The 130,978-nt window shown below is 39.3% G+C and overlaps 4 protein-coding genes across 4 annotated transcripts in view; 1 reads left to right on the top strand and 3 right to left on the bottom strand.

The window, feature by feature from the left end:
* LOC149301010 (synapse-associated protein 1-like) overlaps positions 1-7,010 on the top strand; it is a 14,504-nt gene extending 7,494 nt beyond the window's left edge. The window contains exons 6-9 of the mRNA XM_089484663.1: positions 3,239-3,375; positions 4,846-4,904; positions 6,387-6,531; positions 6,883-7,010. Of these exons, the coding sequence (XP_089340789.1) occupies positions 3,239-3,375; positions 4,846-4,904; positions 6,387-6,531; positions 6,883-7,010 (469 nt within the window). The remainder of the gene's footprint in view (positions 1-3,238; positions 3,376-4,845; positions 4,905-6,386; positions 6,532-6,882) is intronic.
* Positions 7,011-9,299: 2,289 nt separating this feature from the next.
* Positions 9,300-70,808, bottom strand: LOC149301009 (ras GTPase-activating protein 4-like). The gene is made up of 22 exons (XM_089484516.1): positions 70,744-70,808; positions 41,385-41,441; positions 38,188-38,301; positions 33,941-34,002; positions 29,950-30,079; positions 26,862-26,943; positions 25,088-25,219; positions 24,807-24,898; positions 20,373-20,490; positions 19,488-19,641; positions 17,663-17,727; positions 16,533-16,645; positions 15,849-16,041; positions 15,077-15,214; positions 14,356-14,500; positions 13,723-13,892; positions 12,271-12,408; positions 11,692-11,827; positions 11,126-11,246; positions 10,694-10,743; positions 10,156-10,267; positions 9,300-9,561 (listed from the first exon to the last, which is right to left on the bottom strand). Exons 1-22 carry the CDS (start codon positions 70,806-70,808, stop codon positions 9,300-9,302), a joined length of 2,649 nt encoding a protein of 882 aa, XP_089340642.1.
* A 38,251-nt stretch (positions 70,809-109,059) lies between these two features.
* Positions 109,060-114,961, bottom strand: LOC149301008 (uroplakin-3b-like protein 1). The gene is made up of 5 exons (XM_089484515.1): positions 114,898-114,961; positions 110,994-111,222; positions 110,212-110,291; positions 109,881-110,010; positions 109,060-109,105 (listed from the first exon to the last, which is right to left on the bottom strand). The coding sequence occupies exons 1-5, from the start codon at positions 114,959-114,961 to the stop codon at positions 109,060-109,062; spliced, it is 549 nt and encodes a 182-aa protein (XP_089340641.1).
* A 3,336-nt stretch (positions 114,962-118,297) lies between these two features.
* On the bottom strand, positions 118,298-124,890 carry LOC149301007 (uroplakin-3b-like). The gene is made up of 5 exons (XM_089484513.1): positions 124,866-124,890; positions 123,010-123,153; positions 121,383-121,463; positions 119,325-119,454; positions 118,298-118,430 (listed from the first exon to the last, which is right to left on the bottom strand). Exons 1-5 carry the CDS (start codon positions 124,888-124,890, stop codon positions 118,298-118,300), a joined length of 513 nt encoding a protein of 170 aa, XP_089340639.1.
* Positions 124,891-130,978: the final 6,088 nt, after the last annotated feature.

Raw genomic sequence — 130,978 nt, 5'->3', positions numbered from 1 at the left:
GCCTGCTAATTAATCAACCACAGGTGAGCTGCTACTTAGTCCACACCTGTGGAGCTCCTGTCCAGAATGCAGACTCTGGATTGGATCAATACAGCAATTAGTGCTGTTGGAGCACTGGCCCACCCTGTTCTTCCAGATGCTCCGCCCCAGGGACCCTTACCATGTTTTGCAAACTGCCAGTAATGCAGTTTGTAGTCAAACAACATCTTTCCCTGGGACTTTAATTTTACACATAAGGACACACAAAATTAGCCAGAGTAGGGCGTATATACCGCCCATCCACTACTGTACCGGCCTTTCTGTCACAATATATATATATATATATATATATATATATATATATATATATATATATATATATATATATATATATAATTTAAAACAAAATGTTTGTTTTTGTGGGTTTGTTTCTTCGCTCACTATTTGTTGCCTTTTGCCAGATGTCTAGTCCGGTTTCTCCAGGGGATAAAGACAAGAAACCTGCTCCCACTCCAAGGAAGGCCACTTTTAAGTCAAAGCATGCAGCTTGCTCTGAGTGTGCTACTCCTCTTTCTGATGGATGCAGAAAAAAGATGTGTAATGCCTGCGCGGCAGAGCAACTTTCTAAAGAAAAACAGAAAGACTTGCAATCCTTCCTGGAATGGTTCCAGGAAAACCTAGCGCAGACCTTTGAGGCTTTTCAGGTTTCTGCAGCTCAAGCTCAGTCAAAGGTTTTGAGTAGGTCCTCCCACAAACGCAAAAGATCTCGGTCATCTTCCAGACCAGAGCTATCATCTGGTGAAATCTCTCAGTCCTCAAGCTCTACAACTTCAGTTCAGAGGAGGAGGCCATTTTTCCTCCCCAAGAACTTCGGAAATTCACCAAGGAGGTGACTCGTATCTGACGAAGAGGTTAATAAAATCTCAAGGGCTTTCCTGTTCTTCCCAAGCTGAAGCAACTTATGGAAAGAGAATGGAAATACCCGGGGAAGAGGGTTTTTCTATCCAGGCATTTTAAACACCTTTTCAGGCTCCAGAGTGATGAGCGTTGGGATGAGCCCCCCAAGGTTGACGTCCAAATAGCTCAACTGTCGAAAAAAACAACCATTTCCATTCGAGGAGTCTCCGGCCTTAAAGACTCGATGAATAGGAGGATTGAAACTTCATGCAGGCGTATATTCCAGGCATCAGGTGCCCAATGCAAAGCTGATTTCCGTCTGGCTTATGTTTTTCCTCCGGTCGCATTGATTCCTTGCGTCCTCCAGAAGATCCGTTCAGACAGGGCACGGGTCTTAGCCGTCATCCCATATTGGCCAAACCGCAGCTGGTTCTCCCTCCTAAAACAACTAAGTCTAACGTGTTGGGAACTGCCTCCTTCAGATCACTTGCTGGACGATGGGGCCCTGCATCTGGATCAGCTCCAGATGTTCAAGTTGACGGCCTCGCTACTGCAAGGATGATTCTGCGGGGTCAAGGTGTTGAGGATGATTTGTCTGACTTGCTGGGAAAATCAGTTAGAGGCTCTACTTCAAAGATTTATTTTCGGGTCTGGAAGAAGTTCCTTCTCTGGTATGCCTCAAGGGACTTTTCGGTTTTTCCTCCTTCAGTCAACTCCATTTTGCTGTTTTTAAAGGATGGATTTTCTGCGGGCCTCAGTGTCTCTACCCTTAAAGGTCAGGTTTCGGCCCTTAGTCATTTTTTTTCTGGAAGACCTAGCTTCTCACTTGCTAGTCAGACGATTTTTTAAGGCCATCACCATTCAGCGTCCGCCAAGGAGGGCTCACTTTCCAGCTTGGGATCTTACGGCGGTTCTTCACTTTCTCTGCTCGCCTCCGTTATAACCCTTAGAGGAAGTTCCGTTGAAGATCTTATCGTTTAGGACGGTGTTTTTGGTGGCCATCACTTCTGCCAAACGTGTGGGAGAAATCCAAGCCCTTTCTTCCTCCGAGAAGTTTACCATCTTCCATCAGGATAAAGTTGTTCTCCACCTTCAGCCTTCCTTTCTGCCGAAGGTCTTATCCAAATCCGCTATTAATCAGCCTCTGGTTCTTCCATCATTTTTTCCATCTCCATCCTCTCCGGAAGAAGTTAAATGGCACATGTTAGATGTCAAGAGAGCCCTTGAGTTGTATATTTCTAGGACTGCCTCCATCCGTTCCACTGACCAATTGTTCATTTCTTGGTCTGGTCGTTCGGCAGGGAAGGCTGCCTCAAAGGCTTCCCTGGCAAGATGGATCACGGGAACTATTCGTATGGGCTATCAAGTCTCTGACGTTCCTCTTCTGTCTCCTGTCACGGCCCACTCCACCAGGGCTGTGTCTGCTTCATGCGCTGAGAAGGCTTCTGCTTCACCGGAAGATATTTGCAAAGGCTACGTGGTCATCATTCCTTTGTTCGTCACTACCGGCTAGACGTCTTCTCATCCTCTGCAGCGGATTTCAGGCGTAAGGTGCTCCAGGTGGCTGTTACCTAGGAGTTGGTTCCCTCCCATTCTTTAGGGATCTTGGTATATCCCGATCGTACTGCCACTGTATGGCAGGAAAAATGGAAATTTCTACTCGCCATAAATTCCTTTTTCCTTAATACAGTGGCAGTACGGATTTCCCTCCCTAAATAAATGATTTTTGCATTCAGTTTTGGTGTTATTTACTGGATTCGTTCAGGGTTAGCCTGGCTTTATGGGTAAGGGAGGGTTCCTGTCTGTTAACCCTTTGTTTTGCCGTAGCGTCTTCTTGTCCACTTTTGTTTCGTCTGAGTTATAGCTTATATAAATGAGAGCGGCTTCAGAAGAACACAATATATATATTGTTTCTGTGGGTACAATACATTTAGAAGAAAGTACAGTTGGACAAAGACATAGAAAAAAACCTCTGAAACTGAGGTGAAAAATGCTTAAAGGGTTAAAGCAGGGAAAAGCAGATTAAATAGGCCAAATGGTTCTTTCTGCTATCGAATTCTTGTGCTAGAAAGATGAAGCCTTTTCATCTCCATTCATTACAAAAAGGGAAACTCTTGCATAGCACACATAGAACTACAGATTTTATGATGCTGCCAAAATAATCGACGTGCACAACAGAACAAGTATGTATGTGCTGGGTGTGCGCTGCGTCCTTGTTTTATCCACAATATGAAAAATTCATCGAAAAAGATGATCGTATTATTGCTGTTCATATCTGCAGACTTTAGACACATTCTTTTATATATTATGTCATGAAACTAATGGTTATTTAGCACTATAAAAGAAACCTTTTATATTTAAGGGTAAAGGAAGAAGTCTTTTGGAGAAACTATTTCTATCGAGTTTCTCTGATTAAGCAATCTGCACAGCTCACTGCCCTAGCAGCCCGGCAGCCTACAGGGAAGACTAGTGGATGGCAACACGACGTTGACTTGGAAGGTATATTTCTTATCATGATATATAGACATACATACAGTTCTGTGAAATAGTATTTGCCTCTGTATGTCACGATTTCTTCTATTTTTGCTTTCTTGTCGTATTTAAATGTTTTTGGACATTAAGGTCATGCCACAGCATCTCAATTCAATTCAAGTCAGGACTTTGACTAGGCTACTTCATTTTTGTTTATTTCACGCCATTCAGTGGTGGACTGGCTTGTGTGCTTCTTATCATTGTCCTGCCGCAAAACATAATCTGTATCTCTGTTAGAGAGCAGAATTCATGGTTAAATCAATCATGGAAAGTCGCTCAGGTCCTGAAGCTGCAAAGGAGCCCCGGACCATCACACTACCACCGTGTTTGACTGTTGGTATGATTTTCATGTTGTGGCATGCTGTGTTAGTTTTGCGTCAGATGTAATGGGACCCATGTCTTCCAAAAAGTTCCACTTTTGACTCATCAGTCTATAGAACATTATCCCAAAGTCTTGGGGTCATAAAGATGTTTTTTGGGCAAACGTGTGTTTTTTTTTGTTGTTTTTTTTGGGGTAGCAGTGGTTTCTGCCTTGCAATTCTTCCATGGATGGCATTTCTTGGTATTGTGAAATTATGACCTTTCACTGAGGGAAGTGAGGCCTGCAGTTCTTTACATGTTAGTCCTGGGGTCTTTTGTGACCTCATGGATGAGTTGTCAGTGTGCTCTTGGAGAAAGTTTGGTAAGGTGGCTCCTGGAAAGGTTCACCCTCTTCCAAGTTTTCTCCTTTTGTATATATTGACTCTCTGCATGGTTCACTGGAATCCAAACACCTTAGAACTGCCTATGTAACCCTTTCCAGCCTGACAGATGTCAATGATTTTGTTTCTCTTCTGTTCTTGAATTTCTTTAGATCATGGCATAATGTGCTGCTTTTTTGAGACCTTTAGCCTACATTCAAGACAGATTCTGTTTAATTGATGTTTAGATTCCACACGACTGGTGTTAATTTTGCCTGGGTGTATCTAGTGAAAATGAACCACATTATCAATTAAACTTGGTTGATTTAGTAACTAATAGTTGAATTACTTTTTTACCCAGGGCCACGTAAGGTTGCATAGCTTTTTTTCCTTCTTTACACAAAATCATTTAAAAACTTTAATTTGTGTTTACTCAAGTTGTCTTTGTCTGTTAGAATGAGTTTGATGTTCTGAAACATTTAAGTGTGGCGAATATGCAAAAAGTTTCCCCCCCCACACACACTATTTCAGGTTTTTTCATATCCTGCCCTATTATGTAACTTCATTTTGCTTGTGTGTGTATGATATATATATATATATATAATATACATTGATATAAGTATAAATGTATAACACTATAAACTGTATAATCAGTGTATTTATGTGTGTGTGTATGTATATATGTGTGTGTGTATATAATATATATATATATATATAATCTCAATCTAATTTGCTTCTCTATTTCAATCCTGTTTAGAAAGTGTACGCCCAAAGACTCCACCAGTGGCTGTCAGTTCACAACTTAAAACTCAAGAGGTAATAAATGTTATATGGTTTTCACAGAACAATAAATATAATTGTGCAAACAAGTGTTTCAATGAAAAAAAAGCATGTAGAAACCCTTCATAATTTTTTAGTTTTTGAGTTTAGGTGTTTCAACCCCCACGCATTGCATCCATCTACATACACAAACACTTGCAGTAGGATGGGTCATAGGATGGGTGGCCCCGGTCCTTTGTACTTTCTATTGTGAAGTGGAGGCATCTAGGAGTAACAAGCTCAGCCAAGAAACAGTAGACCACACACTCACAGAACAGGGCTCTCAAGTACTGAAGTGCATATAGTGTTCAATATTTCCTGTTCTCTGTAGCATCACTACAGAGTTCCAAACAGCCTCTGGAAGCAACATCATCACAAGTGCTTTATGAAATGGGGTTCCATGGCAGAGCAGCTGCACACAAGTCAAAGACTGCAATGCCAAGAGATGGCTGCTACTGGACTCTGGTCCAACAAGCTCATATGGTGTGATGGTCAGATGTGCACATAGTTTTGGTCATATAGTGTATATGTAATCACTTCAGTCCTAGGGGATTTCATAACAAAAAAATATTTTTTGTCATTTTTACCATATTTGTTAAAGCACGATTCCTTTTTTTTTTTCATGTTTGATGAACCCACACAAATTATATGTAATTTTGTTCAGGTGAAGTAGGGCATTCTTTAAAAGTACCGTATTGGCCAGAATATAGGCTGCACTTCACCCCCCCCACTTTAAGTCCTTTAAAGTGGGGGTGCCATCTATAATCTGTGATTAGCGCAGGGATGCGCAATTCGTATCGCCCGATGCCCGGAACATGCACTTCCGGGCAAGTGTTTTTTTTTTTTTGTTTGTTTTTTTGGGGGGGGTTTCGTTTAGCCTGGCTGCGGTCAAGCCGCAGGGTTAGGATCCAGATCCCCGCAGCGCTGCAGGGGATCTGGATCCTCCTCTGGTAGCTGGTAGACATCTGCACGATGCAGACAACCCCCGCTGGGGGTTCTATGACGGAGCGCCGGCGTGACATGACCTTCTGGTGCTCCTCTATATCCACTTTTTATACATGGATCCCTTGAAAGTAAACGCCCGCTGTACAAGACAGCCTTTAGACAACACTCGGGTAAGAGGTCCAGTAGCCAGATCACCATTCATGGACAGTTGTTTCGTCCTTAATGGGACTCGTCATGAGGTTGTGATACTGGCTTAATACTTGAGGCTTGGGGAAGCACAAAAAATACCAATAACAAAAGTTATGGTGGGTAAAGGTGATGGCAGTACCATGAGATTTCTGAGATAAGGGGGGATCGCTCATACATTATGCCAGTGATATCATGCTACAGGTACACAGTAAGAGGACTCAACTTAATGTTTGCAAATATATACGTTGTATCTGTATGCGCTGCCTGCAGTGGTTATTTGTTATTTTTATCAACTATTTTACCACTCGTAAGTAGCCAGAGTGTGAGCTTTCACTGTTATTGAAGGACGAAGAGGACATTTCCACAAGCCCAGAAGTATCAGAATTTGTGAGCGAGGCTTTTGACACATCCAACCTTAACCAAGAGGACCTCCGAAAGGAAATGGAGCAACTTGTTCTTGACAAAAAAGATGAACTTGACACAGCGGAAGGTAATTAATTTGTGTGCAGTGACATTTTTATTATAATAAGAAAATAACTAAACTAATATTTTAGAGTTGGGCCTGTCATTACTGTAATCATGATAAATAATCATATAAATAAGTTTGTGCATAGAACACATAAACCATCAATCTTTGCTGGACAAAAACCCAAACAATTTCTTGGTAATGGAGCTTACAATGCATACAATGCATTTTCCTTGAAATATAGTATACATTATAAAAAGAAGTTTCACAATAGTGTTAATGTCAAAGTGAAAAAAAAAAAAAAAAAACTTTTTGAAGGTCCAATATGGCACACTACAAGCTTGAGCTTAATTGTGATGTTTTTATTTTGAACAGAAGAGTCAGAAGATTGGATCAAGGAATTGCAGCAAGTGGTCCAGGAATATGAAGTTGTCTCAGACTCTGACAAAATTAAAGATGAGAACTGGGACAAAGAGATTGAGGAACTACTACAGGAGAGTTAATTGGCTGGTGTTTTGGTTTGTGGAAGTTACTTCATTCATTCCTTTGACTCTGTAATAGATCATGTGTTTTGGTCAGCATTGATTTTCAGTAACAAATGTATTATCTATACAAAATACGTTTATTGAAATTCTTGTATTTTCAAACCTTTGTGATATACTCGTGTGTTAATTGATTTTTTTCATGTCATCAATTTTTAGGAGGACTATCAGTGATATGGTCTGTTGCATACCATTTGTAACAAGTGAAGGGAATTATAATTTGTTTGGGCTATTATAACTTGTTTCCAAGAAATACTATTAAATTCACAAATTGAGTTTGGTGCTTTGGTACTCCAATCCCCTCTCTAGAAACTTTTATCAAACAAATTATTTAATCAGTTTTCAATAAGTTATTATGGGATTTTATTTTTTGGACATGTGCAGATCGTGTAGAGTAATATTACACAAGTAGTAATGCATATTATAGGTAAACTGCATATTAAATATCATATACTGTATAGTTGCTATTGCCAAATTAATGGTATATTATGCCTTTTTCAAAATTATATTTTCTCTTTATATTTTATTATGTTTGCTAAATTACTATGTTCATTAATGTAAATATTAAAACACAACGGTTTCCTGTCCTTAAAATGTTCCATGTTTTATTAAACTAATACCACGTAGAAGTCTCGGTAGTAGAGCAGTGATCCATGTTTATACGTTACTATAGGGTGTAACTTGACTGGCAAGACTTTTAAAATCAGTGTGATTAGGATGTCTCAGATGGCAGTAACTTAGCATCTTAAAGTAAAGTTGATTGACTTTCAACATATGGGATCTGACTGGTTGAATTCAACTTGCAAATTGTATACATTTCAACTCATCACACAACATATGTTGAGACTGACTCTCCGCCACCTGTTCATCTTAAATTTTGACTGCAACCCAACATCACCTCGGGTGTTACCAGTGCTTTTTCCATGTCATCTTTGGCAACATAGGTAAGAGTCTCCTCCCATCTGAGGTAAGGCAGGAAGAGTAGAACTCTATGAAAGACACCTCCCTTCCCACATACCCATTGTTCTTCCTGCCTTACTTGAGGGTAGGAGTGAGACCATCATCCTGATTGTCTCTGAGCCAGAAGAAGAGTAACAATGTATCTCCTCCCTCTACATGCTGCGGGAGAAGCATTGTTTTCGAGACATCCTGTTCTTACCGGGCATGCTACAAGCTCTTTGGCAAGCCTCCTTCTTCCTAGGTCCTGGAGGGGACCACTGGGCTCTGGGGGTCAGATCCGGAGCAAGTAGGCTATAGCAACAGTCGGCCTCTCAGCTTCTGCTTCTCTGCAACCAGCATTCATAGCATGTGTGTACCGCCTCTTTAACTCCAGGACACCTGAGCATTTTTTTTGGGGGGGGGGGTAGCGAGGCATTCGGCAACACCAAAAACCCACCCCAGGATGCACTGTGACTGTTCCGGAGAGCTGATTAAGGTCTGAGTCTCCACAGCAGGAATTACAGGCAGACGAGATGGGCCGAATGGTTATTTGCTGACAAATCCTATGTCTCTCTACATTATGAAGAGCCAACCCCAAGCGATGAACTTAGCTGACCTGTGTAATGTATAGTTAAATCGGTGAGGTTCCTTCAAAGTATCCTTAAATATTGAATTACAGTTCCAGCTCAGTCCTTCTTGATGGAGAAACGCACTCATGATGGCACTTGGTGGTGAATAGTTAAGTGAGAGCATTAAAACCATTTTTAATGAATAAACCCCATGTTAATTAACAAGGAGAATGTTAGAAATTAACAAAGGTGAGATCACAGTTCTCTTATAGAATAGGGCAAAAAAGTTGGAGGTGAAACAAAAGTAGAATAAAATAAAAATAAAATATTTAAATGATTACTTGAGAAGAGCTTGGCAGGGAAATGGCTGAATGAGAAGCTGTACTGTGATCTCCATCACAATCTCCCCGATTGCTGCTAAATTACATACGGGAAAGGAAGATTCAGGATTGGCATGAAGAGGATGGATTGTATACTCCCTCTTAACAGGTGGCTTTTATGTGAGGGTCTAAAGGCACAGTTTAATAGCCCTGACACTCCCACCCTAGTACCCTGTGTGTACTTTATTAGGTATTCTTCCAAATATATAAATTTAGAGCAGTTGACACAGGAAAAAAAAAAATGCAGCAGCCCTCCTCCTCTATGGCCCCATGCTTCTCCCGTAAAATCAATGAGAGCACTTTCCACACAAAATTTGTAATCATCTTCTTAGCATGTTCTGACACATGAAGACTATCTGACCTTAACCACCTTCCATTTCTTTCCATATAAAGATGTTGGCATCCAGAAGTTTGACACTTCCTGTATCCTTGTCTCCCTCGTCCTTATTCGCACTCTGCATATCTACTAACAAACAGAAGTTCCTCTTATTTCCCAACACTTGGTACAGTAGATCAGATTTGCCGATATTACTGCCCATTTTCAGGCTCTTGAAACAGGTGGCAATGTGTGTCCAACCTTCTTTACACAAATTACTTGTAGTGTTTACTCTGTAGGGTTTATACCTAAAAAGTTAAAGGGAGATATTGTGTAGGCCTGGGTCACAAGCTATACTTTGGAATAAATGTCACAAACCTTGAACCAGGACTTATTGTGATCAGTATTAGTCATGTTATTGCAAGCCTGTGTTTTTGTTTTTGTTTAGTATTTTTGCTCCTTTTTTTTTTTTTTTTTTTTTGCAAAGAAACAATTTCATATTTTAAAATGAAAATTGAAAGAAAAAAATAACCACACTAATCTATTTCAATATTTTTAATTACAAGATCAATGTATTTTGGCAGTTTAAAGTGCTATTTGCTAATAAAATATTAACATAGTATTATATGCAACATTACCTACATACCTGGGACCTCTTTTTTTACCTAGAGTCTGTTGGTGAAGCACCGCTTCCCTGGATCTCTGGGTCAGCGATGCTTGGTGACACCTATTTCCAGCACCTATCCCCATCCACTTAAGGCTTAGTCCAACCTCATCTGTGGCTGCCCTAGCCTCTTGAAACAAGCCCCTTCCCAGAATAAGGGGAGCTCTGAGAAGTTCCCAGGTATGATTAACTATCACTACAGATATGCCAATGTTCAGTCTATAATTCCAGTAAGTACTTTTTTTCTCGATCAGCGATACTCGGTGAATCCCTTAAAAACAAATTGTGAGCAGCTTCAAGATCCTGGAGAATCTGGAACAACTGGTTAGCTGTGTCTTTTCTTCCAGGATCTAAAGTATATATAAACGTGGTTTAAGAAAAAGAAAAAAAAATCACATTGTCACCTAAAAGGTTAATCTTTCTATGTCACTTTTTAGAACAGTTTGGTGTTCATGAATTAAGGATGTATTTCCTTTATATATATTTAATATGATGTAAGCCTTGAGAAAATATTAGTGCAAAATCTGAACATTCACATTGTATGGAAAGCATAGAAAAGTTGAATAAAGTGTGGTGTTTTAGGTTTCTTTTTTTAAATAGTTATTCATTGAAGAAAAGTTGCATTTTTAGAAGTATTTTTCCAGCAAAATTAGGATTATGATAAAAAAAACCCTGACATCTCCACATTAGGAAGTAAAAGAAAAATTTGGTAAATATTTTTTCAGATGTTGCACACAAGTTAATTCAATGTATTGTCATACATTGCACTGCTTTACCTGTAAAAGATTCATCATTAGTTTGCTTTGTGAGTTCCAGGTGTTTTTCCCTATGGGCAAAATCAAAGAAATCAATATAGTTAGTCTGTGTTTTTTTACTTTCGCTAATAATTATTATGGTTTTAAAAGAAGACCCTACTTCTCTTGAATAAAATGAAGAGAATCAAGGTTTAACAAGCATATGGTAAAAATAAAAAAATAAAAACTATTTTGATCCCTAGGTTATAAAACCCCCGGGCCTGAAGGGGTTAATGTAGATTTAGCAGTAATGTATATTAATAATGCAGTACAGATTAATTGCAACAGGAACACTGCCCATTCATAAATCTAAAACTAGTGCACAACAAAATGTCAAGAACCTACCTTTCGGTTTTTAGTTTTGCATCTATTAGCATCAATTGCTAATAGTGCTAGACATTTTAGGGTACTCACTTTAGCAACTCTCTTATCCCAAGCAGGTGTCTAAAAATGAGCTGTGCCTCTAAATCTGGCTCCAGGAGATCGTTCCATTCTTGTAAGGTGACTTCATGGCGAGTTTTATCACAGCCAGCCACTGTTAAAACAAACAAACTCAGCTATAACTTAACTGAAATTATTAAAAAACAAACACAAAGAACATACACGAATATTCACCCAAAAAGAACGAGCGAAAGGGTGAATATTCGTGGAATACGAACATGAAGACTTGGCCAGCGCCCAAGTCTAGTAACTACCAAGCTCAGCATACAACTGACTCAACAAGTAGTCTAGAATTAACTGTCCCTCGTTTAAATGTACCCATTGGGTTCACATAGCCAAGGACTGTTAACTAATAAGGAGTGTTTAGTATGTCTATCTTCGTGTATTTAAATAACCCGTTTTATAATTTCATTTGTAACTGAATTGTGTCAGATTATGATGTCCAGTAAGTAGGACGAAAAGTAAAGTGCTGTTATATTGTTAATCTCCAAACCTCATGTAAACTACATGGAAAATGTTTATTACACAAGATGTAGTACCTCCTTTTTCCTTTTGGTGACAGCAGCTCCACTTCTCTCCTCTGAACACACCAGGATGATAGGAACATAGCATATCTGCATTGTTCACACACACCTTCCTCAGTGCTGACAGCCACTGATTTAGTTCATTGACACACTAGGGACAAACAAAAGGAACAAGTAAGACACACACTAAGAATTCTTCAAGTGATGTCCAGACATATTTTGTTTACGGGTATGTTATATGTTGCCCTCATCACAGATGTGATATTCTGTATATTCTTCAAGGTCAAGCCAGCTCTGTGGAGCCACTAGCTGTGTGTCGAACACCTTGTTCTTCAGACAGGTAGAATTCCTTGGAGGCTGCTCCACTGAATGCCTGGAGGTAGGACAGGGGGTTTTAAGGGCCAGATGTAGCCAGTGGGCCACATGTCTGACAGCCCTGAGTTAGGCAAACGTGACCATGGGATTTCCTGCGTTAACAGGTAAGTATGTGCAAGAAGGGGCACCACATCCTGTTCTAGGAGGACAATCCTGCCTACACAGCATATATTATTGTTAATTTCTTCTCTGCGTCTTTAATACTGAATTTCTCAGTACCTTACATTGCAAATATAAGGCCTCCAGGTTATCAGATTCATCTGTGTAGATAATCTGCATTACATTCGAGTTGCCAAAGCTCTTCTCTTCTACCTTTTCCAAAGCTCGGATCCTTGATAGTGGAATAAAAGAACTTTTCTGGAAATAAAGCAATTCATACCTTGATAAGTAATCCATGTAAACAATGCTATCAGCTTCCATGCACTAAAGCCAAGAAATGATGCGGACATCTGTTTAATATGTTGAAATCACATTTTAAGCACAATAAATGATAGGGTCTGTGCATTTCAAAATATATAAAAGGTAAATGCCTAAGGCTGTGGGACAGTCCTTCTGTAGAGCTGTAAAATCAAGGACTATTTGGGTAAGTTGTCCCTCCCTACCTTTTGTCATGTCCTGATTTGGACACATGAAATGTTGGTGAAGGATCAAAACATCTACTAACCACTCAAAGCCACATACACATTTAGCAAGGGTATGTCATAATTCAATGTTAGCTGTGGTTTTGTTCACTTTTCTTCAGGCACTAACCGGCAGTGCTAGCCTGAGCTGAGCAAATTTGGTGATGATCCTTGGCTTGCCTGAAAATAACATAGTAACATTTACTATGTTACTATGTTATTTTCATGCAAGCCAAGGATGGTTCATAAGGTTGAAAAAAGACCAAAGTCCATCAAGTTCAACCTATAATGCTTGCCTCAATGTTCTGGATATTTACATGATTAAGTTGCATGCTGGATCAGTTGTGACACAATCCAAGAGGCCTCCAAGTTGTTAGAACTAGTTTCACAAATAGGACAGGCTCACAAGTAGTTGTTTACTCGCAGGAGAAATAAGTTATGGCTTTTGATTATGATACTTTGTGATAAAGATTGTATATATATATATATATATATATATATATTCCTTACAACCACAGGGCGCTATACTAAAGGATAACTAAAATATTTAGGTATGATAGGAGTCCCTCTTTAAGGAATCATTATAGCTATTAGATATTTGGTTCTACTACATTTCACTGTAAACAAGTTATTAACATACTCTTAGCTCTGCAAATTAGTTCTCTGTTGGTTTTTAGGATTTCCCTCCTTGTTTGTTTTACTACTTTGCACGTATTTTGTTGCTATTAGTGCCACTGCTCAATGGTCCGGTTAAATGGCGGATTGCTGAGATATATTGTAAGGACGGTGGCTGAGACGAGGTTTAGTCATAAAAGTAACAGTATTTTACTGCTCCTAGGTTTTTTTCCTCTTAGGTTTACTAATAAAGGTTTAAGTGATTTATGGGCTCTATGCCTGGAAGGTTACCTAACTGAATGGCCTGATATAAACCTGATCCAACAATTTCCACTCTGCTATTGCCCAACTCTGCATTATGATGCAATAAGGAAAGTAAAAGAAAAACTGTAAAGTAATATTCAATATGATGATCTACAAATAAGCTACTATGTACCTTGGAATATGCAGTTTTTGCAAAACTCAAAGCATCAACAGTTAATGAAACAAACAGTTTCTTAAAAGAGGAAGCCAGCAGGTATCCTTTGCATTTTGTTCTGTAGATCATTAGTTGGCCCTCTTTCACTGTAAGGCCCTGCAGACTTAGTGCCTTCTGCAAGTCGAGTTCTGTAAAAAAAACATAGATTGGTAATAAAACATCAACTGGCTTCATTTTAACATGATAACATATTAAACTCCATCTTTTATGTTGAGGCAGGAAAATGATGGGGCACTTTTAGGAGCTATTGATCAATAGATAGATAATGATATATAATACTGATAACACATATACACTGTTACGTTTGTATGGTGACATAGCTAATTGGACAAAGTGGGGATGTTTTTTAACTGAATCACATGAGGCTGCTCAGGTTAAAGAGGGAATCTTGTAATCTATTGTAAAAGCAGTACATTGCAAACAGGGCTCTCTCCACCAAATGTATCGGTTTGTCTTAGTCTGTCAATTCTTGTCTTGTCATACCACTTGAATTTATGTATTGTATTAAGCGCTGCGTAAACTGTTGGCGCTATATAAATAAAAGATAATAATAATAATAATAATAATACATGGTTTTGTCCATCATGTTACCTTCTTTCTCCTCAATATTAACAAGTTTAACAATGAACTCCTTCAGCTGTGAAACTCCTTGTTGGATTGTTGGCTGCAGTGGAGCCATCCAGGACTCCTTGGTTCTACTTGCTGGAGCATCCATGTTTGCTACGTTCTGAATAGCCTATAACAAAATATTTCGTTCTGTAACACTTGTGTTGCTCTACCAACTCCACAACATTCTCTCTGCTTCACATAATACTACAGGAGGTGACTGACAAGCATCAAGGACAGTGTACATCACTATTACAAAACCACCGATTGTCTGATATCATTATTATAAAACATCAGGTATCTCTATCTCTCTCATACAGTACCATGCAAATGTTTTAGGAAGGTGTGTAAAAATAATGTTATGTAATAAAAGCCATGTTAATAGTTTATTTTTTACAATTTAACAAAGTGAGTGAACAGAACAAAAAAATGAAATCAAATCAATATGATGGCGTGACCATCCTTTGCCTTCAAAACAGCATTACTTATTTTAGATACACACACTTTTTAAGGAACTCGGCAGGTAGATTGTTCCATACATCTTGGAGAGCTAATCACAGGTTGCTTCTTTCTCTTCATGTTAACCCAGACACCTGCCTAAAACCTTTGCACAGTACTGTGTGTGTATATACATATATATATGTATGTATGTATATAATTTGCCTTAAGTTAATTGGGATATGTTCGGTAAAGCGTGAACCTCTACCTTGGCCAAAAGAAGCAAGGTGCGGCTTGTCCGAGCATCTGCATGCTTTTCTCTGAGGTAAAAGAGTTTCGGGGACATAATGGCAGGTGAAAAGAAACGAAGACACAAGAAGCTGGTTACAGCAATGAACTTCACGTTCTGTAAAACAAAACAGTAAGCTTAGTTTTTGCACAAAAAATGTAGACATCCAAGTCATCGCTCTTTGCAAATGAATGCTAGTCCTCCAAGCCAAAAGCATGTGATGTTTCAAGATGTGTGTGCCATAAACGAAGGGGAAATAACGGCAAGAATAACAAGTAACGTGTAGCATAAAAAAGTTATTTCCATTCACTGCTGTGGTCAATTTATAAAATGGCAAAATGAAAACACTTTATTAATAGGAAACCAATAGAAATATGGCATGGAAGCCTTTCTGAATGCTTTACTACACGTAATCAGTAGATCATCAACTATGTTCTGTCTTTGTTTTATGGGATTTATACAATGCATTTTAACATGTTTCCTTTTGCTTTTATACACTGTGTTTTAACCCCTTAATGACAAAGCCCGTAAATGTACGGGCTCAAAATGCATTGTTTTCAATGGGTTTAGGGACCGTCCATTGTCCTTAAGGGGTTAAGCCTATGACTATGAGGGAAATTAGGCAAGTAAAGAGAGACATAGTGGTTTGGGTCAGAATAGTGACATCAAAAGAAAAATACTTTTCAGGTATGTGTAAATGTTAAAGAAGATTTTGCTGTTACAAGGTATAACACCTATTTCTTGTACAAACCACATGTTTATTTTCTGGGAAGCGTTCTTCCACATGTTTGAAGAGCTGTCTGAACGTAGCCCGTATGGTGGCAGGACACAGCTTAACGGATTTTGCTATCGATATTAAGAGATCTGTCAGGTATGACTGAAGACATTGAGCACTTTGCAGGATTATTTCACTCTCTGTTTGGATTCGGTGTAAACCTGAGCACCTATATAAAAGGAATCACAGGTATCAGTGCGCTATATGTGGCATTTTGTCTCAGAATTTATCTCCACCAATACATCTACTAAATGATTTCATGTAGTGACGCGTAAAACTTTGAGAAGCAGCTATTTAAGAGAGAATTAATGGGATATTTAAGGGTTATGACTGTTTTTGCTTTGTACCATGATTTTGTACTCTATTTACTAAAGCATGAGTGCTTGCAAATTGGTGAAAAATATGAGTTTGTATAGACTTGAAGTCAATGGAGATGCAATACAGACTTTTCCCACTGGGGGCCATTTGTGCACAGGAGTCTATAAACATGCTCTCATGCAGCCAGCAGCCATTTCTCCATCCAGTACCATCAGCTAAAGGCTTTTATTCCAATAATTTTGACAGTATAACCCCACATGGTGCCAGTCACAGCTTATTTGTGACAGTATGTACAATATCCATGTTTCTAATAATAATAATGCAAAATTAATGTGCACTTACCCTACTTCTTTAATTTCTACTTTACTTGGATCAAGTTCAACATACTTTTTCTCCTCAAATATTCGATTTATTGTTGGTCCCACAACAATATGAAGGTACTGCATTCCTGCCACCTACAATTATTAGACAAAAATGTTAAGACATCATACACTTCCATTTCAACAAAGGAAGATTTGAGGGACCCTGGTCTCCTAATCAAACCAACTTTATTGATAGATGGTTATTTCTTCGCGTCACCGACTTCTTGTTATGTTTGTGTGTATTTTCATATAATTAATATTTACCATGCAACTCTATAGATGTAGTATTATGTCCACAAAAAGGGGCCATGATGATTATTTCAGTGTAATGGTACATCCAGCCTTTATTGCAGTGGAAGGGAGATCTCCCCACTGGGAGATCAAGCTATCTGATGATGGAGCGGTAGGCTCCATGCTGACAGATATGCTGAAATGGAAGTCTGATGGACAAATCTGGGTTTGGTAGATGCCAGGGATGCATAGCGCCTACTTTAAAGTATAGTGGTGGAAGCATGATGGTCTGGGGAAGTTAGTTCCAGTGGACGGTAATGTTAATGCTACAGCATATAAGGGCATATAGACAAACGTATGCTTTGTGGCAACCGTTGGGTGAAGGCCCTTTCATGATCCAGCATGATTGTTGCCCTGTGCACAAAGCAAGGTAAATAACCACATGGTTTGGCACGTTTGATGTAGAGCAACTCAAGTGGCATTCACAGAGACCTGACCTTAACCCCAGTGAACACCTTTGGGATCAATTGGAATGCTGGCCACAAGCCAGGCCTTCTCGGCTGAACTGGCGCAAAGCCCCACAGACACATTCCAAAACCTTGTGGAAAGCCTTCCCAGAAGAGGGGGAAGCCAACTCCATGTAAATGCCCATGGTTTTGGAATGGGATGTCAGGTAACCTCATACTTTTGGTCATGTAGTGTATAGTTATTTATTATTTTTTGGGGTATAAGTATAATATGAAAACTGGGCAGTACTGTATAGGTTTGATTTTAGTTGTCTACAGACAAACGAGTACAGACAGGGAAACCACAACCGTCAACGTTCTAGATGACAAATTTATGATGCAAGTAACCTCAGTTTGCTTTTAATGGGTTTACCTTAAGAAATGATTCCATCGATTTTGAAGCCAATGAATTACTTCTGAATAATGTATTTGGCTCATCTGTGTGGATACATTCAATAGAGAATACATAGTGTTCAATTATTTAACATACACATATATATATATATATATATATATATATATATATATCAACTGTATTAAGCATTTGCAGTAAATATAAAAGGAAACTGTTTATACTGGCAACCAGGAACTTGCTGCTTTGAGCTTAGGAAGTGGCCACTAGTTTAAATTGCTTCTACCACTCATCTTTCACAATCTTACAAATATCAGAGCTTAACCACATCAAGAACTGGCATTGACATTGCAATAACATTTCTAGCAAAAAATCTTTGGTAGAGGCAAAATTGGCAGAGGCGTATCTAGGGTATGGCAGCTATGGCTCGTGCCATAGGCGCCATTTGAAAGGGGGCGCCAGTGAGCGGCTTTTAAACGCCGTCTTTTTTTTGATGCTGAGGAGAGAGAGGGGCGCCTAGCAACGGCTCGGCGCCCCTCATTCTCCTCCACGAGCCCTCTACCTCCGTCCCGGTGCTGGCATTTCATGCTGAGCGCCGTAATATGACATTATATTTCGGCGCTCAGCAGTGAAGCAGCGGGCACCAGTGAGCGGCTTTTAAACGATGTCTTTTTTTTTTTTTGATGCGGAGGAGAGAGAGGGACGACTAGCAACGGCTCGGCGCCCCTCGTTCTCCCCCGCATCAAAAAAAAAAGACAGCGTTTAAAAGCCACTCGCTGGTGCCCGCTGCTTCACTGCTGAACGCCGCAATATGACGTCATATTACGGCGCTCAGCAGTGAAGCAGCGGGCACCGCAACAGTACAGGAAGACAGAAGACTCCCGTCGCTGGACCTCAAGGTGAGAGAACTTCAAAGAGGGAGAGGAAGAGGGTAGTAGGGAAAGGGTTAGAAAGTAACAAGGGAGGGAGAGGGGGTAGTAAAGAGTGTGAATTAATGTGTGGAAGTTTGGACAGGGGTGCAATTTCAGTGCTTGCCATAGGCGCTATTTTCACTAGATACGCCTCTGAAAATGGGTATGGCAAAGCTACCATCTAAAAGAAGTAGGGTACCCAGGTATTATTTGAGAAACAAAATGCTAGCATCTATTAACTACCAACTACTGTTACAAATATTAGCATGTACATTATAAATAACTGCTCCTTTATGGCTTCAGAATTGAATGAGTACTAGTACTGATGTTATCCTGATGGCCAGTGGGTCTAAAGCAGTGGTCCTCCACTCCATTCCTCAAGTGAGCATTTTGTAGACATTTATGAAAATGCCCAGACAAGGACCCATTCCCCGCAGTGTCTATTATAAGACCACTAAATTTAGTGTCTTAGGGTGTAGAAACAGAAGCTGCCAGGTAAGCCCTTACTGCATACTCAACACCTAGCAGAATCATTACTTTCCAAAAGAAACACTTGGAAGTGTCTTGCAACAGAGAATCAGTTTCTGCCCTCTATGTAATCCACCCTGTGTGCTGAAAAAAAAGGAACGTGGTGCAAGAAATGAAGGAGTGCACGAAAACTGGAGGTAAAATGCACAAGGCCAAAAGAAAGTAGCTCTAAACATAATGCGAGCAAGCTAAAGAAAATATGGGCACATGGCTCAAAAAACTCTACAAATGACACCGTGTCAGGGTAGCTCTTAATATTTTGATCTGTTAGAAAGGTAGAATAACTGGTTGTTTTGCTTGTACAGGTGTGATGAAGCACTAACAACATGTACTGCTAAGAATTATTGAAAACTGGAATACAACAGTGGCTTGTAATAAACCATTCCAGTTCAGTCTTCATGACTTACTTGTTTTGTCCAGTTCAAGTCTGAAGAGCAGATCTAGGAATTGCTTTGCTAGCCCTTGTCCTAAGAATAGTTTGATAAGATTAGTGGCTACCTCTTGTCTACACTCGGTAGATGTGGTCTCATCTATTAGAGTTATTAAATGTCCACCTTTTTCCTGTCAATAACAAACATTATTTCAAAAACAAAACAAGAACAGAGAAAATGCAGAAAAAATGCACAAGATGCCATAAGGAAATTGCAGTGTTGTTTGGGAGGACTGGTTCATAAATATTCATAAATATCTAAAATACTTAATAACTTAGATGTGCTACACTCTGTAATGCTAATATGCACAATTCATATGTTTAAGAAACTGTATACCACATATTAATCGGCTTGGCTTAAAACAAGACATAAAATCTAATTTTTGATTTCTTTGATCATGCAAAAATGTTTAGGTGCTATTCACATTTTTGTTTCTACTGAAGAACTGTAAATGGTTTTATCTGATTCCTTTAAAACTGGCTGCCTGCTAGCAGACCAAGAACTACTTGATTATATACAAAGCCACATTTGTCTCCATTAGTATTTTTCGTAACATCCATGTTTGTCTGCAATCACTGGAGAAATCCAAAACACATTGAAGAAAACTTGGCTTTATATCTCAAGTGCTAACTTCAACAGGATCCCTCAGCAGCCTCTATCATAGTGTTCAGGTATTGTTAAGTCCATGGAGAGTTGAAGAAACCTAACCTGTAGAAACTTGCGGCTGCCTAGTGCCTGGTAATTGCATAATCCCAGGTCAAACATAGTTTTGTAACCATGGAGGATAATACATTTTCCAAGTTTTAGTGAGCAAATTATGTAGGATTTTGTGTGGAATGTGGGCTCATCTGTAAATGTTACCTTCTTAAATGTTTTAACTTCCTGGCACAGCAACTGGACCAAAGGCTGATAGTAGTCTGAAGGTAACACTGTCTCGTCACGAAGTCGCACCTGGAGCTGCAAGGAACCAAGGTTTCCACTAAACAGAACAAGCAAAACGGAAAGTAAAAATGAATTATTTTGTGAATATTTGAATACAGAAAGGACATTACTTTATCTAGTGAGGGGATTTCAGGGAGTATACTAGATTGTTTAGGCTGAATATGTTACCATGAGTGACTAAGTAAAAAGATGGTATTCATATAAAGAAAGTAATATATTTAGATTTATTCAGTAAAGGGACAGTTGGCATGAGTATTTGCAGGATAGCTGTGGCTTTAACTGTCCCAATTCACTATTTCTTGTGAAAGGCCAGCACTGGCAAGTTTCTCCAGTACGAAGGGCTGCACTGTCCCAGAATCATTCATAATTTAACGGGCAAGCAGACTGTAGACATTTAACTGATTTAACTATCCATTAACCAGGGCAAGCCAAGATCTTCCAACAGCAGAAGCTCATTGTGGTTGGTCATAATGACTAGTAAAGTCAAGGAGATGAAACAACAACAAATTCTCCTGTCAACTCTCCCTTTAGTGAATAGACCTCTATGTGCCTTGTTATGCATTTCCTTACCTTAATTATTTTAAAATGCAAGCATGGAATGGTAAAGATTCTGTATGAGGTACCTACATATGGTTAAGTTATATGACATACGTTTGCAAACGAAGTAAATATAAATTCTGCCAATAAACAACGATGAAACACCATTCATTTTGTTACATGAATAGGAAAGGCCTTCAGTTATTTTTGTGTGCCCTCAGAGGAAGCTGACTCGATAATTCCTTGGAAGAGAGGAATGCATTCCCTGTTCTTAGGAACTCTCTGTTTTTGATATTTAATTGAAGCTAAAATTCCTATGTAGGTATAATACTAATGAAGGCACACATCCTTTGCAAAGTAAAATTAGTAATATTTTTTTTACAAAATGTTTTAATGCTATTTACAACTACAGAACTTGAAAAAAAAAACAAGTTGCTGATAGAAGAACAAGTGTTTTCATTGTGTAGAAATACAAGATTTGGTCCAACATGTTTATCTTTATACAGATTTTAAAGGGTTTAATGGGGTCAGAAGTAGCATTCCTTTCAGTAGAGCCTTCTTCAATATATATATAATTGCAAATTAGAGGGAAAAAATAAATAAATATATATATATATATATATATATATATATATATATACAATGATGTGAGATCGCTGACAGACAAAACCAAGATCTGTGACATGTAATGTTTTATGTATCAAAACTGCTTTTCTAAGTAGCTATAACTTTTTTGCTTGCCAAAATGTTTGATCACAGAGTTGCAGTCTTTCTGACTGTAGAATATACCGTATATCAGAATGTGCTGACATCAGACATACAGTAAGAGAAGGCTGCTTGTTGGAGACACCGCAAATTCTGCTGTAGTTATCAGGTGTCAAAATTATTTTTTTAGTTATAAAAGTGATTCTGGGACAGTATCAGAAAACTGATGATTCTGGGACAAAATTTGAAAAGTGAAGTTACAACCATAGCAACCAAATGTTCCTACTTATTGGACCATTCCATTGGTGGCGTACAAAGTACACTTTGCAACAAAATATCTTTATATATGACCCTAATTACCTCTTAGCCACATAAGTCCCTAAACACAGCATTAGTTTCATAAGTTGTCTGAAAACTGCACACAAGAATGTTTTTGTAAAGCGTAGCCAAACCCTCAAAGCAGCTCCGGCTATAAATGGCATTTGTGAAACAAAAATCTTCAGTTCTGCAAATAAGTTTCATAATTTAAATAGAATATTTTTGTAGGATAATGTTCTCCTTATGAACTGGCACACTACCTTTAATCTTTATCTCCAAACAAATTACATTTGTTTTTCTGCATGATTTATGTGATGATTCAGGATATACATGTTTACAACCGAATTTATGTTCAACTGAATCGCTATGGTAACAAACTCTGTTTATGAAAAGTTTTTAACCCTTTGATTGTTTTCACTTTTTTTTTTTAAACATACTAAGTCAACATTGGAAAACAGAATTTCCGAAATATGTCGTACAGTAACCCTGATGATGGGAAAAGGAACCGTGACCCGTGGCACTGAGCCATGATACAGCTAGCATTTCCAGCAATCTAGTTCTGTACTGACTGATGACTTCCTGAATAAAGAACAAGAGGAAGATAAGGGGTGTGGAAACCAGAATCTCGCTTATTGTTTATGGATTGTGTTGAAATATCACAACATGAGTCTGTGATTCTTTTCTTTCTTAAAGAAATAACTGAGATCGGTTTCTGTCACTCACATCCCACCATCTTTTTAATGCTGCTTAAAATTCTCATACTGTATTAATTAACAAGCATCTGCCTGCATCCTAGGTGGAAGTTCAAAGTGTGCTTTGGATACATATACATGATTTTTAATGAATAGCAGACAGAGCTTAGCTAGAACCGGGAATAAGTACGACCTACCCCTTGGGCAGTCAGTTGGATTAGGCTAAGGTTACAGACCAGCTCCTTGACTTTGGTTGTCATCTGGCTCGCCTACCTCTACAATAGCTAAAATACTATTTAAATATATTTCAGTTTAAATATGAATCAAAGTAAAATCTTTCAGACAGTTAATTGTTTTGGTGACATGTTAAAATGTTACACAAGAGATTGTATTAACTATGTAAGTTTTACGAACAGCTCCTAACATTATACGTTATCTAATATTTCTGATAGGTATTTTAAATGGCATCAAACTACAAAAAAAAATATTGGCATACAGATTGCATCTTGCCAGCCAATGCATTTCACAAGTCGTGCAGCTACACTATTTCCAATGGGTTATTTTCAGCCTCAAGGAAACGAAGGTCCAAATGATAGAACTGATCTTAGCGAACATCTAAACAGGTTTCTTATTACGATATAACAGTGTGTAGCACTATACATAGCCACTTTTGCCTACTGGGATGTTTTCGAACCATGGCGTGGAGACTACTATACTGCCTCAGTTTTTTGCATATGGTTGTACATATATGACTTCACTAGCATCTGGAACATCGAGTTTATATTCGTACTGTGTCTTTTAACTCTGAAAGTCTGGCAAGCTATTGAAGTTATGAAACTTTCAAATGTTTGGTGATTCTGATATTTTCAACATTTCTATGTCTGTCAGTTTTCCAAAACTGCGGCCAAAGAAAGCACTGGAATGTAAGAATACTGTGTACCCTCTGTTTGTTTAAACCAATTACTGGTTTTATGGCACCATATACACAAAGCCCAACACTTTGTCATGCGGAACAATGCAACATTGAAAATAAGTTATTAAACAGGAATTAAAAGGAATCTAAATCGAAAGTTTCTTATTGGTTATAGGAATTCTTGAAGAACTAGGGAATCAACATGATAAAGGAAGAGATTTTATTTAAAATAAGACATACTACCACAAAAAGAGGACATGGTCTTAAGCTAGAGGGGCAAAGGTTTAAAAGTAAAATCAGGAAATATTACTTTACTGAAAGGTGGTAGAGGTTAATACAGCGAAAGAGTCTAAGCAAGCACTGGATAGTCATAAGGCTAAGCTAGATAAAAGATAAGGCCAGGGACTAAGTCACTGTCTCTAGCCTATAACAGTGTTATTACATTAATTTGATTCATAGGTTTACTTCTGGATGTTCATTCCTATGAATGAAACAAATGTATACCACTAACAGTTAGCAGCAGCATTGACATAACTGCACTCAGACTAGAGAATAAATGGGAAAGGGCAGCTGCTCTTCATTGGTTGACGCCAGACGAGCCTCCTGCCAGCGACCAATAGGTTTGCTCTTACAGACCTTTAAATCCTGTCGCCAAAGCCAGGTTTATCACTTAATGAATCCCCGCCCTGATGAAGCCGAGGTGCATCTCGGCAAAACAAGCATAAAGCTATTAGCTTTTTCTCCCTTGTGGATTCCTGTATTAACCCCTGCTATACTACACATGCTTAAGATAGGATAGAAAACTGGCAGAAAACGAGAAAACCAAATACGAAGAAGGTATACAAAATGAACACAGGAACAGGCGAATGTTCGTTGAATAGGAAGACACACCCCCCCCCCGAAGACAAAGACAACATGAAGACTTCACCGGGGACCGTGAGAATGGAGAATCAACTGATTATTCCAAATACCAGACACCATGGTTCTACAGCTTTCTTATGAATTATCCCCGTGTGTGCAACTAATGCAGAGAAATGTGATTGCTGGTATTTAATTGGCAAAATGCACATGAAAGTTTACATCACAAATCATTTGTCATGGTTGTTACATCTAAAAAGGGCAAGTCTTGAAAGTCGATATAAGAGTCATGTTCTTGTATTCTCCCATTAAAAGTAGGTATTAACTTACTCATCTTCATTGTTTTTGGACTTCCCAGGACTCAGTCTGAACCAACCTTCTTCTTGTGAGTCAGTCTGAAGTCCACTTAAATTGATCACCACCTGAAAAGACATGAGTATTTTAATGTAAATGGCCAAAATATATATATAGTTTGTTATTCACATATTTTGGAGGGGATTTGGTGATTGTTTAAAAATATTCAATGGGTCATTGGTCTGGTGGGGCACTACAGCCAGTTGCTAGTCATATGCCAGCTCAGCTTGCTATTATATACTATTTGGCTATCTTACCTTCCCCAGAAAGTCATTCCTACTGACAAGATCCCAGTCCCAAACCTCTATGATTAATTTCTCTGTAAAGGTCTCATCCAGGTCAAATTCAAACACTTCATTCCACCGGGGGTAGCAGGACTTCTTTACAACCTGGATATAATTAAATATACAGTATTGAATAATACGATCACAGTTATGCAATACATGGTTTTCTTTGTTAGTAATAATTTCCCAGTGCCAGCACTGCAGACCAGCATGTGTGTTAACATGTGTGTGTGTGTGTGAGCATGCATGTGTGTGTGTGAACATGCATGTGTGTGAACAGTCATGTGTGTGTGTATGCGTGTGAGCGTGCATGGATGTATACTTGTGTGTGTGTGAGCGAGCATGGATGTGTAATTGTGTATGCATATGAGCATGGATGTGTAATTGTGTAAGTGGGGTGAGATGGAGTGTGTAATTTGTGTAAGTGTGTTTACATATGTTGTATGTTGGAAGGGGGGGGCAAGGTGCAAAGAAGGCACAGACCAGTTGTGTGGGGCCAATGATGGCACAGACCAGCTGTTGAAGTTGGGGGGGGGCTGGTGCAATTTTTTCTTTTGGATCAACAGTAACAAATTAATAGATATAGGAAAGGCTGAACTTGAGGGACGCATGTCTTTTTTCAGCCTATATAACTATGTAACTATGTAGAAATACTGATGCCTTCAAAGGTAAGTGGGAGTTAAATTGGACATGAAGGGACTGTCTTGATTAATAGATATGTCTGTCACTGTGTGGGTACACAGCAGGTGCTGCTCTAGCATGTCCCAATATGATTAGAATTTTTCGGCTTGCTAGGGGAAGCAAGCCTGATAGTTGTTGCTTCTGATGTTTGTTGGTAGAATAGTGTGGATGATGATTCGTGAGTGGTGGGGGCTGGATGAATTGCTCAAAGTGTCTGCAAGTAGCTTGTTAAGGACAGAAGTCAGGGCTTCTCGTCCAACATCAGTATCTGAACTCCCAAATGCTTTTTTATCTGAATGGGCAAGCTCTATACAGCCCACATCTAATGTGTGGTAAGGTCTAATGTAAATTATCTGATCTTACAAAATAAACAGCTAAGAAGACCAAAAACAATGTCGTAAGTGCCAAAAAAACAAGCACATTATAAGACACTTTCTGGAACTTCATTATCATTAACAGGAAGTCCTATTAATGTTTATTTACTGGAATATGTTTTTTTTTTACCAGGATAAGTACACCACAGGGCTTTAAGTTTAATCACGCTTACATTAATTTCACAAGATTTTTTCACAGCTGTTATTGAAAATGTTTATTAATTAAATTTAAGTTTGGGGAACCCTCTTCTCATAAGGTTGTAAACCTTGAACTAAGAATTATTTTTGCCCAGTGATGTAAAGTATTAAAGTATTTTGAAGGTTTCCATGACCCTTGAAAAGTTCTATCACACATATATACGTTTAGTTTTTTTTAAATATATAGCATACGCACCAAGTGTCCCCTTTAGTCTCCAGATCCCCTTTCCCTCTCCTGATGCCCCCCTGTTTCTAGGAGCTCAAAATGTTTGCTGGGTGTGTTCTACAGTGTTCTGTTTATATATATTTCACTCTTTTTGTGTCCCTGATTTTAAAACAGTTGAGTTGTATTTATGAATCCGGCTGACAACTTGCTCTCGTATGGAAAGTACTCATACATTTATACCTGACAATCTGTTTCATTTTGTGTAGATCAGCTTTGTAAATTCATGACAAAATAATTATAAACCTTTTATGAAGACAAAGTGACTTACTGAGCTCTCTTGTGTTTTGGCATTGTATTGTACTCTGACAAAGGGGTCTGATGCTCCATTTCTGTCTTTTCGAGCCAAGTCCCTGAAAAGTAAAATATACATTTATAGCTGTTGATTTTTCCTATCTTGTGTGATAGGCTATAATTATTTCCTTTTGTTCTTTATTGAAGCTTGCTGATTTAGACAGGTACACAGCTCAACTATGGTGGGTAAATGAAATGGGCTGAATGAGGTACTGGATTTCTTTAATCAGTCCACTGATCATCACCGCTCTTGTTATTTTTATTGTTTAATTTATGTGATTTTCTGATCTCTTGCTTCAGCTGATCTGTCTTCTCAGTCTGTTCACTGGTATGTTGCTACATCCTGTTGTTTTTATGTTTGTCTCAAATGAGTACGTAGACCTGTTTATCTTTTCTAACCTTTTAACCTCTAATTTTCTCCAGAAGATGAAGTTGGGAAGACCAGACAAGCCTTCGCCATGAGGCAAAACAAAGAGATTGATAAAAGTAGCTATAACTATGGAATCAAAAGGTCGTAGTTTTGTAGGTTGACAATTCATCCAATGGCATCACCGAAAAGAAAAGAATTTTAGGTGTGACACTACTCCACTTTCAATTTCAAAATCCCAACATCAATCAGGTAAACTAACTGGAGTCAGTCACATCTCTAGCCTTATTAACACCATTCTACGTTCTAACTATTCAGAACTATTCTGCCTGAAGGGTATTTGTAGATCTAGAACAAAGGGCAGGTTAAACTATTTTTCAAAGGATCAGATGATTCTGCAATTAATCATTTATCGCACTCAGTCCCAAGTAACATTTATGCCATGAGTCATAGGAATTAGTTATGAAACACTACACAGACGAGAATGTCTCTCTTGACGTTGTAAAATAAATCCATCTGCCTGCTGGAAAAAAAGATGACTCTCCACATCAATGCATTGATTATAGTGGTCTAAAAACCTTAATGTTCAAAATGAAAGCTATTAGGCATGTTCCACTGATTTCACAAACATCTATATGCTTAAAAATAGCTAAGAACTTTGTTAAGCTATAACTACATGGAATAATAATAATTTAGTGACCATAGTGCTCACTGGTTTGGTTTATACATTACTCCAGGTCTGTCTTTTTGAAAATGACCCTGACAAATGTGTCTTAAGGGTTTATTGACTAAGACCCAAATATATAAAACCCTTTATATATAAAGAACGGTATTTGTGGTAATATTACATTTTCACAAAAGAATCACACCACAGATTTGCATTGCATAAAATAATCCCAAACCAGATATGTTTGTGATTCCTGGAGAATAACTCATATTTAACACTTCTTTTATTTTTTTACTGTGGCAAACAGTGCTTCAAAGACGTAACACCTGTGAATTCTTTAGGTTTCTTGACTTCTTCGGGTCGTTGAGGCCCACCCCACTCCCTGCCCACTGATGTCAGCGGGCCGGCCTCTGATGTCAGCGTTCTGCTTCTGATGTCAGCAGGCTGGCCTCTGATGTCAGCAGGCTGGCCTCTGATGTCAGCAGGCTGGCCTCTGATGTCAGCGGACCACCCACTGATGTTGGTAGAACCACCCACTCGCATCCCAAAAAGGAGGGCTCCAGGTAGCCTGAATGTTCCCAGGTGTGATAATAAGTTTATTAAAAAGATCTTTGATATACATAGTATAGATCATACAAAAGAAGCAGTAATGTGTGTGTATATATATTATATATTTTACACTTATTGTCAACTTCTTTAATTAATAGACACACATTTATTTTTATTTCCAAAACATGTTGACTAGATCAGCGTTATACATAAGCTGTGATGTTATACATATTAAAATATACATATACATGTTATCTACAAGATGCAAATGACACCTACTCGTAAAATATGCTTACAATCATACATATCGTTCATTTATTGTTGTATTTTTGTATACAATAGTGAATGGAAAAAACTATTTTAAACTAAACTTAAATTATGTTTTGTCTTGCAATAGAATGTGTCAGGCACACCAGGGACTCAGTGGAGATCATTATAGGATTTTGTATCATGCTGTGGATTATAATGACCAAAATAAAACCGAAAGACAAGTTTCACAAAAAAGGCATTAAGAAGACCGATTTTACACACTGTTAACTTCTTGAATGCTGACAGTATTAGAACCGCACACACGGGGGGTTCATTTTTCTTGGGCTAAATTTAAGGTCTCACCTCACCAGAGAGAACTTGTGTTTCCCCATAATTTGATTATTTTCAAGAACATTGTTCCAAATGGATCCTATTTTATAAAGAACAATTGTGGTCAAAAGTGTTAATTGAGAAGGAGTGAGTAGGAACATTCCGCCAGCTTTAATGATGTCCCTCCTCCTACATTTAGAGCTTAGCCGTGGAATTACTCATTGTTTGTCCAATGTTTTTATTTTGGTAGTCATTTCTTTACTGTATGTTTTCATTCCTTGTATGACTGCTTTCTTTTTTAAACAGTTTTTGAAGTACATCAAATATATCAGCGATGTAACATTGTTTGATCATCCCCAGTTGGAGAAGTTTACATTTCATTAAAGAACAAATGAATAAGTGATTTATGACTAAAATGTCCATAATCTATTGTCAATGCCTAGTAATTATTGGTTAAAATGTATTCTATCAACTCATTACTGTGCATTTAGTAAATAAATAGCCATAAATTTAGTTTGATTTCTAAGGCATATGGAGTCTTAACCCAGCTATGGTCTTTTCCTAAATCAAGCCACTACGAAAAATGCTGCAAAGCCCATGATTTGGTATTTTAATGAAACTACTTCGGGTTAAGATAGAACAAGCTTATTAAATTTAAGGCATGCTCCATGCTTGATTATAGTTTTGTCTTATATTTTTTTTCATAAGGCGAATCGTTTTTTGGCTTATTTGGTTATGTGTTATACCACTGATATGAAGTAAGATTGCCACTGTTATAGAGTACAGCTGCATATTTGCTTCTTACTTGTAACCTGTTTTATCTTGGTTTCATTATATTTTCTGTATGCTGATGATCAATTAAAAGAAGAATATAAAAAAAAGACTTAATATTGCACTCCTTACCTTGCTTCGAAGACAGTGCAGCGTACTTTCCGTGACAATTCAGTACTATATATTTCAATTTTAAGGTGAATTTCTCCTTGTACTTCTTCATCTGGGTCTATTTCTGTTAAATTCATCCATCCGTTGTATCCTAGGAAGAAAAATTAACAATTTATTAAAAACACATAAAGATGTAATTTGCAATACAGAACTGTTCAAGGAAAGTTTTTCTTCCTCTGAGTACACTTGGACAATGTTGTTTGCAATAAGTAGAACTTAATGTAAAACTTATCAATGAACATAAATAATAATCTATACCCTTACTCTACTATGTTACATCGGTGTAGAGATAGAATACATACTATTTAATGATTATTCATAAATAGAATGTGGCAGAATGAAACCATTGGCCTTGGGCTGTGAAAAGACAGAATTATCCATATTATGAAATAATGAATTGTCAGTGGGGAAAGTCTTATTTTTGCTTTGAAGGATGATTTGCCTTTTTATGGCTATGCTATTTCCATAAGAGATCATTGCAGCAAAGCACCGAACTGCATTTCTATTTGATCTCATCTTCCATAAGCAGTAGTACAAGTTCAAATGGAGCAGCACCTACCTCCTCAATTGTAACAGGTAATTGATTCATCAGTTTTCCACAAAATATTTTCATTTGTGGTTCTCATGTAAATATCCAATTACTGTGTCATACTTAACACATTCCATAAAAACCATAGATAACTTCAGGATTGATGCTCACAGTAAGATGAACATTTAGAAGTGACTGCTATAATATATTATATATAATGTTATTTAGCCCCCTATTATGTTTTAGCTTCTTGGCCCATTTTCATATTTTGTTTTTAGTTTCTGTTCTGCTAATATGTCCACTGATACTATTAGTTGAAATATACTGTTATTCTATTTGCAATGTCAACTAAGTTTGCATCTCATTTGACTTTTCTATACATCTTTCAAATAATTCATTGCTATTTTTTGAATGTTTTGTATGAAATCATATTTTTAATTTTTTTTAATTACTGTGAAACAGTGTCATTATTATTATTATTATTATTATTATTATTTATTGTTTTATATAGCGCCATCAAATTCCATAGCACTTAATTAAGACAAGGTATTTTTCCTGCTGATCTCTGCACTGGTTCTGTACCGGGTGTGAAAATGCTTTCAAAAATAGAACTTAGCAGGTAGGCTGTATGTTTGGGGTCGTTCTCATGTTACAGAATACATTTGGGACTAATCGGATGCCTTCCTGAAGATATCACATAATGGATTAATATCTGCATGTACTTCTCAGTATGGAGGGGACCATTAATTCTTGCCAAATCCCCAATCCGGAAATGCAGCCCTAAACTTGCAAGGACCCTCCACTATGTGTCACTGTTGCTTACAAACGCTCATTCGTGTACCTCTCTCCAGTCCTTCAGCAAAAAAACGGTCTTCTGCTACATCCAAATGTTTCATATTTTGACTCATCAAAATGCTATATATGTGCACCCCAGTTCCAGTGTTTTCACGTATAGTTGAGTCGCTTGGCCTTGCTTCCACGTTGGAGATTTTTTGGCCACAAGTCTTCCATGAAGACCACTTCTGACCAGACTTCTCCATACAGTAGATGGGTGTATGAGGATCCCACTGTTTTCTGCCCGTTGGTGGCATTGCTGGGTATCTTCTGATTGCGAATGGAAGTAAGCATGATGTGTCTTTCAAATTACATCAAGTTTCCTTGGCCAACCACTGTGTTTACAGTCTTCAACATTACACATTTTTTTGTGTTTCTTCAAAAGAGCTTGGCCAGAACATCTGGAAACTTTGATGATGCAGTATAACTACCTTGTGTCTTGTTTCTGTGCTGAGTGTTGTCATGGTGTATGACTCGTGACATTAAGCTGTCTTCAGTAACCTCACCCTGTTAGTGAGTTTGGCTGTTCTCCACCTAGTTTTATTTCTCCTGGACAGCTATTTCATTTTCAGTTAAAGATTGCGTTTCAACCTACACATTAAATTGACGATTAGCAGCTGTTTGGCATAATTGTTTAATCATACACCTTGCCTACAAAACTACCTGACTTTGTGCATGTGTACCTAGAAGAATTGACGATCACAACAAATACTGATTTGATTTAGATTTTTGTTTCTGTTCACTCACTTTGCATTTTGTTAAATGATGAAAATAAAATATTAACAGATCTATTTAAAGCATTCTTATTTTATAGCATTTTTTCACACATGCCTAAAACTTTTGCATTGTATTGTATGTGTATTTATATGTTCACTGAGCTAGTGTGTGAGCTAGTCCTGTATAATGCACAGTTCACTCTGATTCTTTCAACAAATCTTACTAATTTAACTAAGCATTATATAGTGACTACTTAGTCTTACACCTGCAACTTACCTCCTCCAAACTCCCACTTTGGTGAATAAAACCCAGATTGTACAAGACACTGTGAATATTGTTTTTCTGTGTGTTTTATCATTGATATTGCACATGGTAAAACAGATTGCACCCTTTTGAGGAATATGTCCTAAACCTAAAATTAAGCAAAGTAATTTCTTGAAAGGAGCCTTTTCAGCTTTTATTTTTTGACTCCCAAGTGAGGCTCAGTGAAATAGCACAGTGGTTTCATGGGAGAGAAGGTTCTCCGATCTACAATTGCTATGTAAATCTCCCCATGTATTGTTGTTTTGTAGTTGGAAATAAAAGAAAACAAAAAAGGTGATTGTACAGCACTTCGGATAATTCTATCATTTTATTCAGTTGCAGTAAGCCCCTTTCTGTTAGGGTTCATACAGTAACATACATCAGAACAGATTTTAATAGTTATTTCTTTTAATTCCAGCTTTTACTAGTTTAGTGTGTTATTGTGTTAGAAGATGTATTAATTTATCCGTACACTCCTGGCGTAACAACAAAGGAAGTCTATGATCCAGATTCTAATCCAGAATTACATATAACCTTTCTTATCTGAAAGAGAAAATACTGTAAGACCAAACAGAAACACAATAAAGTAGATTAATTCTTTGGTTAGAATTAATTGTGTTCTCTGGTGCAGATAAGACATTTAATGTGGGAGAAGTTTATCTTGGAAAAGAGAAACATAAATGTAAAAGAGTGTAATGACAAATTCAGATAATAAAAAAACAATGAAGACGTTAATATGGATTTTAATGCTTTAATTATAATAAAGGATTGACACAATTATTACGACAGAAAACAATAGATGGTGAAAAAGTTAAATGATCAGAAGGCTTTTCCCCCCTGTTGGGAGAGATTTCCAAGTTGGGAGACAGTTTTCTTTGATTCTAAACCGGGACAATATCTTCCAGTGAGAACATTTTGTTTTAAACCTTTTATATAAAAAAACATGTGCAAGCTTTATTTTAGAAGACATCAACGTGATTATTTGCCTAACTCCTAATGAGCTTATTTTTGTGTATGGGCTAAGCATTTCCCCTCTTGTGTTACCGCAACTACAAGGCGACTGGTTTTCCTAGCACAGCTGTCCTACTGACTCTGCGGTTAAGACCTGCAGACTGTAGGTACAACATTAGTGTGTTCACACACTTTCAAGCATACAGCACCCTTTTAACTGGACTTTAATAATATCTTCAATATAGTGCTATTTAAGGAACTCATTATGCAGAGTGTGATAGTTTCTGGGATCCATGAAGTACTATTGATTATTTTCCATAGTAGGTCAATGTGAGTGCTATAAGTATGTCAATTTAATAGGGAATTTTAAATGATTTATGACAGAATGCCCTTTGCGTGGCTCCCAGTTAGTTACCATGTCTGCAAAGATTTGATTAAGATTTGATTAGCAATAGCATACACATACTATACCTATCAAATACACCATTAGATAATTGGAAATAACAAATAACCTTTTTTTTGGATGAAAATAAATTGAACTATTTAATATTATTATAGTCTCTTTAGAGATACCAATTTTTATTAGTAGATGTTGTGTATAACGTAGGAAGCTTTTACCTTTAGGGTGTTCAGCCAATACATTCCGCGTTAGGCAGACCTTTCCGATGACATCGTCACGACTAGAAAAACAAACAAGAGGCTTTTGTTTAATGGCGAAAAACACTCATGGCAGATAATAATGAGCTTGTGTATGTTCACTTGCCTCATGCCTCTCAATAGAACCTTTTGTTAACATGTGATGTATAAAGTATGAGGGCCTAATGAGAATGGGATCTCCACTATATATTAGACTCCTCCAATACAAAATAATGAGAGCAGCTGTGATGTAGTGCACATATACATATGTAACATAGTTCCTTTCAATTGTTATGCTAATGAAATAATTATGTTTATCAATAAAGTACTTTGGAGCATATGGAAACCCAAACTCGATAGGAAAACTGCTTACCAAAATGAATTCATTGTAGAGTGGCTGTCACTTTAAAAAAACCTGTTATTTTGATAAATGGTGTTTCTTAGCATGGTAATAAAAAACCCTTGATTTTAAAAGTTCATTTATCATCTACATACTTAATATTCACATTTGCTAGAATAAATTAACATAGATACATATAATAATTCAAAAACGCTGTACAATGGTTTCTTATGTTTGATCCATTTTATAGGCCAAAGATGATACAAAGGATACTTGGTTGGAGAATGACTGAGAACTCTGATTTAGATCACATATGTAGATGAATATTATCAATCTTCACTGAAAAACCAAACCCTCAGGTGTTTTAGGATGTCATTGGGTCTATCACAACAACATACTTACAAATAGGGACGCTTTTTTGCACTTCAGTTGGGACTTGATGATGATTAGTGTAGTATACAGACAGGCTTTCCTATTATACTTGTCCTTCATAGACCTGTATTCATTCCTGGGAAATCCCCAAGGTACACCACCCAGAGCACTCCCCTCTACTGAGAGAGTTGCTTCCCATTGGGGTGAGGCTAGATGTGTAAAGTGTGTAAAATGTGGAAGTATGCAATGGAAATCAAAGCAAGTTGGATAAAAGCTGATGTAACTTGTGGTACAGCTTTGAACACACCAGTACATAGAATGACATGATACATACATTCATAATAAAAGACAATCATGCTGGCAAGATTGTTTATTTATGTCTTGTCTCCAACTACTTTTGTAGTTTTCATACCTTGTAGAAAGCCCTAAAGCTCAACTGTGAGAGGAGAGGAGAGGACGTGTCACAATTTTTAGGTCCTTTACTTTTAGAACATTTATAGAAATTAGAGTGCTATTTGTCTAAGATAATACAGTATGCATTTGTTGCCAATTTGTGTGCCAGCTGACAGGACACTTTAGCATGCTGAGACTGCAGAATCTGTAACATTGTTTACATAATATATTTACTGTTACGACTTTCAGACAGCCCCCAGTTTCCAAAGACTGGCATTAGTTTAATACCAGGCAGATTTTTTGCTTATGGATAGTTACACTCAGGGCCGGCCCAAGACATAATGCCGCCTGGGGCGAAGTTTAAAATGCCCCCCCCATTATCTACCCTTCCTCTGCCGCCCCCCCCCATTATCTACCCTTCCTCTCCCTCCCTATTATCTACCCTTCCTCTCCCTCCCTATTATCTACCCTAACTCTCCCCCCTCCCTATTATCTACCCTATCCCCCCCCCTTTGTACTTACCTTTCAGCAATCCTGCGGTGAGTCTCCCTGCTCGGTCTCGGTGCCAGCTTGTACTGCTGAGTGCCGGAAATGACGTCATATTACGGTGCTCAGCATTAGAAGTCGTCACCGAGACCGAGCTAGAGGGCTCGCAGAGGAGAGAGAGGGGCGCCGAGCTGGTACTAATAACTTGGTAAGCGAAAACCACTCGGTGCCCTCTCTCTCTTCCGCCCCCTCAAAAGTGCCGCCTGGAGCAATTGCCCCACTCTGCTCCATGGTAGGGCCGGCCCTGGTTACACTACTCCTTGGAACCTTCCAGGGCTGGCCCCTGCTCATCTTTTTTTAAAGGGGGCAGGAAGGGGCAAGGCACATAGGGAGAGATCAATTACAAAGACTTTTACATTTCAGTGACACATGTGTGAAACATGTGTGGGGAGTGAGCACCTTTTCCCCATCCTGAGAAACCTACTGTCCAAGAGGTCCAGTAATTTGTTCTGATTTTCCCTGCATGTTGGTGAAAGTGGATGAATTCTCAGCAGGCCTGGACTGGCCACCTGGCACATCCAGAAAATGCCTGGTGGGTCACTGGCCAACATGGATCCATGTACACCTGATCTTTCACTCCATCATGTGGCCAATGGCTTTTTATGCCCAGACACATACACATGAGCATTAAAACTTGTCAAATGGCCAGTTGCATAGAGTCCACAGCTAGAGGATAAGGATATTGATGGGTATAATTGACTGTGACTGAAACAGGTCACAGCTAAAGGCGTTGAAAGCTCCATTACCTTCAAATTAACAGCACGTGATTATTGCTGCTTGGGAGAGCCTTAGCCACCTGTCATATGTCATGCACTCAAAAGCTTGCAAAACATGTACTGCTTGGCACCCAAGTCAGTTATGATTGCTGATGGCAAGCCTTTAAAGGGGAATCTAATTAGAAAACTGTGTTGGATTTTACCCTGATACAAGCTTAGTTTATTCATTGTAATGGGCACATTTGCTTACTTCAAGTATTGTAGGTATACTTTTGTTTGTAATGTCCTCACCCACTTATGTACTAATGTTGTAGGCTTTTTTCGCATACAGACTCATACTGTCTCCAGTCAGACAATAGTTATATCCCCTATTACAACAACAACAACAAGTATTTACATAGCGCTTTTCTCCCGGTGGGACTGAAAGCACTTTACAGGTATATGCATACAAGAGAAAAAGAGAGAATTATCTGAAGAATTGGGAGAAAAGATGGGTTTTAAGTCTTTTTTTTAAAAGTCTCTAAATATGGGGCCTCTCTGATTGACAGTGGTGGAGAGTTCCAGAACATGGGAGCAGCATGACAGAATGCGTTGGAGACGGATTTTGTGCGCACTTTGGGTATCGAGAGAAGAAACATATGTGTGGATCGAAGGGGCGAGCAGGGATGTAGGGTGTTAATACCTCTTTCAGGTAACAGGGTGCCTGGTCCTTTAGGGCTTTAAATGACAACACTCCTATCCTAAAGTGAATTCTCCATTTGATAGGAAGCCACAGAATAGGTGTAATATGGCAAGAGCGGGGTTGATTTGTTAATAGTCTGGCTGCTGCGTTTTGAGCCAACTGCAGTTTGTGAAGTTCTTTTTCTGGGAGGCCTACATACAGTGCATTGCATAATAATAATGGATTAGGGTGGCAGTATCCTCTGATGGGATTAGGTGCTTTATCCTGGCTATATTCCTCAAGTGGAAGAAGGCAGATTTTGTTGCAGTAGAAATTTCAGGTTTAAGTGACAAACCACTGTCAAGGAGTACTCTGGGATTTCCCACTTCACTTGACCTAAGTAACTCTGAACCCCCAAATTCTATGCCAGTTTGGTTAGTATTTCCTAGGATAGGCACAGTTACCCTTTGTCCTCTGATCAACAGGACCTCTGTTTTATCAGGATTTACCTTTAACCAGCTATCTTGCATCCATTCTAAAAGATTTGCTAAGGATCTGTTGAAAAGAGATGTTGGATCCTTAGTCCCTGGTGTAAAGGAAAAGTAGAGCTGCGTGTCATCTGCATAGCAGTGGTATCTTAATCCATGTTGTCTGATGATGTCCCCCCAGTGGCAGCATGTACATGGCAAATAGAGTAGGAGATAGAATGGATCCTTGTGGTACTCCACAAGCTACTGATATTAAAGCTACAGAGGGAATTACAAATATATGTTCTGTGTCTGAGGAGTATATGTTATGGTCTAAGGGAGTAAACAGCAGACCTGCCATAAAATGTGTCTGTTAAGAGAGAAATAAACTAGCATTGGGATGTTTAGTCCTGTAAACAACCTGAAAAACAAATCAACATAGAAGTACAAGACTAGCTCAACATGCAGCACTTAACAGCTTTTCACAATGTGAGATTTGTGTTCACTTGTGATAATACAGTGGGAAAGACTATTTTCCTTCCATGAGGGCAGTCTAGGGAAACGACAACCCTATGTTTTAACTGAACATGTCTACCTTACAGGCTTGGATGTATGTGTATATTTTTTTTTATTTTTTTTTTATCTGATGATGGTTTTTATAGTACAGTTCAGTAATACCTGCTTTGCTGCTTCTCTCAATACAGATTGCAATCTTTAATTAAGAATTAAAATACCTGAGTGCATCTTCATCCATAACATAGAAAGACACGTAATGAAAGTTGGGTGGCAGGTGCACTTTGTATTCTTCTCCCCAAAATGGTGACAGTGTTTTCCATACAGTCGCAGTCCTAAAAAATGGTAAAATAGCTCAGTAATAGCAGCAGATATGCATTGCAGGATGGCAACATTTTACTATTATGACATCAACTAAATGCTCTAAGAGTTTATTTAGTTACCAGGATCCAGGCAATTTGTGAATATGTCTATATTACCAGCTCAATGTTCTCTCCCCTATGTGCACCACTCATTAAACCCACTCAGCTACACCATTTTCTTTACTGATCGCAGTTCAGTACATCCAGACCAGTTCATTAGCAATGAGGTTTAAATGTTCAAAAAAAATATTGTTTAATGTCTGTTTAGATGTGTTTTTAGCATTTTCCTTCCACAAGCTCTAACAGTAGTTCTTTTTTGATACAACAAATTTGGTAAAGATGATACATTTATTGGCTAACTGGCGTATAATGGATTACAAGCTTTTGAGACTATCTAGGTCTCTTCTTCACTCTGATTGAGTGCTGACGTGATGCCTGACGTCACGGCGCTCTCCGCAGCGTGCATTAGGTCTACAGACAGCAGACAAGCTAATAATAGCATGCTGCGGCGTCTAAAAGTATTTCTTGGGGCGGCAAATAGCCGCCTCTTCAAAAGTGCCGCCTGGGGAAATTGCCCCACTCTGCTCCATAGCAGGGCCAATCCTGCATGGGGGGCTTAATGGACTCCCTGGAACTCTTGGGCACCCCACTCTACCTCTTGTACAGCCCAGTGGAAACAGGAACCCAGAGTCAGGTTACAGCACGTTATGTGACGGTGCTGCATTCTTGCTTCCCATGGGTGGTAAAAGAGAAGTTGCTTGCACAATCTACAGGTGGAGTAAAGGGGATGCGGAAGGGAGTATGTGTGAATGGGTGAATGAATGAGTATCTATGAATGAGTGAATTAATATGTGTGAATGAGTATGTATTTATTTATGCATGGATATGGATGTGTAAGTGAGGTGGCAAATATGGCACAAGCAGGCTGTTTAGGAACAAAGCTGGCACAGGCAGGCTGTGTGGGGACAAAGATGGCTCAGATAGGCAGTTTGGGAGCAAAGATGACAGAGACAGGCTGTTTGGGACAGATATGGCACAGGGAGGCCTTTTGGGGGTAAAATATGGCACAGGACAGCTGTTTAGGGCTAAAGATGGCAAAGGCAGGCTGGTGACACAGGCAGAATGTTTTAAGACAAATATGGCACAGATAAGCTATTTGGGGCCAAATATGGCACAGGCAGGCTGTTTGGGACAAAGACGACACAGGGATGCTTTTTGGGGTAAATAGGGCACAGATGGGCTGTATGGGAGCAAAAGATGGCATAAGCTGTTTGGGGACTAAGATGGCACAGGAACGCTGTTTGGGGGAAGGGTGGAACATGACAGCTATTTTGGGGAAAAGAGAGCACAGACATGGTGTTTGGGTAAAAATATGGCAAGTTCTATGTGTCCAATCTCGGTGCTGGGCAAGTCCTATGTGTGCAACCTGAATTCAAGGGCAAGTGCTGTGTGTGCAATCTTGGTGCTGGAGCTGGCCTTTGGGGTGTGTGACCTGTGATCTATGTCTGCAATTTAGGGTTTTCATGGATTATTTATTTGATCTATAACTTCACTGCTAAATTTACATGTGAGTTTCAGTTTCTCTTTACCTGCAATGTTATGTTTCCTTTATTATTTAGGTAATCTATACCTGCAAATACAGGGTTTGTATTTGTAATTCAGTTGATTATATACCTGTAAAGCTGTGTTTCCAGAAAAGAGGTATGGCACAGTGAAGGAGGGGCAAAGTGACTCTGGGGGTGATGACAGTGGAAGGACACCACAGGGGCTGCCAACACAGGGTGCCTGAACACCTAAAGCTGGCCATGATCACAACTCGCACGTCCGTTTTGGACCACTTGCCAGACCTGCATTTGCGATCAGATTAGTATTGTGCGGCTCCCCTGCCCTGTGCGTGTGTAGGGAGGACATTTCATGCGGGGTCATATTAGGGTCAGAAGTAGTGAAGATCGCACTGATTCCGATAGTCTTCTTGTAAATGAGGCAAATACTTTTGGTGTTTTTTTCGGACACTGAGGGCACCATCACTGCCACTCTGTCAAACTGAGAGGTACTGTCTGGGGAGATTTTGATCTCCTCTCCCTCACAACAAGTAGGCAGTGCGAGAGCCTGTCACTCTGTCACTACACTTACGTGGAAGTCAGCAAGGTGGGGGTCACGTTACGTTATGTGACCTCCCTGATGCGGTGGTAGCATAGCAACGCAAAACCTCTCAGATCCAGACTGAGAGGAGCGGGTAGGAGGCATCGCCGTATCGGGAGAAACTTATTATTGCCCCCCAGGGTTGACTGTTGTATGTTATGTGCCCCTCTATATATTGTCCCTAGAGTCGGCACTGAATTTGAGGAGGGGAGGAAGGAGATTGGCAGGATGGAGGATGGATGAAAGAGTTTTGGAGGAGGTAGGATGGAGATTGAGGGGATGGAGTACAGATAGACACCATACATTTGTTCGGATTACCTTTCTACACTCTCTATTGGAGCCTGTCTTCTTAGTATAGTTAACCTCACGTTTATATAAAATAGCTATTGTTCTGAGAACCAAACTGTAAAGCAGAGTAGGCTCATTGACAAACCACTCATATGATCTACAGCATATCATTATTAAAGTAAATATTATTGCAGTAATTGTGACACACTTTTACAGCACCTGGCCCTGGCCATTTATTGTTATTATAATACCTCAATACACAGTGTAGCATCAGCATCTACACCAGACACACATTCAACATATTTTTCCTCTTTCTAGGTTGTGAGATCTGGTATTGTAACATCTCTATATATAACTCTCTTGATATTCTCCAAACAGCAGTCATATAAACTTTCTCTGCATCATTAATCCCCAGAGCTGCAGAGAAAGTTTTTGGAGCAATATAATATTATACTGAAAGCCAAATAGTTGGCCTTGGATGGCAGCCATTTATATCATCTAAAACATTCAGCAAATATAACAAGGAACAAGTCACACAAGAAACACAATTTTCTAAAGTGAAACTCGCAGCTAAAAGGAACAGCAAACATCGCACTACAAATTTAGATAAAAAATCAATGTCATACCTGATAATAGTCTCATCATCTATCTTCACAATACAGTATGGATCACTACTGCCTGTACTGAAAAAAAGATAAAACACAATATTAAAAGATGTGAATCAAATTCTTACCCATTTTACTATAGAAAACAAAAGAAAGCATAAATGATTTTGCTATGCAATGGAGTCATCCTGAAATCTTTTCTTATTCAAGCTGTATAACTTTTTCATGGCAAAGACTGTATATTAATGAAGACCACACATAGAGTAGATGACTTTTAAATTAACATATACCATTGAATTACTTTGGTAGGCATTGGGTCATAAAATTACCAAATTACTGGCTGCCAGTTCAACAACTTTCTGGGGCAGGCACCAACATTGCTCATGGTGGACATTTACTGGGGTATGTGGTGGACAATTCAACAATGTTCTGTTAGACGGATTCTGGTTTCCTTGTACAGACACTCCGCCTATCCCTGCTGACTTTTTTCTATACACTACACATCCTAACTTATTAAAGAGATCCACTTTTGTTTTAGGGGATGTGGTCAGAGGCATGGCTTTACAATACGTTCAATGTGTCTTTGATACAGAAGAGTTATTTAGCTGCACAGTTGAATTTTTACACAGATTATGTGCTGATTACACATAAATTATTGTGACATTTAGAGATGTGGAGGGCTGCGATACACAATATACTCAGCAAACATTCAGAGCTCCTAGAAAGAGGAACAGACGCATATGAGTGCTAAACAGGTAATGGCAAACGTAAAATAAAGCCCACAATACCAAACAGAAACTATACTACAAAGCTTGTTTTAATTCCCTAGTGCTTAACGAAAGAATAGTTTCACCCAGTGATGCTTTTTTGAAAACTATGATTTCTGTCTAAAGACAGGCTCGTGTTTGCTGATTGGCTTAAGTTTGTTGTTTGTTTTGCAAGAAGAGCCACAAAAGCTCAAGTCACACTATCAACTCATAGGGCAAATAGTGTTCACAATGTGTCTCCAGTGGTACACTGGAAAACAGCGTGTTAAGGGTTTAGGGAAATAAGGCTCTGTTGTTTCAATGGATTTTTGGCCAATTTAAGCTATTCTTATTTCTAGGCCAGTCTAGCCACAGCAATAAGAGAAACATAAAATACTGTAGTTAGTCGATTATAAGATGACGTTTTTCAGAGCACATGCTCTGAAAAATAACCACTGTCTTATATTCGAGGTCGTCTTCTAATCAGACCTCAAATAGAGATCTGATTACAAGACTAAGATCTAGATCCCCTGCAGGTATAAGGCATATCTGGGGGGCAGAGAGGCATTAAGGGGCTAAAGGGAAATCTGGGGGGCAGATGTGCATAACTGGGGGGCAGGTTGGCAAATAAAAAGAAATAAAAACAAAAAAATAAATTTTTCTCAATCATAGTTTTTATTATATAAGAAAAAATAGTTTACATGTGAATTAATATTTACTAGTAAAACTGTTTTTCTTCTAGGGTAGTCTTATCTTCAGGCTTTTTCTTTTTTTCCTAAATTAATATTCAAATTTTGGGGGGTCGTCCTATAATCAGGGTCGTCTTATTATCAAGCAAATACGGTATATAGAAACAATTTCTAGATAATAAAATTTACATATAACAAAATGTGACAATATTCTTGTCATAAGAGTTACTACTCCACATAATGTTTGCTAATTGAAAATCTGACCTGTACTACTAAATGAAAAGGCTACTACTACAAAATAAATCAGTGCAGGTTAATGTGACGTCACAGTAGTTTGGGTCTAAACAACTGTTGGCCCTCAAGACAATGTCAGATTACTCTACCTTTCACAATTTTGCCTGAGCACAATAATTTTGTTACTTGCACAAATACTTTTTAGAACTTCCACCCCCTGTAAACTTCTTGTAACCAGGGCTGGCCTTAGGGGTGTGCGACCTGTGCGACCGCACAGGGCGCCATAGTAGCAGGGGCGCCTGCCCGGGACTTAAACTTTTGATTTTTTAAACTTTATTTAACATCATTCATGTTAAATAAAGTTTAAAAAAAACCCCGATGCTTTAATCTAAGTCCCGGGCAGGGGCACCGAGCGGTTGCTCGTGAAGTTCTCAGCAGCCGCTCGGCGCCCCTTACTCTCCGTGACTCCGTCGCGGTGCCGGCATCTCATGTTGAGCGCCGGCACTGCGGCAGAGCGAGAAGACGGATGCCTCCCGCTCTCACCGCAGGACTCCGGCAACAAGGTAAGTGGGGGGGGTTGTAGTTTGAAGGGGCAGAGGGGGGGTGTCGTTTGAAGGGGTAGAGAGGGGGGTAGTGAGGGGGGCGCCAGAAGAGTAGTCCGCACAGGGCGCCACAACGCCTAAGGCCGGCTCTGCTTGTAACAGTACCAAACGTCATGGCACTTTTGACTGCCAGAGAATGCAAAAAATGCATACATTATGCAGAGGGAGAGACTATGATGCTTAAATTTTAATACCAAAAGGACTAATGATACACTCTAATAAAGCACTCAACACAGCCAGGAATAAGAGCATGTGTTAGCCCCACAAATATTACTATAGCCTACAGTGAGGAACTCTTTAGTGCTGACAGGGAAAAATACAGGTTATCTTTAATATTTGATGTAGCAAAGGCTACAGTGATTTTTAAATATACCTAAAACATTTGCATATGTGCAATTTATTGGATTCATAACGTCGCCCTGTCCTCCATCAAAATTATTTTACATGGCAAGTGGTTTCCATAAAATGCGTCACTCCCATTTTGAGATAACATTATAGTTATTACGTCTTTTTCAGTGCTTTGCATATATAACAGTAAGAAAAATAATGGTCCGTGAAGCTCTCGCTGACAACACTCCCCATGTTAGAAAATAAGCCAAGGTTACTATTACTCATGTCTGTCACACAGGGTCAGTGTTAGTAATTTAGTGGCCCACTGTGAAAATTGCTGAGTCCAGAATCATACAGGAACCGGTTTCTGCCATGGCCAGAACAAAGTCCTACCTGGTACTGGCATTCACATATATGGATCTGCTTCTCTACATGTCTACAAGTGGTGGTAAAGCTACAGTGAGAACGTATGTATCTATTTGAAACTGGGACAGGACCTCCGAAGTATCCCACAATTTTGGCACTCTATCCCACTGTACCTTTTTGGGGACAGATGTAGAGCTCAGTGGGACAGGGAGATTCGGGACTGCAGTCCTATGGTCAAGATTTAAGTCTCCGATGTCTGGGATAGTGGAGAATGCATTTTAGCATTGTGCATAATGCACATTAGCACAGCCAGTTTGAGTGAATCTCTACTTCCCAAGATAAACCCCCCAGCATCCCGATTCGCCTGGGGTGGAAGTATTGAGGTATTGACATACAAAACATGATGTACAATGTACAAAGGCAGCTACACCATGACACAAATAGTCCCTAGTATATCACACAACACAGTCATGAACATGTTATGCATGCCCTTTCTAGTGTATTCATTTACAATCCCATTTGTTCTTAAAAGATTTTTCTTTCTGGTGTCACATAAGCGCAAAGTTCTCGTTATGTGGTGCTCACCAGTCATCTAGAATGCAAGATGTTATAACTATTTATTTACTAAAGGCAGAGTTTGACAATGAATAGTCCCAATAGTATTGTTTCATAAGCCACTTCTCACTTTTTGTGTGTGGAACTGCGGGCTATACATTCCCTGGGACAGTAAAGCCTGAAGAATCTCAGTTGATTCTCAACAGTTCAACCCCAACTTTAGTGAACACAGCAGGTAACAGAGAAAACATGTACGTTAATCAGAGTTTCTACCCATGGGTCCAGAAGACCTATATGCAATAGTAAAATAGCAGCATCCAAGATCTGGAAACCAAAACCACCAATGGGCACCAAAATGGCCAAAACTATTCTTAAGACACTAGCTGAAAGGGAGATCTTATATAAAGGCTGCCCTGTTCTTCATTGAGCAAAGGCATAATTGTGACAATTATCTCTTGAGATTATGTTGGCAACACTGCAAGCTCTTCACTATGGCATCTATCGCAGCTACTTGTGATAATTTAGAAACAAAGCTTGAAATGGATTTTCTTGGCTTGCACTAAGTTTCATTTTGCTTTAGTTTTTACAGCCAATGTTATCCGCAACACCAGATGGTCCATGCGGATTATCATATTCTAAATTATTGTCAATGAAGCATATGCCATACAATTACATCCAAGCAGAGATGCTGAAAATGTTAAAAGAGGCAAAAGTAAACATCCCAATGAAGCATTCCAAAAAATGAATGATAAATATATTGTTAATAGAGGTGCCCCAAATAAACCATAACAACAATGCCATTCAATATATTAACCATTATAACATACGTAGTGTGTCCCGCAATCCTAATACAGAAATATGTCAGCAAAATAGCACCAAAGAGGAAAGTCACTCTGCTTTTTTAACAGACTGAAAGCATGAAGCAGGTTAAGTGCTGTTGGAATTTACTGATTAGTGAGATTACTATTTTGCATAATAATAATAAAAATAATAATAATAGAAAAAAGAGCCAAACTAAAAAATAGGGTACTATGTAAGGGACCAATAAAAAAGCAGATATTGCTGAACATAAATTGGTTGACCTTTCCGTAGTATTACCTATCTTTTTTTGTTTTTGCATAAACATGGTTTAATAAGAAGGCCCGATTTCTCCTAAATTAAAAACAATGTATAATTTGTGTGGGCAGACTCATAGTTGAACGAAAAATTGGCAAAAAGTTATTTTAGGGTATAAAAACCCTAGGTCATAATACTGACCAACATGTTATGATTTATGAAACCCATAAATCAGGTTTGAGCTAAAGATCTAGAAACACACCTACCATTTAAAAACAACAGAAATAATAGATTTCATAAACCTTTCAAAAATTAAGAAGCTTGAATTTTGTGGCATTTAAGGGCTTAAAAAAAAGAACACTGTTGAAAATGCTAAGATATGAGGGGATATACTTGGATGGCCCTCTGATAATTTATAGTAGCTGCTTTTGTCCTTGGAAAATGTGCAAGGTGACACATAACTCATGAAGCAGTATATGACTCTTCTGATTCCTTTGACATGTTCTTTGCTGTTGTTTAAATATTTTATATGATAGATATTACAGCAGACTTGGGAAAGTGAATCCAAGGAGAAGAGAGGTGAATTTATTAAATAAAAGAACGGAGAGGAAAACATCATAGCTGTTGAATGCTTTTATAATTATATAACTTTACCTTTAAAAAAAGGGAATCCAGGATAAGATTTCTGAAACTAACTAGCTTTTCTATGGAGCCAGATGCCCAATGTAACATTCTAGAAATGCTATGTTAGTGGCATTAGCATAATGCCTTACAAAGATTGCAGGAGATCTGATGTAAATCCTTTGCCATCATTGATTACCTTGTTGTTCCATAAAGGGCATGGTGCATAAGCTTTAACAATGGTGTGAATGCTAAGTAAATGATGAATCTGGCAGGACTTCACGACTCAGGTTGTTTGAATCAAATTTCACACACACCAAGGAAATAATGGATTTTTCAGGCAAATAATGGCAACAAAGACGGAGAAGCAAAATGGCAGGAAACATCCCAGGACCTATTATAGACATTTCAGGTATAGGTGCTTCTCTATTCATTAGAGTCCACATTGTATTGTCCCTCTTTTAATATGCAGACTACTACCAGTGACCTCACCGAGAACTGACGGAGGCTTGGCCATTTTGTCAGTAGTAACCTCATGTTAAACTTCCAGGCACATCCTTTCCACCTATTGGAGGAACGGTGGAGAGGGCGTGCACAACAGATCTTGCCCCTGCAGCTGCACTGGCATTCGCGGGCACATGTACAATTACTTTCAGGGCACGTATGCCAGCCAGCACCGTACCAGATATGATGTCATATCAGTGTGCGAGCACCAGAAAGAAATCTATGTGAGAGGGAGGGAGCTAGTCAGTGGGATGGTAAGGGAGGGAGTACCGTATGTATAAATGTAAGTTGGAATCAGAATGTATGTATAAGTGTATGTGACCATGAATGTATATGTGTACTTATGTATGCATTTGTTTTTTTTAGCATGAATGTGTAAGTGTTTTGGGGAATGGCACAGGCAGACTGGGTGCAAAGATGGCAGAGGTAGGCTGTTTGGGGGGCTGACAAGCTGTTTCACAAAGATAAAACAGGGAGGATGTTTGGAGGCAAATACAAGCTGTTTGGGGACAAAGATAGCAAACCAGGCTGTTTAGGGATAATATGGCATAGACAGGCTGCTTGGTTGCAAATATGGCACTCACAAGCTGTTTGGGGTCACAGACAAGCTTTTTTGGATGCAAAGATGGCGCAGGAAAGCTGTTTGTGGCAAAGATGGCACAGGCAAGCTGTTCTTGGGCAAAGATGGAAGAGGTAAGCTGTTTGGGGCAAAGATGACACAGACAGACTGTTTGGGGGTAAATATGGCACAGACAATTTGTTTGAGGGCTAAAATGGCACAGACAAGCTGTTTTGGGGGCACAGGTGGCACTCACAACTGTTTGGGGACAAAGGTGGTACAGTAGGATATGTTGCTTGTGAAGTGAGGAGACAGGGCCCGGGGCAAACTTTACACAGGGGCGTATCTACAAACTACAGGGCCCTGCCTCCTCACTTCACAAGCAACATATCCTGCTGTACCACTTTTGTCCCCATACAGTTGTATGAATTAATGAAAATTATTGTTGAATATTGTATGAATATGAAGGAAGCATGCTAAGGTAAGGTATTAAGATGATGGGGAAATAAAGGATGGGTAGAAGTTATGTTAGAGAGCTTGAAGATGGAGGGGGTAATTGTGGTACAATATGGGGGTGATAATGGTAGGGGATGGAAATTATGGTGGGGAGATATATGATGATGAGGGTATGAAGATGGTGGTCGTGGATAATGACTGTGTTTGGGTAATGAAATTAATTAGGATCTTGGGAGTATGATGATAGTCAGGGGAAGCGCTACACTAACACATACATACAGCCATGCATACACATACATATACTAACATTTTACACATACGTTCAGACACACACTCTTCCAATAGTGACATGCAATTACACATACAAACACATTAGCAGCCACTCTGTGTACACCCTCTCCTCCTTTCCTCCAATCGAGGGAGAGAGTGTGCCCCGAAGCTTATTGATTGCTGAGTAAGGTATTTAGAAGAAGACAAATGTCTTCTTTGCATAATTTTATTGCACATGTTCTGCTATTTTATACACAACATTGAAACTTCAATGTCTGTAGAAAACTGTGATAAAAACATACCCATCAATTATTCTGAGCTCTTGGGAAAGAGGGGCATCGGGTCACAAAAGAAGGACAGAAGGATTTGAGTCCCAAAGATAAACACTAGTGAGATACTCAATGTTTATAATGGTCATGGAGAATAGAAAGCAAGCTAAAATGCTAGCTTGCCAGCTTTTGCCAAAGATCATAGCTTCCCCAAGGCAAAATAGTCTATATTCATTAAACCAAATACACCCAAAATATAGATGTAGATAGTTTTAATATTTGAATGTAGTAATTCTTTAAACATGACAGTTGCTAGAATGTATTAACCTTTAAATAATTGTGTTGGTTTTGGAAATGGCATGTAGGCTAGGTTTCCACTTGTTTTTTTTTTTGCTAAAAACGCCCATAAAAACGCCAATTCAGCCACACTGCATTTTTTTTGTGAAAAAACGCTGCGGCCAGATGTTAGCTGTTCTTCAATAGGAAATCGCACAATGCCATATCCACTTGGTGTTTTTCTGTTTGGCGTTTTTTCAGTCCACTTTGGCGTTTTTCTGCTTTTTTGGGCTCTTTGGCAGTTTTTCAGAATCGCAGCATGTTGACACTTGCGTTTTTTGCAAGGAAATCTTGGCGTTTTTCTCCAATAGAAGTCTATGGGAGAGAAAAAACACCATGAAAAAGCCATGTGGGTTTTTTGCCTCTGCGTTTTTTATGGCGTTTTTTTCCACAGTTACAATGCAGAGGATGGACCCAGTATCTGTGTGTCCTACAAGAAATAGGCTGGAAACAAACAGTTTCACACAAAACAAAGTTCATATTGAATTTTACACCATTTGGAACAAACATGCCATTACAAAAAAACATACCCAACTGGATCCTGCGTGCCAAAAGCAACAGCAAACAATTTGCACCATCATTTGGGGCCAATCTTCCTAGAGGAGCAGACATTCGGAATAAAGCATGCCTTACAAACCACAGAAAAGAGACAAAAGGGTCCGCCGGGGCGTTTAAGTAGAACTCTACCAAGAAAATGACATCAGGAGGGGGCAGATACTTGCCATTTATCCTAATCCCTTTTAGCTGGGTGAAGATTCCAACGTGTAAAGGCTGGAAAAACTGCCTAAGGTCAAAAAAGCAATTTCCACAGAAAGGCTAAAACGCCAGAAAAAACGCCTAAACGCAGGTAAATGCAGTGGCAGTTTTCTTGGCGTTTTTTCATGAAGAAAAAAACGCAGGACAAAAACCCAAGTGGAAACCTAGCCTAATAGTGAATTTTTACTTCTCACATCATTAGCATGCAGGATGATGGAATTGACTTTATTCACTCCTTCCCCAGCCAATATCTTTAAAACTGGATTTTGCTTGCTTGTCACTCGAGTATATTAGACACCTGCTGTGCTCTAGATATGCACAGCCATTTTCTGCAGAGGCTGGAGGGAACTATTTCACAAATGACGACTTGTCGATTCCAAAAATGAAACCAACAGTTACGTGATTCCTTTCCTTACGTTTTTTTTTGGTTTTGTTTTTAGAAATGGTAACATTCACAGTAACTAAACTGGTGCAGAATTTTGTATTTTGCCCTTTGATACTATCAGGCATTTTGTCCATCTGGAAAAATAAACATACAGCTGATATTTTTTACAGTTTATTATACTAATAATCTTTCGGAGAATACCTTTACCATGATACTGCGGTGCTTTGCAGATTGATGTCCAAATCATGTTTACACCTTGATTTGCCAAATGACAGCAGGTACAATGACAACTCACCTCTTATCCAAAGGGCTTAGTAGGCAGGGCCCAGGCACGAAATGATCAAGGCGTGAGCGTATCTCCAAGCCTTTTAAATTACCAGAATAATAACTTGTTTATTTTAAGGGGCATTGCTAAAGGTGTAGCAAGTGTAGGTCATTATATATATACATATCAAGTTCAAGTGAGACACATATCAAGTTCAGGTGAGACACTAGTGATGAGAAGTGAGGCAACACTTCTAAAACAACTCCCTTCAAAATAAATATATATACTGTGCATGTATGTACAGTATGTATGTGTGTGTGTGTATATATATATATATATATATATATATATATATTGTGGCAAGGTGAAAGAGGGCTTTTACATTAGTAGGAGATTGCAAAGGGCAGTGCTTCCCTGTGACTAATGGGTTAACTAGAATTCCAATTAACACAGCTGCCCCAGGTATCGTTAATCCCTAGGTGTTATATACATGGCTGAAGGAAGACTTGCTCTCAATTGAACAACCTGAAGTGAAACGAACAAAGTTAGTGCCAGATTTATTGTTAACACTGCTTGTGCTTGTGCTTGTGCTTGAGCTTGAGCTTGAGCTTGTGCTTGTGCTTGTGCTTGTGCTTGTTCTTGTGCTGACTGAGAACTGGCTTAGCATCCATCCATCATTATCTAGGGTGAAAGCTACTTTTGTGTTAGTCTACTAAGCAGGAGTATGGTTTTTGTTTCCTTGTTTTTGTTTATGAATCCTGTTGTCCAGTCACTGCATAAGGGACAGTATGCTGAGGCTACAATAAATAAAAGAGTTCCAGCTAATTGGGTCTACAAATACCTCACAGAATTACAGCTCTAGATGTATCCTGACCAGTGCCATTCCAAAAATATGCATACATATTGAACCAACCTCCTACTAGCAGGTGGCTCGGGGATATTGGTGTTTCTGATTTTGGGATTCTAGGATTCTGAGGCTTGCCGCTGTTGGTAGCATTTTATTACAAAATTAGCTCCTTGGGGGCTGATCCTGTCACATAGCAAAAAAGTGAGATCCTTCTTCTGTCATCAGTCATTATACCCCATAATTGGAGTTGTTCAGTGACTCTCCAAATACCCAACTTGTGCCCCCAAATTGCCCAACATAACAAGCAATCTAGTGTGCAGTGTAAGCATGTATAAAAAAACAAATAGCAGCAGGTAAACAGCAAGGGGGGGGGGCCATACTAGCAGGCTCGCTAGGGCTAATACCCCTTTTGTCCCATTAAGTGGACAAAAACTACATTATCTGCTTTGAGGAAATTTCTGAGGGGACATATGAAGCAATTCTTTTCACCATGTTCCATCCTATCACCTGGAAAATAATAAGAGAAATGGCATTTCCTTATTGTTTTAGACTTAATTTTAGATTTAAGTGGAAATCTTTCATATGTTTTTGCAGAAACTATTTTCTTATGTTTTTTTTGTGCTGCTTTCTTAGATTATCAGGTTTATCTGTCTGGAGAGTTGCATGAAGTAAGTACAATATCTAATACCTGGAGTTAGCTGGTCCTATAAGAAAGTGAACATGCATCTACTTTTTTTTAGTTTCTTCTGTTTGTGTGGATACCTTAAATACTGGAAAGGGGAACTAACAGACATTTGGCAAATGTTTTTTTTTTTTATTCTTTTCCAGAAATGCATTTCGTTACCTTTATTAGATTTATTTTTGCTATGAATAGATGCCTGCACTTGACAGGCTACAAAATATCATAACTGGCTCTTTGACCTGAGTCTCTGTCAAACGACAACCATAAAGCACACTTTATGATATTTCCACTGTCTCCAGGATCCTGATCTCCAGTTACAGTACATTACATTATGCGACTCAAGATCATAATGTGTCTTTCATACAAGCATGTTGGCAACAATTGGGCACAGGTCACTCACTGTACTACAGAAATTGCCTAATGTGAGCAAAAAAAAAAGTGAAATCATACTGTTTGCTTCATGCTGGACTTCGATGTAACGTTTCTGTATTTCTGTGACTAAAGTTTTTCAATACAACATATGTGCCTACTGTACTACAAATAAGTTTATTTTCTACAGCTGGAAAAAATTATGTTATTAGACATGTAGTTGAATTGTAAACTATGTATTTTTCACCATATTTAATGCCAATTCGCATTTCGATGGCTCGGAGCGTCAAGCCCCTTATTTCTATTATTCTTTTGTATTGTAAAGGAATAGTTTCCTTTGGGTATTTATGCAGCACTGTTTACTTGAGCTCTTTCACTATCCTTTGTTATATATATAAATTAAATATATCTATCAGTTTAAAATGCATTAGCTATAAAGGTAAATAGGGCTAGCAGGATGTGTTCAGCAGCTAAAACCTCATAACTGAGGCTAATAAACTAAAACAAATATTTACATTTACAGATTTCGGATTAACGATTAATTGCCATGGTAAAGTAATGGTCAAGTGAAAAACACTGCCACAGCTTCTCATGTTTTAGTTTAAATTAAGGTAACAAAACTGTGCCCTTAGCACCATATTGGTGTTTGAGCTATTCCTGGGAACTCTATAAATTTCGCCCAGTAGCTCCATAAATTATAACCGGGCGTCAGTGTGTTTAATCTACAGTCAAAGGAGCAGCATTTATCTTCAGAGTAGGAGTAAAGAAGTGCTCTAAAAGACTTTGATTCAAATATGAGATATCACTTTATCATTGTACCATTCATATCCTGCCCTGCCCTAAAGCCCAGAGGGAACTTCTGGAACTACAAGTAGAACTTGTTATCTACAATCTTTTGTGTATCTGTATCCATACAAAACTTATAAAGGCCTTAAAGTGATGTATGAGTTTGGTGGATCTGCAAACCAACTAATGTATGTTTAAAATTTAATAATGTTACAGAATATTTGTGCTTTAGACATTGTGTGTGTATATGTAATCAATATACACTGCCGGCACTTCCTCTGGGGCTTCTATTACCAAGCGCCGGCATGACCTCCCGGCTCAACCATAGAAGCTCCAGAGGAAATGCCAGGCAGAATCGGAGGTTGTCTGCGCACATCGAGTAGATGTGACCGGCTGTCATAGAGGAGGTCACCGGCTGCTAGAGAGGAGGATCCAGGTCCAGGTCTTTGCTGCTCACCGTGGCTACAGGTCAGATCATTTGCTCCTTTGGTGCTTTATTTACTGATTTATAGTCCTAATTATCATTTATTAGTTTTACTTATTTATTCATTGATTTACTTATTTAATTAATTATTATTATTTATTTTACTGCGATATATTGCTTTTCTTTATCTTCCCTGGATTATTTCGTTTCATTTTATTGTCTGCTTTTGTCATTTTATGGTCCTTTCTTATCTTGTTTACCTAGTTTTTTGCCTATCTGCTCTTGGTTTGGCTCTCTCCCTCCCGGGTTTCGTTCCCGGGGGGGGGGGGTCTTCATCTTACCTGCTGGATTTTGTTTCTTCCATTCCGGATCTCCTGAATAACGGCTTGCGGGTGAGCTCCTGCTATATATTTATATGCCATACGGCCACTGGGTGAGCCCCCTACTAAAAGCTATATTCATATATATATATACAGGCCTATTTGGGGTGAGCCCCTGTAACCATATTGCACTGCCTTTGTCTGGGTGAGCCCTTTGTGACTACATTCAACATGTCTCAGGATGACACTCCTTCTCAGGATGCCTTCATGGCCTGGTTAGAGTCCAAGTTTTCCTCCTCCATGGAATCTTTCCTATCCAAGATGACAGCTAATATGCCCCCTGCACCCTCTAAACCTCCTGCTGTGCCATCAGAATCTGACTCTGAGAAGTCTGACGAGGAGGCTCTTGGTTCTAAGCACCCTTGGAAGGGTAGCAGTGTATCAGCTGGCAAGGGTAAGGCACCCGCCAAACGGCCTAAGACCTCAGACACCCCTCTCCTAGATTGTGTGGATGGTCCCTCTCAAGACCCACTCTCCATAGTGGATGAATGGCGGGCTGATTCATCGGATGGATCTGTAGCCTCAGTAAATCTGGTTTCGTCTAGAGATTTCGACTCACGCTTCGTTCGTGAGTGTTTGGTGGATGAGCCCCACCTGACCGAGCCCCAACAACCTTCGGGTTCATCTCCTATGGCACATGCTGCTTCCACCTCCACGGACCTCCCAGTCCTTGATCCTACGGGCTCCTCACTATTTGACCCGCATACTATGCGCCACCCCAGGGCCACGGAGTGGGCCCCTCCGGAACATATCGCTCTGTATATTCATAAGTGGCTTCGCAAGCCCCTGCCTAAGGAGGTGCGCAACAAGATGAGGGCTGAATGCCCACGCCCCTGCATACCGGATAAGGTGGCTCTAACTCCCGAGTTTGACCCCAACTTGGTCTCCCTCCTGTCCCTCCAAAAGCGGGACCCCAGAAAAGGGCTGGAACAGGGTCTCAAGTCGGCCCAGGACAAGCTTCTGGATCTGGTAGGCCCCGTTACCCAAATCCTGTCTCTGGCCGACAGGGCCTTCCTACAGGCGGCTCCCCTTGACCCTAAGCTCGTTCGTGATTGGGCCCAACGAGTAGTGTGCCTCCTGGGCAACGCCAACGTGGCTATTGCCACCGAGCGCCGTAAAGCGGCGTTATTTCGCATGGATCCTCGCCTGGCTGAACTAGGCTCCAAGGATTTGGGGGCAGCGGCTAACGGTCTCCTATTTGGGGACGCCTTCGTCAAAGTTTCCCGCAGACCCAGACGTCCTACAGATCCCCATTCCAGCAGCGGTCCTTCGCCCCTCGTGGAAGCAGCAGAGGCCGCAGCGCTACCGGATTCCCCAGGGGCCGTTCCGGATTCGGTAAGCATGTCTTTCTTCCCTTCCGCGGGTGGGGGGCAGAATATCTCGCTTTTTGCACAACTGGGTGTGGATTTCGTCAGACCCTTGGATCCTCCAAACGGTCCGGGGGTTTCAGATAGACTTCGTATCTCCTCCCCATCAGTTGCGCAGGCCTCTCCCCATGCGCAGGTCTTCCTCCGACCAGGCCCTGGTGGAAGCGGAACTTCGTTCCCTTCGCGACAAGGGTGCTATCCAATGGGCGTCGGGCCCCATCGGTTTTCTCAGTTCCATTTTCCTGGTGCGAAAACGGTCCGGGGAATTCCGCCCGGTTATCAACCTCCGGGCCCTCAACGTGTTTGTCGTATATCGCCACTTCAAGATGGAGGGTATCCACCTCCTTCGGGACCTGATGTCGGAGGGCGATTGGTTCACCAGACTGGACCTTACGGACGCGTACCTATCCGTCCCGATCCACCCGGACTACAGGCGTTTCCTGCGGTTTCGCTGGGGCAGACAAATTTGGCAGTTTACGGCTCTGCTGTTCGGCCTCAGTTCTGCCCCATGGTGCTTTACGAAGCTCCTAAAGCCGGTCATGGCTCTCTTTCGCTCCAGAGGTATCAGGTGCATCGTCTATCTCTACGATATCCTGCTCTTCTCCAACTCCAAGGAGTCCCTCCGGGTTCAGACGGATTTTGTGGTCCAGTCCCTCCACCAGCTCGGCTTCCTGGTAAACGCAAGCAAGTCCGAGCTGTCTCCGCGGCAGCGCATCCTCTTTCTCGGATTCGAGATAGATTCGCTAGCCGCCATGCTTCGCCTCCCAAGGCCCAAGATTGTGGCCATCCGCAAAGAGATCCGGGCGCTCCTTCGGGCGAATTCCTGTTCTCTCCGTCCCCTGGCCCGGGTGGTGGGCCTCCTCTCGTCGTCCATCCAGGCGATTTTCCCGGGTCCTCTCCATTATCGAGCCCTGCAGCGCCTCATCTCCGCAGGATCCCGTCCTACGATCAGCCGGTTCGGTTGACCCCCGAGGTTCGCCAGGAGCTGACCTGGTGGCTTAGGCATATGGAGGCGTGGAATGGTCGGGCGATCTTCGGATCCCAGCCAGACTTCGTCCTCGAGTCAGACGCCAGCATGCTGGGCTGGGGTGCAGCCTCCACCTCAGAGGCGACCGGGGGCCTCTGGTCCCTGGAGGAGCGCTCTCTCCATATAAACTGTCTGGAGTTGATCGCCGGGTCGTTCGCGATCAAGAGTTTGGCCAAGGACCGCACGGACTGCTGCCTCTTCCTTCGGATGGACAATGTGTCGGCCGTGCGCTACATAAACCGTCTAGGCGGGTCTCGCTCCAGGCGCCTTACGGAGGTGACCAAGGACATTTTCGAGTTTTGTCTGGCCCGCAATATCACCCTTCAGGCGGAGTATCTCCCGGGCGCAGAGAATCTCCTGGCAGATTGGTTCTCGAGGCACTGGCGGGACGCCAGCGACTGGAGACTTCATCCTCAGGTCTTTCAGGCTCTCCATCGCCAGAGGGGTCCGTTGTGTCTGGACCTCTTTGCGTCCCGGACGAACCGGCAAACGAGCGATTTCTTCAGTTGGCTTCCGGATCCGGCAGCCCTGGCAACGGACGCCTTTTCCCAGGAGTGGCCCCCGTCGGGCAGTTATGCCGTCCCTCCTTTCGCTCTTATTTCGCGGGTTGTCCATCATCTGCGTCGGGCGGGGGGGTCCCTGGTTCTAGTGACTCCCCGTTGGCACTCTCAGCCATGGTTCCCAGCTCTGCTGGAGTTGTCCTTTCGGGATCCTCTGGCCCTTCCTCTTTTGCCATCCCTCCTGTCCGGTCCGGAGGGTCAGCCTCATCCACTCATTGTGGAGGACCGTCTGTCCCTGGTGGCTTGGACGATCTCGGGGGCTCCCGAGCGGTTCCAGGCCTATCGGAGGGGGCTCAGTCCCTGCTCCGGGAATCTTGGGCTCCAGGTACCAGAAAGTCTTACCGGGCTGCTTGGCGACGCTGGGCTGCTTGGTGTGTGGGACGACAGGTGGATCCCCATTCGGCCCCTTTAGGCTCCGTCCTTAACTTTTTGGCTGATTTGTTCGAGACGGGCAAGTCATACCGGACGATCAATGTCTTCCTTTCGGCTATTTCGTTCGGGCATGTGGGTTTCGCTGGTGACTCTGTCGGTAAGGCGCCCCTGGTTTGCCCCCTTCTGCGGGGCATCCGTCTGTCTAGGCCTCCGGCTCCTCATTACGAACCCCTCTGGGATGTGGCGGTGGTTCTGGATTTCCTTCGGGCTTGGCCCGATAACGAATCCTTGTCCCTTCGGCAGCTTTCGGCCAAACTTACGTTGCTTCTCTGCCTGCTGTCCTTCCGCCAGGTTTCGGATGTTCGGGCGTTTTCCCCTGAGGGCGTTACATTTCGGGTCCTTCGGAGGACCAAGTCGTTGTCCTCCTCTGTGTCATACCCGTACCTTGCTGGCGATCCTCAGCTTTGTGTAGCTCGGTGCGTCCAGGTCTACCTCTCCCGTTCGGTGGTGGTCCGACCTCCTTTGGTCTCCCAACTCCTTATTTCTTACGTTAAACCGTTTAAGGCGGTGTCTCCTCCTACGCTGGCCAGATGGGTCCGGTGGCTTTTGTCTCTGGCCGGGGTGGAGGCGTCTTTCGGCGCCCACTCGGTTCGGGGGGCGGCTGCTTCTGGCGCCCTGCGCGCTGGTGCCGCCCTTGGGGACATCCTTCAGGCTGCGGACTGGTCTCGGGCCTCCACGTTTCGTTCCTTCTATTTTCGGCCGGTTTCTTCGGCAGCTGTGGCTCTTTTATCAAGCGTTAAAACTGCAAAATAGGAAGCCTCCTTTCTTGCCCTAAAATTATTTCCAATTGCTTGGAAATTATTCTAGCCTTGGTGCCCGAATAATTATAATTTTATTAAAGACAGGAGGCGAGTATTTTCCCTCCCTCCTCTCCCTAGGGTTGTGTTGGGTTTGGGGGGGTAAGTATTTCTGCTTGTGTTTGGTGCGTGGTTATTCTTTCATGCATTTTGGGTTTTCTGTACTTGCCTTTTATGCTCTGTTTTGCTGGGCTGTTGTGTATCTTTTTGTTGCTGGTAAATGGTCCTGTTACGTTTTCTCTCTCTTTCCAGCCTGACTTCGTCTCCCGCATGTTCCTGTTGCGGTTCGCTACTGAGGGCGCCTGATGGCCCAGTTCGGAAGTTCTGCTGGTTCAAGCTCCGGTTCCAGTTGGTTCTCCGTTGAGGACGTTCTGCTGTTCCTTGGCTCCGGTTCGCAGAGGACGAAAGAGGAAGAGGGGGAAGGTTTAGGGGTTTATATACCTCCTGTATGATGTTCTATTGGTTGTTTCACTGTTTTCGTTAACCCTTTCTTTGCTGCTGTTGGTGAGAGTAAAGGAAGAGATGCAAAATACTCGCCTCCTGTCTTTATTAAAATTATAATTATTCGGGCACCAAGGCTAGAATAATTTCCAATTGTATAGGTATGTGGTGCCAAAAGGTCTTACAACATGAATTTGTCTTTTGAAGCTGGGACTCCAACCAGGGCTGTCTGCAAGGTGTGAAATGTTACAGAGGAGGTGCCTCTATGTCTAGAATTATTGCTGTGGCGAGCACAGGAGGGAGAATAAAATGAAAATGAGTTATTTTGGCTAATATGGTGGCACCACACAAGGGGAAGGTTCCTATATGTACACCTTCCCGCCGCTTATACCACCTCTGGGCTGGCTTGGAAGCTCAAGATGAAATGAAAAAAGTATAAATTCACTGATGGGAAATTGGTCAGTGTGCTTACTAGGGGCCAAGATCTAATTTCAAGTAAGTCGCCATCTTTCCTTGCTGGAGCCCTACGGGCAGAAAAACTTTACCATTCAAGTGAGTAGTCTGTAATTTCTCTTTTTTATTTTCATCTGTTTGGTGTAAATAATCTGTTTAGCATCTTTTTTGTATGCACTGTGACTTTTTTTGTTCATAATAAATATTCCTTTATTAAGTTCTGCCTTTGTCTGGTAAAGACTCACATTACCTGGTTAGACCATTTTATTGGTAATTTGAAATCACATAATTATTGTGTTAAAGTATATTGTGTGTGTTCTTAGTCTAATTCGTTAGTTAATTGTGGGTGGTATATTGGATATTTTTATTTGTATCACTATTTCTGGTCTAGGGCAGACAGTGAATTTTAACCCTTTTAGCACCAGAACCAAGTCACGTACATGCTTGGAGTAGGGTGCGTTCGTAACAGTATATAAGAGGGTATAAGGCCTTTCTGTAGGACAGAGTGGCATATAAGGGAGTATAAGGCATATATCACGGGCAGAGTGGCATATAGGGGGTATAAGGCATATCTGGGCGCTGCGTAAACTGTTGGCGCTATATAAATAAAGGATAATAATAATAATAAATAAGGCATATCTGGGGGGCAGAGTGGCAAACCTGGGGGCAGATTTGCATAACTGGGGGGCAGGTTGACAAATAAACAAAAAAATGGTTTTTCTCAATCATAGTTTTCATTAATCATGAAAATAGTTTACATGTGCATTAATATTTACTAGTAAAACGTTTTTCCTATAGGATAGTCTTATATACAGGCTTTTTCTTTTTTTCCTAAATTAATATTAAAATTGGGGGGGGGTCGTCTTATAATCAGGGTTGCCTTATAATCGAGCAAATACGGTAGTTAGAAGAAAATAATACTTGGTCTCAGTTTAGGATACATACGTACTGTCTGTAGTATTTCTAGTGGTAACCTACCATAATTTCCATATTTTAACCCCTTTGCAATAAGTGATGCTTTCTTAAGTCATCAATTACAAACACTCCCAGGTCTCCGTGATCACAGGGTCACTGCTGACAGCAACATGGCCGGAGCGGTAAATCTACAGCAGATCACGTCTACAGCCAATCACATGCACAGATACAGTCAGATGACAAAGGCAACGTTTGAAGGAATTCCCTTTATTCCTATTTGCTGCCTGTCTCCTTATCACTGTGAATGTGAGAGAGAGCAACAACGTGCACCATATACAATATTGTTCGCTTTTAAAGAGCCTAGCTTAGCTCAGACTGTGTTGTTCAGCGACACCAAAAACCCACCACGGAGAGCGACCACATCGTGACAAACGTTGCTCTTCGCAAGTTGTCGCTGCCCTATAAAAAAATAAACTCGTTCCGAAGAACATCTGTCCAGGTTTTAATACAGGTACTGCATTCCACCAAGAAAGTCAATGGAGCCCGGTTTACTAATCACGATGTGACTAATAAATTAAATACATTTATAAGAATAATTCACCATTGATGTCACCATTTTATTTTACAGTTTGTTGGTACTGGATGGGTCCCCTAGCCATCCAGTACCAACAAACTGTAAAAAAAAATATGTATGGCTTGATGGGCTGAATTGAACAATCTGGGCTCAAATAGAACATGGGCGCAGACTAACCACATTTTGACACATTGGTGGTATGAAACAAAAAAAAAATACTACCACAGTAGTATTAGTGGATGGAAAGGGTTAAAAATTAAATATTGACATTTGAAATATCCTTATTGCCCTATAACGTTTCGCCATATTTTGTTATTATTTTATATTAGATGATATGATCCAAATAATGGTAAAGGGTTTAATGAAAGTAAAATCATTTTTTTAATTACATTTTTAGACCTTGACATGAAGGTTTATAATCTGTAGTTAGTATGGTGGGGGTTAGGTAGAGTTAGGTTGGGGTTAAAACCATAAATTAAAAAATGTTAAAATCAGGACAAGTTAATGGTTATATGTTTGTCATTTGTTCCCCATTTATACTATCTATGTATAAAACTGTGAAAAAAATGTTTTCTTTTATTTATTAAGAAATGTCTTGCACATATGAATATGGTTTAAAATCACTATATATAATTAATTTGGCAAAAACAAAAATTGCTCTGGTCCTGTATTGTAACACAGCACTGGTCCATAAGAGGTTAAACAAAGTATATCTGATCTTCAGACCAGCTAATGTATGTTCAAAATTACAAGGAAATATATTTGTTAATATAATCACAAAGTCAAACAATTAAGTGTAATGGAGAGACCAGCAGTACCAGATCATTTGGAATCTAGCTACACATTGGCAGCCCATATATGCCTCTCACTTCTGTTTAGATTATAACACAGTTAAGATTCCCAAAAGTTCCCAGGTTTGCAACTGTGAATATTTTTAGACTAGGAAGGAGCAAACACACTTTAAAAAAATAAAGAAGCTAGTCATCTGTCATGAGACATTTTCCATGCCCAGCATATTCAGAAAGGCCCTCTGAATCACCAAACCATCATAGACAGATTGAGGTTTACCAAAAGCAACATGTAAATGAAAAATATAGTATATATATATCACAGGACCTAGTAAAACCACAAATTCTTCAGAAGCTCCTACATGCACATGCATCCTCCATCTGTTTGGCATAGAAGAGTTATGTTTGGACAAAGACATCTACCGTCTAGGGTGACCACACGTCCCGGATTGCCTGGGGCAGTCCCGGGCAGCCTCAGTCTGGGACAATGCATTACTTAAAGAGGCAAAGGGTGCTTGAGTCTTGGGGACCAAGATGGCGCAGGCATGGTGTTTATGGGACAAAGATGGCATAGGATGGACTCTTTGGGGACAAAGTTGACTCATGAGGGCTGTTTGGGGACAAGTCTTACAGTGGGGCAAAAAAGTATTTAGTCAGCCACCAATTGTGCAAGTTCTTCCACTTAAAAAGATGAGAGAGGCCTGTAATTTTCACCATAGGTACACTTCAACTATGAAGACAGAATAGGGGGAAAGAATACAGGAAATCACATTGTAGGATTTCTAATGAATTCATTGGTAAATTCCTCAGTAAAATAAGTATTTGGTCACCTACAAACAAGCAATATATCTGGCTCTCACAGACCTGTAACATCTTCTTTAAGAGTCTCCTCTGTCCTCCACTCGTTACCTGTATTAATGGCACGTGTTTGAACTTGTTATCAGTATAAAAGACACCTGTCCACAACCTCAAACAGTCACACTCCAAACCCCACTATGGCCAAGACCAAAGAGCTGTCGAAGGACACCAGAAACAAAATTGTAGACCTGCACCAGGCTGGGAAGACTGAATCTGCAATAGGCAAGCTTGGTGTGAAGAAATCCACTGTGGGAGCAATTATTCGAAAATGGAAGACATACAGGACCACTGATAATCTCCCTCGATCTGGGGCTCCACGCAAGATCTCACCCCGTGGTGTCAAAATGATCACAAGAACGGTGAGCAAAAATCCCAGAACCACACGGGGGGACCTAGTGAATGACCTGCAGAGAGCTGGGACCAAAGTAACAAAGTCTACCATCAGTAACACACTATGCTGCCAGGGACTCAAATCATGCAGTGCCAGACGTGTCCCCTTGCTTAAGCCAGTACATGTCCCGGCCCGTCTGAAGTTTGCTAGAGAGCATTTGGATGATCCAGAAGATGATTGGGCGAATGTCATATGGTCAGATGAAACCAAGGTAGAACTTTTTGGTAGAAACTCAACTCGTTGTGTTTGGAGGAGAAAGAATGCTGAGTTGCATCCATAGAACACCATACCTACGGTGAAGCATGGAGGTGGAAACATCATGCTTTAGGGCTGTTTTTCTGCAAAGGGACCATTACGACTGATCCGTGTAAAGGAAAGAATGAATGGAGCCATGTAACGTGAGATTTTGAGAGAAAACCTCCTTCCATCAGCAAGGGCATTGAAGATGAAATGTGGCTGGGTCTTTCAGCATGACAATGATCCCAAACACACCGCCCGGGCAACGAAGGAGTGGCTTCGTAAGAAGCATTTCAAGGTCCTGGAGTGGCCTCTGTCATTGCCAACAAAGGGTATATAACAAAGTATTCATATGAACTTTTGTTATTGACCAAATACTTTTTTTCCACCATAATATTTATCTGTGTGTGTGATCTCATGGGCTTCATAGTATGCCCCTGAATGGCAGAAATAAAATGTGATATAATTACTGCCAGTCAGCTCCAGGTCTAGATTGGCGAACATTCCAGGGCAGCTTTTCCCTAAGGTAAATAATTTTATTTTTTGGCAGAATGTATATTAAAGTACTTACAAAGCACCTTAATATGCATTTTTCCAGGAGGCTGCCTGGGGTGTCACTTTAAAAGTCTAATCTAGATCATAGGAAACAAATAAACCATCTAGTTATAAGAAGTAGATTAGTCAGAAAACTTAGACATTATACAATTAACACCTCTTTCACACTGTAAATCACTTTATATAAAATGATGCATGTTAGTGATCAAAAGAAACTGATCAACGAGAGACTGTACTCTTTAACCTTAGCAAAAAAAATAGAGGCAAGAAAAACCTAAAAATGCAAACACACAGGTAAATAGTAGACACATTTTAGCAAATATTTAATTTACATTTTTTGATTGTATTGCCTTCTAATTATAGTATGTAGTAATTTCTAAAGAAAACAGCAAAACTGCTATTGTTTTAAAATTATTTATGCAGATTATGCATCATTACTTTATAATTCATTATGTATATGGGAGACCATCCATCATAGGGTTTCAATCGTTATTCTTCCCTATTTCATTGAGACCCCACCTTGGTGGTAGCTGGTTAAAGATGGGATGAGGACAACTGAAACTAACATGTCCAGGAAATGTATTGATATGCTGTCTTTCTGCTTTTTGCCATATATATGCAACGAGGTAAGATTCCCATATCTTAAAATCAAACATCTCTAAATACGTCCAAAACAATTACACTGATTGACAAACAAAACTCACGAGAAAGGGAGTTTTAGTAAGTTTATTTAGATATGCTAAAATATGTGTCAATGACATTTCATCTTTAATACAAGGCAAAAAACATTGTATCAAGGACATACTGTAAAATAAAAGAGATGCACATTGGCCAAAAACAATTTGCACTTCTTTTTCGTTTTGTTTTTGGTCCATTTTGATTTAACCCCTTAATGACAAAGCCCGTATATGAATAGGCTCAAAATGCATTGTTTGCAACACTGCACAATAACGCCCTCCCATATTCCTTTAGCCCACCTTTCCTCATCCCTGTCCTGCAATACTTATACTAGTGTGGCTGGGCCATCCTTAACAATGGCACTTCTTCCTTTTACCTATTGTGTCATACACTGGTATGCCAAATACTACTTATGTCCTGTCTACCCATTGTACAGCACTACAGAATATGATGGAGCCATATAAAACAATATATAATAAGATTGACCCAATATGCATACCTGGGAACTCTCCGGTTTTGACCCGGAGATTGCCAGGTGAGCGCTGCACCTCCGGTTCTTCAGGTCAAGACCCGAATCCTCCGGGTTCGCGGGAGCGGGGTCTTGACATGCCCTGCTCCACACCCATTTTTGCTTTAAGTAGGGGTGTTTCCCACTGACATCAGCAGGACCGCCCACCGACGTCAGTGGGCAGTCCTGGCCGCATCCCGCAAGGGAATGCTCCGGGTAGCCGGGGCCCAGGAGTTCCCAGGAATGCTGGTGTTTTCAGATGACCATGTGACAATGTGGACTTGTCTTACCACACGTTAAACTGGCTATACTTTGTGGTTTCTACAATACTCTGAGACATTTATATTGTTTTACAGGTCCCTGGAGGCATACAAGGCACATTTGCTAATTGGCCTCTGTGCTGGCCACATCCCAGTGATACTTTACCTAATTAACTTTGTTTTATAAAACCTAGTAAAATATCTCTTGCATAATAAAAAATCAAGATTTAGTGCAAAAATGCCACCATTTTTTCCCCTAAAACAGGCTTGTTGGTGGCTTAAAAAGACTAGCAATGTATGTTGTGGCCTGTAGGATTAAATTTATCCTTATGCCTTACACGTGAACAACAAATAGTGAGAAAGGACTAAACACTAAAGCTTAAAGTTGCAAACACTAATTCACAAGTGGCCCTATATACAAACAAATCTCTACACCCCCCACTTCAATATCTTAACCCCCCCCCTCTAATGCCCTCTTATAGATGGTACCTTAAGCCTAGCTAAGATCTGCAGCCCTATGGCCAGCCATTCCATTGACTGTGTTACCAATGAAGGAGCTCAAACACCAACAATTTCCTTTTTAATTTCTACCTTGTCATACTTTGCAACATAATGAAAAAAGTTAAAATTAATATTATGAAGACAATATTTATGCATTTAAAATATGGTATGACAACTTAGAACCAAGGTCTTTTTTTCCTGCTGTAGAGACTCAAACCATAATTAGCCCCTGGTCTCATTTTAGATAGGCATATGCCTAACCCAAGCATTTTAAATTCCCTGTATGCCATCCTTTCAATGTTTACTGAGAGGGTTGGCATATTAATGCCAACTAACTCCAGCAGGCTCTATTACACACAATAAGGAAACGTCCGTAAATGTCTCAACTGCATACATGCATACTAGTGTCTGTGCGCATGCAGGGTATAGGTAGATTCCAATTTAATTTTAAATAACACACTTGAGGCTATGCATTTTAATTCCAACTCTGGGAAGTCTTTTAATCTTGTTAATAAGATGCAGACTGTTCAACCAGTCTGGCAAGGACTCGCCTCTCAAACCGACTCATGGGATCTCCTCAAGGAACATGCCTTACACTAAGCTATAATAAATGACTTACATTTTGATGGATGATATGCTAATACTACGCAAGGGCTGAGGTTCCCCATACAGATGGTTCAGCAAATTAAATATATACCACAAAAACACATAAGCAATGACATGATAAACTGATGTAAACAAGTACAGTTTTGGCGTGTTCGTTGTTACAGATGAGATTATGTTGATCTTGTTGGTAAGACCGAAGATGTATGAATATTGTGTTCATGTGTATTTGTGAATTGTTATCTCCGCAGCTTTTAGCATAGCTAAATTCCTACATTTAAACTAGCTATGCTTTGGTGTCTTTCAGTTTAATTTTGTTATGGGATATTTGGTTTAAAAGTGACTATTTTACACCAGCGTAATATGATATGTGGTAAAACTAGCAAAATAATACGTCTTCTGTTCTGAAAATGTTTCTACCCCCCCCCAGCTTGTAGATACAGTGAAAGCCAGAGAGGCGGAGTAACCTAAAATAAGAGGAGAAATAACTTAATGGGGTGTAAGCATTACACAGCTGTGGATAAGAAGTTGTTAAAGAACAAGTACATAATGTTTTGAACATATCTGTTGTTTTACTTTAAGCATATCAGGTTTCCTAATCTTCTCTTGTCCTCCAGCCTTCTGCACTGGGCACCAAACAGTCTGTCTTACCAATGCTTTGTCCACTGTGAGCTAAACCCTACATTTTCCACAGCCATATAATGGCAAATGACGCAAGATTCAAATCTACCAATGTTCTTTCATCTATTCCCCTATTTTAGATTTCTAATACGTACGACTCAACAGCTTTTGCGAGGAATGAATATCACAGGCCAGTTGGGGAGATTATCTCCTTTTGCAACACAGACCATCTACCTACCTGTCCTACCACTTTTGTGAATAGCCCCACTCCTCTTACCCAACTTGGACACTTGAAATGTTGGGGTGGTATAGTGCACAAAAGAGGATTGTGACACGAAAGGGTTAATAGTGTGATAAAGGCCTGTTGGTGTAGGGGTTAATTGTTAAAGAAAGGGTTAATATGATGTTTTTTAGTTAGCCTCTGTATAAAAGTATGACAGGAGCTTTAAACCAAAGTGACGTCATGTACAATGATATCATGTAGAATGTTCTAACATTGTCCATGAACCCAGAATATCGGGTTGTTGACAGTAGGAGGATCAAATTTAAGTGAATTAATAGATTTAATAGAATATGTAGACAGATAAGTATATAGACTATTTTCGTATTGCTAAATGATATTAAAAGTAAGATTTTTTCCAGCAATTATGAGGCTCGGCCGCGGATTAGTGCATGGTGCCTGGCATTAGCTCTGCAGCCCGTCTCGCGCTGTGAAGCAGTGTATAGCTTCAAGGGTCTCCCAGTGCAGGAAGGCACATAAGCATAATCTTATTCATTCCTCTTTTGTTTATGATTATTATGAATGTATGTTGATTTGGTTAATAAGCTATATGCATGATTTCATCCATTGAGCGAAAATGTCATCTCTGTATCCTCAAACCTGTTAACCTCTCCCTGTCCAAGCAGGTGTGTGCTTTCCTGGGTTAAAACAGGGGGTATGGCAATATCTTCACTTAGAAACACTCTAAGAACCACCACAACATATAAATGAATACACTGAAATGATTAGCAGGACAAAATATTGGCTATTGATAGGCTCCCCTTTTAATTTGTAAAAAGGAAAGATTATGTCTACTACTTTCATCCCTGTCCCCTTGGCATTTACAAAACATTTTTCCCTAAAATGTCTATTTCGCAATTGTACAACTAAATGGTTGATGAAGAGAGGAAACAGCTCAGGACATCCTTTCAAATATTCCTTTCAAAGATTCATCTGAGAACAGAAATGTGGAAGTGTGGCCAGAGCCACACTTTATGTATTTAATAAAGTATTTAATATAACATATTTAATATTTATGTATGTAATAAATCCCATATCTGCTAGACTGCTATAGTAATTGCCTGAAAATGCCATCTACAGACTTCACAATATATATTCATGTAGTAATTTTATTGGATGTTACTAGTACATCTATTCAATAGCTCCATTCCAGTAGGTTATGGGTTTTTTTTTATCTGTTTTTTTCCCAATGTGTGGCAATTATTTGCAGATATCAGCTGGCACGTCTTATGAAGCAAAGCCATACTGAGTTAAGTATTTTACTAAAACTGGTATATTATCTGTGTCCTTAAATGTGTATTGGAAACATTTTCATCATTGCACATTATAGCCATGAAAATAAAACATTTCCTTACTGGATCATGAAGCACTACAGTTTAATCAAAAATATCAAGAAGCAATCTCAGATTCTTAACTGTTAGTTTGCCTAGTCCCATTATGCTGCTGCATCTCGTGGGACAGAGCTAGATATTAGCAGTAAATATGACCCCCAAATCATACTGGCGGTGCTACCATACTGTTATATGATACGACACTAACATTTGGCTTTTTATACATTTCCACCTGCTCACCGTCTGTTCGCTTTGTACAGTTGATCAGGTAAGCCTAGCATATGGCTTGATAACCTAATGCTACCTGATATTCTCCAGGGAGGGAACAACTAACAAATGCTTTATATAGTCATTTACTCAGATACAGATCTGAAGCTCAGGACAAACCAGAAATTTGATTTTAAATAATCTTTCCATCTATAAAACCCAAAATAGACAGGATTAAGGATAACAAAATAGGAGGGATTTGTATAATGGGCATTCAGTGCCACAGAAATGGTTGATAATGCTTTGGGAGTATTTCAGAATCAACCAATGAAGTATTTCATATTGAAATTATCTAATGAAACATAACACACACTTGTGTTATACCAAGAGCGGACGTGAAAAAACATAACAAAAACAAATTAGATACATTCTAAAATAAACATGTATATGGAAAGCTTTAAACTAAGAAGATTACCGGTATATAATAAGTACTTGTTGGAGCTTTTCGTTCTAGTGAAAAAGGTTTCTCCTTACATCATAGCTGAAACCTTTAAGAAAAATGCTGTGTGTCATCTGGCAAACACTGAGTCTGAAGCAGGGGAGGGCTACCCACACTGCTTTCTATACCAGACCAATATATTCCCGATTGCCTGGTACATTCCATTAACCTAATATTGTGTACTAAGACTAAGAACTTGTGACGTGACACCTCCACTTTAGACCCGCAACTGTTCTGACTATATCTGTATTGCCCTTTTCTGGTCACGCATATTTCATCAGGTACCAGTGACACTTGAACAAGGGAATAAGAATTACTTAAGAGCATTGCCACATTTCAGATGCGTAGGTGTCCTCAGTGTCTGCGGCTTAATGCTCATTGATTTCATTTTTTAACTACCCTTTATCCTTTTTGGCTTGTATTGGGCCCTTATCTTGGAAAAGGGGTTAGAGTGGCTATGTGGCTTTATTGTGTCTTTAAACATAAAATGAAATGTAGCGCCATCCTTCAGATATTTAAAATGACAGTTGATAGTTGACATGTATCTATTAGCCTTCTTTCTTTTCTACTAACATGCAGAATAGCCATCTAGCATTGTTTCTATTGTACGGCATGGGAATCTAACTAATATGCATGTTGTATTTTTACATATGCCTTACATTGCATAGCATGGATTTTGCACACTAACATGGGATGTATAGTTACACAAACCTGATTACAATGGCAATAATAAACATTCATAGCCTATTTCTACTATGAATATAGTAAGTGAAGACAGTTTTCGTTGATTACTAAAACATATCCATATACCTTGATCTATTGTGGCAAATGGTATTTGCATTATACCTATACTGCCTCATGTTGTGATGTGGCATGGGCTTTGGTTATCTGCCTGTATTTCAGATAATAAGCAACTGGCAGTACCAGGTAATAATCCTTACAGAATCTCAAATCACCCCTTTATTTTGAGTCTGGCAATTACTCTTCATTTTCCAGCTGCCCAAAGCTCCTCATGTGAACCCTTTTTTGGGGGGATGTGATCATTTTTTCTTTATGCTGCTGGGAAAAGTACCCAATCATCAACAGCAAGGAACAGCCTTGGAATGTGTATATGCTGCATTTATCTATGAGTCGGTTGTCTACAGATTTACCAATTTTAATTAATAAAAACAAGTTTGAGATGAAATAATTTCAATCATTCCACATGCGTGTCAACCCTTAACACGCTAGACATAACAGGCAACTTAACATTTAAAGCACATACCACACATAATGCACAGGCCAATTAATGCTGGAGGTCAGAGATAAGAGTGTGTATGCATGTTCATGTCTAAGGTATTAGCATGAGTGTGCGTTAGTGTATGGTGTTATAGTCAGTTTGCATGTATATGTGTGTTATGTCTGGGTGTGGGGCATAAAGAAATACTCCACTCAGAGGTCCTATGTTCACCCCTGAGAATAAGGCACTTTTTTCATACAAATTAAATTCTAATTCACATTTTTTACTATAAACAGCATATGAAAAGTAGCTTTTAGGACTGTAGTACATTAAAGCACACTTGTAGCCACCAAACATTGTGAGAAGCAGAAAGGAAGGAAAGAAGATTCATAATTACTAGCCTTACATACCCACCATGACGACACAGATCAGAAAGATTCCTTTAATAATATTCCTTTATTGTTAGGGTTACAGCAGCATGTACGTGACACGGGGGTTGTATACATTATACAAGCAGGAAACTGGTTAATATATACCTAACCAGTTTACACACACACACACACACACATATAGTGTCTGTGTCAGAGACCGGGTAGAGATTCAAGCTGACTAAAAAATACAGAAACGTAAATACATTTTCAGGAAGTGATGAATTTCCTGTAATATGCCCAAAATAATTGAATTGAGATCGTGACATATAAATAAATGATGTATACATGTTGGACCCTACATGTCACGGTGCATACCGCCAATTGCCCAGTATTGCACTTCGTGGTTAAGTCCGTACTTACATGTCCTTTGCGGGCAAGTTCTTCCCTTCCACAATACGAATAAACAAAGAACTCCTTCTGGCCATTGCTGGACAGGGATGGCACTGAGAGCAGGTTGGAGAAACAGCTCTCCGTTCCTGGTCCCGCACTCTGCCCGGGGCTCCGAGAGGTCTGCTGCAGCAGGTAGTCCTAGCGGTACAAAATAAACAGCAATCAGATCGCAGCCAGTAGCTGGCGACCTCAGGAGGAGGGACCAAGAAAGTGGAGACTGTCAGCTGCTCCCCACCACCACCTTCTTTCTTTGTGCAAGTGCAGGATTTCCAGACTCTTAATGACGTCATAGTGACAGGCTACGTAAGGGTTGACTGCCGCTGCTTTAACTGTTAGCTTGCGCACAAATCGCAGATGACACCTCCTGTTGATTGCACCTGTAAAATGTCCATAATTCCCGAGACTTGCAGAGAACAGCTCTGAAGACTGGATCTACACCAGGTCCTCCTTCTTTCCCTTATGCCTTTCAAAATGTTTGGTGGGTATAAGTGTGCTACAATGTTCCACAATCATAAAAGTAACTGTAAAGAGTATTTGAACAGCAGATAATTTGTTTAGAGATTTAATTTGTATAAATTAAGTGCATTGTTCTCAGGAGTGAGCCTAGGATTAGTTGCACGTGGGTACAGTATTTCTTGGGTGCCCCCACACCCATACATAAAACACACATGTACATGCACTAATTAACTATATCACCATACACTAACACACTCATTCTAATCCCATAGACTTAAACATGTGTACACACACTCTTCCTCTCCCAGTGGACAGTAATACTAGACACAGCCCATACACCATACACTCACACACCCATGCTTAACACCATACATTCACAAATATTCTAACACCATACACTCATGCATGCTAGCATACACATGCTAAAATCATACACTAGTATACTCACTCTAACACCAACATACAATCAACAAACACCATATCCTTACACTAACACGCATACAAAATTATGTTATAACAATGCTCCAAGTTCTCTTCAGCCTCTGGAACCTCATCATCAAGAAGCATGCATTCAAGCAGTCAGAACTGGACAGGGGATCTTCTGGCACTTTGAGGCCAGTGGCTGATAAATCAAAGGGATGAGATGTTCTGCTGTGTACACATCGCTACTCGCTACACTATAACATTAGCCTCCTTGTACAAAGCATGGGATTGCAGGTGCATGTGTCCAGCAGGTGGCTACATGCTACATTATTATAGTGGGAGCCTGACTGGGGCGAGAAGTGTTAACAAGCCTGTCCTTGGCCCACTTGGCAGTTGTCTGGTATGCCCAATGACTAGTCTGGGCCTGCAGCCAACCAACTGGAAATAGCTAAAAAGATCTTGCAGTGAGACTTGTTATACCCAAAATTGGTAAAGTAGGTGAGGTTTCCTTGTATCCGTTTTAGGTCAAAACCTAGTTGCCCATGCCAGGCAGACAGTGCTAGACACACAGAGGAAGCAGATACTCTGTAGTTGAAGCTGCTTTCTGAACATTGAATTAAAAAATTACAAAAAAATATTATAAACCCCCATTTATGCCACACAAAAGAGATTTAGCTAAACATAAATATTACATTGTGGTGTTGAATATGTTTCCGATTTTAAGCTTTGTTCATTTAGAAACCATTTTGGCACACATACATGAAAATATACTAAAGATGCGCCTGACTTTGCTAGGACTTTCTGCTTGGAATCTAGTTTTATTTAGGAAAACAACATGTCATAAAATTGCTCAGTTTTTATTTAGTCACATCACTGGTTCTTACATTTTCTCATAAAGATAAGTTTTTTTGTGTGTTCACTACTTTATCTACAACTTTTTGTAAATAGTAAATCAGCTCTTTCAGATTTTCAATGAATATAATGAAAATATGATTTTGAAATTCACAGACTTTGTTTTTGTATTATGATATCTGTCTATATTAATGTCTTCAGTTTATGGAAAATTTTACCAAATTACAAAATTGGCAATAGTATGTAGACGACTGATATATAGTGTATGTTTATGGAACATGCAAGTTAAGAGGAAAACAATAGGGACGGGACTCAATGGCCTGGTGAAATCTTAAACACTGATTGAAAATGAATAGTTTAGGATTAATTTCCCTGAATCCCTAATAGCAATCATTGATTCCAGACTGTGACCACTAAAAAAGTTACATGGAAATCAATAGAAAACTACTTCTAAGTGATTCAACCAGGTGTGCTGAGTATTATTAGCTCAATTTAAATGGATATATTTATCCAGTACAGTCTAGACTTTGAAAAACTATAATCCACAAAACATGCCTATTATGTGCACTATAGAAAGCATAGTTTAACCCTTTCAATACAGCACATGTATTGTAGCATTAAAAAGAAGCCAAAAGACTATTACAATTTAAATGCCACTGAGTTAGAAGTTCAATAGTCCTTTCAATTAGCCTGGGTAACAGACAGGCCTCTGCAAGCGAGGTCAGAGAGCAAACAACCTGCACTATGTAGAGATGGAAGGGGAGAAGAGAAGAGGGTAAAGGAGAAGTGGGTATGAGAGGGGAAGAGGTTGAGAAGAGAGGGGAGTAGGAGAAGGCACAGAGAAGAGGTGGGGAGATGGTTAGAGAGAGGAACAGGAGGGCAGGGAGAGAGAATGAGTGTGTGTGTATAAATATATATGTATGGTTTATAAGTGTATAGTGTTAGAGTATATGGGTTTACGAGTAGGTTTATGGTTTTAGAGCAAGTGTGTGAGTGTATGGTGTTGGCATGTGTGAGCATATGGTGTTAGTGTGAGTGTGTGTGACCTAATGGTGTTGTGGTGAGTCCAGGGTTAGTGGCCCCTGGGAAAAAAAGAGAGTGGAAGTTTACGGTATTACAGTTAGTGTGTGTTAGTGTTAGAGGAGGACATGGTGAGAGAATGAGTGCATGTGTGTATGTATGTATATATATATATATATATATATGCTATGTAAGTGTACAGTGTTAGAGTATGTGTATCTTAGTGTAAGTGTTTACAGTATTACAGCGATTGTGTGTTATTTATAAAGTGGGTGTTCATGAAATGTTGCACCTGGGCACCAAACCTAAACCTAGGATCGCTTTAGCATTAGCAATCTCACACTACTGGCTGTGCCATCTCCGCTGGCTCAAGAGCTCCTGCTGTGGCAACAACATGTCCTAACATCAATTAAAGCTTTTCCTAATTAGACACACAGCGTCTAATTGATCTCATCAGACACACAGTGGTTTAGATTTAAGATCAGCATATGCTGGGCAGCAATTATTTGATAAACTTGCTAAATAAAAAGGTGTATTTGAACAGTTAACAAACAATGTTTGGATTTCTGCCGTGGGAGTTGGTTGTTCTTAGATATGCACCCAACAGCAAATCAAATGAATAAATATTACTGATTTCTCATAGGGTAGAATATGGAATAATTTAACTTGTTTGTTGGTGTGGTTTAAATACTCAGGCTGATGTGTGGTCTCCACACAAATGCCCCATACTCACCTGATTTACGACCCAGCAGCAGATCATGTTACGTTATCATAAAATCGTAATTGTGCGACCTGCCATATCCAGCTGAAGACTGCACTGTACATCGTAAGGTTCCACTGGCCTTAGAGTGCCAGGGCCACCTCGTTGTACCCAGTCCGACCATGGTGGTCCCAGTCCACATAATCTACTCAAATCTACTCATAGAAATGGGTAGATATAGATACTTGCTACACCTTAAACATAACGATATGACGTATCCATGTAGAACCTTGGATAAAAAAAGCATCCAGTTATTTCACATACTGTCCTAATCTCTCATGAGAAACATTAATAAATGATGATAAACAAGTCACTAGTGGACTCCAAATCCTTTGTGGAAAAGTTGAATAACCCACATCATGCACAGCAAAGTTCAAGTGGTTGACATGAAGGTTGGAGAAGCATCTGCAAAGTGTCTTTTAATGACAGATAAGTAAAATGGTCACGGAAGGTAAAGCAAAAGCTGGAAATGCCATGTCAGTGTAGGAATTGTTAAGAAATGTGTTGTTATGAATAGTATTAGTTTTAAAAACTTAAGTGAACATTTAACTAATGACATGCCTTTTCTCTTTAACACATATGGTAGTTCAGTGGTTCCTTTAAATAGTAATTTCCCCCCATGCATTTGTCCCTTTCCACACCACCAAGCTTCTTTGCTTGCAGGGCATGTGCCAAACGTAGTATACTGCAAGCCAGCTCCAGCGCTGGTTCATGAGTTCCAGGGGGGTCTGACAAGACCGCCATATGCATGTGGAAAAATCACTCCCACTGATTTGATTGGAGGCACTTTCCTGTTACTAATTGGCTGCTTTAAGTAAACTTCAGATCTGGAGCTCCAACTTCTCCTTAAGGTAAGTATTTTTTTTTTGTTTTACATTGTGGAAGTACTTACATATGTAGTCTTTTTGATTAGACTAAATTAGCTTTAATTCCATCATGGAGAACTTAGTGCTGAGCAGCAAAAAAAGTAGGAGATAAGAGATCCAATTTCACAGATAATAACACAGATATGCTTCTTAGTCAGGGTTAGGAAACCTTAGAAACATGTTGCAGAATGCTTGGTTTAAAGTGCAATAGGATTCACTAAATAAATACTCTTATTTAAGAAATAAGAAGGGCTTCTGGGTTCTGGGAAGCCTCTACCAGGAACAAAATTCAGACTGGGAGAAATGAGGGTAGCAGTCAGAAAGCACTTCCAAAACCGTGTTTTTAGACACTTCCAATCTGTTGATTTATAGCACATCATTTAGGAGATAAAGAACTGGAAGACATGAATTTCAGGAAATCTAGGTTTTTGGTATCAGTGGTAGTGCTAGTATATAAAATTTTATCAAAATACAGTGCCTGTTTTTTTAATGTAGTAATATATGTTAATGATATTTTTATTCAGTATATTTAAAGACTATTTTTTTGCTATTACTTCAAACACTGATATTCATATCATGAAAACAAACCACTGAAAAACATTGTAGCTTTTGTTTTTTTCTCCAGAGCAGTACTACCGTGTGCCCTTTCTCTGGCATGCTGCTGATGAAACTGCTAGTGCAATTTAGCTCTAATGGCTCTGTCTGCCTCACAATTTGCTCTGTTATTATTTTACATTCTCCGAGAACACTTTCTGCTCATCTAATCCATAAACACCCCCTTGTGGTTTCCAATCAAATCTTATTTCACCATCAATGCTTCAGAAATTCCTCTGCTTCTGACAAGACCTTAACTTTAACTTGTGCCCTATTATCCTCAAACCTATGCATCACAAACACTCCCTTGGACATCTTGTGTGTTTATTTCACCTGATATATCTACTTTTATTTTGGGAGGGAAATTTCTTATCAAAATAATATTATTTATCATGCAATTTATAGAGGTCAACATATTTTAATGAAAACATTGTTTATATACAAATGTATAGTCAAACAATAATTGCTGGGGTTTTACAAAGAAAAACACAAGGTTTAGGTTAAATCAGTTTTGAGTCCAGATGTTTCAGCGGACTTAAGTAAACTTACCTTCCAAGGTTACATTACTGTACTTTTATTTATATAGTGCCAGCAGATTCCGTAGCACTGTTACAATCAATAGAATAATTTCAAATCACACACAATAAAAAATCAGTACAAAAGGAGAAGAGGGCCCTGCTCTTGCGAGCTTACAATCTAGTCAATAGTTGAGGGTGAAGTAAAATAGTGGGAGAGGAGTGTTTGGATGGGGATGAGTTGATAAGGTCCAGATGATCTGTAGAGATTGTTGATCGTTCAGATGGCTTGATTAGGGTGATAGCTGATAATGTTAGGAAGAAATGTTGTATGCTTCACAAAAAAGTGGGTTTTCAGAGGGCAGACAGATAACAAATGGGATGGTGATTTGGGGGGATCGGATTCCTTCACCTGAGAGTGGTTAGTGGTGGGAAAGGTATGCTAAGGTAGGGTGATGGCAGAAGAGAGGTAGAAATGTGGACTATGGAGGGGTTGTAGGGGAAAATAAATGAAAAGTAAAAACATTCATAGTAAGGATTAGGTCAACTGGGACAAGCGATTAGGTAGGTTGCCTGCTGATTGCACAGAGTGATGGTGTTGCAGTTCTCTGAGATTTTCTTCAAGTGTAACTCAAGAAATTCCTTATAAAGAGTCCAGTTGGGATGCGGCCACTGCAGCTACATTTCCAAGCAAGCTTCTTTCCAAGTGACGCCTAGGATATTATAGGGCTACCTCACAAGTAGTCACATAAGGTCATTTTATATAGGATGCACATGCTTCACACATTGTCTTAACAATTAAAATTAAGCTGGACAAGAGGGCATCAATGTTAACCCCTTGTAATCAGCAGGGTATGGAAACAGGCAGGATAGAGACATACCAGGTGAAAACAAGGGGTTACAGCAGAAGATGAGGGGTTCAGCGGTGGTGGGTTAGATGCACTGAGAATCATACCTGTAAGAGAGAGAGATTAATACAGTTTGCGGTTGAGTAGTTGGATGAAAGCATGAAGACCAGGGATGGATGACTGGATAGTCCAGTGTAACTTGGCATGGGGCCACTGCAGCTACACTGCCAAGGATATGTGTATATATGTCTATCTATCTATCTATCTATCTATCTATCTATCTATCTATCTATCTATCTATCTATAGTGACAGTAAGCATGGGATAATAATGGAGGGAGTGTATATATCCCCTTATATTTGGAATTGTTGCGTCCATGTTTATTGTGTATTTTGGATCCCTGGGGTGGAGCACTTGGAGAGTAGGGTGGGCCAGTGCTCCACTCCACAGTTTATGAGCAGCAGAGCAACAGCAGGTGGGAGTCCAGTCCGGAAATTCCAGCATACTCATCAGTACTCATCTGTTTCACTAATTAATGGGAGAGGTAGTTAAATAGCCTCTTGATCTGAGCAGAGAGAGATCATCAGAGATACATTCCCTGAGAGAGAGGGAGAGAGCTGCTATATTATTGATTGCTATTACATGTAGCCTGGTTTCAGGGCTGGATTAAGAGCATCATGGGCCTGGTGCTGAGGATTTTTGTGGGCCTTTTTATGGAAATAAATAAAATAGGCAGGACATACATAATCTTAACTCCTCGGCTCCTCAAGGGGCAGCTGCCCCTTTTGCCCTGCGGTAAAGACGGCCCAGGCGGCAAGACCGGACTGGGAATGAAAAGCAGCCCTGGAAATATTTGGACACCAGCCCCATGTATTGTATCGCGTGGTCGAGCTCTTGTGCCCACATGCCACACCCCTTACACATGCATATCTGAGCCACACTATTTACCACCCAAATAGCTATAAATCATTCTTTTTAAAACTATATTAAATTGTTCCTTTACGATAACGGAATACCACATTATTCCAGGATCTTCACATTCCAGGAACCAAAAGTGTTAAAAGGTCCAAATAAGTACCTGGGAATGGACAGAATTGGGAGTACATCCATACACTAAAAAGGACATGATACACCTGAAGCCACAATTTACTGCCACTAATCCTTTTCAATAAAATATCCAGATAGAAACAGAGTAAATAACACAAAACCTTTACTTTTACTGATGTCTGGAGTGTTTTGTCCTCTGAAGTGACTACAAATTCAGGAGAGTGTTTTATCTCTGGATAAGTAAAACTACATAGTTTTATTTATTTCTACAGTAAGTACAGTGCCAGAAAACAGATGACCAAATATACACTAGGACAGACTCTGCCACACAGACGCCCAAACACACACCAGGACAGGCTCCCCCACACTGACACCCAGACACACACCAGGACAGGCTCTGCCACACCGACACCCAAACACACACACGCCAGGACAGGCTCTGTCACACCGACACCCAAACACACACACAACAGGACAGGTTCTGCCACACCGACACCCAAACACACAAACGCCAGGACAGGCTCTGGCACACCAATTTCGTAATGCCAAAACCCAGCCACCCCCTCCGTTGAATATGGTAATACTTACATTTTAGTTTTTTCTTTTTTCCTGCTCTCCTTGTCACGAGGAACTCTTCTGTGAGCCCGCCCCCTTGAACATCACGCCTTCAAAGCAGCAGCCCGGCCACGAAGTTCAAATCCGCCATCGTGCAGGCTGTAAGACCGCATCAAAATGTTGGTCTGCCGGCCCACGGCCCACATCGGCCACACGTAGGCCCAGTCAGTCTGCAGCTCCATCAGCCCCTACGTTAATCCTGGTTTTGTTGGTAACGGACCGCAACCGCAGTTTGATTTGTTTTGTTCTCTTATGCCTGTCTTAAAAAATAGAAACAGGCACCAGCCTTTTATTTAACCCTCATTGTGTCTGAGCTGTATCTCCAACCTGGAAGACAGGTTTACGTCACACATTATCATTTATCACAGATTTTAAAATGTATTAAGAGCTCTGTTTCTGTCATGATGCCTGTTGTACACAGCACATCATTTTTTTAGTAGTAGAGAATAAGACAGTGCACCTCCTCTTGTGACTGTTTCACAGTAACAGGGACATCAAAGGGTCCTTTAATGTGTCTGGGCCTCAGGCAGGTGCTCTTTAGAGGTTTATTTCCTGGACCTGCTGACATTGACAGAGATACTAGGAGGTAATTGAAACGTTATAGATAGTTTTATACATTGTCATAGGGCGGCTAGGGCAGCAGAGTCAAAAGGGTGACAAATCTGTAGAGCATAGGTTTGTGTCTATTTCCTTTGTTGCCTTGGCCATGTGCTTTGGGTCATTGTCATGCTGGAATACCCATCCTCCGCTGAGGGAAGGAGGTTCTCACCCAAGATTTGTTAGTACATGGCCCCATCCATCATCCCTTTGATGGTGCAGTGAAGTTGTCCTGTCCCCTTTTTGAAAAAAAACAACCCTAAAACTGTTTGGGCACAAAGATGGCCACACACTAGATGCTTCTGGATGAAGATGTTATCGAAGCACCACGGTTGACTAGAGAGGCCTCTACCAGTGAGGGCTAGAGTGACCGCATTTTATTTCTGCCATTCAGGGACACGGTATGGCGCAGATGATATTACACACACAGGTGTAACCAAAAATCACAGGTATACAGGTGCTCCTGGATTTACATTGTGATAGGCTACACAGCTGCTTGGATGTAGAAATGGAGCATGAACGTATACCGTGGTGTAAGTAAGAACATTTTAGAGACGGCAGTTAGCATACTTGTGTACTCCCTTGCACTCTCTTAATGAGTCCCTGCTCTCTTCCTGCCTTCTGTATTGAATAAGGCAGCTAAGTGGTGGTAAGTAGTCTCGCTGTGAAGCTTGCAGGAGTGACAGACTTAAGCAGGTTTTCCAAGGCCCAGTGAGGTGTGAAATTAGAGCTCCCTGATAAAGCGCATGCCTACTACAACTGAGTTTAAAACCAATATGGCAGGCGTATCCCGGAATTAATCCTCCATGTCTAATTTAACATCAATTAAGGTAATTGTAAAGCATTAAATAATTGTTAAAAGTGCACAATTAAAATCTGTTGTAATATATAGTGAAGCTTTACCAGTGGAAAATTCAATGTATTTACTGAAAGATCATTTTCTGAAACAGGTGATGCCATTTATGGCTACCATAGAAAGCGTATGGACGTTGTTAATTACTCCTTATTTCCAAGTATATATATTTCCAAGTCCCAGGTATAGTTCATTGATTTTAGAAAAAAGTGTATCCATTTTGCATCCTATACTTACCTTTAACCTTACAGATTACATGGCTTGCTCAGAAACGATATGCCTTGAACCTTGTTTCAACCTTAACAGATTAAAGGTTGTAACAACCTTACAGTAATTGCTGTTTCCTACATGTTTTAATTCCACGTTTGTTTATTAGCACACTGTGGTATAGTATTAATGATTTGATGGTAAGGATCATCTTAAACACTGCACATTGTTAAATACCTCATTGTTACAGGTCACTAGCTGCTCTTTTTAAGAAGGCTTTAGACAAGAAAGAATGCCAGGCTATATAATACGATCTTCTTGCTTTCTGCGTTGTTTGAATTTTATTTTATTTTGAATTATGTTATTAGGTTTTTTTTACATTGGAACAGAACAATACTCATCATGAATACAAACAAATATATTTGAATTTTACATCATGGTCCTCTCTGTAATGTCCAAGTTGCTGGTACTTTATGTAGGCAAAGTCTGGATTACAAATGAAGAAGTGAACATGCCACCTATATTCATTCATATTTCTCTCAGTGACAGTGTAAGCACATTTGTACTGTGACATCAAAAGTTTATTTATGGAGCACACCTAATTTAAACACGCGATGGGGTGTGTAAGTGAAGTGCAAATATAGTTATCTTAGGATCAATACATACGCTATTTAGTTACAACTTAAGCTGAAATGTTTCCAAATGTATTAAGCATATATGAAATAAAAAAAACTACTAATATTACAAACTAATAGCTGAGCAGGAAAATAAGCAGCTATGATAATATAGATAAGTGGCATTACATTTTGCCTCTCTCAGAATTTGGCAAGAGGTGACTACAGTCTATCCCTCACAACATGGTAAGTCTGCTTCTCCCAGAATTTGGGAAGCAAATATTTCAGTCTGCTTCTCTTAGAATTCAGCAAGCGCTTATTATTGTCTGCTTCTGTGACAAAATTGGAAGGTGGTCATAATGTAGTTCACTTGGAATTTGGCTGATTCTCTGTAAACTTGACAAGCAGTTTTTACTTTCTTCTCCACTTAGAATTTGACAAGGTGTCATTACAATCTGCGTCTATTAGAGTTAGGGATTTGGTCTACTTGTCTCGGAACTAAAGTTTGCCTCCTTATCTCAGAGTCTAACAAACAGGATGTACAGTCTAATTCCCTTAGTCTTGTAAATTGAGCATACAGTCTACTGAAAATGTAGGAGGTTGGGATTTCGCCATTAGACTGAAGAATATAGATTCTGCACAACTGTCTCTATCAGAGGTGGAAAGATAGGAATGTGTAATAAATATATACAACATATTACATACATATCTACTCAACAATACATACATACCATGAGGATTCTTATAATGTTCAGTAGTAGAAGTATTATTAAACACTCATCTACAGACACCAGACAAGCCAGAAGGCTTGTTTTTCCCTCAGAAATCTCATGGTGCTTCGACAACCACAAGGGATTCTGGGTAGGCGCATGCAAATAAGGTTAACAATTATCACTTTTGCCTCTATATCCACTTTATACATGGATCCCTTGAAAGTAATTGCCCGCTGTACAGGACAGCATTTAGACAAAACTCGGGAAGAGGTACAATAGCCAGATCACCACTCATGGACAGCTGTTTCGTCCTTCATGGGACTCGTCAGCATGAGGTTGTGATACTGGCTTAATAGTTGAGGCCTGGGGTAGCTAAGAAAAACCATTACATAAGTTATGGTGGATAAAAGGTGATGGAAACCCTTCCACTTAAATTTAAGGGGTAGTAGAAGTATTATTAAACACTCATCTACTCATGGATCCATGTATAAAGTGGATATAGAGGCAAAGGTGATAATTGTTAACCTTATTTGCATGCGCCTACCCAGAATCCCTTGTGGTTGTCGAAGCACCATGAGATTTCTGAGGGAAAAACAAGCCTTCTGGCTTGTCTGGTGTCTGTAGATGAGTGTTTAATAATACTTCTACTATCCCTTAAATTTAAGTGGAAGGGTTTCCATCACCCACCATAACTTATGTAATGGTATAATGTTCAGGCAATACATCTGCTGAAAATTGTTATCTTGTATGACATGACAAAAGCAAATCTGTAGCATGTTTATAGAATACACATGTTTCCTTACTAGGAGCAACTAAGCAACTTGCTATTGATGTCTACTGGATTTGACTGAAGCCACAAAAAGAAACATTTAATTACATACAAGCTGGTCAGTCAAGTTAATTTGCTACAGCTATAAATTATACCTGGATTAATCAAAGAAAGAACTGAAGAAAAAGAGTTGCTACGAATTGTAATCAAAGTGAAATAATGAGTACCTGTGTCTTTAGAGGGCCCAGCTGGAGCCTGTAGCCTAATCAAAGAAAAAGCAGCAGGGAACACTACATGACCAAAAGAAACATGTTTTACTAAGACAAGTGGATAGAACTTTTTTTTAAAATATTTGAAAATACATTGAAACGCCCAAGTATGCTACTGGCCTTTAGTCTTTAGCAGTGGTGTTGAATTTGATAAAAGTTATATGTTATATGTTAACAATGATCATTTACTGGCTAGCAACATGCTTAATGTGCCCCAGATAGGGTTGGCACCCTAGTGTCAGGATTATGACTTAGGACATGTCCCATGCACACAGATTGCTCATCAGGACCAAGACTTGCACAGAACATAAACTGGGTTTTCATTAGCAGGTAGGTGTCTTGTTGAGCCAGTCACTTGGCAAGCTAGATCCTTGATCATTTTTGCTGCGGTTACTTGCCTGCTGACCTGTATGCTAAAATGCTTGTAGGGTACTATTAATGTGTGAACTGTAATCCTTATTCAGTACGTGGTCTGCTATTCTGCTATTGATTCCTTGCCTGTGAACCCAAATACAAATCTGTGCTGCCTGCTCCTGAATTTGGACTGTCTAACTGTGCTTGTGAGGGTATGTGACTTACATTTTTTGAGGGCATGTCTGGGAATACATCTGCAAGAAAAACTTGCATGCCCTTGCCTGAAACTTGCAAAATTGACAAGCAATAAAAACACCCCCTCACATAATATTTAAATAAATACATTCTAAAAATAAAACAGAGGTCCAGATGACAATCCCCCTCTTTCCCACCAATAGTATGTGGGGGGATAAAATCATGGGGGTATTTTCCACAAGTATACCCCAACTTTCATCACTATGCCCTGCTCAAGGGGTTGGGGTTAAAATGTATATCTAAAATATTTATCCTGGTGGAATGAAGAAATATTAAAAAATATTGTAATTTAATATAATTCGACCAACTAGTATAAAGATGGTTTTAAACACTTGATAAGGGAAGTGGAAAATGCACATGAACTTAAATAATGTACACAATTCAGATTTGCCAAATACATATACAGTCATAAGTAAATGCTGCCCAAAGCCCTTGTTTCTGTATGAATATGTATAAACCAGAAAACATCTGACAGTGTCCCAATATCTTTAAGTCAGTGTTCCAAAAGGCGATTCCTCCCTTCCTTGCATTCTCTGCCACCCACCTCTATCATTGCCTATACATAACCTTGGCTTTAGTCTGTCTCTGGTTTCTTGCAATACTTAGTGTCAGGTGTGAATGCTGCCCAAAGCCCTTGTGTCTGTAAATGTATAAAACAGTAGAATAGAAATAGAAAACATTTGGCTTCATCCCCAAACCTTAAAATCAGAGTGTTCCAGGGGACGCTTCCACCCTTGCCAGCCCCCCTGTGTTCGGAGTCTTTTGATCCTTGCCTATGCATAAACTTGGCTTCAATCTGTCCCTGGTTCTTTCCAATACTTGGTGGATGCAAGCTGGAGTTGTTGTAGCAGGATGCTACTACAGGGATCCAATGTTACCTCTGCATTGCTCATCCACTATGTGAATCTATATATTTATACAGTTTTGTCAGTTTAGCCAATCTTTCCCTATGTTAAAATGAAAATACCCTGCTGTTTCACATTTCCAGATTGTGAAGATTATTTCCTTTTTACATGCTGTCAACATACACAGCCTTAACAGATGGCATTTTATTAAATTTAGAATATTACTACATGGAATGGAGAGATTTCACATTGAGTGTGAACATTTTAGGATGACAAGTTTTAAATATAACTGTGATTCAGAATTTCTGTTTCTGTGGAACATCCAACAGTTTATACTGGGTTTTGTGAGTCACAGAAACCTAAATTAATGGCAGAATGTTCCCTGTGCGCAGGATTTATGTGTGTTCTATTTTCTGCATGGCAATAAAATAAACATTTCCTAAAACAACAAGATTTTTATCGGGTACAAGCAATTTTCCTTATTATTTATGTATTGGATAAAAACACTTTTTATAAAAACAGAGCAAGAAAACATTTAAATATTTCAAATTATGGTATTTTGATTGGGTATATTGTGCAGTATTGGGCCATTATACCCAATCCTCTTGTACAGTACGGACAGCTGGATACAAAGTAAAACTACTCTTTATACGTAGCCCCGCGTCTATTAATCTATGTGAAATATCCAAATTGCGGGGTAATATGGCCCATGGTATCGCTGTCACCTTTATAGCACAACGGTAACAACTCCTATGTTTTTACTACTCAGCTTTTCCACATTACTTTTTTTGGACTTTAAAATAGCAGAGGATTTTTCAAAATGTAGTCTTCCTTTAAAACTTATCTAACCTCTCTAACCCCTTTTGTCCAGGTTACAGTTTGATAGTATTTGGGATATAAATTAACACGTCTCTAGATGCTAACAAGACCATCTGCCACCACAGTTGTTTTAAAGGGTAGGTAACATCAAATAACACACTAAGCAAATTCAGATTAGCTTAATGTGCTGATCATAAAACAACACAGGATTTCAGCAGCATCTGTTCCCATGTGTGCTTAATGCTTGTGTACACCAAACATAAAGTCAAAACACCTTGATGGTATATAAGATCACCTGATGTACAAACATCACATGCCATCACTTAGTGCACAAATAGGAAAATAATGCTCATACAAATTAATATTAATATAATCAATTAGCTTGGGGCAAGTTACTCTGACCAAAACACTTTTTTTAACCAGCAACATGTAAAAAAAACGTGTATAGCAGCAATGGTTTTAATGTAGCCCTGGGGTAACTGACGTACTCTAGTGAAAGCCAACACCTATATTCCCTACATCCCCATGGTCATTCACCAGTGTTTTTTGTTTGTTGTTGGATCCTGTAGTTCAACAAAACATGTAGATCAACCTGCTGGTCATATATGGCATATCATAAAGCTGCTGGAGAATAATCACAGATTAATACTGATTTAAGTAACAAAATGAGGGTATTGAGAATAGCTGCATTTATTTAATGCTTCATCTTAATTAAGACTGTTACAACCTAAATTTAACCAGATGTCAAGTGACATATAGACATGACACTATATTATATTATTCATATTACAAGTTTTGTGTCAGGGTTACAAAACCTCTTGTTGTTAGGTGTAATTATCTATGTAGGATAACTGTTTTCTCTAAATATTGTTAGGCAATTTTTTTTTTACTTTAGTTTGTATTTTGTGTTAATGCAAAGCAATTACACTAAGCAGAATATGCGAGTCCCCTACATACACCATACCACCCATGCTTATTTGTGACATATCATATTAATATGGATCAGTACCTGCGCATATGCATTTATTTTATGTAATACATATAATCAGAGTATAAGAAAGGCATAGATTGGAGAATGTCTTGCATTTTCTTAGTATATAAGTAAAGAAGTTCTAAGCCTTGCTTAGTACTGTTATGAGAATTAGGACAGTTGGGGGTACTGAATGACCTTGTATGGATCAAAACATTGCCTAATTTTGTGCAAGTTTGTCAACTGAAATGGGAAAAAAAGGGGTGGAGGAGACCAAGGGTCTGCAGTGTGCCTAAACGGAGGCGTGATAAAGCATTACATTATTAGCTGGTGTTAAGGGACAAGCCCGCATTGGTTTCTGTGGGGGAAAAGGCCCCAAAAAAGGGGGAAAAGTTGTCCCTGAATATTTGAAATCCTGGATTTGATATTTTATGGGGATTATGAGTAGTGATCTTAACTGGCCCACTTGACTCAGAACACCTTGAAACAAGATCATAGTCATTTGGCATTAATGAACGTCAAGAACGTCTTATTTGGCTGCCTTAATGAATAGATGAATGTTTATATAAAAGGTGATTATTTTGGAAACTAATATATTTAAACAGAAGGCACAGCTTGATATTTTTTCAACAGGTACAGGGCTCGTTACCTGCTACATGACCTTTGTGTGGGAAGAAACAAGTGCCTTTCATTTCACACACACAGGATTAAAAGCCAAACAAAAGGTTGTCCTTGCAGATTAATCCTTGACTTTGCAGTCTCTAGGTGTATGTAAACCATCAGTGAAGTGGAGCATGATGAGAGCCTTATATTAATCTCCAATGAAACATATGGCAATACATACTACAAACTGCCTAAGGAAGTATAAAGATCAATATAATGATTGAAACAATGATTAGAAATGTCTTCTGCTGTTTACCATCAGAGAGAAATATTGGTATAGCAGAACAAGAAGTTACCCTTATGTTACTAAAAATAAAGTTACAGTAAAAAAGGATAAATGATTACCGATATAGGGTATGGATGACATACCAGGTCTAATACATATGTAACTCGGTGTTAGGACTGCACTGGCAATGTTTAGCAGGGAGGAATCAAATGCAGTGTGAGCACAATGACCTAGGGCACGGTAATCCAAAATGCCAAAAGGAGACAAAAGCAAGATGGAATATCAATCCAGAAGGTCAAGGCAGGCAGCAAAGGTTCTTATGCGAATAAGCAAGCCAAGGTCATCACAACTTGGCAGCATACAAGCATAGACTGTAGTAAGTGCAGGGTTTAAATAGGGCTGTAGGCTTGAGGCTCATCCCACCAATATCAATCTGCCACCCTACTCAATGACACAGTGAAGGGATGCAGGTTTGAGAGGTTCTCCCTCCTTCCTCCTTCCTCCTTCAACCAGGGACCGAACCATGAGGCCGTGACATCGGTTGAGATGACACCCCCTGCCGGCTACAACACATTTGCGCCGCTGAGTGTCATGCATGTGTTACTTGAGGTGGGGGATGCGGTCTATTCCACAACACATCTATATGATATATGATACATCTTTTTAATAATATTTAAGAACAATAGTAGCCTTGGATACCACCTCTCCAAATACACCCTGGCAGTCATCCAGCCCAAAATCTATTGAGTTGTACCCAGGACAGTAGCAGGGTCAGGTAATGAGAGGTTACATGACACTGAGGTTAAATGCAAGGGTGCTCACAGCTAGAGGAAAGCTGCTGTTGAGGTAAGGGGTGAGAAGGAGGGTCCAGGAAGAGGCATGGCTATATGACTCTACATATGTTAGCGTGAGAGTCTATACGTGTTTGTGTGTGTGAGCATGAATGTATATATATATATGTTTGTGAGCCTAAATGTGTGTGTGTGAACATAGAAGTGTATGTGTGTGTGACCATGGATGTGTAACTGTTTGAGTATGGATGTTTAAGTGTGTGTGAGTATGACTGTGTATGAGCATGAATGTGTATGAGCATGAATGTATATGTGTGTCAGCATGGATGTGTATGAGCATGAATGTGTATGAGGATGAATGTATATGTGTGTCAGCAAGGATGTGTATGTGTAATTACTTGTGTGTGAACATTGATTTGTATGCTTAAATGTGTATGAGCATGTATGTTGTGATGCTGTATTTTATATGAATGGGTCCCTAGGGTGGAGCATTTGGAGAGTACAGTGGGCCAAAGCTTTAACTCCAGTATTGTCCAGTCCAGAACTTTGATGTCAGGACCAGGTGCCGGACATTAAAACCCCTGGAGCCTACCAATCAGAAGACTGTGAGATTAAGTTCCCTTGTTCTCCCAGGGCTAGGCCCTGGAGACAACCCCTGAGCCAAGTGTGACATTATCTGCCTGGACTTGTGTGCATTGTCTAGAGGAGGTTTTCTGATCCTAGCTTAGCTGGGTCTGGCTGGGAGATATAGTTAGTGGGTGTTTAGGATGGGCAGTCTGGACCAGCAAAGTATATAAATACAAATGTATATACAGAATTTCGTAAATTTGGCAATTCGTACTAAGCCATGAGAATGAGCAAAAGGACCTGAATTTTCACTCTCACACGCTACCTTCTCTGTCGACCACTTCTGCATCTTCTTCTTTAATCTTCATCCTCATCTCCACGGAAATAACCAAGCAGGAACTTCCGCCAAAATGGTAGTGCTTGATGTGACGTCCTCTCCCCAATCCTCCAACCAAGGGATACCCCCTAAACCGCCATCATTATGCCATAACTTGAACTCAGGGCAATATGGTGGCTAGTCCGGTGACATCCTCTGCCATTTCCTGCATTCGGGGGAGAGGAGGCCACCGCAAGCACTATTTTGCCTGTGTCTGGTGTAAGTGTGTTTTAATGCGTATGCATGTGTGTTGGCAAGAGTGTGTAAGTCTGTGCAAATGTGAAACACAAATGTGTAAAAACATATTTCAGTATGTATGCGAGTGTCTGAGGAGTGGCAAGGGGCAGATGGTAGGGTGTGCCTAATATAGGATCCACCCTGGGTGCCAAACTCTAGCTACACCCCTTGGTAAGATAACTATAAGCCAGGTCCACGGTCAAACTTTAAAAGAGATTAAGTTCCCATATTTATTTTGGACGGCTGAGCTGAAATACAAGTGTGACATGGAATATCCCTTTATAACTTGCTTTACCCGGTTCATCTGTATTCTGTTCATCAAATAAGCTCACAGTCACCTGAAATACTTCTCACAAAGAATATACTGCTAATGATCTTTTTATGATCTACTTTAGTGTTACCAAAGTGACATAAAAGTATAAATCTTTTAAAATAGGCAAAAACATGTGTAAATCTTACTGTATTGTTTTTATAAAGGCTAATGGATAAAAACCCAAACAGACTCGGTGCTTTGTTTGTTTAGGAGCTATGCCATGACATTTTCAAAGATTGGCACATGCTTTGTACGTCTTTAAAGGTTTGGCAGATTTTCTTAGAACTTGAATGCATAACTTGTCCAGCACCTTTTCGCTGCCAGATGAGGTGAGATTTCCAAATTTCTTGTAAATAAATATACTTTTGGGCTACAGCACTAGGGAATTCCTAGGCGCTAGAAAGTGCCCAAGTGCCAGAGGAGGACCCTGCAGGCGACCAATAGTCGTTTGCACGGCCCCTTAACCCCTGGCGGCGAACCTACGCAATTCCGCTTCCGTCAACCCCTGTGATTCTGCGTAGATAAGGTAGGCTAGATGGGGAAGGGACCAGGGAGATTAGTAGACGAAGACGAACACGAAGATTCTTCGTTTTGTGCGTCTTCATCTTCATGTACGTTTTACCACAGCTATCTTCGCTTCTTCATTTCTAACTGTTACATTCAGTATTAAAATGTCTGCTAACAAGATACTTTTTATTCCTCCAATGTCCTCACTATTGACCATTATTTATGGTAGTAAATTGTTCATGTTCTCTAATGCCAATTTTTACCAGAATGGAAAAGCTGTATCATTTCCATTTCTCCCCAGCAATTTTCAATTGATGATTTTCCTGACCTACAAGACCGATATAATAATGGAGAGGCGCAAACAATTTCAGCAGTTTCATATTGTTGTAGAATTTTGTGAAACAAACAATACTAAGAAAAGGAAAGGTATAGATTAGATTATTATATTTAAAGTAAAAGTCCCTGCATGATGACAGCTTATTATAGATAAAGAGAGAAATAATAAGAGCTGGGTTTTCTTTGTTCATGCTGATGACTCATTCCTTGCTTCAGGGGAAAAAACGTGTGTTAAAAGCTATAGGACAGTGAGAATTGCTTGATCGCACACAATGAGCCATTCATTGCATTTCTTTTTTTCTCTGGGCATGTTTATCTGTTCATTTGATGGTTAGAATGCAATTTTTTTGCACATGAAATATGGTGGTTGTGATCTGCATCAATGTGGTGCTGGAGTTGTTGGAATTGGGAAGATTACTTAAACTAGGTCATAGCTAATAGAGCCGCAGTGAGTTTCAAGAGTTTGCAGTGTAAATGAAATGTTCTGGGTCATATTACTAAAAAAATGCTTGCTGCTCTACTTGTGCTGTGACTCATCCCATTTACCTGACAACAGGAGTCTCAGCTTGGTCATACAATTATTTGCACAATCTAAATAATTAGTTTCTTTATTTTTGCAAGCTAAACTATATATTTTGCAATACAATGACCTTTTGATATATTAAATGATGATCATGTGGAGATTGTGAAAATGCACAGGAGGAGAGGAACACATGCAAGGTCATAGCTAGAAACCACAGTTCCCAGATGCAAAAATTGCCCCCCAACTTCACAAGCAACATGTCCCACAGTGCCAATTTTGCCCCCAAACAGCTTATCAGTACAACATTCGCCCTCAAACAGCATGTCTGTGCCATCGTTGCCCCAAGGAGCCTACCAGTGTCATCTTTTCCCCCAAGGAGCCTGTCAGTGCCACCTTTGCCCCATAGAGCCTGCCTGTGCCATCTTTGCCCCCATAGAGCCTGCCTGTGCCATCTTTGCCCACCATAGAGCGTACCTGTGCCATCTTTGCCCCACAAACAATTACACATAAACGTTCATACTAACGCACAAATGCCCACATGAGTACATATACTTACACATTTGTTTTAACACACACTTCCACATACATTGTCATTCTAAAATTAATTCATACTCCTTTCCGCCCCCCTTACCTTACCCATTTCTCTGTGGCGTTTGCACACTGCGTGAGCAGCCTTGCTTTTACTGTGGTATTATGTAATGTGACCCTGCTGCTTCCCCATGGCTTGCCCAACAAACCACAAACAATCTCATTGAGCGATTGTGCAGCAGGGGAGGCAGCCTCAGAGACTGAGCCCCGGCAAGTAGTGTTTCGTTAAGGAGCGATCGATTCATATTAACACAGGATTTTAAGTGGACCATGTTTTGTCCATATATACTTCCTTACAAGCACCAAAGGTGAGGAGGACTGTCCCAAGTCCACAAATATTCACCTATGCCCCCACACTTCTAAGGTTGATGCCTCACTGGAGTCTGGAAATGGTGGTTAGAGTAGTTCCCTGTCCTGGCTTGGTGTGCTCCCTTAACTCTTCCTTGCGCAGATACTTATTGTGACGGAAGCCTCCATCACTGGGACCACTGGAGAAGCCTGACTGCCAGCCTCCTCCCTATTGACTATGGGCCCTGCGTTTGTAAAGGCTTCTGTGGCTACCCCCAGCAGTATCATCTCATCACTGGCTGAGGGGATTATCTCCAGCAGACAGCAAGGATCTGCCACCAGGGAGTGACCACCATTCTTTCAGTTTAATGTTGTATAAATCAGTCTCCCCCCCTATTGTATTGTTAATCCCGTTACTGCCCCTGTTGTCTCTGGGAGGCAGATTAAGGGGGTGGTTTGTGTCCCAATATCTTGTTTTATGTCAATGTGTGTTTTGCTGGATATATCCAGCCCTGTGTGTGAGAAATAAATCAGTCTTTGTTTGGTTTTACCCTACACTGAGTCTCGGCGAGTGACTGGGGAACCGGGGAAAGAGTGTTGTCCCAGGCTAAGGGAGCACAAGACAGCGGAGGTAGTCGGTCGGACTAACCATCTCCGTTACACTTATAAACACTGAGGAAGTCTGTTGCTTGCTCCCCTCTTCCCCCAGCCACAAAAAACTACCGCCATTGCATCGCAGGTATTTCATTTAAACCAGTACTGGCGTTGCTGGTAAAATCCATGCCGGATGGCAACTTTAGCTGTGTTAGAAGCGCACTTCAGGTAATGAGGTCATGCACAAAAGTTACTGGTGCACACAGACATGAGGAGAGAGAAGTATGGACTCCGCAGGGAAAGAAAAGGCCATGAAAGGACAAGGAGATTAAATGGTTAAAATGTGGTGATTATTATTGTTAGGATGAATGAAATTGGATAAGAGATTGGCCAACCTGCCTTCTAACACGTTCCATATTATCTAGGTACTACCATTAGGTTCGGCCCACAGGTTTGATACCTTAGACAAGCAGTAGGTTTGAGGTAACATCTATATGATATATGATACATCTTTTTAATAATATTTAAGAACAATAGTTCCTTCAAAACATTTTATGCCTCTGACAGCTATACACACAACTCATCTTACACACAATTAATTTTGCAATGGAGTTAACCCTATAATATGACTTTTATTAAAATTCAATGTTAATTCTAACTTATAATGCATGCATTACCTAAAGATGACAATGTGACAAATCCTACACCTGAGATTTGTGGTACCCCTCATTTTTTTCCTCTAAAAGTAAAACACAGATTCATACAATGTGTACCAGATGCATGTTTCAGACCTAGAATTATTTACCGGTATTTGTCCATGGTTCTCAATATTGTAACGTGTGAAGTTGGAGATTCAGTCTATTGGCTCTGGAAGGATGAACTTCAATATAAATCCAAAAGAGAGTAATACTCCCAGCAGCAGTGTGTAAATGACCAGCAGGTGATCCAGTGCCTCCTGTGTCTTTTGCAGAACCACAACTAGCATATTACTTTGTTTGGGTCCTTGACACATTTTCTTCAGAAAGTCATTGCTCTCATTTATTACATAGGGCTGGCAGGTGTTGCATCTTTGGTGGCAATTATTGACTTTATGTGTTCTTTGGAAGGACGTTTCTGTCACTGATATGAGGATAAAAAGCAACAGCAAGTAAGAACTTCTCAGTCAAAGACATTGTTCAATCATTACTTACTTGACATCAAACTAAAGGTACTGTGATATTTATTATTAATGGTACTTGCTTAAATTGTTGCGATCAGGTTATTCATAAAATGCAATTTAAGACAATACTTAAATCAATATATATATATATATATATATATATATATATATATATATATATATATATATAGTACTACATAGTTTTCTTGGAACCCAATTGTCAAGTGGAATGATGTTGAAGAGACTACATGGTGATCACCTGGCAGAAACTGAAAGTTTTTGGTGTCTTTATGTAAACTTTATGTATGAAAGAGGGAATGAGATGTATGGAAGTGATTGACAGCATGCATATTTTATGTAAATGATCGATGCAGTCGCTGGGGAAATCAGATAGTGTTTTGAAGAAAAATTACAAGAGTTTAGCAAACTTTTATATAAGCAAATGAGATTGGTGGTGCAGTTTGTAGGGGAGGAGGTTTAAATGGTACTCCAAATTTAGGTAATCACTTAATGAAATAAAATGGAATGGATGCAGTGTCACACTTTGTGGGTCTTGAAAAAAAGATTCCCATGATATCATGTTACTTCAAAGCAGTGTCATACCTAGCACAATTGACACCCTGGGCTGATGTTTTTTTTAACACTCCCATACAGAAACAATATTTGAACAACCTACATCACAGCATCGTTGGACCCACTGACAATAGATACTGAGAATCACAGAATCTTCTGGGCAGCAGCACTTTAGTGTAGTGACCACAGGCATGTAGATGGTTCATGGCAGACATTTCTAAAGTAAGTGGACTCAGTGAAGGACACTGCCAGGAGTGAGGCCGGGAGGGTATGCTACTCTAGAAACAAACCTCAAACTCCCCTCATTTTGAGTTAGAGAACGACCCATGAATTCCCCCACCGGCTCTGCTCCTCCAGAGACAGACAATTCAGTCTGCCTCTAAAGGGAATGTCAGGAAGACACACAGTAGAAGGCACCCAAGACTGCATGTCCTGGTTATGGTACCCCACTGCTTCACGGTGCACCAACTGAGAGATGCATTGGGAAGAAGCAGCGATGGAACATATTTCCTACTCCTTTTACTTACAGGAAGTGATGATACCCCCTCACATATGCTAACACCAAATACTAACACACATATTTGTGCTGACATGCACACTCATGCTAACACCACACACACACACACTATATACTCACACTTAAGCTAACATCATGTGCTCATACACATGCTAACACCATACACTAACACAAGTAAAATACACACATTCACCATGTTGTCACACAAACACATTCACCCTTTACACTATACACATATACACACACATTCCCTAACATCATAGACTCTGACACCCCCACATATAAATATGCACACCTTTTCTCTATCTTACTCTGTCTAAACCCCATAACTCCTCTTCTCTCTTTCTTCCTCTCTCTCTCTTTTCCATCTTCAATGCAGCTTGTATAGAATTCCTCCACCCCCTTCCCACATGCTGAGTCCTCTCTCTAGTGCAGCTCATGCTCTCTATGTGAGCTTCTACAGTATTACAACTGCCGTACTTGCCTTAGCATGCCCCTGGGTGTGCATGAGGGTACCAATGGGGACAATATTTGTGCAAGTGATTTATATGTGCATATGAATGTGTCCTTGTTCATATGAAGGTGTACATGTATCATGTGGCATTTATGTTTGTTAACTTTTACAATGTATATCAGTGTGTAATTAAATGGTGTGCTAGAGCTGCACCGATCAATTCCTTCATTCAGGTATAAGGTATAGGAAGATTCAAATGCATTTATCTTCCTGCACTCTGGTAGACTGCCAGGTGAAGTGCTGCATACTGTGGTAAATGTAGGCCTAGGCTGGGGTGGGGAAGTGGGCATGGTCAAGTGGACATTGTTCCCATGCCCAGAGAAAGTAGAAACTGACCTAGAGACTAGGTAAAGCTGAGACTTCAGGTTAAACTCAGAGAGCGACTAGATATGGTAATAGAGACCACAGCACTGATCTCCACATTCTCTACTGCCCATTGTAATGGAGGAACTGACCCATTTGTAAGTGGTTTGCTGCCCATTAGCTGGATAGGGTACAGAGGTACAGGGAACCTGTATTATTTTGTAGTTGTAACCAAGATATACTTTGGCATTGCTGTGGTATTTACCATAAGTAAACTTTTTTTTTTTTTAAACTCAAAATGAGTCAATAATCCTGTGTTGTATCAATTTGAAATATTACCGTAATGAGTCTCAGGATATCCAATTAGACTAATGTATTTTGTCCATTCAGATGCATCTCCATCATCTATATAATTAGATTTAGGTAAAGCCTATTAAACTATATCCTCTATGCTGTTACAGAATTATATACTTGATTACTGTTTCTGTTAAATACTTTTAAGGTAGGTTTTTAATATATACTGTATGTTTAGTCTGAATGTAAATGCAGATGTGTCGCTATTCGAATTAAATTATAAATGAAGTAATGAATATAAAGTTAATAGCCATTTAGCTACTTCTGAAAATACCATTTTGTGGATGTACATATAAAAAGTATTATTCGACAATACCACATATGTCAATGGAAGTAGGGTTTGCAGAACAGCTTGAGTTTTACCAACCTCATATGAAAACCCATATTAACCCATATGAAAAACCAACATTTTTGTTCAGCAAGACGATGTAAGCTTTTCCTGAAAGACACTTGGAAGAATGATCATTTCTTAAGGTATACATATATGACAGGGAAGTCTAAAACCCTGTGGGGTTAGCCCTTCATAATTCACAATTACACTGGGTAAATCAAAACTCAGGTTCTCTTGCAAAATACCACTTCAGAAAATAAACCCTATCATTTGACCTCTATTCCAGTGTCATCCTTGTGTTCGTCTTCGCATTCATCTTTGTGGGGGAAAAAATCTTTGCATTCCACGAATATTCACCCGTTCCTGTGTTCGGTTTGAGCGAATATTTGTGTACATTCTAAGTGTTTGTTTTTTTCTTAGTTTTTTGTAGACGGGGTTAATACGGGGTTAATGCAACTCTATTGGTTGCCCGCAGGGGCCTCCTCTGCCATCAACCAATGAAGTGCACCTGTACTTCATTGGTTGATGGCAGACGAGTCCCCTGCTGGCGACCAGTAGAGTTGCTTGTACAGACTTTTACAATCCTGGTGCCGCAACATGACCAATAGAGTCGGTCGTACGGACCTTTAACGCTTGGAGTGGGGAGACCATGGTCTCTCCAGGCCAAATTGCGCCGTCAGGAGTTAAAGGGCCATGCGAGTGAGTCTATTGGTCACCTGCAGGGGCCTCCTCTGGCATCAACCAATTGTCACTCACCTTTACTCACCCTCTCTCACATTTTCTTCTATCTTCATCCACTTCTTCCTGGTATCAGTTCTGTTTTCCAGGTATTTCTGTAAAAGGATGGAGGCCTAGCGCACACCATCTCCCCCAATTAGAGGAAGGGTTTGGAGGAGAGGCTGTCCCTGTGGTGCATGCTATGGCTCTGTCGTTTTGCAGAAGTACTCTAGAATATCCCAGATGGATCTGCAGAGAAATACGTGCAGAAACGCTTCTTTCTCCATGAATATATATACTGTATATGTAATATGTATTTGTGTGCGTATATATATATATATATATATATATATATATATGTATTAGTCTTGTGTACATGGACCAAAAAACATTCAGACAATTTCCATTAATGAATTTCTCTCTCAATTTGCATTATTCTAGCCTCCTGGAGTACTCCTGATTGTTAGAGAGAGTGAGAGTGTGACAGTAATGAAAACAAAAACAGTGGTTTTGATTCTTTTTCAATAGGGTTGTCTTTAGGCCTTTTCTTTTTTCCTCCAATAAGATCCAAAGTTTGGTGGGTCGTCTTATAATCAGGTTCAAGCAACCATATAAGCACACCCAAGAATTACCAACAAGGTTTACTACATTGGCAAGGAGGTGCAGTCTGCTTCTGGGTTAAGAAGGTGCCAAAACTCTGGCTAAATCATGGAATTGGAATGTCCAATCATCCCAAAATACACGCTACCAGGCACATGAGGAGAAAACATAGGAATGTGGCTAGTAAGCTGCCTAAGACATGGCTAAGCTTAAGACGGTGTCTGTATTCTTTGCTGTCACTTGTAGAACAAAAAAAAATTAAAATGTGTGAAAATTATATTCATTTTATACTTATTAAATAAGCACACTGTTTCAGAGATTCATGGAAATGATCTCCCAGATTTTGTGTGTTTTCATAAAATGAATGAACATTTCATATTACAAACATATGTATTATTTGTCTTAGAAATAGCACAGGTAAAAATTCATGCATTTCCAGGACACGAAAACAACTGTGAGTGATATCTACATTGAACAGATCTTACCAAAGCAGTCACTGCACGTTGACCTTTCTCCCGGGATCCCAATACAGCTCTTTGCTCTTTCATCAGAAATAACCATGAAATGAAAAGAACACTAGGAGAAAAAAAGATTGACAAGGTAAACCATGGCTGTAGTATTAATTACATGAGAGTAAAGACTAAAAAGCTATTTCTTTCAAGTGGAAATAAAGCATGCTAAGTACTGGTTCATGCCCCCATTATACATGTACCAGAAAAGATTGCTGCACTTCTAGCATGCTGCTGCGTCGGAGCAGTTTAATTCAAGAGCATGGATTACACTTAAGAATATTCCTTTATGACAGGGAACATTAAATGCAGGGGCGAATGTGGAATTTTTTATAGAGTTGTTCAACCTGCCCTTTTTCTAACTACTTTAACCATGCTATGACAAAATATTGTGTATGTGTGTGTGTATGATTTGTAAAAATGATGTAAGGGTATTTTTCTGAATTGGGTGGGTACTTTTTAAATGTTACTTTGTTCTAGCATAGAATAATATGAAGAATGAAAATGTAGACGAGACTACAGGGGAAGTCAGTTCTGAGTGAACCAGGGAAGTACTTTGCATGGGAATGAAGGGAAGTGTCAGGACCCGGGCCAGAAGGTCGGGTAGGAGCCCAACTGCAGGGGATATCTGAGGCTTTGTCTGTACTCGGAGATGCATATCGACAGGCAGGTAAGTACAGACAAGAGATAACACTAGGCTGATATACAAGAATAGATAGCATTGATGGACAGGAACAGGACTGGTATATACAGTGGAGTAAAGCAACAGGATTCTGTTAATCGTAACACATGGACTAGAAAGTCTTGCCTGACATGCCTGAAATTGGAGGCCCGTTGGCAGGGCACCCGGCAGGAAGCCTACTGGCAGGGAAACTGTAGCACAGACAGGGAAACGGTAGCAAAGGCAGAGCACACTGCTTGGAAGCCCTCAGTCAGGGCACATGGCTTGGAATCCCTCAGGCAGGGCACACGGCTTGGAAGCCCTCAGGCAGGGCACACGGCTTGGAAGCCCTCAGGCAGGGCACACGGCTTGGAAGCCCTCAGGCAGGGCACACGGCTTGGAAGCCCTCAGGCAGGGCACACAGCTTGGGAGATAGGTAAGTCTGGGACACAAATCAGGATCGAGAACGTAGCCAAGGTCATAACACAGGAAATCAGAACAGAAACACAGATCTTTAGCTGCAAGCAGGCTAACAGGGACCCAAGCCAAACAAATGCAAAGGCCCAGACTGAAGGGCAGAGCAGGTATATAAAGGCAGGGCTAAACTCAGGTAACAAGGCTCAGCTGCCCCAAGTGATTGGATATGGGTGCGTCAGAAAGGGAAGAGTGGCCACTAGTGGCTGCAGGTAGGCATGACTGGAAATAATTATTGCATAGTCCTGGCAGGCAGGATGGACCCTGACAGGAAGTGATCAAAATTTGAAAACACTTGGGAAAGATAAACAGGCTGGAGACATAGATGAGTTACACCCAATGCCCACTTTTTCTGGGATCAGTGAAGCAAATACAAAACAAGCAAGTAACATTTTACTCAGGGGTACTTTCCCAATGACTATTTAGAGACTTCAGTCAAGCAGCATCACTGTGTGATGTTGCTTGTTCCTAATGTATACACCTCTAGCAGCTGGATTGACCTCTGTTATCTGCACACTGAACAGGAAATAAACTGAGAAAACATCAACTCACAAAAGCACCAGAGTGCTTGTCTGCTCAAGTCTGCCAGCACCTTGCTTCCAGTGCATTATTTATGCAACAATAGTGAAGAGTTCATGTTCATGTGATATCATGTGATTACATGATGAAGATTGTGTAAGTGACTTCACAATATAGTTGGACCAGTGAGCTGTTCCTAGCAACTGGCTAGCTGGACACTAGATCACCTATTAAGGTTATACTTGTAGATTTCATTTTTTGATTTATATTTTTTTATATATACACCTTCTTCTTTTTATATACACTGTATCATAAATGTTTTAATACACTGTGCTCCTAGGAAAGAGTAACATCAAGAGAGAAAATAGTGACAGTGGAATATTACTTCTATGGATTTATGATTCATTTTATGATTTTATAGACATCAATGTATGATATATTCTTGTTTAAAGTGATCTTTACATGCTTTACATGCTGGGCTGGAAATATTAAATCAATTATGTATACTGCATACGATTATGTTATAGATGATCTACATTCAAATATGCTATAATACACAATGACCAAAAGTATGTGGAAACTCGACCATCACACCTATATGACTTTGTTGGCTATCCCTTTTCAAAACCACAGACATTGATATGGAGTTGGCCCCTTCTTTGCAGTCATAACAGCCTCCGTTCTGTGGGAATTTATGCAGGGCCGGCCCAAGACTTAATGCCGCCTGGGGCGAAGTTTAAAATGCAGCCCCCCCCCGAAGCCATTATCTACCCCCCCCCCCCTTTGTACTTACCTTTAGACGGTCCTGCGGAGAGTCTCCCTGCTCTGCCATGGTGCCGGCTTGTAATGCTGAGCGCCGGAAATTGACGTCACTTTCGGCGCTCAGCATTACAAGCCGGCACCGAGACCGAGCTAGAGGGCTCGCAAAGGAGGTGCCGCAAAGTGCCGCCCCTTCAAAAGTGCCGCCTGGGACAATTGCCCCACTCTGCTCCATTGTAGGGCCGGCCCTGAATTTATGCATGTTTAGCTATAAGAGAATTTGTGATATCAAACACTGATTTTGAACAAGAAGGCCTTGATTGCAATAGATGTCCCAGTTCATCCCAAAGATGTTCGATGGGGTTGAGGTGAGGGGTCTGTGCGGCCAGTCAACTCCCTCCACACCAAACACGCTAAACCATGTCTTTATGGAACTTGCTTTGTGCACTGGGACACGGTCAAAATGTATTTGTATGCTTTAGCATTAACATTACTCTTCTTTAGAACAAAGGGGCCTAGCCCAAACCCTGAAAAACAATCCTCCTCCATCAGACTTTACAGCAGGCACTATGCATTCAGTAGGTAGCATTCTCCTGGCATCCACCAAACCCCAATTCGCCAATCAGACTTCCAGATGGTGAAACGTGATTCTTCACTTTTCCACTGTCCAGTGCCGGTGTGCTTCACACCATTCCAGGCAAAGCTTGGCATTGTGCATAGTTGGTTACCAAGCAGCCATGTTAAGCTGCCTGCCCCATGGACGGCCTTTGTTTTTAGGATTTGTTTTGTTAAAGCAGCCAATCAATGGTAAGAATTGTTGAGCTGCTCTGCAGCCTGTAACCCAGTTTTGGGGATTAAAATAATGCATACTAAATTATTAACATAATATTTTAAAAGAGGGAGTCCCAAGGACATTACTGTGACCTGACTGTGATCCTGTTTTCAAAAGTGGTATAGTCCAAGGACTGACCATGTTTGAAGAATTTTGGACCCCTTACATCCCAGGACCAGTCTGTCCCTTGTCAAGAATTTTGGAAAGTTTAATATTTATTTGAAACCTTAAAAAAAATTCTTATGAATACATGTACATTTAAAAATTGCAGAATTTGCTTTCCTTGGGAAGTACTCTCCCTTCTATCCTAGGCTGCTGACATCCAGATCGAACGTAATTACCCACAAGTATAGGTGGTAGAGGTGGACAGTCCTAGCCCATACCAGTGCGGCCTTTCCAAGCTATCTGCATCAGTCAGCAGTGCAGGACCTAAAATGGGGCGATTCAAACTTCTCAAGGTGGCTATGTGGTACCTGAGATAGATGTGCTGTGACAGCACAGACCTTCGTTGATTTTACAAAACTGGGACTATCCTGTGAAAAAGGGGCAGGTAGGAGGTATGTAGTTGTAAGCTTCTGAATCCAGCTAGCATTTATCGTTCTGGAAGAGAGACTGACCCAGACTTATATCAGTATCCAAACAGGAAAAAATAATATTTTGTAACACTAAATGCTTTGTATACCACACACAATACCAATGCTTCAAATTGGAAAACTCCACAGAGCTGTTTCCCGGGGAATGTCGGCCCCAGAGTTTGATTTATTCTTCAGAAAGGATTTCCTTTAAGGACAAAAGTAAACTATTAAGTGGTTTGTGTAAGCTGAGAGAGTTTATGTTTGACTTAGGCATGCCCTCCCCACACATACGCAAACATTTTTAAGTACAAAATAAACATTTTTGTATTATCTGATGTATCAATGATTACGTTATTAGCCATTTCCATTTGCACAATGCAAAATGAATTGGACTGTAAGCTACTTTAGTTAGTGATGTGCCTGCTTACGATGTAATGTGGTGCTGTTCCTTAGCCACCTCAGTCTCCATATCCCCTCCCTCACTGCACTGCAGGCCTGAAACTCAAATAAAAGTCTCAGTAAATCAACCTTCAAGCTGAATATTACCTGAGTAAGACAGAGAAGGCGTACAAAATATGGAGCCATCTTGCAAAAATCAAGCTGGGTTACAATTGTCTTTTAAGTGGGGAAGGAAAATGTAAGGGAAATTAACTGCCCAGCAGAACATACTGGCACTATATAAGTAAATATTAACAATAGCCTGGTTCGGGTTCTGCCTATTTCTCTAAGCCCTGTAATGCCATATTTTCCATCGACCAAAAGGTTCTAGGGTCCTGTTTTGATACCTCCTATGAATAGATTGATGCACTCTCAGTTTAGTGTTAAACTGACTTTTTTACTATGCAGAGCTTCAAGTCATACAACTGCCATGCCGGGTTACTTAGCTAGAAAACTAAAATGGCTGAAGCTCACTGAATGCTAAAAAACAAAAAAAGGAGTAATGTAAAACATGATATATGATTTTAAATAGTGTAATAGATTAGATAAAGTCAGGCATAATCTTTCAGATGGAGTTGCTTTTTCCAATGTCCAATGTTTCAGATGTTCTTGGTTCTTGCACATTTTGTGTTTGGGCTGGTTGTGTGTTGGTCGGTGACACTTGTAGTAGAGAAACTTCAAGATCACCATCTAGCTCATTGACCAATTTTCTTGTTCTCCTTAGGTGTCGACAATTAGGTGTCGACAATTTATATTAAGCAATTGCCATTCTTCTGCTTGTATCAAATACCAGCATGGTCCCACCTGCTGACAGACTGTTGTACACAGTAACTTCTTTGGAGGACCGGCAGATCTTTTGTATCTTTGTTGTAATAATGTTCCTCACATTTTTTTTTCCTGCAGCCTTACTCAGGTCTGATCCAATGTTTTTGCCTTCCGTCTCTAAATTTTTTTAAGGTAGACTCTGCTTTTCCATTACTTTGCGGGTATCCTGGTGATGAAGTGTGATGGTTCAATTCCTGCTCTTTACTTAAATCTTTAAATTCATCTGATGAAAATTGCACAGTATTGTCTGGAAACACAGTGTCTGTAATGCCATATCTTGTGAAACAGGCTACAATGTTACATTATTCCACTGCTCTCCTGCCTTTCCCAACTCTGTTTAACCCCTTAACGACAATTGCCGGTCCTGGCACGACACGGAAAAGCATTTGCTTTACGACAATTGACGTGCCAGGACCGGCACGTCTTTAAACGGGTGCAGAAAGCGATCTGTTTTCGCTTTCTGCACCCAAAAAACGTTGCTGAATGCCTCGACCTCGAGGCATTCAGCAACGCCGTGATCGGAACGAAGGGGCCATCTCTGGCCCCTCCACGGGGCGTCAACATCCGCCATACTTTGTATGGCGGCGGACGCCCGTTTTAAAAGCGTTTAGGAGGCGATCGATGATCGCCTCCTAAACTTAAATGGTGTCGCTGGAATGCCTCGATCAGGAGGCATCCAGCGACACCAAACACTTACCTTTCGATGGGCTGTGACCGCTCCGGAGAGCGGTCACAGCCGCAGCTGCCGATGATCTTCGCCATCAAGCAAGATGGCCGCTGCCCTGTAACAGGAACCAACAAATTTTAAAAGTTCGCTAGATGGTCCAGACCATCTAGAGAACTTTGGCTCCACTTGCAGGTTGAATACAGGTACTGCATTCACCATGCAAGTCAATGGAACCCAGCTTTCTAATCACAGTGTGATTAGTAAAAATAAATTAAAAAATAAAATAAAATTAATAATAATTAGAAAAAAAATAGTAAAAAACTAGTAAAATGTAAAAATCATTTCCCACTGATGTCACTATCAGGGGAACCTCCAAGTTGAAAAAAAATGTTAAAAATTTTTTTTTTTAAAAGACAAAAAAAATATATATATATATAAAAAATATATTTTTGTGAGCAAGTCCTAAAATTAGCATATTAGCTTAAAACAATTCTCGCATGGAAAGAGTTAAAATACTGGCATATTAAATGCCCGTGGGGTGTCTACTTTTAAAAAAGGTATGATTTGATGGGGTAAATTGAATTGGCCAGGTTCAACAACGTCCCAATTAACACCGGGGGAAGGATGGCCACACACCTAATTTCCAATTAGAAAAATGCACACGTACCAAATGTGGCCTTTTAGTTCCCACAAAAATGACACACCCATGCATGTGGGATATCACTACACTCAGGAGATGTTGCTGAACACATTATGGGGTGTCGTGTGACAGCGGCATATACCAGGAGCTGTAAATTCATACATAAAGTAGGTGTGTGTGGGAAAAATACACACACAAAAATACTACTGCAAACTTTGAAAACATGCTGGTGGTAAAATGTGTGCATGCAAAGAGTTAAAATACCAGCATTTAAAATACCCTGTGGTGTCTAGTTTTGAAAAATATATGGTTTTGTTGGGCACACTGAAATGGCCCGGCTCAAAGATGTACCAAATAGGGCATGGGCAGTGGATCCCCAAATGCCAAAGTTCAACATTGAAAAATGCGCATGCCCCAAATGTGGCCCTTTTGCCCCCAAACGGCCAGGCAAAATCATTCATGTGAGGTATCGCTGTACTCAGGAGATGTTGCTGAACATATATTGGGGTGTTTTGTGATAGTGACATATACGAGAACTTTTTAATTCATACCTGAAGTAAAATGTGTGTGGAAAACCAAATGCAAAAAAATGACTACCACAAAGTTTGGCAAAGACTGGTGGTAGATATGGTGCATGGAAAGAGTTAAAATACTAGCATTTGAAATACCCTGGGGTGTCTAGTTTTCAAAAATATATGGGTTTATTGGGCACACTGAAATGGCCCGGCTCAAAGATGTACCAAATAGGGCATAGGCAGTGGATCCCCAAATGCCAAAGTTCAACATTGAAAATGCGCATGCCCTAAATGTGGCCCTTTTGCCCCCAAACAGCCAGGCAAAATCATTCATGTGAGGTATCGCTGTACTCAGGAGATGTTGCTGAACACATATTGGGGTGTTTTGTGATAGTGACATAAACGAGAACCTTTTAATTCATACCTGAAGTAAAATGTGTGTGAAAAAACAAATGCAAAAAAATGACTACCACAAAGTTTGACAAAAACTGGTGGTAGATATGGTGCATGGAAATAGTTAAAATACTAGCATTTGGAATACCCTGGGCTGTCTCGTTTTCAAAAATATATGATTTGATGGGGTAAATTGCATTGGCCGGGTTCAAAGATACCCGAAATGGCACATGGGGGGAAGAATTACCAGATTTGGAAAAAATGGCTTTGAAATAGCAAAACGCTACTTGTACTTATTGCCCCATAATGGGTAGAAAAAAGCAAAAAAACATAAAAACATTGGGTATTTCTAAACTCAGGACAAATAGTAGAATCCATTTAGCAGGTTTTTTCATTACCTTTTATAGATGAGTAAAAGATTTTTCAACTAAAAGTTAGAAACAGTCATTTTTTTCTAAATTTTTCACCATATTTTATACTTTTTTTAGTAGTAAATAATATGATACAATCAAAACAATGTCATCTAAAGAAAGCCCTTCTTGTCCTGAAAAAAACAATATCTAATGTGTGTGGGTTCAGTAAACGGGAAAGAAAAAAAATTACAGCTAAACACGAGCAGCGCAGAAATGTTAAAAAGGCCATTGTCACGAAGGGTACAAAAAGTAAAATCAGCCTTTGTCACGAAGGGGTTAAAGAGTGTAGAGTGGCTAGATCAAACTGTGCACATGGCAGTCAGTGCTTAAACTTGCTGTCTGAGCAAAAAAATAAAATATAAAAAAAATTATGTAATTATAGGACTAGATTCTCTAGTCATATTACATGGCTCTGAAAAGTGCAAAACAAATTGAAATAAATAAAAAGAAAAAAATGCTAAAAAGTTAATACAAGAAGTATAACACAAAAAATGTTGTACATGCCTCATAAATAGTTTAAAAAGCTAAAAATAGTATTGTAAATAAGGGTCTTCCAAAACATTAAAGAACTTAGTATTCATGTGAGATATTGCTGTACTATAATTTGAGTGAGTTGAGCAAAGACTCGTTCTGATTAGGAGAAATGTTACTGCACTTTAAATATTATGAATACAGGAATGTATACAGTAACGTAGTTCAGCATAAAAGAAAACGTAGTTTCTTATTTCCTTTATTTCCAGAAATGTCCTTTGTATCTGTACTGGGGGCCGCTATTGTTGTCAGTCATGTTTGAAGTCATGCTGAGAAGTTTATGACAGTGGTAAAGAAGTCCTGTTTGTCCAATGAACAGGACGGAGACAATCTATTTAATACTACCACAAGATAGTCTGCTAAGCATACCTGGGAAACCTCTGGGTTTCAATGGAGTGTTCAAGTTAAGTCCTATTTTCTGTGGAAAGGGAAATGTTTTGCCACTCCTACTCCCTGCCTACTTATCTCCTAGTACTGCCCATGTCCCTCCCACAAAAGGCAGTTTGGCGATAGCTCCACCCCTACCCTTCCCTAGTTCTCAATTATGATAAAAATGTCTAATACAGCTAAAGCACATACAAATGGCTAATATGTCGCTGTCTGAAAACATATTCTGCAAAAAATAGAATTATTAAAAAATCTGTTTAAAAACCGAAACTACTTATTAAGGGAAATCTTTTTGACGCTGCTGCCACCTGGTGGAAATAACAATATCATACTCATTATAAAATCAGTAGTGTACTAAGAAACTTTTTGCAGATTTGTGTGTCTAATACTAATAATATCAGTATTTTGCCTAGTGTGTGGGTGTCTTTTTATCATTATAATTAGTAAAAACTTAAATTCCTAACGTTTTTGGACATTTGTAAGAATTAACCAAATTGGGAAATTTTGTTACAACTAAATTTTTTTTACACATCCAAATGTACAACTCCACTTTGCAATAATAACACTTACAGTGGCCCGGGGAAGATCTAGCAGGGCAGTTCACAAACTGACTTGTGGCATCCCACAACGTGCCACATTTAAAGTCACTGAGCTCTTCAGGTCTACCCATTCTACTGCCAATGTTTGTCTATAGAGATGGGTGAAATACTCAACAATTAGGTGTCCACATGCCCTAATTTGGTTATATAGACTATATCTGCTCTAGACTGTGTTAAGGCTTTTCCAGATTCCTACATTTATAATAATAGTTAATGTTCTCGTGAAAATACACAAAACATCTATGTACAGCCTCCATTGATCTAAAGAAATGTAGCATATATTGATTGTTGTTAAATCACTTGTGATCATAAACACATTGCATTATTTAGTTACTTCACTCAAGACCTCCCATTACCTGTACACTATTGATGCAGATCAGAGTAGCTTCCAAATACGATGAAAAACGGACCTTTAAAATGCTGTCTTCTCATTGCCTCCTTTCTCACCGTAAGCTGTGCTTGCTGGACCTGTGTTTCCTCTGGATCCCTCACTTTGGTTTAATTGTTGAATATTTTTAATCCCATCAATGTGTATCGGAGCATATTTTTCCATCCAATGAACATGAAGCTGCTCTTCCATCTAGTATATAAGGAAAACTACCAAGCCAGATGGCAATGTTAAATGCTTATCAGTGGAATAAAACAATTGGATATTAGGTTGATTTATGGGTCAGCTACGTAGAATGTGCCTATCTCTCCTTTACAAACAAGGGCTGTGATTGTCTAGCTGCAATTAATAGCTTATTCTACAATGCCAATGGTTTACACTGACAGGCTCTTTGGGTTTATCTGTGTATTCCCAGTGTAGCCATACTTCATTTTAATAGGACCCCATGAAAGGCATGCTGACATTGATAAAATAAATAATAAAACCAGCAACAACAAAACAGAAACTTACAATCATTGTTGTGGGTTTGGTTGTTATGGCCATAAAATTTAAGGTCACATTAACATTTCCCCTACTTATAAAGCATTTAATCTAAGCATTTTAGTATCCATTACTTTTGGAAGCTGTTATCCAACATTGCATTATATGTTTTCCCATATATATATAATAATATTCTCTACCATCATTGGTCACTACTGATGGCACACTGATAGACAATGTGAAGGGACGCCCTGTACCCTGACTGGGTACTCCCGCCAAACGTTGCTTCCTTTCTGCCGGGACACCAGCGATTAACCCCTTCAGCGCCAGACAGAACCAGTGTTGTAGAGAGAAGCACTATGGCTAGCTGAAGCTGAGCTACACAGTGTGACTACTGTCCTGAAAAGGACAATAAAGGATCATAGCAGCCCACCCCAAGCATCAGACAGCACTTATCTTGAGGTGAAAACAGGACTCAGTTTATTTGGAAACAAAGGGGCATTTAAATAGTACAAGGGGTAATTTACATACAATAGACACAACAAGCCACACAAAGTTATCCATCAGGTCCTCCTTTGCTCAATACTTGCACTCAGTCCACCTCAGCCCAGTAGGGAATCGCTATTGTAGTCTGTGGGGAGGATGAGAAACACGGTTGTTTCCCTGACTTCTGGGTGAAACCTGCTGGATATCAGATCCTGGTGTCACTACCGGCCATGGAGCTCTCTGTCCTGTAAGTCCCGACCCGATGGAATGCAACACCACACATAAACACCCTCCCAAAATACAGGCACCCCAAATCTGTTTCCAAGCTCCACAGTCTTGTGTTCAATTCAAATGTACGTATCGGTAAAGAGGTGCACTGTGTCATAAATATCTATGGCTTGTTAAAAAAATAAATAATTGTACCGTATTTAAAGCAGTTACGCTTTCATTTATTTTGCCGTTTTCACTCATGCCTTTTCTTTGGTTTCCTTGATGACTGCCTTTAGGTTCAGAAATTAAGACAAAACCTTAGACTGGGAGTGTTAATTGTTGAGCAATCACTATAGCAACCAATGGAATGCTCCTTGCGATATGTCAGCTTATTCCATTTTCCACGGAAATTGCTCTGTATACAAAAACTAAGTGTATGTAGCTGATGCTCTAATGACTCAACAAACATGATGTATAAATGTTTTACTCAATAACAATTTGGCAAATGTACATTGGGTTTCTACTTTATTATCTAAATTGTGAACTATGATTGTCACTGTACATATTTCTTGGAATATAATCCAAATAATACAGAAAAAGGGGACACAATTGCTGTAAGATTCCAGATTGATTTAATTGTTGGTGGTTTTAATGTTGAGATACATCAACCTGTGTCGATGAAACTTTGATACAGCTGTAAATAAAAAAGAGACACAAAGAAAATGATACAACATTAATTATAGTTATGTTATCATCTTGTTAGTTTCAAAAATAATAGCTTTATTTGATACAAACTGTTTTGGTGTGGCTAAGCATTTAAGTTAATTAACCATTTGATTTGTTCCAAGTTGTTTGTGAATTAATATTTTCCCTCACCTATCCCTTTTAAACAAAAATAACTATTAATTTTGTTCTTCTAAGTATGAGCACGATGATCTAATTCTCCAGAATGACAACATGCATTTGACATTGCATTGATACTAAAAAAGAAGTAGAGGTAAGTAATATAGTAGAGGGTCTTGTGGAAATGAATACAATAGGGGTTGCAAGTGATGCAGGTGTGTGGGGAACCCAGCCACTCTGCACCCCTCTAAACTATGTGTTGGTGGTCTAGTTGGGAAATAACATGATTTCTGTTGGCAAAGATCTCTCTTTTTATTTTTCCATGCTAATGTGCATGCTTTTAGGATCTCAGAGTCCTGGGTTATGACATCATATGCAGACTGGCAGAGGGCAAGAAAAAGATAGTTACAGGCCTCTGTCCACATTGGTTCTTCATACTTGCCTTTGGCTCCTTGGACACTATCATCTCCATGTGCATACATGTAGACAAGAGAGTAGTGATGAGAGCCCAGTCTAATATCTAGGTTATGTCTCTGAAAAAAGGTAGGACTAACTACAAATGTAAAATGTTATGTGCAATTTTAGTGCATAGAGCGTATACTTGCATTAACTTATCATCAACTTACCAGCAGTTGCTGATCAAAATGGCAGACAAAAAGGCAAATATAAAGGCAAGGAAAACTGGCAGAATACTGGTGATAATGATCATCCCAGCACCGTGTTTAACTTGGGTATCTATGGAAGAAAATGGTCTTGCTGCAAAAAAATAAAAAAATATCAGAGAGACAGAAAGATTAATTTAGCAAACATCAGTAGAGAAAACTACAAGATGGGGCCAAGAACTATACTATGTATATATATATATAGATATATTTATAGATAGATAGATATGTAAGTCTATACTATAGGCACTACAATTTCTTAGTGGTACTTACTATATTATTATCGTTAACTCACCTCTCTTAAGAAAAATCTCAGCTGACCATTCACTTTGAGCAACAATAGTTCCATTTTCATTAGTCACTACAAATTTGAATCTTAAAAAATAAAAATAAAAACTGTGAGTAAAGATGTAATGGTAAGAAACAGTAACTTAAAATTCAGCAGGAAAATTTACTGCATTTGATATGCCATCTTCAATATTTTTGTTTTATTATTTACCTTATTTTTTGTTATACTTCTACTTTATAGTGCATTATATTTAAAGTGCAAGTGTTTTACAGATTATGAGATTATCAGAAGAGAATGATTTCATTATATTTTTGTGTTACACATGCAGTCTGCACTATTGTATCTTTTAATTATTTTTTTTCAATTGTGCAAGCGCCCCTTGGTGGATCTATATCGTGTTGGACATTTGGAGAGTGTCTTTCCTTGGCCTGCTGCTGGATTGAGTTGGGAAGTACTTTTTAATTTATTGTTGTCACTGGGTGGCAACTTGTGTGAATTGATAAGGGTGATACCCTAGTCTTTTTTATTTGACAACCTGCATTAGCCAGGTTGATTAGGGAGTGCTATTCCACTAGGGGTAATGTCTATAAGTGATTCTGGTGCAACATGGTCTCACCTGCCAACCAGTATAGTGAACATTCAATATGTAACTTGGTTGGTTGCAATGGTATTAAGACAACTTCAAATCTGGGATAGTGATAGATAGATAGATAGATAGATAGATAGATAGATAGATAGATAGATCAAAAGATAGATGAAGTAGATATGGATAGATATTTTACACCCACCTGTATGCAAGTTCAGGATTAAGTGGACCATTGCAGTCTGGTATGCCCAAATTGAAAATACAGTTAATGTCATTTCCAATACGCAGGAGATTTACCCCCGATGTAGGAGTAACACATGTCAGTATATTAACAGGTGTTCCAAGAGTTAGGTAAAATAAATTATTGCTGAAGTTGAAAAAAGATGGTATACTTACTGCAGTGATATCACTAGGATTAAAATTAGCAATAGCTGAAACAGAAAAAGAGAAACAACAAGTGTTAGTAAAAGAAAATACAAAAAGAGCAAAAAACTACAAAAAAACAATGGTATTTTTATGAAATGCTCCTAGTATTTGGTTTGGGCCCTAAGGTGTTTTATCTTATACACAAACATTTATGGAAATAAATTGCTTAGCACAGGTTTAACAAAGGTTCATTATCCTGTATGATGACTTGATAAACTTGGGAATTCATTTATTTATTTTTTTATCTTTTGGAGCCCGAGGGACGAGCTCCTGGGTGCCGCAACTGTGCACAAGGCAGCAGAAGCCAGACTACGATACTGAGTTCCCTCACGGAGAACTCGGACAAATTCCAACCCCCCCCATGGGAGGGTCGGATCTTGAGTCTCACCCCGAAGAGTGAGACTCCTTGCTGGCCTTCTTGAAGAGAGGAAGGGGCCAGAGTTTAAATGTTGGTCGTAATAATGTTACAATTACTTGTCTACAGATTAAACAAAAATATCCAAATAAAGTTTCCTCAAACTTAATAGAATATACAGCAGATACACACCAATATGAAATTATTTATTAAGAGAAATCCTGGGGCAAAGCTGACTTGTCAATTACATTGGTTTCTTTTCAAATTTTGCACCACAATTCCTTTTAGATATAATTCCTTTATACTTTTATGTTGTTATGTTTGTCTTGCATAGTCCTTCTCTTGTTAGCAGGAGGTTCATAAAAACACACTGCATGTGTATCATCTTATATAAAGGTAATTTGTGATATTACCTTTTCCTTTCAATATACAAACTAACTTTTATGTAGATATTTTGGTTACATTTTTGGGACACTCCAATAATTATACCAAACATATATCGACATATGTACCTACATATAAATAATAGATGTTTTCACTCATATCTAAATATATATGTGTCTTACAAACCATTGCTTGCTGCTATGACAGTCCACAAAAAGCCATTAGGTGGAACAAGAGGATTTTGGATTAGACAGCAGGGCACTTCCAGTGAAACAGTGGTGGCAGTGATTCTTCCCAACATGCTCTCAGGAACAATTTCAGGCCTACAGATGACTATACACAGAGGGCATAGATTGTGACGACATGCATGAAAACAAGAGTCGAGGAGGGTGTATAAAGGCTCAAAAAAACGAGGAGTTAAACATTTTGAACATGACAGAAATATTACATCATGAAAAAAGAAACATCCAGGGGTTAAATGCAATGATTAATGATCAATGATTATTCTTTTAAAATAAAAAAATATATAAAAATATCATATTATGAACGACGAAGGTGATCACACGGAAATGAAGAGCAGAAGTCCATGAATGGTAAACAATGTAATAAAAGCTGTTCTTTATTGTAATCTACGAATGTAAAAACAACAATTTAATTCTTTAGGAGACAAAAAAAAATTAAATGCACAGCAATGAAAGCAAATGCGTTTCGCATTACCGTGCTTATTCAGAAGAGGTATTTGAATAAGCACGGTTGTGCAAAACACTTCAACCTTTTGTTGTCATTGCTCTGCACTTTTGCTATACTAATGATATCGTTGTTTTCACATTTGTGGATTACATTAAAGAACAGCTTTTATTTCATTGTTACCATTTGTGGACTTTTGCTCTTCATTTAGGTGTGATGGCCCTCATTTTTAATTTAATTTGCAAAGATGTGATGTGAGATGCTGTCTCGGTTTGGCTTGACCACTGGAGGTAAATAATTTTGATCTAAATACTGAGCCTGCATATGTTGGTTTGTTTCTGCAAATTGAGCTAGCTTGAATTCCTGATTTTTTAGGCAACCACAGATTTGCTATTACAGGAAAACTTACATTTTTAATTGTTCTTTCCTACTAAAATAATAATAATAATATTATTCTTAGTTAGTTTACTTTCAGTTAACCATTGAAGATACAGCAGACCTTCAAAATAGAATCAGAGCTATTATATTGATATTTACCTTGAGCAGAAGCATAGCCGACAAGGAACACAGTGGCCAGTAGGCATGACAGTGGTGATAACATCTCTTCAGTTCTAACAAGATCTGTTACCAGACTCGACTATGAATTTTGTTGACAGATTTCCTCTTATATAAACACAGTAAAAAAAATCTCAGTAATCAGGTCATGCATTCCAAGATTTTTATTGCAATTACAAAGACATAGGTGTAGATGGCAAACAAGTTTGGGCAGGTTTTTATTCTTTCCATAAAGATGTGATGCTATATACAGGATTATTGGAATAATCAACTTTACACTTAGATGAACTGTTTGCAACTCAGCTACAGCATATAAACACATGAATATATCACGTTTATCACCACCTCAACCAATGCAGGTATTGAATAAAATGTGAATTTTTTGCTTGCGGCCCAATGTTAACAGTGACAGTTTTTGGTTATTATCGTATCTTATTTCTTTGATGTAAGTGCAAATGTAAAAAAAAAACAAAAAAACCACATACTAAATTCTTGCTTAGAATGATATATGAAGTAAATTTAAAGAGTGATTTACTGGTTGCGTATAAGAAATGATATTTTTTGTCACAATATTCCTGAACGGACCCTTCAATTGCCTGCTCTGGTCACTTTTCAAGCTTTGCATCAGAACCACCTTTATACATAACCCCAGAACACCCTTTAATGTATTCCCAGTATATTAAAGTTCATTTATTACAGAAGGCTTATTTCTTTAATTCCTACTCCTCCTTCAAGTCAAACCTACTGTTTAATGAATGGCTGCAGATTCTTTCAAGATAATAAAATATAAATATACTTACAATAATTATTGTTAAATACTATTATTTCAATTTTTATGAGACAGCAATTTGCACTCCCAAATATTTACAAGGTATTATTGATTGCTACCTATGACAAATCCAATAAATTATACTTGCAGAATTTCCAAGTGCATCACTGAAGTTGTAATCATTAAAACATTCTCCCAATGTTCTTCGAGTGTGATTTTCCCTTTAGGCAGCTGTTGTTCTTATGCTGCTCCCTTTTATATTAGTGGTATGTTGCGAACTTTATAGCAGGGCTGTAAAACTGCTATATCACGCAGTATTCTGGTTTCACTGACTTTGCTACTAAGGAGGCATATAAGTGTCTGCCAGTTTTCAAAATCCTTCACCTAACAGTTAAATGCACTAACCTATGAAATTATAGCAATTCTACATAAAACCACCAGGGTGTCTAGCGTAAGGAGGGTTTTTAGATGCCTGTTCAATGATGATTGAATATTTTCCCTATAGGTTTTATAGATTTCCTATTTACTTTATTTCTGTTAATGTGATTTTGACAAAATTGATGATGTATGTGGAGTATGTTTTCTACCAGATGTGCCTTTTGCAAAGAAGGATGGCTGGCAACATTTTGTGTGAAGGAGAAACCCAGTGATAATACATCATTCTTTGCAAATAAAAAAAAAATATATATATATATACCAGCACTCAGGTCTTCTTTTTAAATAATGCAACGATGCTCCATTAGGGTAAACGTTTCAGTCTTTCATTGTGTGTCCTGATGAAAGTCATTAAAGACGGAAACGTTTACCCTAATGGAGCATCATTGCTTATTTAAAAAGAAGACTTGGGTGCTGGTAACTACTTGTTAGATCCCTAGCAATCTAACCCCAAAAAATAATAGTGTGAGAAAAATAAATCCCTAAAACCCTCACCTGCGCTTGTTTCACCGAGATACACCTCGGGTTCATCAGACCAGGGATTATTCATGTTGTGCATCTTAGTGTATGTTTATCCGCCGCCATATTCATTTATTTGTTATTCGGTTTGACGAACGAAAAAACGCAACATTCTGGAACAAGTTTAATAACTACCATGTCCACTCATTTTTAAGAATAAGATGAGTTTAATCTAGGTTCCTGAATTTTCTGCAGTGTAGACTTCTTTATTTCTTCTCAGCGCACATCGCTCCTTTTATATTATTGCGATTTCTGAATCCTAGATCTGGAGAAAAGTGTCTTTTTGATCTTTTCAGTAAGAACAGCACGTGTATTTTGTTACCAAATTAAGCTGAGGCTAAGTATACTTTCTGTGGAAGATGACACATCTAGGTACAATCACAATTCTATCCTTATTGCTGTACCTAATAAATTATAATTGGGTCCTGTGAATTTTTATTGATGCAAATTGCTTAAATAACTCTTAATAATTGCTACATAGTGCTGGGATAAGCATTAGCATACAAAAACAACATCAACAAATCCTTTCAGTAGTGCTGAACCTAATACTTGGCTTAACCTGGCTCATTAGGGTCATCCTTCTCTTCTTCCCTTGGGTCCCCATGTTCATCTTTACAGACACATGCAATCACTTTCAAGTTGAATGCTCTACATTAAAACTTAAAGCAGTGATATTCTAATGAATTGTGAAACACAGAATATTTAAATTTGAGAGATGATAAAGATGTGTCTTACATGCTAAAAGATCGGTACCATTACCATATTTACTACACTTGTATTTGAAGGGGATATGTAATGCTGTTTTTGGTTATTTTTATTTTCCCTTAGCTCTATACAGTAGCAGTACTGGATTTTCTCAACTCAGCTCTTCATGGATAACCCATATCTGCTAGACTGTGAGGAAATTAAAATGCTGGGGTAGGTGTGGGGGTATATACTACTCCTAGGGTGCTTCAGAGCACTGGTGGGCTTAAGGAGAGAATTTCTTCTTGGTGTATGGCAGCGAAAATACACAGAAGAGTATGTAGTTCATTCTATAGTGTTCAGGTTTATCCTGGCATACAAATATGGGATATTTTAAGCAAATGTTTACGCTATATCAAAAAAAAAATATATTAATTTATTTACATTATTGTTAATTTTATAAAATTGCTAAAGCAGTTATGTCCTCCATATTATCCCAAAATATGGGCATCGGAATAAAAATATAATTCATATGTAGACCTGTAGTAAACCAAAAAAGAAAGAAGAAAAGTGCTGTATAATAAAGGTGCTCTAAATAACCCTAAAACAGAGATCACCCATTTTCCTTGTTGAAAATGAATATTAATAATAAATAACCAATATAGGGTGAGCTAAAACAAATTAAACTGACACCAGCACCAAAATGATGTAGATACTTGTAGATGTCCTGAATCAGGGGAATTTTCAAAAATTCTTCCATGATACCTCAATTTACATAAAAAGAAAGACTATATCATATAACACAAACTATGGTTGTAAATTGATTCAGAAAATTCAAGGAATCTCATTTTAAATTTTTTTTTTTTTAATATTTCTGAGTCTGCTGATTTATTGAAACACAAGGGAGTCATGTATAGATCAGCTACTTTGGCTCTACACGACATATAAATAAATGAAGATGGCCACAGGGCCTGTTAAAAACATAAATACTGCATATTTTAGGGAACTGCTTTCATTTACTTTATTAGCTTTTTTATTATATTTTACCTTGGCATTGAGACTTTCAAGTAAAATTATAGAGAAAGGTAATGTATTTATTTATCCATGCTTTAAAGGGACACTCCATGTTTTATATACATATGATAGCTGCTTGGTCCTTTTAGATTTTCATGTTTTCATTATGAAGAATCCCCATATGCATTTGCCCCTTTCCCCAACCCAGCTATTTCACACATCTTCATCCCCAGTTCCCTGTAGTGTTTAATGTTTGAATTAGAATGTGCCAAAGAGATGTAGCAAAATCTTTTGATGTACATGTTTATTATTAAGAGGGTACAAATATAGAGCAAATTGGTGAAATACACAAGGTTTTCTTAAAATATTGAACAGCATGGGTCGAACAGCATTAATGTAAAGGCCATGCCTTGTGGAAACACTATAGGATGATTAGACAGGTTACTGTTCTCCAGTTTTCTCCCCATGGAGAATTATACTTATATAATTTTACAGGACAAATTAAGCTATTTATTGTTAGCTTACCTAGTTTAAGAAAAAAATGATGCATCCCAGCACATTATTCAACAGTTAAAACACATAAAAGCCGAGTTCCCTTGCTCCCACCAGGAGATAACATATGCTTTAACACACACACACTACTATACATACTCAGTGTAACACACACACACACATTTACACACTTACACTGAAATATACCACACTCAATCACATATCACCCTATGACACCTGACTCCCTCACACCTTGTTCTTACACACCTTACTCCATTACACCACACACCTCACACTGTGCAAGCAGCTGCACAATTACAGGGCAATTACAGCAGGGCTTTGCTAAAGAATTAAACATTTTAAGAATTCTGGAGCAGCTTACATGGCAATTGATCCTTGTGTAAAAGATTCTAACACATTTAACATCTCTTTTAACCCTAGTAATATGAAATAGACCATATATAATTATTGGTATAGGCAATAGTCAAAGATATGTAATCATTGTTCATAAATAAATGATTATTAAGATATATTAATATGTTTCAATGATAGGCTTGAAGGTTTCCTTGACCTTAAAATATGGAATGAAGGATTTGCTGAACAGGCATTCTATAGATAGGATAGAAGCTTGCTAATGCATGGTATAGTTGTAACTCTAAAAGGGCATTACAGTATGCGTACAGCCACCACCTAAAATAGGGTTTTGACGTGTAAAGATCTTAGTGAGCATGTTTACCCAATTAGGTGAAGACCAATAGACTGACAAGACTGACATCATTATTCAAACCGTGTATATAAGTTAAGGCCTTGGAGAAGCATAGGAGGAGAGGTAGAGGGGAGATGTACTTGCCATCCACGGACTCTTCTCGTCCGAACACTCCCTCCCTCCATCCTCAGGAATGCATAGGACAGATGTCATGAACTAAATTCCTCTCCAAGGTTTTGTAAGACTTGTTTTATATTGTTTTTGTTATCTACTTTTTATATTCTTCTTCTATTTTTTGTTCGTATTAAATGTTTTACCTTTGTTTGCATCTAAGTGACTCTGCCTATTTTTGACGCACATACATTTATATGTGTTCCAATTATTTGAAGTTTGTATTGGCCTTATACATTTTATTACACCTTGCTCCCCTGGTGGTCTAATCCATAGCTTTTTGAAGCGAATTAGTTGTCTATTGCTAATCTATGCAGTATAAGGAACAGTGTAGCGTTCATATGCTTGGTTGGGTGCATAATGTGTTTTGTAATTCTTCATATCAATCCCCTTTTGCACTGGTTGAGTTGTTTCAGCTTTCTTATGCCAGGAAATGCCCTTGCTGATAAAAAAAAATATAAAAATATTATTTAATTGAAAATCATACATAACAATTCTAGAGCATTAGTACTATTTAAACAAATATTATATACTAATTAAAATGAAGCATACAGGCTATGGAATTGTATGATAAATTATATAGTATATTGTAAAATGAATACAATTAAACTGAAATAACAACTAGCTCACAATCTTTATAATAAAGTACTAAATACATAAATAATGTAGATATAAATATGCGTTCAGCATAAACATAAATTCAGATAAATGACTAGTCTTTTGTCTGTCAGAACCTTAAATCTCTACGAATGGAAAAAACACCAAGCTACACACCAATTGACAATGATGGTGATAATTGCATAATAAATAAATATCACCAGGATTGAGTCATTAATGCCATTAATGTGTTTTATTTGTATGGATTATAGTTTTCTCTTACACTTCCAGATTCCTCCTTGAAGCCTCCATCTTTTTTATTCAGTTACTTAGGATAGAATAGTAATAGGTTATGACAACAGTGGGCGAACAGTAAAGTTTCTCTCCCTCTTGTTTTAACATTATCCCACAGCTGGAGCCATTTTACCAGGCAGTTCATTGACTAGCTGTGATTTTTATATTGGATACGGTTGTAATTAAAGTCTATATACAGTTTACAGATTGGGCATTGCTTGACCAGCTACATTTGTAGTCAACTACTGTTACAATATTCACTTGGCAGTCACCTCGTAAGCTCCTGGTTTTATTGATTGTCTTTTCTTATAGGGATGCATTCATATTTTATGAATAATAGGCATTATAGGCCAATCTTCATTTTGCTTTGCTTGAGAACTAGGTAACACATGATTATAAATCTGTATCAATGAGTGGCTGGAAAGCTGTGTAATTTTTTGCTTACCTTCTGACAATGACAGAGGCAATAAGGCAAGCGAGGAAAACTGCCAAAAGTACAGAGAGTATGGAGGTAATGACGATCATGCCTCCACTCCGCCTACCAGGCCAGGTGTCAATCGTAGATGGATCCTTCCCTAATATGGACAAGTAATTCATTATTTATTAGAATGTTTAATTAGAATTTCTGCCAAGCAACACAAGGTTACAAAAAACTTTCAGCTTGACCATCTAGGATTCCAGCCCGCCCAGTTCACACTATTTAACAGCTAAGGCTCATTTCCTCTTTGCCCTTGTGTTTTGTTCCGGCTACCAAGGGCATTCCTTAGCATCCTGTGTTCCTGTGTATACCAGGCTTCGTCTGACTTCCCTATTGGCTCCTGTTCCCTGACATCTGTACCCTGACTGCATTGATCTCTGTACTCCTGACCCCCGGTTGTCTGGTTACCCCCTTTGGTTACCGACTCCAACTTCTTTTTTGGATTACGTCTTTTGGATCACAATTTTGTTACCATGCTTTTGGTTTAATAAAGTGGTCTTTATTTTTTCTTTGCTTGGTTTATGATCCCTTACAGTAGATTTTCCAGTTTTGGTTTGTTAGTTAGGGATAGTTAGTTAGTTAGGGTTGGGGGAATAGACATTGATAATCTATACTAGTAAACCTTACCCTTCTCCCAAGGTTGATTTTATTACATTCCCCTCCATCACACACACACACAGGCTGCTGGAAGAGGGGGAGATAACTGTTGAATGCCTTAGTTAATATGGGGTCCTGTGGACCCCTTATTCATTTTATTAATATATTGTTTTACTTGATATTTCAAAAATGCCGGGGGTAATGTCTTTGTTTTGTGTGCTTCAGTTGAGGATATGAAAGGTTTCGTTCATCTCACACACCCTCACCAAACACGTACAAGGGTCACAGTTGCCTTTCAAGTGTTGCTGCATGCAGCCTTAGGCAAATCTGTCATTGAAGTTAACTGACCACTGTATCTTTTAATAACATAAACAGGTTTAAAAAAGTTTTAAAAAACTTGATTACCTGCCATCAGTTTAATCTTTGGAGACCACTTTGTTCCTACAACCGCAGTTATCAGCTTTCCATGTAACAAATTTTACTCTGGAAAGATACAATAATTTATTCATGAGCTACAGAATACAATCAAAAACTATATAGATTTTTGTAGTTTTGTATCTTTATTGGGTTATTTGACATAAGTAATTTAAAGGGCAACATTTGCATTCCATGTGGTCCATGCTATTATTTATTATGCAGCACAAAGCATATTAATCTTGCTTGATTCTCTTCACTATTTTTTGCTCCGGCTTCACATTTGCCTTCCAAAGGTTTTCCAAATAAAGGGCAAAATAAACTAGTTCATAGTGGAAAGAATAGATTCCAAGCCCCAGTAATAATTTAAAGTGACTTTACTGTTTTTATCTACTGTGATTGAAGGTAGACAGCTTTCCTGAAGTGGGTAATCCAAGAAACAGTTTACAAATAGAAGACTCTAACGGTTAGTTTAACTCAAGCAAACACTACACAAAGGCCAAAGATCCTCTCTATTTTCATAAATAAAGACAGATCTTGGATAAACCCCTCTGTATGTTATCTGCTCCTTCTGAAATGCCCCTCTGTGTATAGAACAGCAGGTGAGGGAGTAAGAGGGAAGCTAATGCAGGAATATCTTTGGAATGTGAGACTCTGCATGTATGTTTATTGATAAAGTCATCAAAAATTCCATGGTCATTTCAGGTGTCATGTCAACACTGTTGGAAGCAGTCAGTTGTATTGTTAACAACCATTTCTGTGCACCCTGAATACAGTACTGCATACCTTCCAACATTTCAGGTGTCCATATTGGGACACCTGCATTGAGGGTGTGGCTATTGACAGAGAAGGGGGCTAAAGGTGCTCATGGCCAGAGCTGGGAGGGGGAGGGCCGGCCGGCCGGACCAACTGCCCACCTTAACAGAACAGCCACATTGCATCGCTCAGGTGCAGAGCATCATGAGATGACCATATGGGATCTGCAATGGAGATCTGTTCTGCAACATCACGTACCTCCATTGATCTGGTCAGGGGAGATCACAGCATTCCCCCAGCCAGCCCATGGAACCGTAGGGCAGCTACACAGGGATTGCCCTGTGAAAAACGGTATACATAAAATACATAATGTTCAAGATATATTTTTGAGTGTATATCATTAGTAGTGATACTCTCCACCTTATTTGGGAAGATGACAGCAACTGTAAAAAGTGTAAATAACAAAACCGTCCCTAAATGCAATGGAGTTGTTATCTAGTGGCCATTTTTTCTGTGAATATTAGTGATTACAGTGAGGTGAGTGCATCCTTATTATATATAAAAGCTCTGAAAGATGACATTTTTGTCAGCAGAATGCACTGGCAAAACAAGATATTTATGTTGCACAGACATGTGTTTCCTGTCCAAAGTCTATACTATCTATATATATATATATATATGTGTGTGAGCCAACAACAGAGATATGAAGATACATCCATTAGAATTAAAGTAAGCCCCGATTGATTCAAAAAGATTCCCCAACCTAAAATATTGGCAGTAGCGATTCTTAGCTAGCTAACGTTACTATAAGCTGGTGACAGTTAAAAGTGTCATTGGGCTTTAAACATCCATCAGCGAGAGATAGGGCCAGACTCGGGGTAAGGAAGCATCTTTGCACTTTAAGGCCAGCCGCAACCAAACTATGAGTAATAATGTTTTTCTATCCTCAGAGCATGAGGATGCACACAGGAAACAAAAAAATCCAAACATTAAATTACAGGATTGCTTCTCTTTTAATATTTCTGCAAAAAATAAACCCTGCAGCATTTATTTGAATAAAGTTTAATGATTTAAGATCTGTACTACGTTCATATACATTACAAAGTACACATTGTCACCTGTTGGTATATGAATATTTTACTCACCTGTATGATAAAGATGTATTTAAAGGACCATTGCAGTAATCAGAATTAGTACATTTTGCATCATCACCAACCCGGGTAAAAGTGAAAGAATCAGAACACGGGTAGTTGCTTGAAGAAAGAGGCTGAAAATGATAGTACCCCTGAGCTGATGAAGAATAATGGACTGGAATAGACAATTGTTCATCAGCTAATGCTCCTGCAACTGTAAGGAAATCGGTAAAGGTTAATGTTGTGTTATTGTTTCTATTCTTTATGTTGTGTGCAAGTCTATCTTAGCCAGTCCACAATTTAAACAGCAAAGGGGTCTGGTTTGTCCCTGGCTCATCTCACACACACTAGCACCTGACATGTCCATCTCCATGTTCAGCTAGACAGAAGAGCAAGCAATTTAAACACCTGGTGATGCAGAAGATGACGGCAATTAAAACCAGGATGAAGAGAAAATGTAATGCAACGAAGTTTTCAAAAGTAGCGTGGTTTTCCTTCCTATTTTTGCATAAAATATTTTTTAGTAGCCATTTGCATGTGTTTTAGCTATTATAGCCCACTCTGCTAGAAAAACACTGTGATGTCTTATCATAAACAATAAAATGGCTCAGTCTTAGTCATTCAGCCAGACTAATGAAGGGCTATAAATTAACAGACCTTATTAGCATTGCCAAAAAGAATCACTTCAGGGTGGTGTCTGAGCAGGCCAAATCACCCATTAACCATATAAAATAGATTGCAAAATACCTTACCAGAGTTTTCTGCTATAACCAACCAAACATCACTGGCATTATAGCCATTGAAGATACATTGAGGCAAATCTAAAACAAACGTTGTGGCTGTAATATTTCCTCGAACAGAATGACCTGTGACTTGTGGAACATAGGAAGTGATATCTGTGAAACAAGAGAAATAAGGATACTAAATATATGTTAAGAATATGTATAGTAGAAAGGGGCAGATTAACAATGGGACATTTGTCCAAGGGGCCCCTGGTGGCAAGGGGCTCCCACTTGCTGCAGTGTAATTTGGGTATTTGTTTGAATTGAATACAGAATTTGTTGTTCTAGGAGGCCAGATGTAGCAACTCTTTTTCCAGAAACACAGACTCAGTTTTTGGGACACTAGGGCTGTCTTTAATGTGGGCAAAAGGGACAGCTGCTCCAGACCTTGTCAATCCTGGGGGCCCATTGCAGTTGCCCTTTGAGTCCTCATCAACCACGATTCCACTCTAGGTGGCCCAGGCAACCCCTGCCACCACTTCCATATTGTTTGACAGCTTACCTCTGCATTGCTTGCACACTGTGTTAGCTACCTCTCTTGTACCACCCAGGGGACGTAGAAATGCAGCAGGGTCACATTATGACACGTGACCCTGCTTTGTTCCTGCTTCTACTGGGTGGGAAAACAGAAGTTCTTCACACAGTATGCAACCAACGCAGGGGTAAACGGTGGGCCTGTATGGAAGTGAGCGAGCACCATTCACATTAGGGTCAGAAGGAGTGAAGACCGCACTGACTCTGATGACATCCTCCAGATGTGTGTCAGTGTGGCAAGAATTCTTTTTTGGGGGGTTTTCTTGGTGTGGGACAGGGAGTGGGGGTGATGGTGGACACCGGACAAATGCTTGCCCAGGGTCCAATGAATATTAAAAACGACCATGGGGACATTGCCGGTTATGGCAGAGGGAGTATCATACGCTAAGAAGCTCCTTTTGTAGACACATGTTGCAGTTAGTAAGAGTCAGTGTTACGGTGTCAGGATTTCCCAGGAACCTACTGCTACAAGAAAAGAGATACTCTGCAGGTAGGAGCTTGAATCTGTGTTTATGGCAGTCATTAGCTATTAAAGTGTGTTTGTATGTTTGTGGGAGTATCTCTTTAGGAATGCTTGTGGTTGTGCCTATTAAGCATGTCTGTTTGTGTGCATGCTTGCATGTGCGTTATGGCTTTGTGTGTCAATGTATGTCAGTGTACAAGGCCAAGTTAGCTAAGAGTGAGTTGTTTTGAAAGTATGTCCCTGTCAGTGAGTGGCTGTTCTGCTTCTCAAGCTAGTCCAATGAACCTGCTCAAGAGGCTCTGCCTATCTTGCTACTCCTAATAAACACTTGCAAGGAAGGAAAATAATGAACTGGAGCTTGCACAAAAACGGTATGAGGATGGAGAAAGAGGTATTACAATGGTAAAGCTATACTTTCCAGATATCCCTGGAATCCCTCTTTTGGACTCAAATCACTCCATCATTTTTACTTCCCTGATGTCCCTCTTTTCTAAAAGCTCAGAATGTTTTCTACAACCTCAAAATTCAAAGTAATGTGTATAAAACCACAAAAATGTCTTTACGAAATGGATTCACGAATAAAATTGTTTTAACAAATGTCTTACCCAGTTACATAAATAGCTTACGTTATTTTACAAATACTGTAAAAGTGTCCCTTTCAACCAGACCATTCAAATCTGAGATGCCCGGGACTAGTTTTGCTTGATATAACAAGTTTTGCAAACAAAAAGTCTCTTGTGTAGCCCTGCCTTAGAGATTACGTGTATACCTTACCCCACCCTTGAAAAATATGCTTTTCACTTATCCATTTCACCTTTTATTATTTTACCTGTGTTTTTCATATTTAACCACATTGTGAGTTTGTTGACCGTGCAGTTGCTCTCAGGATGCTAATGCATTTACTAATGCATTTACTACATAATACTTTTGCCTCATTTAAGTCCTTCCCTGTCTCTTTGAGGCTGTTCTGCACATTCAAATGTTTGAAAATACTATAAATGTCTGTATACTGTTAATATTTTTAGTGCATGAATGTCTTTATAGCATTTGTACTCCATCATAAAATAGTGATCAAAAATATTTCTATGATATTACTGATATCAGCTACTATAATCTATCTGTTAAAGAAACATTAAATAAATGTATATAGTATCAATTGCTCGATGCATTTTCCTTCCAATAAAGGTTGTTTATTCTGTGTTACATAAGGTTCAGATGGACGATCATGAAACAATCAAATTAATACTAGAGAAATACCTGTTCAGTTGGCATTACCTAAAGCTCTAGGGGTTGTTTCTTACAGACGTAAGTTGCAGGAGAGTTATAGTTTCAATCAGTCACATTGTGCAGTAGAACTTAACTGTTGTTATTCATTCATTCAAGTAAAAAACAGGAAATTAAGCAATGGTTTCTAAACAGAATTAGCAGAATTTGAAAAGCAGAATCAGAAACTGAAATTTTAAGAACATGTAAACCATAAATTGAGACCAATGTATATTATAATCTGTTTTTGGGATATTGAAAATGCCCTTGTACTTAAAAAATAATTTGGACTTGTGTATGCACTTGTACAGGACAGTTTATCACCACTCCTGTAATACATGTAATTTTCAACTATATTCAAATTATGGGGTCTCACAACAGCACCCATGAAAGGTAGCTGCCCAGATGTCTGTTTTAAACAGGCAGAGGTCTTGTTAGTGAAGAAAATTGATAAATGCTGAAATTACAGTAACATTTGAAAAGTAACCTCATATCATGGTTTTATTAGAAAAAATTACCTGCAAAAGAAGTTGAAAATGTTGCAGCAAACAGCCATAGTCTTAAATTTTGACCCATCATTGCAGTAATCTCCGGGGTTTTTTTCACTCGGTAGATATAATGTATATTTCATATGAGAAGCTCAACCAACACACAACAATGCTTCTTTGATGTCAGTAGTTTCCACCCAGAATATGTAGTCAGGAAAGCCCACATTTTTTACATTTTCAAGAGCTTACTGAATTAACATGTTCATCAGTACTCTGGAGAAATGTTTAAAAAAGTCAATCGAGTTAATTTCTTGAGGCGTACCAATGTTAAGTTCCCAAACAAGCGCTATGAAATGTTGCTAACCCTTAAGATTGGTTGTCATCATGGTAAAAGTGCAGTCAAATGATGTAATATGGGAAAACCCCAAAACAAGACAAATAATAAGCAAGAAGGAAAATCCTCATGTTTCCACACAAAAAAATATGTTTCCACTTTTGAATAATCTTTCTGTAGAATGATGGACTTTAAGTTGCTTGGGAATTGCCTTATAACCCTTCCCTGATTGATGAGCAGCAACAATTGCCTCTCTAAGATCATTACAGATGTCTTTCCTCCTTGGCATTGTGTTAACACACACCTAAATACTCCATACCAGCAAACTGCTAAAGCTTTATATAGGCTGTCACACTTGTTGATCATCAATTAATCAAGGGCATTTGATTAGCAGCACCTGTCTGTTACTTAGTATCTTAATTCCAATGGAATCAGTAAGGGTGTACTTAGGTTTTCACACATGGCTTCTCCATTTTGGCTTCATTTTTGTAAAATAAATCGTGACACAGTGCCATGTGTTGTTTTTCATCTGAGGTTGTATTTACCTATTTTTTAGACCTGGTAAGGAACAGATAATTGTTATTATGTCCTTATATGCATAACCATAGAAATTCAAATTCAAACACATCTCCTGCCAATACAATATACTTACTGCCTTTCAACTTCAACGCTGACTCAGCAAATGCTGCAGGCTGGACCCCATGCCTACGTGCGGTTTCAAGCAGCCATTTAGTGGCAAGAAAGCTCAGGTAAATTGCTTATTTCATTTTTATTTCAAAAGAATGCATGTGAAAGTGCCCACAGAGTATTTTTATATAGTTAAGGGGCTAAACTGCCCCTTTAAATGTATATAAAAGATAAATCATAAAACACAAGAGAAAGCAGCCACTCTATTTGCCTACTTAGAACTGGTCTGGAATTTAACAAAAAAAAATTCTGCAAATGTTTCTTATTACATATATCTAGAATTTGCTGCCCTCTAGTGCCCGTTTTTCTTTATGTCTGGTTTACTATGAAGGTGTAGTAAATCATCTAACAGCCCATTTTTATGAAAAAACATATACGGTATGTACATACACATACATAATACTTGGTGATTCAACATGGGAAGCCTGAAGCCACAATTTAGTGCGACTAATCCTTGAAATAAATTTTATACAATAAATAACACAATACCTTATCTTTTCCACTAAATGATTTCAGGACCTTGAATGTTTTGTCCCCTGAAGTCACTACAAATTCAGGAAGGCGTTTTATCTCTGGATAAGTAAAAATGAAATAGGTCCTACTGTAAATTAAGGAAACAGATAACCAAACACACACACCAGGACAGGCTTTTCCACACCGACACCCAGACACACACCCCAGGACAGGCTCTGCCACACCAACACCCAAGCACACACCAGGACAGGCTCTGCCACACTGACATCCAAACACACACACACACCAGGACAGGCTCTGCCACACCAACACCAGTCACACACACCAGGACAGTTAAAAAAGAAAAAATGGTTCAGCACTCAACTCCCAGGAAGCTGGGTCCTAGCAGGAACAAAGGGACAGCATAAACCCTCTTGAAGTATACAAACACAGAAAAGAATCCCAGCACTTCAATCAGCTTCCAATCCTTAGGTTACTTTATTCAGAGAAAGCAAAACAAAAAAGCAACGTTCTGGCCAAACAGGGCCTTTTGAGCTTGACAAAGGCCCTGTTTGGCCGAAACGTTGCCTTTTTTGTTTTGCCATCATTAATTCACAGATATTCATTCATACATTGATACTTATTAATTCCCTCATTCAGATACTCATTTACATATAGGCCTGACTGGGTCTATTTTAAGGTAGGGGCCTGGAGCTGCAGCTCCATCAGCCCCTACGTCAATCCAGCCCTGCCGCCGCCCGGCCCACCGGACCAATGAGCAATTGCTAAAACTGTTACTGAAGTATGACAGGTCATTCTGTCACAGTGGGCTTTCTTCATTTATACACAAGTACATGGCCATAATTCCTGTGTCTTAATTTTTATTACTATTGGATGTTTTAGGTTATGGATAATGTTATGCATATCGCATGTATGTTTTAATTTGCTCATTGTATTTAATCCAGGACATGGCCGCGCCGAGGAGGGTGCATGGGTTCAATGTACCCAGGTGGCAGCGAGCAAAGGAGAGAGAGGGGCGCAGTGCGGTTGCTGAACACTTTTTTTTTACGCCACCCACCTCTGCGCTGAAAAGAAATTAAAATTTTATTTTTTTTGACCTTGTGATTTTTTCCTAGTGCAAACCCACCCTGAAATACTTGGTCATTGACTTGACAGCAGATATCAAAGCTTTATATAGCATTAAATATATCCCTCTACCCAATAAAAGAAAATTCGTAAAAATTGGGTTTTTCTGTACTTTACCTGGCTCATGGGTTAGTATACTATATGTTCTTTAAACTCTCCCGATTTGAGTTCTTAGATTCTGTATATGTCTGGTAAACATGCACTAATTTTATTTAGACTGCAAAGAAATCTTGATTGAGATTTTAGTACTTTACCATACTGAGGTATAGAGGGGTTTAGCTCATTCAGTTCTGGAAATGTATTATGTCACCTTCCTCACTAGACTTGTAGAGTGGTCAACTGGGGGGAGACCTAAACCCTGACACACCCATTTTCCCTGTTTCCCTCTTCTCTATGCAGGTTACACTTCAAATATTGGCCACAGGAGATTCAGAAACTAAAGCCTTTATTTCCAATCACAGGGAGACCCCTGACCAGAGATGGATCAGTGACTTCCTTCTCTATCTGACTCCTATCTTAAATTTATACTCTGTACAATAGTGCTTGCAAAACCTGACCTGAGTCTAATGTGGTGGTATGGAGTATGCACTGCTGCTCTTTCCTTCCCAGCTGGATTTGTGCTCGAGGTGCCAGGAGGCTAGGGTGATTACATACATGTATGGTGGTCCATTTTTGACTGCTGTAACGGAGGTAATGCAGGAGACCAATATCACCAACTTCCAATCTACTCCAGAAGCTGCTCTCCTCCACCTTACATTGATGCCGATATCCAATTATAAAAAAGTCTTGCTTTTTGTACTCTCAACTCTTATTCATTTACATTGAAAATACAAGCAGTCCCCTGTGATTTACAAGTGGATTAATAGAGTAGAATTCATCAGTAGTATGGGTGAGATGGTATACAATGCTCGCAGCAACTCAATTTGCCTTAAGATAGTAGTTAGGCACCATTCTTAATTTTACGATTCTTATCACCGGCTCCTACGGGATACAGCAAATTTATTACATCCTCTTTCCTTCGCCCCGTCTTTCACTCTTATTCATTACAATATAATGTAAGTCAAACTTGCTCTGCCATGCAGTTAGGGTGCTATTGTGTTCTATAACAATGTTAAGATCACAAGAGGCTTGGATTCATGTATTGCTTTGTTTGTTGATCCTGCATAGGTCAACTGTACCAGATATTTATATTTCTGTCTTTTGCATACTGTCTGCACATGTATGTCTATTGTTAAGTTAGAGTTTCTTTTTGGATTGACACCTTATATGTATACATGTAAAATTAACATACAGAGAGTTAATAATAAAAAAGTTTATTTTAGATCATAAAAATTCTGACTTCTATCCCTGAAACAAGACAGATGTTTACAGATGTGACTCAGTATTTCAAATGGCAAACATTTTTATGATACCATCATGCAAATATACACTGGATTTATTGACTTGTGCTATGAAAACTGGTTTGCTAAAATAAATCTGATGAAATACAAGATGAGCTTTCTCTGGATACCACATACATATATACAGCATAACTGCATTTCAGTATTAAACATACGTACTTAATGGAGAGAAAACTAAATTCACTGTTTTCCGATTAGGTTCCGATTTGTCAGTCTGCTGTGTGATGCTGCAAGAAAATATCCCAATTTTTATTGAGCAACATTCCTTGAGTAATGTGATACCACCCATGCATAAGTTTGTTGGGTTGCTTGGGGGTAAATGGCCACGTTTGGATCGAGCATTTCAGGTTTTCTACTTGGAATTTTGACATATGGTCATGCTGCACCCATAGGTTATTTGGGACATCTTTGAAGCCGGCCAATTCACTCCATCAAATCATATATCTCAAGCAATTATTCGATTAACATTTGTCAGTTTGTTGTATTTTTTTTTGTATTTCTTCTTTCAAAGACATTGTCCACCCCCATCATGAGGAGCCAAACATTTACTAGGAAAACGACACACAAGGATACCATGGTAGTGCTGCCGCAAACCTGACTGTAAGTTACTTAACTCAGACTGTGATTGGGTTCTATGTTATATTTGGCTTTGTTATTTAAAAGGTATTTATGTTTTTAACCTCCTATCTCTGTCCTTTCCGGTTACTGTTTGGGAGGACTCTGTAAGCCTTGGGGATCATTTATGCTTGAAGTAAAAGACGACGCTCCTGACCATTATGGAGGGGGTACTACACAACTTCTACTGAGCAGTGTATACACTTTATATTGTAAGAGTGTCTCCTACATTTTGATTCACCATCCATTATATTCCACTCATTAGACTATACTGTTTGTTTCTTTCATATACGTGTTTTAAAAGCACTCCCACTCAAGCTGTATCATGGAAGAATTTTTATTTTTTTTAAAACTTTTATACAGACTATTGTGTGCCCAGTCTGTTTTGGGACTTGGATACTATTTATGAGATAATTCTGGAGTTTGTCTCATATGATTTTGCTACAGCAGCATTTCACATTGGTAATTGAGCACAACCATTTTACAAGATTTCCACAAAAAAACAATGTAATGAAAAAAAACATGCTATTGGAGGTGCTGTTGCGCCGTTTTTTTC

The sequence above is a fragment of the Sceloporus occidentalis genome, unplaced genomic scaffold (genome assembly GCF_023333645.1).
Source record: "Sceloporus occidentalis isolate IW3139 unplaced genomic scaffold, rSceOcc1.0.p SCAF_22, whole genome shotgun sequence".
NCBI lineage: Eukaryota > Metazoa > Chordata > Lepidosauria > Squamata > Phrynosomatidae > Sceloporus > Sceloporus occidentalis.
The sequence above is the reverse complement of the archived record's forward strand: the minus strand, read 5'-3'. Positions and strand labels throughout refer to the sequence as shown.

Bases quoted from the DNA above. Each gene is read 5' to 3' on its own strand.
- LOC149301008 (XM_089484515.1), bottom strand. From the start codon at position 114,961: ATGCACAACATGAATAATCCCTGGTCTGATGAACCCGAGGTGTATCTC. The intron at 110,292-110,993 runs GTGGGTGTAAAA...TTATTTTTTAAG, and splicing joins AATCCTGAACTTGCATACAG to ATTCAAATTTGTAGTGACTA. The intron at 109,106-109,880 runs GTAAGTTGATGA...TTTTATTTACAG, and splicing joins ATTTTGATCAGCAACTGCTG to CTGTATCAAAGTTTCATCGA.
- LOC149301009 (XM_089484516.1), bottom strand. From the start codon at position 70,808: ATGGCCAGAAGGAGTTCTTTGTTTATTCGTATTGTGGAAGGGAAGAAC. The intron at 25,220-26,861 runs GTAAGTCACTTT...AATTATATCCAG, and splicing joins CCAAAACACAAGAGAGCTCA to GTTGTAAAGAAGTCCTGCTA. The intron at 13,893-14,355 runs GTAACATGATGG...TTTTTTTTACAG, and splicing joins TAATATTGAGGAGAAAGAAG to AACTCGACTTGCAGAAGGCA.
- LOC149301007 (XM_089484513.1), bottom strand. From the start codon at position 124,890: ATGTGGTTAAATATGAAAAACACAG. The intron at 121,464-123,009 runs GTAAGGTATTTT...CGTTTTTCACAG, and splicing joins GGTTATAGCAGAAAACTCTG to GGCAATCCCTGTGTAGCTGC. The intron at 118,431-119,324 runs GTAAGCAAAAAA...TTTTTTTATCAG, and splicing joins GCCTCTGTCATTGTCAGAAG to CAAGGGCATTTCCTGGCATA.